The sequence below is a fragment of the Natator depressus genome, chromosome 11 (assembly GCF_965152275.1).
Source record: "Natator depressus isolate rNatDep1 chromosome 11, rNatDep2.hap1, whole genome shotgun sequence".
Taxonomy (NCBI): Eukaryota; Metazoa; Chordata; order Testudines; family Cheloniidae; genus Natator; species Natator depressus.
The window spans coordinates 26,508,023-26,618,525 of NC_134244.1; the positions used below are offsets into that span (position 1 = coordinate 26,508,023).

The 110,503-nt window shown below is 40.9% G+C and overlaps 1 protein-coding gene across 3 annotated transcripts; it reads left to right on the top strand.

Annotated features, from left to right (window-relative positions):
• The first annotated feature begins 24,656 nt into the window (after positions 1–24,656).
• On the top strand, positions 24,657–93,460 carry LYPD6 (LY6/PLAUR domain containing 6). 3 transcript variants are annotated; one of them, XM_074966817.1, is made up of 5 exons: positions 24,657–24,714; positions 70,777–70,965; positions 75,542–75,640; positions 85,541–85,671; positions 89,245–93,460. In XM_074966817.1, exons 2-5 carry the CDS (start codon positions 70,848–70,850, stop codon positions 89,404–89,406), a joined length of 510 nt encoding a protein of 169 aa, XP_074822918.1. In that variant the 5' UTR covers positions 24,657–24,714; positions 70,777–70,847; the 3' UTR covers positions 89,407–93,460. The 3 variants fall into 3 exon arrangements, with proteins under 3 accessions (XP_074822918.1, XP_074822916.1, XP_074822915.1); XM_074966815.1 differs by lacking the exon at positions 24,657–24,714 and adding an exon at positions 24,879–25,070; XM_074966814.1 differs by lacking the exon at positions 24,657–24,714 and adding an exon at positions 26,133–26,253.
• Positions 93,461–110,503: the final 17,043 nt, after the last annotated feature.

Here is a 110,503-nt window from a genome sequence, read left to right on the forward strand (position 1 = left end):
ATGCAATAATGTTGTATACAGTCAATTGATTCAAATGCTTATCACTTGGGGTTCAGAACCCCTGTCTTTATAGCCCAGATAAAGTTTCTCTTTCTGGCTGGAAGTTCTCTCCTCCTCCACTTGTTAGTTTGATGGCTTTGTTTACCTAATATGTAAATGGACCTTCGTTGTCTCTGCCTGATGACTGGGCTGGTCAGAGATGCAGATAGAGAGACAAGGTGGGTGAGGTAATATTTTTTGTTGGGCCAACTTCTGTTGGTGAGAGAGAGAAACTTTCAAGCTTACACAGAGCTCTTCTTCAGGTCTGAGAAAGGTACTGGGAGTGTCACTGTTAAATACAAAGTTAACACACATTTCATGGGACCATTCAAGGTGAAGTGGCCCATTAACAGCCCTCCTGGTCGTGGGTGGGGGAGGCAGCTGGGGTGTGGTTGTTAGTGGGTTATAATCCCCTTCTTTCTCCTCCCCCCCCGCACCATGATTGGAGGGGTGCTAACCTCACCTTGAATGGTCCCTTGAAGTGTGTGTTAATTATTTAACTGCAGCAAGTTTCTCCCCGATAATTCCCTAAGCTCCAGGCTTTATCACAACAAGCCCTACTTTCCCTTTTAATGTGCCAGCCAGCTTGGTAGCAGTACTTGGCTTTGGAGGAAAAAAAGAGGTGATTGCTCCACTCTGGGCCTAGAAATGGATTTTAAGCCCTATATGCATGCCCTCTGCTGGCTGGTAAACACAGTCAATAAGCCTGGCTGTGGAGGGGGAGTGCCATAACGGGGAAAAAACTAGGGAAGAAGAGAGTTGGAAAATGTTGGTTTGGGAACTTCATCGCTCCCAGAATGACAAGGTGACTTTGGGAAGAAGAAACACCAGCACAAAACACCCCTGGACCCTGAAAAAACAAACCTCCATGAGATTAATGCTACATCATTTTATTTTGTTACAGTGTTTTGATATATAAAAGCCTTACAGGATTTTGGATAATAAGGGGGATTAGAGAGTAACGTTCCCACAATACTGCCGACAGAAGCAAGGCTGCTTATTACAGTTGTTTGTTTTATAGATCAGTATCTCTAACGTGGAAAACATGTTTGTTTTCTTTAACACATGCTAGCACCGTTTGAAACTGTGGTGCAGTTTTTGCAAATGCAGCAGTCTATGGAATTCAGGATGTACTGGAGAGTGAGCAAATCCACTGTAAAACAGCAACATTTCAACAATGATGCTTTACAGTTGCTATACAGCACCTTTCACCTGAGGATTTCAAAGCTCTTTACACACACTAAGTCTCACAAAACCCCAATTATACCCTTTGTACAGATTCGTGAGCTTAGGCATTCAAATTATTTTTGCAAGGTCACATAGTGAATAGAGGTGGGCCTAAGCCAAAAACCTAGATCCAACCATCCCAAGCTTAGGGAGCTTGAGAATCCTGATCAAATCTTTGAGGCTTGGGCTCATGTTTAATAGCAAGTCAATCGCAGTCAAGAATAGAGACCAGAGTCTTGACTCTCAGGATCTGCTTTGACCATTAGAAAACTCTGCCTCATTCTATATTTGTAAGTTATAAATTTTTGCGCAGACTGTCAGACTCAGTGGAACTATGCCAGTTTGCACCAGCTGAGGATCTGATCCTTTGCCTTTCAAGGTATAGTTCTGTAATTTTTTTGTAGTCTATTTAACTCTTATTTTATTAGAAACAAGAATATAGTAGACAAGTTGCCTTATATCTCATTGTATCTGAAAGCAACTATACCATGATCCTTCTTGATGAACCCCTCCAGTGGACCTCACTAGCCTGGTGTTGCTAGTACAGTATATTTTGTTTCTTTCATTACTATATTGTTTAAAGTCATGTATTTAGCACAGTACTTGTGTATCTTCTGTTCGCAATTGTGGCTTTTGTTTTATATTTAAATTTTTCATTAGGAAGTGTCAGCATGAAAAAGAAGGTGTGCTCATTGTTGTTCTCTAGGATGTGGTTGTTGTCATCTCTGTTGTGGTTGCTGATATTCCAGCCTTCTGACCTTTCAGGGTGAGTACACAACTTCTGGCCTCAATCCTGCATTCTTTCTGTAACCCACATTTCCTCAATGAGAGTTTGTATCTCCCTCTAGTTGCTGGTCCACATAACCTATTAATGAGTCTGCTACAGCTGCCAGAGAAGGGATCTGGCTCCCAATCCAGAAAAGTACTTAAGCACGTGTGTAAATTTAAACATGTGAGCAGTGCCATTGACTTTGATCCATTTTCTCTAGCGTGAGCATAGAAACAGGGACAAAGACCTTTGTGGCATTGTGTATATCAGGGGTCGGCAACCTTTCAGAAGTGGTGTGCCGAGTCTTCATTTATTCACTTCAATTTAAGGCTTCGCGTGCCAGTAATACATTTTAACATTTTTTAGAAGGTCTCTCTCTATAAGTCTATATATTATATAACTAAACTATTGTCGTATGTAAAGTAAACAAGGTTTTCAAAATGTTTAAGAAGCTTCATTTAAAATTAAATTAAAATGCTGATCTTACGCCACCGGCCCGCTCAGCCCGCTGCCAGCCTGGGGTTCCATTCACCTAGGCCAGCAGCCGGCTGAGCGGGGCCTGTGGCCGGGACTCTGGCTGGCAAGGGGCTGGTAGCCAGAAGCCCAGACCGACAGCGGGCTGAGTGGCACTGGTGGCTGGGACCTCAGACCAGCAGTGGGCTGAGCGGCTTAGTCCGCTGCCACTCAGCCTGCTGCTGGCCTGGGGTTCTGTCTGCCGGCTCCTGCCAGCCAAGGTCCTGGCTACCAGCCCTGCTCAGCCCGCTACCGGTCTGGGATCCCGGCCCTGCCCACATAGAGTGGGTACCTACCTTCTCCCTGGTTCTAGCCCATTCTCTTCCTCTCTCTCTGCACTGAGCTGAGGGTGGGAATGCACTGAGCACAGGGCTGGGGGTGAAGGAGCAGGCTGGGGCTTGGAGTGTAAGGTCTGGCCAGGAGCTAGAATGAGGGAGGGGGCTCAGGGTTGGGGTTTGGGTGTGGAGTGCTTACCTGGGCAGCTCCCATTTGGTGTGAGAGGTGCAGGAGCTCCCGTTTGGTGCTAAGGGTGGGGGTGGGAATGGGAATGTGGGGGGTGCAAGAGTCAGGACATATGGTGTGAAGGGGCTGGGTATGTGTGGGGGGTGCAGGAGTCAGGACAGGGGGCTGAGGGCATGTGAGGGGGGTGCAGGAGTCAGGGCATGGTGTGTGTGGGGGGCTGGGTATGTGTGTGGGGAACTGGAGTCAGGGCTGGAGTCGTGGGAGGATGCAGGGGCCAAGGCAGAGGGCTGGGTGTGTGTGAGCTGGGTGCAGGGGTCAGGGCAAAAGGCTGGGGTCGTAGGGGGGTGTAGGGGTCAGGGCAGAGGGCTGGGGGTGTGGGCTAGGGTCGTGGGAGTGGTCCCAGCCCGCTGCCCAGAGCAGCTCACAGCAGGGGGCTGGAGAGGGTATGCCCTGATTCCACCCCCCTTCCCCAAGGCCCTGCCCCCACCTCTTCTCCATCTCCTCCCCAGAGCAGGAGCAGCGAGCTGCGGGTCTGCTTCTCCCCCTCCTCTCAAGGGCCATCAGCTGATGGGAGGCAGGGAGGAAGAGGAGGAGGGGCAGGAACCCAGTGCTCTGGGGGAAGAGGCAGGGGAGAGGGGACCTTGCCTGCCCTGCAGCAGGAGCCAGCAGGACCAAGCTTCTTCACCCTGCCTGGGGGGGTTGGGGGAGCGGAGAAGAGCGGGCCGGGGCGGGCAGGATTTTTAATGGCACGCTGCTGCCTGCCCAGGTCCCGGCCTGGGTTCGGCAGCGGGCTGAGCGGGGCCAGCAGCTGGGACCCAGCAGGCAGCAGCGTGCCATTAAAAATCGGCTCACGTGCCGTCTTTGGCACGTGTGCCATAGGTTGCCGACCCACGGTGTATATGAATAGTGCACGGAATGTGGATGAGTAGAGCCCATCCTTGTTAATCTATGTTCTAGTTTAATGTGCCAGCCTTTCCCAATGTCATGAGCTAATTCTGAATTTAGCATTCATGTTTCTTAAATATGGAGTTTGTATTTCATTATATTGTGCGTGGGAGTAAACAGCAATTTCAAGTTTCAGAATAGAAAGATGCTGAAAATAAAATCTAACACAGCCAGCTGTCAATATATTATACTGAGAGCAGGGCCATTTCTGGTGGTGGTAAATTACCTAAAGGTTTCACAGAGTCTGGAAAAGAATATGAAATGAGCTCTAGTGCTGGTTTCTCTTGCACTGAAGTAATAAATCTTTTCAAACATTTCTGAGGTGAGATGAGATTTATACCAGAGATTATTAGAAGGTTACCTGTAATTTCTTCCTGAAGCACTGACAACCAGAAGGATATTAATACCTAGCACTTTTAATAATGCCATTCGTTCAAGGAGTGGACAGCATTCCACATAAAATAATTAGCAAATGAATCACCAACATTTTGCACAGCTATGTGTAATGGATGAGATTCCCCTACAGCTACTTTGTGCCACTGGCTGAGGATTCGCCCAGGTGGTAAACAGTAGCTCTGAGGTCATGCTGGAAAGAAAGTGACACGGCCAGTATGTTTCACACATTTGCACTCTCCAGTTGCCAGAATGCCCTCATGGGACACAGACAGCTGGGGATCAAGCCCCTCTGACTTGCACAGAGAACTGGACCAGTCTGCAGTTGGCCCCACAGTGCAGGGTGTAAAGCCACTTTTGCCACACTAGGCTGCACTGAGAACAGCTTGGAGGTACCCCAAGATCAGGGCCATAATGTTTGATCCAGCAGTCTTAGCAGAACCAAAATGCCCATTGAAGAGAGGGTTTTGTTTGTGAAAGGACTACAGGATCATGTCCTATGTGTTCTAAAAATAAAACAAACATTTGTATTATTGCTTATTTAATTATTGACATGTTTCTGTAGTATCTGGCTGGTGAATCTTGCCCATATGCTCAGGGTTTATCTGATCGCCATATTTGGGGTCGGGAAGGAATTTTCCTCCAGGGCAGACTGGAAGAGGCCCTGGAGGTTTTTCACCTTCCTCTGTAGCATGGGGCACGGGTCACTTGCTGGAGGATTCTCTGCTCCTTGAAGTCTTTAAACTATGATTTGAGGACTTCAATAGCACAGATATAGGTGTGAGGTTTTTTGCAGGAGTGGTGGGTGAAATTCTGTGGCCTGCGTTGTGCAGGAGGTCAGACTAGATGATCATAATGGTCCCTTCTGACCTAAATATCTATGAATCTATGTCAATAGCACCAAAGATCTTTTTCTGTCATTTAGGTGCGTTACACACATTTTGAAGTACTGCTTATAAACCCGAGAATGAGTCTTAGGGTATGCTGTTTTGTCAGGTACACTATATAAATTATTTAAAAAATCCTGGATCATTACATATTTACCAGGCAATTGGATTAGTTACTGAATAATGAATATACAGTATATATTTTATAACCTCTCAAGTCAAATTATATTCCCGCTGTTATGATATTTATAACTAGGAAATTGATTCCTATTAAATCAGTGGAGCTTCTCTGACTACTTGTGCTATTTTATTATTAAAAGCAGGATGATACTTGCTCATGTTTCCTGTGTGGCTTTCTATTTTATGTACTTAAAAGGGGTATGGAGTTTAGAAGAGTATATGTTCATTATGCTGTGTAAAGTTTTGTTTCTGTTGAACTGAAGCAAAGACTCATTGCAGACATTTTCCTGTTGCAATTAAACTCTCACTTGAGATTATCAGAGGAAAAGGATTGCTTCCATATGTTTCCTTCACATACTCTTATGCATCTTGAAAGCTAAAACTTGTGATTGATTTCAGTGGCTTGATATTACTTTATTCAATCTATATGAAATCACTGTTCTGATAACAATTCAATATCTTTAATGCAAACTGTTGATTGGCAAACTGATTAAAATATTATGCATTTTTACTTTTCAGAAAAGGGCTGGTTAAGTCTCATTGCTTTGAATTTTTCAGGTAGGTTCATAACTGAATTCCTAAATCTAAACCTAGCTTTCTAGCTGTAGTGCTCAGTTGGCACCAGAACTGGTATGGACCTATTTTCCTGTTCTGGTTCAGATATAGCCAAAACCTCAAAAGGACACAAGATGCTCAAAATGGCAAATATTTTATCAGAACAGCTTATCTTCTGAGATGCCCTGTGTCTGTGGGCCAAAATGTAGGACCACTAAACCAGCTGCTCAGAGGTTCTAGGTAATAGGACATATCCTGTTTAGCTGCCTGAGCAAAATGTCAGCACCCAATAAATAATAATAATGATGAATAGTAATACATTAATATTTTATTATGGAGAATTATTCTGAATATGAAATGGCGCGATGCTCCTAAGAAGGGATGGATTATTAGGGCACAATCCAGTGCTCACTGAAGTCAATGGAAGGACCACACTGACCCAAGCACATGGGTAAACACATGAAGTCATGTGTATTTGCAAATGGATACTTACACATAGAAAAGTGAATATGGCAGATTTCAACAATAACCACAAGTTTTGTCTTTCACTATTCACTCCTGACTCTTGTTCATTCTTGTCCACTTGCTGTTCTATGTTCATGAACATTCATGTGAATGGGATTTTGTTTGTATGATTGTTTGGGAATGGCTGTTCTTCATAGGAGTACCCTGATTCACAGGAGAATATGCCTGAACAAGAATATTCTCCCAGAGCTAATTGTAATTTATTGTTCTGCTATTTAAATATTTCTAGTCATCCAGCTGGGGATTAGAAACAGCAATACCATGTGACATAGTTGACCAGTCATGCACTATGAATAGCAAATAATCACTATGAACATTTTGCAAATAACCCACAGACTGAAAATTGTTATTTTAAAGTATGTAGTGAATAGTTTGAAGTAATGACTATATTTTCAGAAATTAGGAGAGGTTAGCAGATGATTCACAAGTAGAAAAAAAGGGACTAAATGCCTAACAAATAGTATTCAAAATCTCACCAGCTCTATCCCCAGACCACTCATGCCACAAAAAGATTCCAGCACTGTGAAAGAAAGATGCAGATTTGTTTATATAATTGTATGCCTACTGTATCTCTTCGATATGGACTGGTAGGCCTATTCTGTTCCAACCTACTATATTAGCATAATAACTGGCTTAAATCTGGACTATTCAGCTTTAAAATATGAATCCCTGAAGTCTACCCCATTCTCTCTGATGGAGTAAAAGTTCTCTTTAGCTAGTTTAAGATCCATTTAAAGAAGAAATGAAGAAAACAATGATGCAATCTTGGAGTGACATCTCGTAATGAGACCTCCTGAGCCTTTCCAAAGTTTCTCATTAACTTGCACCAAATGCAGATTTTAGAATTACAAAAGGATTTTCTCCCATAGCTCATAATGGTCTCTGCTTAGAGTATACGACATTGTCTCATTCTTTTTGGCATGTTCCCAAAGCAGCTTCTTTTGGTAAGCTACAATCACTGGGAGGAGATATTGTAGGAAGAACAAAGTACAGTTTTTCCAGAGGAAATAATGATCCTCTATGGGATTTCAAAGAAAACCTGCACAATCAGCAAATAATGTTTAAGAAGCTAGGAAAACCAGAGATGTTATTTTGGAGTGTTTAATATCTAAACTTTAAAGATGGTGAAAAGTGTTTTGAAGTGTTTTGTTCTTTGTTTTTCCTCTTATTTTATTAAATTCAAAGCCTTTCATCCCCTACACTAAATATATGGCAACATCACATCAGAGCCCAGCAAAACTGTAATGTTCACTAGCATGAACAATGACTGTAGTTCCACTACAGATGCATTTTTGTCACGCCACCGTTCCAGGTCTTCAGATTTTTTTCTCTCACATGATAATGTAGTATAGAAAAGAGAACGTGAAAAAGAAACTTACTGTTAAAAACAAAGGTAACTAACTTTTTGACAGAGTTTTTGGTATTCTAAATGGAAGTATAATAAAAGTATGACCCAAAAGCAGGAGAGAGACAAAAGAAGAGCAGGGATTTTCTTTATAATTAAATCCCATGCACCAAAGGTGACCAAAGGGTATGTAAGCTCTGATGAATAGGAAAGTTTACACCTGTTTTAGGACCCGAACCAACATCCACAGAAGTCAGTGGGAGTAATTACATTGATTTCAATGGACATTGGATCTGGCCCTTAATAATACTTCATGTCTAGCTACAAATCAAACAAGAGCCCTATGGTTTCCTTCACTCTGGAGCACAGAGCAGAACAAATGGTAGTAAAAAGGGGTGAAAGTATCTCAGAATTAGTGGTGGTTGTATGTATGTGTTGGAGAGGAGGGCTGTTTGTGATCTGTTTGCCCCCTTCCCAGGAGCCTACAAAGCCTCTTTGTGCTCAAACGGCATGGCTGGGGCTCTGTGGGATTTGGAAGGAATTGTGTTTGGGATAGGCAGGAGGAAGAGGCATTTACACAACACACACTCCTCAACCAGTGACAGCTTTCCAAACAAATCCCTGTTCTAGTTTAGTGTTGCTCTTTAGAGACGAGGGGAGCACACAGATTTGGCAGGGGCAGAAGGGAAAAGGGATAGAGCCAATGGCAACATGGCTTTGTCCAGAGAAAGGGAACCCATGACTCTGAGACTGGAGCCTGATTTCCCTGAGGACCTAGAGCTCTGTGGGATTGCAGGCTGCATCCCTTGTCTAGCTCATCTGCATTGCCTGATACCCCTCTCCAAGGAAGGGAGGCTGTTACTTGAAAGCCATGTCAATTTCAGATTACTACTTCTGTGGGGGCGGAGGGAGGGGAAGGAAAGGTTGGCATTAGACTCAAGATTGTGTTGCAGACTTTTCTTTGTATGTGCATTTCCACAGTACTGAATTAAGCACCCATCTCTGACTACTTGAAGAATCATTATAATATATATATTTATAACAAATTGCCAGAGAATTTCCTCAAAAATCTCTTACATTTAAGAGACCAAAGTGTCATCTATAAACACAGCAGGCATCAGAACAAGGTATGGGCATCATTCACCCCAATTACTTTGGTGTAAAGATTAGAGACAGGCAAAATAATGGATACCAATTACCTAACTTTATCCAAAGACATTGTGATGGTCCAAGACTTGCTATCAGTGGCAATTACTTGTTTCTGTCTGTTGCTCAGGGGGGGAAAAAGCATATTTTAAGGGATGAGGCTACCTTGTGCAAATGCCGGATTAAGTCATATGACATGACACAACCTGGATGTTTTCCAGTTGCAGGGAATATTTATCTAACTGGTGGTAATCAATGGAATGCTCAGCAACAATGCCCAGTGCATTTTTTAAGGTGGAGGAAGGAAACCATGTGTGGCTTCTATGTTTGTTTTAATACTGGCATAAATCATTTTTTATTCTTCATATTTAGATCCCTACTTCTGTTTACTTGGGGCCTGCAACAACAATCAGAATAGCAGAGCCACTGGAGACCACACGTGTGTGTGTGTGCGTGTGAGAGAGAGAGCGAGCGAGAGAGAGCGCGAGCCTGGACTGGTATAGAAGTTTTAGCTCCATGTGAAAGGAATGGCCTTGTTATTCACAAAGGGCAAAGCCCATAGTGTGTTATGCAAGGCATCTCAAACCATAGAAACTTTGCATATCTCACCACCTTGCATTTTGTTTAGGCCACCTAATTTGCAGAAAAAAATAGTTTCAAAATTTTCGCTCGAGAATTTTCAATTTGTATTGGTAGTTGTGCCCCTCCCCCTGTACAATCAGAGTGTTGCTGTTCCCGGGACCCTTACCATGCGACAGTTGTATTAACGCTGATGTCCTCGCTCAATTCCAACCAATGACATTTTGCTTTCTAAATCTACCCCACTGCAGTTTCAGCGGTTGTGAAGTGTTTCTGAACACTGTCAAACAGCTGAAGTGTCCCATAGGTAGCTGCATGTGTGTGGTAGGTGAAATGATCCCTCTATATCCTGTACCCACCACTCAGGGGTGTTGGGAGGCTTAATTAGTTACAGTTTGTAAAGTGCTTTGACAGTCTCTGATCAAAGGCACAACAGAAGTGCAACATATTATTATTATTACTTTGTCTGCAAACTAATTTTAATGTTGTAACACCACAACACTAGACTTAAAGAGCAAATATGGGAGGAAGGCTTCTATCACCAGGCTTAAAGCTGTCAAAAAACCCCAAACAACCCCATTAGGAACTCTCTGATCATTACAAGTGAATACAGCTCTGTGTGTTTGCATTTGCACACAGACTCTAGAGAAAGAGCTACAAGAGTAAAGAACTATCAGGTGCATTTCCAGTTTTCCACCAGACTGTAATGAAATGCCACAATGCCTCCAACTGGACCTCTCATTAGTAGTCTTATTAGTTTTCACTCTAGTAAACAAACTAATGGTGCTACTAGCAGTTAATAATAGGCAATCAGGGTTTCTTTCATGGCTGTCACTTTTCCCTCTGCTCTATGGAAGGAACCAGTGTGTGGAAAAAAATGTCGAAAAACCCTCTTTTTATCCCACTAAATCTTCTTTTAAATACTTTACTTCATGGTCAGAATGCTTTTATGGCTGTCATTGATCCAGAAATGAACTTTCTGTGAAGCATACTTCATCCTTAAGAAAGGTTCTCTGGCCTGTTTTTTTTTTTCTTCTTGTAAGGCTGATATATGCCTGCAGCATGTTCTTATTGAAATGGAGGTGTCTAGTGGCAAAATCTGTCTGATGAGTAAAATGCTTTTAAGTAGTTTGCTTACATACTGCCTCTCAGTGCGTGTAGAGTACACATTAAATCAACTCCTGTCAGTACAGAAAGTTCCACCCTGTAAAACAAGCAACATATTATTAAAACATGCCATATGCAAATATCTTAAATAGATGTGGGATGACTAACCTCAACAAAGGAAAGTGGAATCATAGCTGTGAATGTATGTAGTCTAGTGGTTAAAGCACTGTGTTCTAGTCCTGGCTCTATTATGTGACCTTGGCTATGCCACTTAATGTCTGTGTGCCTCAGTTTACCCTCTCTGTAATACTGAGATAATACTTACCTCTATAACAGTGTGTGTTGTGAGGTGTAACTAATAAATGCTTTTGAAATGCTCATTATATGATTGCTGTAAGTTCACACCATTACTAGATTTTTTTTATTAGTAATATTTATATTATGAGCCTCTTAGAATCCACCAAGAGGAGCCCAATACAGACCCACGGACGGAGAAGGTTGTAAAAGAAGCTGGCAGCTGAAATCAGAGGTGAGGGTGAGAGCTGGATACTGAGGACCTCTCTGACTGTTCCCTGCTTTACCAGGCTCTGAGTGAGCACTTTTTTGAGAGAACAGGGCTGAGAAAGGGGAAAAAAAGTGTGTTTTTAATGGAAAAGAGAGAAGTGGTCCCGTTCTCCCCCCACCGCTATTGTCCATATTGGTCCTTGTTAAATTTAAGTTGAAAAGGCTTTGGCTCAAAAACTTCCCCATTTTCTATTCATCAAAAGAAAAACCAAGTGACAATTTTAAAATCTTTTAAATAAGATGATGTCTAGACTGGAACTTCAGCACTGCCAAAATAGCCTCCACTGCAGATGGTGTATTTATACGTACATGCACTTAACACACTTACCCACAAGCCCTAATTTCAATTTTCAAATGTTCAGAAGTTCCCTAAGTGACTTAGGGCAGGCCCACCCTTAAAACGCTGCCTCGGCACAACTGCACTAAAGCTGTAGTGTTTTAATGAAGATGCTCTGTGCTGACGGGAGAGAGCTCTCACGTTGGCGTAGTGAAACCACCTCTGTGAGAGGCGATAACTGTGTCAGCAGGAGAAGCTCTCCTGTTGACATAGCCTTGTCTACACCACGGGGGGAAGATGGGGGGTAGGTCAGTATAACTACATCACTCCGGGTAATTCGGTAGTGTGGACCAGGGCTTACTCTCCTAAACAGTTTACTTTTTCAAAAATGATTTTTTTTGGAATTTCCTTTTCCACAGGAAATGTCAACATTTCTACATTTTGTTCTGAATTAGAAAGAAAACTTTTTCAAAATTTTGGGATTTCCCTTGCAACAGAAATTTGAGTTTTGCCCAGCTTTCCCCCCTAGTTCAAAAATCCCACACCCAAGGCCTCGGCTTCAGCTAGGGCTAGAGCCTCTTGATAGCTGTGGAGTGGCAGCAGCACTTAGCCTGCTTTGAAAATGCCGGCTGGTGGCAATGTAGGGATCATAGGGAGTTAGGCAGTATGGGGAATTAGATGGCACCTGAGCTGTGGCTTTCAAAATGTCAGTGGCACCTACATGGTGGATTTAGGTTCCTATCTACCTCTTTAGGCACCTAAAGCCCTTTACAACTCTGTCGATTGGTGCCTAACCTGCTTTGGCACTTTTGAAAATCCCACAAGTCTCCTAGCTGTATTTTTAGGTGCCTAAATACTTTTGTAAAATTGGCTGTAAAGACTTAGAGTGCGTTTGAAAATGTTACCCCTTATCTCTAACATAGCACAGCTCAAAGCAAGGGAAAAATTAGTCTCTCAGACTGACTTATTTGCTTTTTGTGATTTTTTTTTTCTTTCTGTAATTTAGTTCAGATACATTTTCCTTGGTCTCCCAGTATGCTTCTCAGGGCAGAGACTTTTATTTTTTTGTCTCAGGCAGTGCCAAGAACACTATTTTCCAATAACATATAATAAATAATAAGGGGTTTATGTGGTCATCCTTGTTCATTTTTGGATTGCTTTGAATTTCCACTATTGTTTCTTACAAGATGCTTTTGGAACTATCACATCAAGAAAATATTTTACATAACACAGAGCAAATGTAATAAATGTAAAACTAGTAATAATAAAAAAACAGGCTGAAAGTACAGCAGATCCCTCACAAGTACTGCCAATTTCCTCTCTTTCCAATATCCAGAGGGAAAACATGCCAGAGGAACAGCAGCCCATTTGAGCTCTGGGGCCCTCCCAATCATCTTACCATACAGCTCCCTCCATCTTTTTTTCACACTCCTTACTTTGTTCCAACTGTCACTCTACCCCTTATCCTTGGAATGGTCTCTCCTGCAGCACCATATCTGTTCTCTTTCAAACCTTGCCTTAAAACCCCCTCTTCCCAGAATCCTCACCAGTAATTTCTCCTCACTGTATCTTCCCGGAGGTGGTGTTCTGTATCTTGCCTTGTGCATATTTATCTATCTTAGGCCATCACTGTGAAAAGAGATCCACAAGAGTGTATCCTTACCCCTGTGTCAAGACCCATTGAAGCTGATGGGATGCTGAATAGTATAAGGGTCTTAGCTGGAGATCCCTTTGCAGGATTGGGGTCTTAGAATCAAAGCATTTAGATCAGGGAAAGGGCCTGATTTTGAATTCTCACCAACGTGTAAATCTGAAAACTGTATGGTATGACATCAGTGGACTAACATGTGTAAACCTGGTGAGAGACAAGAGTATGACCCAATGTGTCTTACTATGTTCATAAAACACTGTGAGCTGATACTGTGCTATACCTATGGTTTTTAAGAATAATAATCTGTATCATTCTTTGACTAAATAACATGTTCTGTTGTAAGCTGTTATCTCTGCCATCTGGGAGACACCAGAGTTTTATCTCTGGACACTCAGTAGATCTTCAGCACCTTACAAGGAAGTGCTATTGCTCCCGGAAAAAATCACTATCTTGCCAAAATCATGGAGATATACCATCTGGAGTGCTCATTCAGTTTTCTGGCCCAGAATATCTGTGAAAGTGTTAATTAATTGTTGCCAAATGTTACTAGTTATGTTAATAACTCCATTTAAAGTCAATGAGAGTTTGGGGTGTGCAAGGAATGTGGGAGTAGATTCTATGTTTATATTATGACTATAAAGTATGACTAACGCTTTCATACCCTAGAATTCATCTCCAAACAATTTACCTGGAATTTTTCATTGAAATCTTAAGATGGAGTCCCAACTAAACCTGCTTAAAATTTTGACCTGTGCCAGTTTCAATCCTTTTTTCTCTGGAAGATTGATTGGAGAATTTAATAACCTTTCCAACTGATATTTTTAAATTCCCTCCTGTTATACTTACTCACATTTTTTTAAAAAGATTGGTAAGAAAAGATTTCTTAATTTAGCACATATGGATGGAATCAGGCATTATCTACTATTTAAAGTATATTACATGTACTTCTCTGTGTCTGATCCTCAGAGGATGGGTTTACTACAGCTTCCAGCTAAAGACCTCAAGGTGAAAGACTGGCCCCCCTGAAGTCAACGGTAGTTTTGCTATTAACTTCAATGGGGTGAAGATTTCACCCCCTTTCCTTTAACTCAAGTCAGAGAAGTTTATTCTCTTAGCTCTGGAGGTCCCGAGGTTCCATCCCTGGTGACAAGCCAGATGATGGTCATTACACATTCAAAGATACCTTCAAACACCTTAAATCTACCCTCATATCTCCCCCCACTCTTTGCTCCAAATCATGACTCAGCTGTACAATCAGAATTTTGAGGCCCATCCTCAACTCTGCCAAACCTGAGGTCCAAATACTCCCAAAAAGGTAGTGTGTTTCAAAATCTGAATTTTGAGGCTTTGGCACCTATCTAATCGTAAGGGGCGTGTACTTTATAAGGTCTACATTGACACTTTTGTGTAGAGTTTATCTCCTTTGTCTGACTGGCAATGAATTAATCGGGGGTGGGGGAGAATTACAAATGTAACCTTTGAGTATAACCTAGTTTTGCAATAATCTAGTCACTTTTGCAGATCCCCAAAAAGCTGGTCAGACTCTCAGGCTGCAACATAAATGCCACTGACTCACAGTTGATGAACGTTTGCAGAAAACTTGGAAGGAGCAGATAGTTTCACTTAATTAGACAACCAAATTATAGTGGATGTTGGAAGATAGAGAACTGTTTAAAAAAAAGTATTGTATACTCTAGCTACTATATCTGTGATCTGGGTACAGTGAAAAGATTAGCCTTTGGACTAAAATGTGCTTTTACTACATTTTATTCAACATTTCAATGTGTGCTAGACACAGCAAACCTCAACATGACATAAAGGAAAAGAATCCCATTGACAGCTGGTGTTCTTGGGGGATTCTGAGAATGAGACGCAGCTGTGGTAAGAGCCAAGAGATATACACAACTAACAATCTATATAAACCATACCCAGCCAAAGAAATCTCTATCAAGCATTCTTAAAACTATAATACCCACCTGCTGAAGTGAAAAAACAGATTGACAGAGCCAGAAGAGTACCCAGAAGTCACCTACTACAGGACAGGTCCAACAAAGAAAATAACAGAATACCACTAGCTGTCACCTTCAGCCCCCAACTAAAACCTCTCCAGTGCATCATCAAAGATTTAAAACCTATCCTGAAAAATGATCCCTCACTCTCACAGATCTTGGGAGACAGACCAGTCCTCGCTTACAGACAGCCCCCCAACCTGAAGCAAATACTCTCCAGCAACCACACAACAAAAACACTAACCCAGGAACCTATTCTTGCAACAAAGCCCGATGCCAACTCTGTCCACATATTTATTCAAGTGACACCATTATAGGACCTAATCACATTAGCCACGCCATCAGGGGCTAGTTCACCTGCACATCTACCACTGTATTATATGCATCATGTGCCAGCAATACCCCTCTGCCATGTACATTGGCCAAACTGGACAGTCTCTACGCAAAGAATAAATGGACACAAATCTGACATCAGGAATCATAACATTCAAAAACCGGTAGGAGAACACTTCAACCTCTCTGGCCACTCAGTAAAAGATTTAAGGGTGGCAATTTTGCAACAGAAAAGCTTCAAAAACAGGCTCCAACGAGAAACTGCTGAGCTTGAATTAATATGCAAACTAGATACCATTAACTTGGGTTTGAATAGAGACTGGGAGTGGCTGGGTCATTACACATATTGAATCTATTTCCTTAAGTTAAGTATCCTCACACCTTCTTGTCAACTGTCTAAATGGGCCATCTTGATTATCACTACAAAAGTTTTTTTCTCCTGCTGATAATAGCTCATCTTAACTAATTAGCCTCTCACAGTTTGTATGGTCACTTCCAACTTATCTGTATGTGTGTGTGTATATCTATATCTATATCTTCTTACTATATGTTCCATTCAATGCATCCGATGAAGTGGGCTGTAGCCCACGAAAGCTTATGCTCTAATAAATTTGTTATTCTCTAAGGTACCACAAGTACTCCTGTTCTTTTCACAACTAGAAAGTGAATATTCACGAGCAAGAAGGAAGTAAGGATGAGGTAGGTAGCAAATGAGATGAACAAAATGCTTTGAAGTTGAGCATTGAAATAATGGGCAGTGCTGGAAAGGACTTTGAATGGTAGCATGTATTGCACAGAGACAAATAGAAAATGTCTGTGAAGCCATTTTAAGAACTTCAGATGAAGTTTCTGTTTTTATATAGAGCACAGTGGGGAACTATTTTTTGGATCATAAAAACAGATTCAAACCTTTGGTTCTTTTACTGTGTGATATTTTAGAATTATTAGCAACCCGTTCTTCAGCTGCTGTTTGTTCCTTACAGCCACCCATCACTGCTCCTGTACCCCCAGGGCAGAATCTAGCCCCCTGGGACTTTTGGTTAACTATTTCCTTTCCTTCTCATGGGAGTATCTTCTAATCTTTTTTTCACTTCTCTAGTGACATCTAAATGGGACTTTTTCAAAATTTCAGTTTTCTAATGCACATACAAATAGCCACTGTTCTTAACCTTTCACTTACATGAGCTTTAAAACATAACGATGATGATAATTAATTAATAAGCAAATGTACTAGTGATTCAAGGAACTTTTTAAGACAAAAGGAATATTAAATATTGTCTGTGCTTTTACTTTCCTTATTTGACTTCACCATCTGTTGTAGTTATCTATTATTATTGGTTAGTAATTTCCCTTTATCATTGTCATAAAAATAAAGGGAAGGCTAACCACCTTTAAATCCCTCCTGGCCAGAGGAAAAACCCTTTCACCTGTAAAGGGTTAAGAAGCTAAGATAACCTCGCTGGCACTTGACCAAAATGACCAACGAGGAGACAAGATACTTTCAAAGCTGGAGGGGGGAAAAAACAAAGGGTTCTCTTTGTCTGTGTTGCTTTTGCCGGGACCAGAGCAGGAATGCAGGTCAGAACTCCTGTAAAGGGTTAATAAGCAATCTAGTTAGATATGCGTTAGATTCTGGTTTATTTAAATGGCTGATAAAATAAGTTGTGCTGAATGGGATGTATATTCCTGTTTTTGTGTCATTTTGTAACTTAGAAATCCCCCTCGAGGGATTCTCTATGTTTTGAATCTGATTACCCTGTAAGGTATTTACCATCCTGATTTTACAGAGGTGATTCTTTTACTATTTCTTCAATTAAAATTCTTCTTTTAAGAACCTGATTGCTTTTCCTTGTTCTTAAAATCCAAGGGTTTGGGTCTGTGCTCACCTATGCAAATTGGTGAGGATTTTTATCAAGCCTTCCCCAGGAAAGGGGGTGTAGGGCTTGGGTGGATTTTGAGGGGAAAGATGTTTCCAAGTGGGCTCTTTCCCGGTTATATTTGTTAGATGCTTGGTGGTGGCAGCAATAAAGTCCAGGGACAAAAGGTAAAATAGTTTGTACCTTGGGGAAGTTTTAACCTAAGCTGGTAAAAATAAGCTTAGGGGGTTTTTCATGCAGGTCCCCACATCTGTACCCTAGAGTTCAGAGTGGGGAAGGAACCTTGACGATCATTATAAAACTTTAACTCTGAGGGAGATAGAAAGTATATACAACATTTGCCTGGAGTATTCAATATAACAGCCTTAAATAGTTATTGAATCAATAATACATTTTTTGTTATAATGTATTATTATTTATTTGTTAAGTCCCAAAATTGTGGCTGGCACATAACAATTACTGCTTTACAATTTTACAGTTATTTCAACTGTAATTTAATATATAATACTGCCAGATTAAATTTGGAACAATTTTATACTGTATTACAAAAACCCACATATACTGTAGTCTCCCCTGCTGAGTTTACCAGAAAGAAACAAACCAACAGGAGTGATGTGGGTATAGATTGATCCCCATAAAATTTCTTTCAGTCATACATTTGTACCGCAGTACGCCTCTTAACATGCCTAAAGTTCTCCTAGCCTCTGTGTGGCTCGTGGCTTTTATGATTTCAGTGGAATTCCATCTAGGGTGACTAGATAGCAAGTGTGAAAAATTGGGATGGGGTGGGGGGTAATAGGAGCCCATATTAAAAAAAAGCCCCAAATATTGAGATTATCCCTATAAAATCGAAACATCTGGTCACCCTAATTCCATCCCTGAAGATGTCCACTGGATGTTCTTTCGTTAGCTGTACTCAAAATCTATTCAAGCACTCAGGTGTCTTCATTAACTCTAACTAAGACGTTATTTTTCTTTTTACCCATTTGTTCTTGGTGGCAAGGAGGGCTGCTATATCTGAGTTATTCAGATGGGATTATTTTAATTATTGCTTTGTTCTGTACAGTGGCCTAGATGGTTTTGCAATGGTCATTCAATGAAATATGGAAATCAAATTAACAGTGTCATAGGGTGAAATCCTGGTCCCATGGAAGTCAATAGGCGTTTTACTACTAAATTCAAAGGGGCCAGGATTTCACCCATAGCTCTTAGTGATGGAAAGGAACTATTTGATCACTAAATCTATTTCCTCTGCAAGGCAGGATACAGTACCCTAAAGGGGAAAGAATTGTTCGGGGCTATTTCAAAACCCTTTTATTTTTCAACAACTAGAATACATTGAAATGTAAGAAGCTATAAATATTTTTGGGACAAATTATGACATGGATAAAAGGGTTTCAGTTCAATTTAAAAAACCAGGATAACAGTCAGTAGAAATGTACATTAGCATCACTTACTAAGAAACAATATTGTGTATTGTTTACTACATAATATTTTTTTTGCAAACTAGAAACTTAGATTTATTCATTTATATTATCAAAACACCTAGGAATCCAGTCAAGGAGCAGGGCCCCATTGTGCTAAACGCTGTACAGACAAGTAACAAACAAGTAACTTAAAAAGTTTCAGTAATTCCTATGCATGTGAGTAAACTCCATGGTTACATCAATGGCTCTATTAAAGTGAAGACCAAAAGTATAGAATCAGATAAATTCAATGACTGTTAGCCAAGATAGTCAGGGCCTCAGCCCCAAGCTCAAGGTGTCTATAAACCTCCAACTGCTAGACGTTCAGACTGGATGATGGGATGGATTACTCGAAATTGCCCTGTTTTGTTCATTCTCTCTGAAGCATTTCGCACTGACCACTGTCAGAAGACAGGCTACTGAGGTAGATGGACCATTGGTTTGACCCAGTATGGCCATTTTTATGTTCATGTAAATAAGATTTATTCAGATGAATGGGGGTGGCAGGATTTGTAAGCCAGAGAACTAAAATATCTTTGACAATCTCATACAAATATTTAAGATAACTTGTATTCCACTGATCATATTTAGGCTTGGAAGTAATTGATTTTTATCAGTAAATGTTGGTAAACATCAATTGAACTGTAAACACACACAAACAATGAAAAAATATTTCCATTGGTTGAAGTTTACAGATAGGCACTGTAAGAAAAATGCTTCTTGAAAACTTTTTAGCATTTGATTTAAGGATATTTACTTTGGATATTTTGACATGTGATGCTGACAAATTCTATTTTAACAGTTATAAATCTTTAACTTTTTGAATCTCAACATCTGTTTTAAAATAACTGTTTGCTCGCCCATTGTCTGACCATCCCCAATTTCCCACAATTGTGAAAATTTAAACTGATAATTAAAAATGCTTAAAATTCATAATTTTGTGCAACTGTGAAATTTAAATAGATAAAAATAAAAAAGCTTAAAAATAAACATTAATATTATCCATCAAAATATTTAAAAAAATAAAAATTGAATTCTGCCAAGCCAAATTATATTTGTAAGATCATTCAAAAAAAAAAAAAAAAAAAAGAAACAGGCTGATTATGATAACTCTAACATTGGTGTGTATCAGCAATAGCTCCTCTGAAATCAATGGACCTCAACAAATGTAAAACCAGTATAAGTTCAGAATCAGAGCCAGATTTTATAACTTCCCACATCAGAAAGAAAATTCCTGTGCTTATTAACTTTAACCATGAGCCAATGCAGATTTAATACTAATGCTTTTTTGATGAATTGTTTCGTATTCTGTTGTGAATACTTTCCGCATGACTACATAACGTAATAAAATAAAATCTGTGTCGTTAAATTCTACAGATATGAACAAAGCACAGAACTGTGTTTTCTAGTCTTAAGTATTCAATATTTTATCTTGTAACATTCGCGAGACCAGGACGCTGCTTTGCTAGCACAGAGCCATTTAACTCTGATGGAGTGTAGCGTGTAAATTATAAAAATGGTCCCCAAGGTACACTTAGGGAGTCATGTTTAGGTCTGTTGAGGAGTGGGTTTAACTATAGCGAGATGGACATAACTATGTTCCTACAACAATAACAACACTCACTTGACATCGACAAGAGGTGCAAACCCAGGGTCTCATGCAGGACTCCTTACTCAGGCAAGATTCCAACTAAAGTCTCCATATGTCTCCAATATAGAAGGATAGCATGGTTTATACCAAGATAGATACTCTGTTGATGAGAAAGCAGTTGAGAATCATTTAGATATTGACCCCATTTAGATATGACATCAGATAAAACCAGGGGGATGAGACAATCACTTAGCAGTAGATATTTACAATATACATTTTAGTTATTCTAGTTACAGCAACAAAATTAGTTACAATAGTATATGGTAAAGTGTGGGGGTGAATGGGAGAAGGGGCATTGTATCCATGTTGATTCAAGTGCAGTGGCTGGAAATTCTAACATAAATGTGCGGAGGCCCATTAGCTCCTGCTGTAGCCCATTCACTAGTGTAATTGCCTGAAAGGCTGTATTTTAGGCTCCTACCTCTACTTAGTTCCTTAGTAAACAAGGTGTTTACCTAGGCTTTGAACTTGTGACTTTCACACATCATGAATTAAAAACATTAAATATCAAAACCAGGAATATAACATCCTAAGTGTTAAAACTCAAAAAGAGTTGGTTTGTGGCTAAGATTCATTTTGCAGTCCAAAATTTGTTCATTGAACTAACTTAGTTTTTCATTTAGATTCCTCTTGGACATTTAAAATATTTTTCATGCGCATGACATTCTAAGGGTAAAATGGGAATTTCATGTACAGAAAAAGAGAAGGATATGCGAGATGGACCTGCAGTGTGGATCAGAGAGGAGGATTTTTCCCTAAAGGATGATTTCTAAAGTTACAGTAGAAAGTTTAGAAAACAAAATCCTTATTTTTTAAAAATGAATAATGAGTTTCAAAGAAAATAATTTCAGCAGTTGTTAGTACAGATGGCCACAAACTGGAATTCCCATTCTGCAGAAAATTCCAAAACTTCCCATCCTCCTCCCACTCCCTGAAATTTTGAAATTTCTGGCAGAATGGAAATTCTTAAAGATAGTTTAGAAAAAGTCAAAACATCATTTTGTTATGATCTTTTTCTAAATTATGCTGAGGCTCCCTGAGCTGCCCAAAGCCCCAGCAGCCAAACAGGAAGGAACTGGACTGCTCAGAGAGATTAGGAGACGGTGCTCCTGGGCTGCGGAGAAGCCCTAGGAGACCCAGCTTTGGGACAGTGAATGAGCCCACAGCCTGGAAACCCTGCACTCCCTGGTGCAGTCTGCCAGAGCTGGGGAGCCTGGTAACTCCAGCTCTGAGACAGTTTACCCATTGGCTGCCCTGGAGCTGGGGAGCCTGGAAGCTTGAGCTCCCCACCAGACCATCAGGAAGGCTATTGAGTGGGGAGGGGAAAAGAGCCTGAGCTGGGAATGATTTTCTGATGGAAAATTGAAAATTTTCAGGCAAACCCACAGACCCATTTTGATTACATAAAAAGTGAATTTTTCTCAGAAAATTATTCTAATCAAAAATTCCCACTTCTTCTAGTAATTAGTTATTAATATTCTTCTTAACATCCAGCCTTATTAGCAATTATTTATTTCAGATTGTAGCTTTTACATACTGTAATGAAGGGGATGTACTCAATCATGTTTGCTTTAAGCTGCCTTTTTCCTATTTCTTGATTTTCATATGATATAGGTGTCATTTTAATTGTTGGTTGAGCTTACAATACACTGATTGTCTGTCTCTTTCCTGATAGCTTTTGAATGCCACATCCAATCTATTCCAAAATTTCAGGGAATGTTTTAGAAAGAGGAAATGGAAGATACCCATCTCAACTCTGCTGAGACTCCCAATACAGGTAAAAGATGTTGAACCCTGAATGACTTACATCCCTGACAGAAAGAAAAGAAATAAGGGCGGTGGAGGGGAAGGGGAAAATGTGGGAGGTACATAGAGACCCTGACAGAAAATGGGGACCCTGATATAGGGAGAAAGGGGAATAAGGGCATGAGAGGAAGAGAAAAATAGGGGCATGGGGGAAAGGTGGAATGGGGGCACATAGAGACCCTAGAATAGGAGGGGAAATGGGGGACAATGGTATATGGAGGCATTACATGGCGGATAAACAGAATCCTTAGCACTGGGCATGGAGTGTAGGGGGAACATACAGAGCCCCTGATGCAGAGAAAAGGGAGGATGGTGGGCATGGACAGAAGGGAAATGAGGGGGCACAGAGATCCTGGCATGGGTAGGAAAGGGAAATGGTGACACACAGGGCCCTACGTGGTAACCCACATCACCTGTAATGCAACTCACCTGTAATGCCAGCCCTACTGCCCCTGAAAAAGTGACAGCCCCTCCCTCCATACCATGCGAACCTCACCAGCCCAACCAGCAGCTGCCCTCTAGCCACCCAGCTCTGAAGGCAGCAGTGCAGAAGGGTGGCAAAACCGTGACCCCCCCTACAATAGCCTTGTGACCCCCTGATCACGACCCCCTTTTGGGTCAGGAACCCCATGGTTACAACACCATGAAATTTCAGATTTAAGTATCTGAAACCATGAAATTAATGATTTAAAAAATCCTATGACAGTGAAATTGACCAAAATGGACCTTGAATTTGGTAGGACCCTATTTATAGCCCTGATTTCCCCAAGGGCCCTCTAGAAATATTTGTGATTAAGGCCATTCCCCCACCTCTTCTAGTTCAGCCAATAATCTCTGCCTCTGAGATAGGATAATGAGTTGAGTTCTCCATGGTTTTGCATTTGTGTTGCATCACATACATGTTTTCCCCATGATACAAGGAAAAAGGGGCCTGGGATGAGAATGCAAATGTTGATATTTTTGTATTTGGGATACACTAGCATCTAGTTTTTAAATGAACTACAAAAGAAAAGCATTTAGATAAAATTCTATGCTCAGTTAAGAAAAATTCTAATCCCTGTGTTGATTTACAAAGAACACACCGTATAAAAGCCTTCAGTAGATGTGTTTGTTACTAGAAAGAAAACAAAATGTACTTCTGTGAAAGCACCTCCTGCTGGACTGGAGAAATGAATTTACTCTGTTTTAACCTTGAGCTTCTCCATGCTGAAACTGACAAATTCGAGCCCGAAGAGTGCACAGTTAGGAGAGAGACCGTTTTAAATGAGGAACTGGATGAACTCCAGGGACATAATATTCCATGAGATGTACTAATCTGTCAGATCTCATAAATTTGAAGGACATGCTTCATAATTAACATATTGTGAATAGTAAAGCAGAAAATATGGAGTGCATATAAAAATAATTATTTTGTGTATTACAGTAAAATGGTCAGAGCACCTTATTTTTCAAAGACTCCTTGTTTCCAAGGGCAAGGGTCAGTTAAAATGAAGCAGTAATATTTTGAGCAACAAATGTATATATTAACAGTCACATTTTAAAGTGATAAAACAAAACCCTGTCCACCGTTAGGTATGAATACAGAGCTGCATCCTATAATTGACTATGTCTTGTATTTTGTCAGAAAAAAGAGCACACAGTAATTTTTATCTCAGCTAAAATATTTCACATATGTAAAAAGGCAAATTATATAGAAAACATAGGATGTGAAGTCTCTTTCAACTGCTTTGTTAAATGTGTCAGTGAAACACTGGAACAAGAAGGAATTAGGATTAACTTTGGTACAAACCCACATAAGGGATATCTGAATATGAGGACTGGGAGCAAGTTAGTCTTAATTGTTTTATTTAACTCGATCATTAAAAAGCTGCCCCTTTCCTAACATGGCATAATTATCCCTTCTTTATATGGCTCGGCTGTTTTTCTTTTCTCTAACTTACCTTTGTACATGTGATTTTTTTTTTTGATCTGGTATAATTTCCCCCATTGTTTTTGCAGTTAGACTAGATGTAAAAGATAATTTAGAATAACATCGTTGGGGGGGGGGGGGAGTAATAGATATTTTAAGAGCGGTACCAACCTAACAGGATTTAAACCACAGTATTTCTGAAAAACTGTCAGACTCTTTAGCCTCCAGACTACAACGTATTTGATTAGCACCATGAGGACTGAAATGGGTCCCAGAAAACTTCCAATATAATAAATGTTTCCTGGAAGGGCTATAAAGTTAAGGGAGAGATATGTGTCCTTTAGTTCATACCACGATCACAGGAAAACCAGCTTTAATTGAAAGGGGGAAGTGAGAAGAAAAGGGAAACGGTGAACAAGATTCCCCCCCCCCCCCCCCTTAGCTGCCTAATCCTGCAAATGGTCTCGGTGTCTGTGGTTTCGTTTCAGAGAAAGCCCAGGTCAGTCTTTCCCCAGCTTGCAATGTTCAGTCGCTTCCCTTGGCAAGGAGAGCCCTTCCCCTTTCTCTGTTGCTGTGGCTTGCATGATACTCCAGGTCCGCTGCCGGCCGGGAGACCTTTGTGTGGCTCATTGTCCCAGGCTCCCCCTCCACCGAGGTGCAGAGCGGACAGCAATGGCCGGCAGCGCTCTCCACTCACTGCAGTAGGGGGCAGACCGCGCCGCTTGTGTGCACACGGCGCTGCCGGTTCCCTCTGAATGTAGCCTGCGTCCTCGGCTGTTAACACCGGAGTGCTCTGGGAGCGAGCCGGGCTCTGTCAAGCTACCGCTGCCCCTGGGCTCGCCTCACGGCTCTCAGGTAAGGGCGAAGCGGGGGTGAAGACACCAGGGGCAGCGGGGTGAAGGTGGCTGGCAGGGGGAATGGAGCGGGCGTGAGAAGACAGCGCAGAAGCTGATGAAACAGGAGGTGCGAGAGGAGACAATGGGTGAAAAAACTCGGGTGCAGCAAGCACGGTGGGGCAGCGGGTGGAAGGGGGCGCCGCTGGGCTGGCTGGGCGTGGGGGGCAGGTGGGGAACGGGGGCCCCGGTCCCAGGGGATCAGAGAGAACTGTGGTTCCTGGGGGCATCGGGGCACAGGTAGCGGGGGCTGGGGGGAGTCTGCCAACTTGCCACTGTGGGTTTGTTGGGCAGGGGCAGGCGGAGGGCTCCGGACACTTGGTGCAGGCTGGGGTGGGAAGATCTGGTCCAGGGCACTTGACAGGTGACCCGGTAAAGGTTTTTGGCAGTGAGGGGCTTGATGACACTTTTTGTTGCCCTGGTGGGCGTGGGAGGGTCTTTGGCAGCTTGAGGGGAAAGTTCAGAGCTTCTCTCTCCTGGGATGTGAGAGCGCTTGGGCAGCTGGGGTAGGGAGGTTCTCGGAAGGTTTTTTCAGCTGCGAATTAGGGTTGCCTCCCGTTGCGGGGCCTGGGAGGGTTTTGGTACCCGGTGTTCAGGGATGAGTGTCAGAGGGGCGGGAGGACAGGGTGTTGCTGGTTGGATTTTCCTTGCCTGTCAGAGAAGGGAAAACTCAGGCCCCACCAGAGTCGCGGAAAGTGGGTTTCCCAAACGACTGAGGGTCGTTTGAGGGGAATCGCAGTTTCAAGAGCGGTCCTACCCCAGGAACACAGCCAGCTCCTGGAGCTGAGCCGGATAGCCTTGGCAACAGGTAGGTCCCTCCAAAACGACTGATTCCCTGCAAGATTTACTGTCTCTCCGAGCCCCTCCTGCCTGCAGAGGCAAATGACAGGCTGCTAGGCTGGCCGAGCGACTCTATTTCACAGCTGATCCGGCAGCCACGCTAACTGACTAGCCAATTAAAAAGCACACTTTCAACGTAGCCTTGGCCCCGGCCTTCTGATTGGCTGAAGGTGCTGAGAGGCTGGGCCCCGGCCGGCCGCGCGTTCCGGAGCAGGGCTGTTGCGCTGCGCGCTGTCTGTGTAGCTGCGTTGTGCATTCTTGGGATGGGGCGGCTGGCTGGAGGGTGGAGTCGGTGCATTGCTTTGGTGAGTAAAGCGTCTTCCCAGTATTTAACTGAGCACAAAGGAAAGGAAGTTCAAGTGCAGAGGATGGTGCACATGCAGCAGTCTCAGAGGGCCCTGGGGGCATGCTGCGTCCCAGATAGTTTCCAAAGCAGCAACAAATAAAAGGCTTGCGTAATTTATTATCATTTTCAAGATTATCTCAGGAGCTGTATTGTCCCTCGTGTCTGCTTTTCACACCACACTTCAGTAGTGTCATTGTCGTTTAATAGCCCAAGGGATGGGAAATAGACGCTTAACGGGTTGGAAACGTACATTTTTTCTTCTCTTGGGAACTTCAATGCCTTTAATAGTTGGTAAAATACAAATTAGTCTAGTTTAGTTTATGAACTTCAGAGCCTAAGAAAATAAGTTAATTCCGGCCGAGTAGGGATTGCGCTGCAACGATGTCAGTTGTTTTAGAGGTGTGTGCGGGGGGGTGTTGGTATTTTTGCTGCTAGCAGAAAACATACTGCAGCCAAATGTGTTGTTAATCAACTACAGAAACTATGCTTAAATGTGAATTTACGAAGATCATTACAAAGATGAGAGTAAAAATCCTTCCTATCTTTAATTCATGTTGCTGTGCAAATTGAACAAAACAAAGTGAAATCATCTGAATTGATTATCAATCACTTTGTGCTTTGTAAATAGAGATTATGGTGAGCATTTGGTAGAGAAAGCTATAATGATGAAAAAACAGTTTCAGTTGTAACTTGTTTTCACAGGGTCAGTTCTCTAGAAAGCTTATCTTTTGGACTCAAATTGTTCATATTAGTCTGTGGTCAAAGATGGTTTGTTTGTTTAAATTTGAATAAAGCTTTTCAGACCTTGATTCTCCCCCTCCCCGTCCCCCCCAATGAAAACATACACATATATAGATAGATATCAAATAACTGGCAAAAAGTGCAGGTTGTATAAAATCCATACATTTCTCCACCTCCTTTAAAAAAATAACCATCATCTTTTGTTCCACACAGCTAACTTAAAAATGGCTAAACTTTGAAATTTTGAATGTAATTGATCCTTAGTGAAGAGTATCTCCACAACAAATTTGAAAAAATAGGTTGGCTATTGATAAAGTCTGAATGATTGAAAACTAACTATTGTACATGTGTAATGTAACATTTCACTTAGTCTGAAGGTGAAATCCTGGCTCTGTTGATGTCTATAGAACTTTTACCATTGACTTCAGTGGAATCAGGATTTCTCCCTCATGCGTGTTTACACTTCAGAAGAGATGCAATGTGTGTGTGTTCTTTCAGAAATCTGCATTTGTCAATATATGTCATAGAGATATAAACTTATGCTTGTTTAAAGACTTGAGAATTAGGCGCCTAGGTGCTTTTGAAAATCCCTCTATGTGCCTGTTTGCATCTGTAGGTTCCCCAAAGTCTTTAAATATCTGTCCCTTTGAGGGCCTGTGTTACCTTAAGGTAGCAAAGAGGCATCTTTTCTTTTTTCTAAAAAATAAACACATGGAAATTAAATGCAGAAAACTTCATTAATCCAACATAATGATTGCACAGTTAAAAAAAATTGGAAATGAGTACACTCAAGGAACCTTAACTGTTTGTTTCCTGACTTTCCCTAATATATTAATTGTACATTGCATTAATTCGAGAAGTCATTTGTATTTAATATATTCCAGGTATGTTTTCTAATGTAAATACAATTTTTAAACATCTCCATTATATTTATGTAGTACTATGTAATTAAACAGTTCTCCTAGTTGAAATAATAATTTACTCCATATCCCTGTTACACTAGAAATATGTTATTACATATCTTTTAAAATAAATTGAATTTACTGTATAGTACTAATGAATTCTTGTAGAATTTGTGTCAGGACCTAATTAGAAATGTCTCAGAAGGTAATTAATCTGATGGGGTCCTATTCAATAAAGAATACTATGATTTTGGAAACTTGCATTAGGTTATGGAATCCCTTCAAAGTATGATGATGTGGATGAATTCTTGCAGCTTTGTTGGCAGTGTTTACTTTATTGAACGTGTGAGCTTCAGCCCATAATGGTCCCTCTGATCTATTATGATCTGTACAGTCATTGTGGATACAGTTGAGTGAATATATTACAATGATTTTTTCGGTCTTAATCGTGTGTTGTGCCAAGACTTATTTAGCAACTCATTCATCCAATATATTTGATAGACTATGAATCAGATTCTTGCAGGTGCATACTTGTGGAGCATGGAAAGATCTCTAAAAATGCTCACAGTGCTTTCCATTTGATTTAATGAACATTAACTTATTTATAAAACAAGACATCTTAACACCTGATTTTGCTTCCATTTAAATCAATGGCAGTTTTGCCACTGCTGTTAAAGAGAGCAAGAATTAGCTGTTAGTGATTTGGGACGTGATGTACAAAATTAAACATATGCAATTATGCTCAAAAAATGCATGACTAATTTGTCTATGCATTTGCTGCAATTAAGTGTGCAGATTGGTAGTTGAATGTGTAACTGGACATTTCCACATTCAACTGACACTTTATTATTGAATTCACATACACAATTACATTGTGCATGCGTATTAGGCAGGTAACTGTGCATGTAATTGTGTGTCTAATTATGAAAATCAAATCCTTTACGTTTTATTTTCAAAATAGCAAAAGGAATGGATTTATGGCCTTCAAATTGTCATATTGAAATGGAGGCCTTTCTGGAATTACAGCACTGCTGAAAAAATATTCTGAATCTATATATTTTTGATTGATGGCTTTTTTTACTTAAAAATAGCCAAATAATTTTTAGTGCTTGAATATATATAAAATTAAATTCCTTTCTGAGATGAGATGTTGTATTCTAAACTGAAGGCAGTTTAAATTTTATTTTTACTGCTAAATTATATTTTCTCTGAAACAGAAATAGTTTAGAACAGAAAATTGACCGTCTCAATTATAATAATGTAAATATTGCTACTATAATGAATGACATATAGAACAAAAATAAATTCAACAGCTTGCCTTTATAATTAATTAACAAAATACTCTGTAATGCATTAATTTTACTTCTTTTCATGTGTCTTTTTCTAGATAGCAAATGCTTAATAAAGTATATTGACAATTTTGCAACCCTTACACATTCAAGTAGTCTGTCAATGGGACTACTTGTAAGAATATCAGTTTTCAGGAATAGGACCTATATGCCAACATCACTACATATATGTTAACATCACAGTATCTTAGGCCCCAGTCTTGCAAAGAGATTATATGACCAAATTTTTATGCACACATGGATCTCTCTGCATGATCAAGGTCTTAGTCTGATTTTTATTCTCTACAGAGCGAACACACCCAGTGGGCAGGGTTGGTTCATATATATATATATATATAATGTATGTATGTATACTTACAAAAATCATGATCATACAACTCCATATCACTTTCTCCTGTTGAAATTAATGGCAAATTTTAATATGAACATCATGAGGGTCTCATAAGTTATCACTACAGTTTCTTCACAACTGTATTTCATTCTTAATTTTTCAATTTTGTTGATGTAGAAATTACATTTGGCACCTAGATCCTACTGGTTGGATTGCATTAGAAATAAATATGGATGGGCACATATATATAATAAGGCCTGCTTCACAACTATGTTACTCCAGTTTTACATCAGTGTAACTCCACTGATTTTAGGCCTCTAAAATACATTGATTTTTCATCATTTCTAGCATAGAAATTTAATGTTATTTATCCTTGTCCAAGACCTAAAAAGCATGTTTAAGACAGAACAACTGGAATATTCATGAAGGTATTCCTGCCTATCAATCGGTACACAGCACTCATTAGCATTTTAAAAAACACAGGGGAGTGAGCTGATTAGAAATCATTTGTCCATGTAATATTTCTTGTCAGTAGTGTTTGTAAGTTATGTGTAAGTCCGTGAAATATATCGTTAACAAGTACCTAATAATCTGACACTACTACTGTGGATTGAAAGAAGTATGGCATAAGTGTTTCTTATGTCTGTGGGTTAAGATTTATTTATTAATAAACAGAGGAACAGCATATCTCCGATAAAATGGTGTACTCAAACATCCTGAAACAATTTCCAAACACACTTGTCATCCAATCAAACCCTAAGTGGGGTTTTATGAGGCAGAAATCATGGCTGAATTTGGCCCCTTGATTTCTGTTTTTTTTAAACCTGTATTTACACAGAGTGCATGAGGGTTGCTCTCCCCTTTTGCTCTGTTAAAGCAGAGGACATGTTCTTATATGAAATGTGTGAAACTTTAGTTATCAATTAAGATGATCAATCAGTATTATTAACTAATGTTCACATGATGGCTCTTGACTCTGATATTCTGCTCCTTCTATGTGTGCAGCATTCTACACTGATATCAAAGAACATTCCATGCAGTCAGGGAGAGTAGAAAGTTGGAGCTGAAGTCAGCCACCTTGATCTGAGAGCAGAATTTTGCCATAAAAATAGTTATCTTTCAATTTTATTTGCTGGCAATAGTACAAGTGAGTTGGAATGGGCAAGAAAGATATTCTGTACTGAGCCTAACTTTATTTAATTTTCTTCAAGTTCAGAAGCATCATCAACAACAAAATGAAAACTGGTTTGATCAAACAGTGAATTAAGAATAAGTTTAATGCATGAAAAATAATCATCACACTTAGTAAAATATAATCCAATTCTATTACCATGAAAGACTGTATGGGGGAAGAACCACCACTGAGCCGACCCCCGGCTCTTGTTTGTTGGCTTTGAACCGTAGTTACCACTAAAACATTGTATTTGGTTAGTGCAATGCACCATATATAAGTAACAAAAATTCCTTAAACATGATACTATCAGGTTGTTTTGCTCATATGAATAGTCAGTGGGATGATTTATGTAAGTAAAGTGATATGAGAGCAGGATCTGGCCCACAGTGAACTGCTTCGAGAAGATCCAAAGAATGAATTACCATACCTTATATTTTGGTTCTGTATTACTCATTAAAATATAATGCATTTTTAGGATACTGTAAGATATATTTAATTAACATGAAATCCACCTCCTCATTGACCAACACTTTGGTGAATCTTAGGGGTGGTTGATATTGGTCAAGACTATTGTTTTATACAATGGCCATCTGTAATAGTGACAGATTGGTTCTCATTATGTAAACATGTTTACAAAGTGGAAAGCCAAGCCTATACTGTAAGCAAAGTAGAGTAACAGCACTATAGCATATTAACACAAAGTATTTTGTACTTGTTTTGTTGGTGTTTTTGTCTCCACAGTTCAACATTTTTTCTTTTAGTTTGAATGTCATTTTCCTATATGACGTGTTGGAGAACTCACATTTTCATATTTATACTACTTACTGATTTTTCCTTTTAGAGTCGTAGTAGAGCTCATATGAACTCTTCCTTAGAATTTTCTCTATCTCATTTACTATGGAAAGTTTGGTGTGCTTCTCAAATAGGTAGAAATAACTTGATTCTTAACATTAAAAACGCCCTATTTTCATCATAGGAGATATTATTTTCAGATGTCCTAGGTAAGTAACCTTATTCATTTTATTATGTGTTTACTTTGTTGTATCTAATACATTATTTCTTATTATTAATATGGAAGAGCTGAGGTTTTCATTTGTATGCAATAGATATACAAATAAGTAAATGGTGTTATTTCATTATGGGCCACGTAGCACCACGAGCCTTTTAAATACTTTGCTGTGTCTACGTGCTGGAGGAACATACAGTGAACTGTCTTTTTGTTCAGTGATTGTACAGTGCTTAGCACAATGGGGTACTGGTCCGTGACTAGGGCTCCTAGGTGCTACAGTTACACAACTAATAACAACAATAGTCCTCTCTTGTACTGAAGTCACCATTTCCCATTGAAGAACTTCACAATAAGCAAAGGTTCCTTATAACTGGTGTTGCAATTTGTGCTTTGTAGGGCTTTGAAACTATACAAGATTAACATCCTGCTTCACTATGAGTATCTGAATTCACTGAAATAGCATTTTTTGGTATTAATATTTATTTCTATTACAATACAGCTCAGATGCCTCAGTCAGCTTCCTGACTTGAAGAGTTTTACAATCTGCTGAATTGTAATACTCGAAATATTAAGCAGTAGCCTTGGATTTAGGTAAGATATGGATATAAACTTTCTAGCTTACTGCTCCATCAGCAGCATTTCAAAATAAACACAAGTCAGCTCCCATTAAATTAAATGGGACTTTGCACTGAAGTAATTGGAAGGGATATAGGTCAATTATAAATAAATGTCATATTTTCACTTTTCCTCTTTCATATGCATCCAAGCTTCACAGAAACCATTCTGCATTATATTTAAATTCCAGGGATCAAATTCTGCCCTCTCCTATATCCTCCTCAAACTGCTGTCTTGAATAGATTTAGATGAAGGGTAAGTCTTGTCAGAATTTGGTGACAGGCATTTAATTAGTCTGTCTACTACTACTCTTTTATTATTATTCATATACTAGCTAACAGTAGTACAAAGGAAAAATGTCATAAAGAACAGTTGTATTGCATGCATTTTACCGATTGGCTGCCGTGGATGTTGAATGGGCCCTCCTATTCTGAATTTATTTGATTGGGAAAATGCTGGCAGCATAAAGGTGAAGTATTTCCAAAGCAGACAGTTTATAAAATGACATGGATTTTGTTCTGACAGTGGCATTTCTGAACTAAGATGTGTAATTAATCGCTGTGCAGAAGAAGAGAAATATGTGAACTGATTAGCAAATGGAAAGTTTCAAATCTGGAAACCTTCTTTACTGCACTGAAGTGAAAAGTAAGATTCTTGAAATCTAAGGGTCATGTAAACTCTGAATTTTCCTGGCTTTTTGCATTCAGAGGAGAATAAGGCTGGATTCCCACGATCTTTCCTACTTTATTGTTTAGTAGGTTTGGTTATTGGTGCTTGCAGTACTGTAAGAACAGTTTAAAATTTTTCCTTTTCTAATTAAACTAAACTTGCACGCTCCAGTCTTGTTGTTTAACCTATGAATTAGAACTTGTAAAATATGCCCCTTGGTTATGTTAAAATATTTATGATGTTTTTTTCTTGGATACTAGCATATTGATAACTTTTTAATGCTTGTTCTCTTCCAGCATTACATATTCCTCATTTACTGCTTCAAAGCAGTTCATTGGAAATTGTTGCACTGACATACCACAATTTGAATGTCTTATTTTCCAATAATAAATAGTTCATACTGTAATTCTGGCTCAAACTCTGTGTGGTTTGTGTCTTGCCCAATGGAGGATAAGGTGAAGTCTGTGAGGCTCGGGGCAGTTGGAGGGGTCAGTAAATACAGATCCAGTTACAACGTTAGGGCCTTTATTTGGAAATACTGCGTCTTTGCATTTGACTTTTGGAACTTTGGATAATGGCCTCCATAGAGTTTTCAGTCACCTGAAAATGAGCTTGTGTGGGGGAAAAAAATAAAATACTTTTTGTATAAATCCGAATTTTGACACTTTTCTTCCTAAAATTATATCAGATTTATGCCTGAATTAAAGGAATTAATTTCAATTTAAACTTAGTTATTGGAAGTATTACAAGTGGAATTGCACCTGTATACTATTTTACTGTAGATCAGATATTTGTGTTTTCTTCGTTTTGGCAAATTTTAAATATAAGAATGTGTACAATTTGCATGCTGAAATAGCACTCACATGAACAGAAGTGACCAGCTTGGGTCTCTAAAACTTTTGAAATTTTTGTAATTTTAATTTTACAGTATGTCAGCACATTTGGTAGACCACCTGGCTCCATTGAAGTTAATGCCAAAACTCCTATTGACTTCAGTGGATATGGGATTTCACCCTATAATTCCAAATAATTTGGACCAGTGGTCCTCAACGCGGTGCCCGCAGGTGCCATGGCGCCTGCCAGGGCATTTATGTGCGCCCACTGTCAGGGCTGGCACCAAGGAACGAAGAAGAGAGGAGTGCAGCGCATCCGCCTCAGTATGTGATACAACATAATTATATTTTACACGTGGGGCAATTATGAATGAAACAATGCAGCTGTTTGACACACCTGATGATATGGTATTTTAAAATTTGCTTAAGTGCTTCGAGCTTCTGATAGTTCTATAAATCTAAATAAACAGGTAAAACTAAAATAATTGTATGTTTCTGTTTTTCTTAAACAATACAATGAGGAGGGGAAGGTGGTTTTGACATAAGAATGAATGGAATTTCAGGTCTAGCTATTACTAAAATCCACACATCTTTATAGTGCTATGCTTCGTTATATATTGTAATTTAAAACTGATATGTGGTGAATATTTAAATACATGTGCTGTCAAAAGAGATGTTTAACAGACTTCATAATCTGTGGAGGTTCCATAAGGCAGCAAAAATATGCTTTATATTACCTGTTTTGATTCGTTTCTTAATTTTATGGTGAGTTCTGAAGTAGTTATGATATGAGGGGAAAATTTCAAAAGCATTAATAAATGCTTGTGGCCTTAAATATTTAGTAAAGAGAAAATATTTTCCTTAGATGTTTTTTGTTAACATAGCCTTCAGAATTAAACAATGGCCAGTGAACCAAAGAATTAATGTAAAAAGTAGCTTGCCTGTTTAAAGTCTTTATTTATTGTCAGCATGTATGACTTATTTCATAGAAATATCTCTATTTGTGTTTATTATTTATTTAGCACAATAAGTGTTCATAGTGCTTTCCAGACCACTAAAAAACTTGGGCCAAATTCAGTGCTGGGGTAAACTGGTGCCAGTCTAAATCCATACATGAATTTAGAGTGGCATAATAAGCTTACACCACTGGTGAATTTGGCTATGCTCACCATCCCAAGGAGTTTACAGTTATCGGTGGGATTATTCTTGGTTGTAAACAATGTATTATGTCTTTGCAGGACTAGTGGTCTAAAAGTTAAATCAAAGGCACAACATAATTGACACTGGACAATGTTGGGTGATGAGAAGCAAAGCAGAGTGCTATGGAGAGCTTAGTTCTCCTGTGCAGGCTAGATTGTAAATGTCATTTAAATCCCATATTTCATGCTGGTTACTTTTGAATTGCTTTATATGTATAAACTAAATAACATTATTTGGTGGATAATCATTGCAATGCTTCACAGGAAAAGTACACAGGGATTTGAATGGGAAGAGGGTGGATGTTTTGAAAAAGAGAAAACTACAGTGTGTTTTGAGGAAGGCTATGCTTTCATGTCAGCTTCATTTTAATTATATCGGGCTCTGTTCAATGATACGTAAGAATTTGTTTGGGTTTTTTTTTCCATTCTTTTTTCAATCGACTGGCCTTCATAGCTTTTAAAATTCTTTAAAAGTAGCTTTGTCAACATTAGAAAAGCTGCAGTGTAATTATGGCAGCTTTCCTTGTCGTTAAATTCTTTTTAATTACATGTTTAGCCTGCCTATGCCAAACTGCTTAATCCTGTCAAATATACTGTAGTGCATATTTGTTTATACTGTTTTTAAGATGCCAATTTTAGATTTTCTTACTCCTGACGGGGTCTTTCCCAAAAAATAAGAGGTTTGTAATGTCATCCTTAGCCTGCCAATGTCTGTGGTATAATGGCCATCAGTAATTATAGATGTTGAACTTCTTCTCAGGGCTAGTCTACACCAATGCAGCTGCACCACTGTAGCACGTTTAGTGAAGACGCGCTATGCTGACAGGAGAGCGTCTCTCACCAGCATAGCACGGTGTGGACACTGCTTTAAGTTGATGTAACTTGTGTCGCTCAGGGGGGTAGCTTTTTCACACCCCCGAGCGACGTAAGTTACATTGACTTAAGTGGAAGTGCAGACCGTGATTGCACAAGAATCTGAGTTTTTATAAAAAGAACAGGAGTGCTTGTGGCACCTTAGAGACTAACAAATTTATTTAGAGCATAAGCTTTCGTGGGCTACAGCCCACTTCATCGGATGCATAGAATGGAACATATAGTAAGAAGATATATATATATATATATATATATACACAGAGAAGGTGGAAGTTGCCATATGAACTGTAAGAGGCTAATTAATTAAGTTTTTCTATATGATTGTCTAGCCCTCTGTGAAGAAAAGCTTGAAAATGTCCATCATAAAGGACAAAAGCCTGAAGGCAAATAAAAAATAATCCAAAATTTTGCACTGTTTAAAACCTCATGATTTTGTGGGGCCTGACTTATGGGTTCTGAATGCGTGTGGCTTGCAATACTGCTGTTCTTTTCAATGTTGATATTTTTGTTTACTTGCTCTTTGTTGTGAGGTTTTATTTGGTGAAGTTTATTATTTATCATGGAGGCCTTCGTTAGCATGTACCTTATATAGAAAAATACAGTGAATCCTGTTTCAAAGACCACCTGCCTTGAGACCACCCCAAGTGTACTGCAGCATTTTACCAAGCTAATTTAACTATTAAGTGACTATATTTCCGATGTCACCAGAGACAACCTAGAATTGGTCATAGATATAGAAGAATCCTATTTAGTAGACGCGGGTAGTCAATTATTTTTTGTCAAGGTCCAAATTTTTTGGTCAAGGTCCAGACTCCAGAGAAACATTTTTCAAACCACAATAGCAATAATAATAATAATAAGTAAATAAAAAGATTTCATGGTCTGGAGTTGACCCGTGGTCTGCCTGAAGTAGACCATCTGAACTCTTTGGACTTTGGTGTCCATAAGACTCACGCTGTATTTGCGTTCAATTTGTGCCTGGTTTTATGTTGAAAAACCAGGCAACAGTTAAACACAATGTGTCTGTTTAGATAGTTAGTTAGTTTTTCATTAGTTTGAGACTGTGACTTGAGTCTAAATATGACATTGCAAATCTTGAACTTCTTGAGGAGCAACAAGAGACCCAATATATTCTCTATTCTTATCCCATACAGCTATGTGTTACAGGCCACAGTCAGTCCTTGTTCCAATGGGAATTTTATTCAATGACCAAGAAGCCAATATGGCTCAATAATAACTTAGACTCAGATTCTGATACTTTTACTTACTATGTGTAGCAACTTACTCCCATTTACTTCAGGGGAATTAGTCATCACTATTTTTATTTTATTGAGCTGGCTGGAAAATGCAACATTTTGTGAGGAAAAAGTCCTTCAAAAATTTTTGACTGAAAACCGCTGAAAACAGGGGGAACAAGTTGGAAAATATACTTTACTTTTTTTTCCGGTTGTAAAACAGCAAATAAGTGTGAAAAGTGTTCTTTTCTCCTTTCAGACACTTCTTTTCCACTGGGGGGAAAAAAGGGGAAGAAGGAAGGACAAAATGGAGAGAATGGAAAATGATTTTTTTGGTCCAAAAACTGAAAAGAAACGACAGTTTAAGTTGAAATGAAACAAAAATGTCCATCTTATTTTGATATGAAATCTTTATTTCAAATTTTCCAATTGGAAAAACTGAACATTTTTGTTGAAATCAACATTTTCTCACAGAAAAAATTGATTTCAATGAAACCATATTTTTTATGGGAAAGGGTTTTTCTTTTTTCTTTTTGGTCAAAATGTTTTGACCAATTCTATTTTATTGCTAATTATTATATATTAGTAGTTATATTAATAATATATTCATGTTGAATATTTCAGTCTATAAAGTTTAACCATATTTTATAAACATACAAAGAAGTGAGATCCTGCCTTTTTCATTTAACCAAGATATTTATTGATTCCCATGACAGATTTCTGAGAAAGAACTACAGGCCCTAGTTTGCAATGTGAGTGCTCAGAATGATTTAATATAAAGTTCAGCATTTTAAACTTTGAGTGCCTGTATCAAATCTTGATCCATTTGTATTCATAATTGACATTGTTATTTGAGCACGTAATTGTTGCCTGCTTAGAATGGTGGAGAGTTTTGGCTTTTGTAGTTCCAAGACACAATTTTCTAAGGTTTATCTCAGACCTCCTGTTTCTGTGTGACAGTAAAATCACCACACACATTCTTTTTCATTGCTGCTTGCTGTGGTGATCATATTTCCTTGGAGCTGTTTCTTTGAACACTTGTTGATTTATGCTGCCATAAATATGCTTATGGAGGGTGAAAGTGTGATTGTTTTAGCAAAAATAAAACCTTCCAATGTGTTAGCATTTAAACCAGGGACCATGTGGTATGTACAAAAGTCACACTTCAAACGTTTCTACTGCTTTGAAAGGTTTTGTCAGGTGGAGAGATACTACCTATTCATGGAATGGGGAATTTCTGGAACTGGGTTAAAATAATAATAATAAAAAAAGCTGCTTTAAGTGTGATCTGTCTGTACACTTTAAAATGGTAATAAAGATAACTATATGGCCACGTGCAATTTAAAAAAAGTGATTAAAAGAACTAAGATTAACAGAATGGATGAATAAAACTGTGAGATTCCATCAGGCTTCCTCTCTGGCATGTTTACATCCGTGGCCATTAAAACCTTATGGGCTTTGATGGAAGCAAGTCTGTAATGGTATACCTGCCATTCTTCATTACCATGGTGTGCCACTGGGTGATACGGTAATCCAGGCATTTTATTTATGGCTTCTGATTTACAGCACTTCTCTAGTATAGCAATATGTAGTTGTTCTGCACTTCTGAAGCTGTGTTTATTGCAAACCGTTTGTGACAGGGTCAACAACACTATTTAGACGTACAAAAACTCCACGTTTTTTAATGGCAAGGCTGCTGGTGGCTGAGACCACAGCCTATCATGCAGCCCAATATTATCCCATTGTTTTCTTGTATTCCACTGTTGGTCTGTCTGTTGTCTCTTGTCTTACATTTGTACTGTAAGCTCTTTGGAGCGGGAACTATCTTTTTGTTCTGTGTTTGTTCTGCACTTAGCACAATGGGGTCCTGGTCCACAACTGGGGCTCCTAGCGCTATAACAGTATAAATTATAATAGTGTTATTTTAAGAACAAACAGATAATTTCATTACAGTGGTTCAGAATTAGGAACAGCTTACAGTAAAACTCACAAGGACCTGTGGATAATATTGGCTAGATAACTGAGCAGAGGATGGTGCTGGGCTTGTATCATTTGGCCTCTGAGATTTAGATCCCTGTGGCAGAGTGGTTGGTTTGAGGGGGAGGGGATGGGGGAGAAGAGCAGAAATGGAGTGATCTTACAGTGCTGGAAGTGATATGCTTTTTTACTGAAGTGAGTACTTTCTTCTAACAACAAGAGAGAGAGAAGATTAAGAGGCTAACCCATTCGTGATACCACTTTCGGTGCAAGACAGGATATGTGACTGGAAAGCCTCACCCTTGGTGTTTAGAAGTTTAAATGAAAGAAGAGGTAAACAACACAAGTTCTTTCCCCCACCCGGAGGAATTTGGTATCGGAGGGCAACAAAAATGATTAGAGGGTTGGGGCACATGACTTATGAGGAGAGGCTGAGGGAACTGGGCTTATTTGGTCTGTAGAAGAGAACAGTGAGGGGGGATTTGAAAGCAGCCTTCAACTACCTGAAGGGGGGTTCCAAAGAGGATGGAGTTAGGCTGTTCTCAGTGGTGGCAGATGACCGAACAAGGAGCAATGGTCTCAAGTTGCAGTGGGGGAGGTCTAGGTTGGATATTAGGAAAAACTTTTTCACTAGGAGGGTGGTGAAGCACTGGAATGGGTTCCCTAGGGAGGTGGTGGAATCTCTATCCTTAGAGTTTTTAAGACCCAGCTTGACAAAGCCCTGGCTGGGATGATTTAGTTGGGGTTGGTCCTGCTTTGAGCAGGGGGTTGGACTAGATGACCTCCTGAGGTCTCTTCGAACCCTAATCTTCGATGATTTTATGATTAATTTTTTTACCATTTCTAATAATGCAATATGTGTGTGAATATATTTTCTAGCTAGTTTTGAAAATGTCTTTTACTGTATTAATTGGGATTGCGTGGACTAAGCAGGAATAGGGCTTGATCAGAACTGCAGTGCCTGGCAAATGCTCAGAGCTTTGTAAATTAATGAGCTCAAGATGATTACTACAGGTTTTGGTACTTGGTACTTTATGCACCAAATTGCTTTAATCGCAGGGGATATAGTGGTATTTGCTATCGTCTTTTATTCATACACTGTGAAGCATATGAATATGAGACTTTAAGAACTGTACCTGGCAGTCAAAAGAAACCTTAATTATCAAGAATCCAAGGGCAGGACCCAATCCAGTCACTAACTTCAATGAATGGGAATTTTACCATTGATTTAAATGACAGCTGGATTAGCATTATAATTTTTCTATTAATAATGTGCTCCTACCATCGGGGGAATCTCAATTCTGGTACTGAATATAGTTTTGCTTGTATTTAGCAAGTTTTCATGTTTGATATGTTTTGATCTGCTAAGTTATTAGAAGACATTCTGTATTCATGTGAAAGCATTTTAGACTTACATGTGCTTTTATTTTTAATGAAAAATAAGCATCTGTCTAGGGTAGGCGTGGCAGATCGTACAAACCTATTTGTACATGTATGTACTGTAGGGTGGATGTTTAGAATAATGGCACCACACAAGTGGTCAGAAATAGCACCATTCTGTGTGTCCAGCGAATCTTGTCAAATCACAAAATCCTAATGCTTTTCAAAGCAGCTATTAGCCTCCAAGAAAAAGATACATTTTACCCCAAAATTATCTGTAAAGTGATCAAAATAACATGAGCATTTAAAAAAAGGTGACGCTCAAAAATTCTAATTAATAGAGCCCTGCGTAGATACAAAAGTTATATCTGCATCCAATCAGTGATCTGCAAAAATAGTCCGTGGATATAAAGTGGATATCCACAGATTTGCAGGGCTGTACTTATTAACTTCCCCTGGTTTCCCACATTCTGAAAGAACTCCACTAGCTCCATATTCATTCCATTTGGTGGTTCTTGTTTTTAGTACCCTCCATGGACTGTCTCCAACCTACCACATGTATCCTTTTCTTACTCAGTCTCTCCTCCCTTCCCTGCTCCCTCTGCTATCACTAGCTTCCACACAATTTTCCCACACTTGGTAGGAGCATTCACCTCTATGGCTCCTTCCATCTGGACCCCAGTCTTTATGTAGCTCTCTACCTCATTGACATCCCATTACATTTTCAGGTAATTATTGAAACCGTTATCTTGTCACCCTTTTAGTTTCTCTCCTTTCTTTTTGATTGTCTCTTTGTAACTGTCTTTAGCATTATAAAACATTTTTGGACACAGCTTGTCTGAAAGATGCTATACAAAATGAAGCTGCATCTTATTATTATCTTATTCTAATGACATTTTACCTGGTGAGGGGCAAGGTAAGGAATAAGAATACTGTTACAGCCATTCTGATTATAGAAACCTTCTTGCTTCTTTTGACAGACAAAAATCTGTTGAGGCTATTTCAGAAAAATAGGGATAAATAATACCTAGCTCTGATATAGCGCTTTTCATCAGTAGAGCTCAAATGCCTTTACAAAGAAGGTCAGTATCATCACCCCGTTTTACAGATGGGGAAACTGAGGCCTGGAGGTGAAATGACTTGCCCAAGGTCACCAGCACCAGTGGTAGATACTGGAATAGTACCCGGGTCTCATGAGTCCCAAGTCTAAGCTATCCACCAGGACACACTGTCTCCCAACTACAATACAGTTTGTTTCTATTAAGATCAAGCATACCATTTAGATAGGCCTCAGTCCAGCTAAGAACTTTAACACTTGTACATTGTCCCACTGTGGTTAAGCATCTGCTTAAATATTTGTTGGATCAGGGATTTACTGTATCACTCCTTTGTCAGTAGAAAGGATGGTCTCTTGGGTAAAGCCCAGAGCTGGTAGCCAGGAAATCTGAGACTTATTCCCACCCGTGAATTACAGTTATTGTTTTTTTGTGTGTGTGGCCTGTAGTGAGTTCAGCATTGCTGTCCATGTATTGTAATTTGAGAATACTTTGCATATCACAGGGTTGAGCTCTGGGGACATCAGGGCAGACTGGTAGTGGGAGTAGATAATAACTTAAAAAATTCTCCTCATTTAAAAAGGGTAACACTGACATTCTGCTAGCTTTTTACATTGGGGTTGCAGTTTACAGTATGTCTTCAAAGACTATATAATGTGATCTGAATTTCGAAAATGATCCATTAGGCAAAAAAAACCCCAAATTCGAGTGGGCAGAATCTCATTATTCCGAGGTCTTTCTGTGTCTGTCTTCATCCAGTATAATATTGTAATGATATGCAGTGTCCTGCATTAGATTTGTGTGCTGTGTCAGTACAGTGTGAAAGTTGCTAGTATGATAAGATAGTAATTTTGTTTTAAATTAGACACTTGTAAATTTCTATTGCTCTGGAGGGCCAACTTTTAAATAAACTGCTCTTTTGTTTCCAATTTAGAGTAGGAAGCGCATTATGCCTTCATTTAATATTACAGCTCAAACTGGCAGAGTATTAGAACTTTAACTTCAGTTGATAGATGATGTCCTATCTGGCATAGCAACATGACTTGAGGCTTTATAGAAACCAGATCTTCCAAATAATTCATTTAAAATTAAATATAAATATCTAATTAATTTTAGGGAATATTAACATTTATTTAAAATTGGTAGTATCAGATCATGAGTCTTAATACAAAATGGTTAATAGGTCACATTTTTCCTTTGGTCTTTTCCATCTATAGATCAAGAATAAAATTTTCAAATGTGTCTAAGTGACTTAGGAGCCTAAGGCTTTGTCTACATTTAACAGCTTTGCCAGTTTAACTGTACCAGTATAGATAAACTGGTAAACCCCTACTTGTGTAGAAGCCGTTATATCAGTGTTTTATAATGATATAGTTTATACTGCTTTGGGGAACTCAGTGTAACTGCATCTGCATTAGGGCTTTTACTGGAATAGCTCCGTTGGTAAAAATCACAACCTTAACCAACATGACTATGCTGTGAAAAGTTTTAAGTGTAGACCAAGCCTAAGTCTCATTTTCAGAAGTGACTTAGGCATGGAGCCACAAAGGGATATAGGCACCCAACTGCCACGTTAGGCAGCTACACCCAAAATTTAGATTCTCAAAACCCCTATTCAGCTGTCACTGGTTAAGCCCTATAGGTGCCCAGGTTTCTGACAGTGTGCAGGCACAAAGCCACCTAGGTCCTGATGCTGGCAAGCTCCTCTGCATCTAAGCCCTGGCAGGAATCCCAAAATAGGCATTTCCCTGCCTATCGCTCACTTGGGGGCCCTGTCTGGTAGGTATGTCCCACCCCACTCCTCAGCATTCCCTACTAGCTAGTTTAGATAGCTCCTTGCTCAGCCTGCTGGCTTCTGTGAATCACATTCTGAGGCAATTGAGGGTTTGTGTACATTACAGAAAGCCCACCCCCCGCAGTAGTGAGTCTCAGAGCCCAGGTCTCCCGGTGCATTGTATAGAGACCCTCAGCAGTTAACTCAGGGCTGCGGATTCCCCTTTGTGGATCTAGCTCATAGTCTCCTATGTACTGAAGTCATTTTTTAAAATTGGGACTCAGGCTCCTAAGGCACTTAAGTGCTTTTGAAAATTTTCTCCTTTAAGCACTTTTGAAAATTATACTTCACCTGTTTCCTTCTTTATGGTCGTTTTTTGCCTGTGTGTGCTCTAGTGGGCAATGCTCTGTCATGGATCATGAGACTTATTACAACATCTAAATCTGATGTTTACACATTTCCCTGGAGAGTGTTTGTGTGTTTTTGTTTTTTTAATAAATAAATGGCAAGGTGAGAGGCAGGAAAATGTTGCACTGTTAGGTCAGAAAACGTGCAGACGTAGCCTGAGTTACAGCTGCTGCTCTTCTGTCATAAAGTTGCCCCTTTTTGTTCCAAAAACAGAAAGAAATGGGGTTAGAGACCCCTGCTAGAGATTTCTCAAATGAAGACTTTTCTTGAATGGTAAAGGGAATGTAAAGTTTTGATTTTTACAGTGGGTTAATCTGGACAGAAACCCGCAGTTCAGAGGTCAGACATGTACTGCTTCTCTGATTCATTCCTTTTATTACCTGAAGAAAATAAAGGAAAGCTCAGATTTGTATACCAGTGGTGCATAAGGGTGTTAAATCTTCCTCCATTTGAGATGATGTATGCAAACCTTGGGCTAGATTCTGCACACTGGGACCTTTCCTGCCCTTTTAATATTCTGTCTAATTTCTCACACATCTGTTTTTATCCTGAGGAACCATTTGCAATTCTTATTCTCTTTTACTTGTTTTCATTTCTTTGAAGCAAAAGACATTAAAGAGAATGCCTGGTAAATGCCTATTCTAGATGAACCAGTTTAGGTGTATGTTTTTTCCATCCTCTTTCTTGTAAATAGCGCACTAGGAGGAAACGCAGGCATGCGATCAATCACTTAAACAGCTGCACTGAAACTTGCCGTCTAATTAATTGCTGAAATTTTTAACACTGCTGCCTAACTTAGTAAGGAGTTCAAAAAGATAAGGTTCCTCTCACTCTCAAACACTGTAACTACAGATCTTAACCTACCACATATTTGCAGCTATATTTTTCTTTAGGTTAAATTGAAGAGAACTCCAGATCCAGACATGCTGTGTGTACTCTGTGGGTGAAATTACCCGTGTAGAGGGACTGAACAAGGCCCTATGCACTTCTTAAGCTGCACTTAAAGTGTGGTTTTTCTCTGAAAAGTGACTGTGTAAAAAGGCCACCTTTTTATTCAACACATCTTCTCCCTATGTATAGTTTGATTCTTGATTGATTATACTGATTTTTAGTGTTTCCATCCCCCTTCCTGTTAGCACTGCACAGCCAACATGATGCTGACAGAATGAGCTAAGTTCTGTTCAGGCTAATGCATCATCAACAGAACAGAATCTTAAAACTGACTTTATCTTTTCTAAATGTGATAGTGTTCTGTATGTTCCATTCAATGCATCTGAAGAAGTGGGCTGTAGCCCACAAAAGCTTATGCTCTTATAAATTTGTTAGTCTCTAAGGTGCCACAAGTACTCCTGGTTTTTTTTGCGGATACAGACTAATACGGCTGCTACTCTGAAACCTGTCATTATGTTTATGTAAGGGAAAGACAGGGTCATAAGAATCAATTCAGAAATTGCATGTAAATTGAGAGGAGTCTAAAAACAAGCTAAGCTCCATAAATATGAATTTACATGGTAAGCTACCATAAATATTGGAGTAAGAATTCTGTGTGCAAATCTCTTGGACACTAGGTATTCTGAAACTCCAGCATCCCTTGTAAGGAGAATCACATTGTGGTTCACTTCATTACTCAATCTTTGTAGGAAGAAATGCTGCTGCTCTGCAGTGGAGGAACACAATTAGGGCCTTTAGTGTACTTTATATGTAGCCTGTAAAGCACCAGAATGTAAGGTAGAACAGGAGGAGTGGAATCTACAAGCAGCATCTTCTCCTGGGTCATTCTGGAGGTTTTTTGTGTGTGTGTGTTTTAGAGGTAAACAAGACATTATAAACAAGACATTTACATAGGACCAAACCCTGCAAAGACTGCCCTTGTGAAATCATCTGCCAAATGTTTTTCCTGTTCCTGTTAGTGAATATTGATTAAAGTTTCATGGCTGCTGTATTTTCTTTAGATGGCATACTTAATTTTGTTAACGCTATGTATCAAATGCATATTCAAGAAGGCAGTATGTCAGTTACTATACATATTCAAAGGTTCTTGAGTCACGTGACAATGTACATTTTTGCAAAGTGGTTCATGGATTCATAGGTTTGTAAAGCTAGAAGAGACCATATAATCAGGGAGTCTGACCTCCTGCATAGGACCAGAGACTCCTGCATCAAACCCATAACTTCTGGTTGAGCAAAAGCATATCTTTGAGAAAGACAGCCAATCTTGATGTAAAGATTAGGAGAATGGGAGCATGTACAAAGGTAGGTGTACACCTACACCTTTTAAGTACATCTTGTTGGCCCTGCGTAATAAGTTAGCACTGATGCTAGCTTTATTTGTGATTCAGTATTGTAAATTGAACCAACCAATGGAGAAAGGTTGGAGTGAAAAGAATTATAGAATCGTAGGACTGGAAGGGACCTCGAGAGGTCATCTAGTCCAGTGCCACGCACTCATGGCAGCAGTAAGTATTATTTAGACCCCCCCCCCCCCCCCCCGAGAGGTGTTTGTCTAACCTGCTCTGAAAAACCTCCAATGATGGAGATTCCACAACCTCCCTAGGCAATTTATTCCAGTGCTTAACCAGCCTGACAATTAGGAAGCTTTTCCTAATGTCCAACCTAAACTGGCCTTGCTGCAATTTAAGTCTATTGCTTCTTGTCCTATCCTCAGAGGTTAAGGAGAACAATTTTTCTCCTTCCTCCTTGTAACAACCTTTTATGTCCTTGAACACTGTTATCATGTTCCCTCTTTATCCTCTTTTCTCCAGACTAAACAAACTTAATTTTTTCAATCTTCCCTCATAGATCATGTTTTCTAGACCTTTTGTTGTTCTTCTCTGGACTTTCTCCAAATTGTCCATATCTTTCCTGAAATGTGGCGCCCAGACCTGGACACAATACTGTATTGAGGCCTACTCAGCGTGGAGTAGTGCAGAAGAATTATTTCTTGTGTCTTGCTTATAGTAGCTCCATCTAGGTTGTATTTCCCTAATTTGTTTATGACAAGGTCATACGAGACAAAAGCCTTACTAAAATCAAGATATACCACATCTACCGCTTTCCCCACTATCCACAAGGCTTGTTATCCTGTCAAAGAAAGCTATTAGGTTGGTTTGACATGATTTATTCTTGAGAAATCCATGCTGAGTGTTACTTATCACCTTATTATCTTCTGGGTGTTTGCAAATTGATTGCTTAATTATTTTCTCCATTATCTTTCCGGATACTGAAGCTCACATTGTTGAGGTAGGTTCCCTAAATAAAAAATAAAAGAAAAATTACAATATTAAATAATGTAATATAATACTAAAAGAAAAACCTCACAAATCATTCTGCCCTCACTCTAATTTAAATCTGGAGTAACTCCAGAGAAGCCAATTGAATTGGAATTACAGCAGCATAAGCTAGGGCAGATTTTTGTTCCCATGGTAATAAAAGGACCCTGACAATATTCTCAGTTAAGTTATACAGGAAAATCTATTTGAAAAGCCTGTTGGAATGGTCTTAGGAGAGCAATCCATGTTCAAGCCAACTGGAAAAAAAAGACAATAACAAAACTTTCACTGTACTTTAACCAAGGTTTGTACTTGGGATCAGTGCTGATGTCTGCACTGCAGAGCATGAACAGAGTGTGAACAAACACAGCACTGGGATTCAAATACAGAACATAATTCTTTTACACTGTACGCTGGGAATGGCTTCAGTACTCAACAGTCTGGGATGTGGCACTGAGCCACATAGAGTGGAGTCACTTGCAGCCTATTTCAGAATATTGTGTCTTTCTGTAAATGGTAAATAATGATATAAAATATATTTATTGTGTTACATGTTTCCCATGCCAATATTGCCCCCAAACTAGTCTCTTCCATTCCTCTCTGTTGCTGCTTTCATCTGCTTTATGGTGAGACTGTTTTGCCCTCCCTGCTAAGGGTTCTTCTTAAGGTTTCTCTTTGACTCCCCCTTTCCTCACACCAAATATATACATATATAAATATATAAAATATTACAGGTCAAATCCTAGGAGATACTGAGCACTCAGGATTCTGACTGACTTTAAGGGTAGTTGCAAGTGCTTTCACTTCTTATTTCCCCAATTACAGCGCAGAATTAATTGTTCAGCAGTGTTTTATATTTGAATGTTCTTTTCACTGCATATGGGAAAAGATACCTACTTTGGATTCAATGGTCAGATAAGAAGTATGCAGATGATTTCTCAAGGGTCAAGCACAGAGCTCATTTGGCTGTTGGCAACAAATAGATTTAATGCAAGGTTACTGCCCATTTCTGAGGGTGAGACCTAGTAAGTTGAAAAAGTCTTGTGGTCTTTGCTGCTTCTACTAGCATGTGACGGGATGTACTCACCCCACACTGGACAGGGAAGGGTTAATCCCGCATTGTGGGCTGAGGAAGCCACGCCCCCTTGCCCCTTCTCGGCAGGCTCCAACTGGAGCACCAGTATAAAAGGGAGCAGCTCAGCTCAGTCATGGCTGACAGCCGAGGAGAGAGGACACACGTTCTTGGCTCCTGCGCGGGAGCTGCTGAAGCCCCCGATTGCAGAAGCCAGACCCACCGAGATGCAGGCTGATACCCGGCTACCTGAGAATGCCTGCGGGAGAGGGGAGCCGCAGAGAACTGCACAGGCTGAGGAACCTGGAGACCATGGAGATGCCTGGGCCTCCGCATCGGGAGACAGAGTAGGAAGTAGCCCAGGGGGACTATGCATTGATCCGGTTGTAGAACTGAGCGATGTGTCCGCATGTTTCAATAGGATCCCTGACTACTCAGTGACGTGTAGACTCACTGCTGACAGGGCCCTCGGTGGGACCTGGTGGAGTAGGGAGGGCCCAGGTCCTCCTACCCCAGCCACCATCCCCTCCTGGTGGTGGCCTATCGCCCCTACAGCCATTAAACCGCACCTAAGTTGACTCTGGCCAGTAGGTCGCATGGCCCTGCAAGAGAGGACATCTATATTGGCTCTGACTGTTAAGCCATGCAGCCCTGCATGAAAGTGCAACCATGCTGATTCTGGCAACTGGACCACGTAGCCCTGCGAGAGATGGCAGCCATATTGACTCAGACCAGTAGGCCAGACTGCCCTGAGGCCAAGGGCAGGCAGGTGGACTTAGCCACAGGGCTGTGATGCCCTTGTCCAGCCCCAAGATGGGGTTGGTGTGTACTCCCCCTGTGACACAGTACTTAATTCATTTCTTCTTCAAAGCACTTTGTAGACATTAAATGAGGAATCATTATGATCCTCATTTTGCAGATGGGGAGCTAATGACATGCACAAAGGCACTTATGTGCTAGAATCAGGACTAGAATTCAGGAGTTCCTAGCTCTTAGTCAGTGCCCAGACTGCACTTCTCTCTACATAACAGTTGGCTATGCTGTGCACTGGGTCTCTAGCCTAGCTCATACTTTTATGCATGTCAGGGTCAGAACGCAGCGCCTGACTTACACTCCAGTTTTACACTGATGTAACAGATAAATCAGACCCAAGTTCTTCAGTTGGGCCTCAGCAGAGCACCCTGACCTCTTTATAAACATTTGGCAGAGATCCTAAACTACCCGCACAGGAAAAGTCTGAGTTTTATTGGCTTATTTAATTCTACATAATAAAGTGCATTATATCAAAATTGAATTATTTCTGCCAGTCTTAGCACAGGGATGCTATACAGTTGCTGACTCAAAGTTGTATGATTATTTCTCAGTTATGGAAATCCCTGAACTCTGACTAAATGAAGGTGCCTGATTTGCATAATGGCAGTATGATTATTTATCTAACTACAAATCACTCTGCTCTGATTGACTCCTGCCCTTACAACTCCCAAACTCCAAGATCTTCTGCAAAAAATAAGTAACTTTTAAAAAAAGATTTAACTATGCATATATTTGAAGTTCCCCATCCTTCTCCTTCCTTAGCTTTCAGTGCTCGTGGGTGGGAGTCAAGTACTGCTTCCCTTGATCCCTTCAGTTTTTAAGTAATTGAATAAAAAATGACTCTGTTGGCAATTGGTGTGTGTGTGTGTGTGCGTGCGTGCGCGCGCGCGCGCATATGTATTTAGCAGGGGAAGGAAGGAAAGATAGATCAAGTGGAAAGAACAGGAAGTGGAGCTTTAAAAATTCTTCTTATAAATAAGGCACATAGATGGCATGATGTGCTTTGCTGAATGAATGAAGATGGATTCTAGAAGAGCTTCCAATTTAAGGTCCTTATCTAGAGTAGTGAAGATTGCAGAACCAGGCACTTGTTAAAATGAAAACAATGGGTGGAGATAATGCATGGAGGGAACCAGGGAAGGGTAGAAAAAGAATGCAGACATCACGATCACGCTGTCATTTTGCACCTAAATCTAGTAAGTTTTAATGTTTAGTGTCAGCTCTTTGTTCCAAATAGTTCTCATTTTCCATAGCCCCATATTGTGCTGTGAGTTTCTAAGCAGAATTCCTCACTGGGATAACTAAAACCTGGTAGCACAATATGGCTCATCCTCTGGAACTAGTTTATTCAGCTACTAATGCAGCATGGCATTTTTTTTGGCTCAGAATTTCTGAACAGAATGTTACTTGTGACAGTTCTGGGCCATTCTTCCAATTGGTTGTTTGAATGGTATTCCTGAATTCTGAATACACCAAGTGTTGACTTCTTTTATTACGTTGACTTCAGTGGGAGATCTCTGTCTGGGGAGTTTGCAGAAATAGGCCCCAACATTATATTGTAAATTTCTTGAAATGTTTCCCCGAGTATGGCAGTCACATCTTGATATAAATGATCTATTTGTTATACTTTCTAGTATCCAATGTTACAAAATAATTCTATTTGCTATCTGTTTTTGGTTTGCTCCATAATGTGTCTCCCCTTCCGCTCAGGGTTTAAACAACTGTTAAATTTTAAGCTGTTTTTTACATGATCTTTTGTATTGTATGGTATGTTTGAGATTATAGTGTTTTACTCAGTGCTAATGAAAGAGGGATCAAACATTCCTTCCAGCATTTTGGTTCAATTAGTACCAAAGATGAAGTAGTAATTGTGTAGCCTGTTTGGTAGTAAATAAATGGTGATAGAATTTCAGGTTTGTGAAATTAAATTAATCTTTATAAATAGGAATGTGTAGGTTTGCTAAAGGCTGGTCTGGCTACTATTCAATTCCCCCCCCCCCCCCCCCCAAAAAGTTTTTGTTATACTGTATTGTTAATCTTAAAATAATGATTTTTTCAGTTCAATAATCATGTCTTTATTATATTTAATATTCTTGGAGACACGTTCATTTTCAGTAAGCTTGCAGTAGCCCTTAGGCTCTTTTAACTGTCCCCATCTTCTTGGATATGATGTAATTGTGCGGAAGGTCATCTTAAATTAAATTAAATTATTTTTCGAATTCATTAGCTAGACTGAGATCCAGAACAGTCCTTTGGGAAGCCATTTAAAATTCCTCTTATTAAAATATGGTCTGAAGCATCCTTCTGAGGTTGTTAGGATTTCTGTTTCTTTTAGTTCACTAGGTAGTGTAGAAATTGTACTAAATTTGCTAAATTTTAATAAGTTTAGAATATTTTTTTCTAGGCTGATAAATAATCTTGCTTTTAGGTCAGGGATTCTGTGATGGGGCATACAAACCCAGCACTGGGTCAGAAGGGGTTAAAGGCCAGTATTGGGCCCAGGTAGTCCTGCCTCTCCAACCCCGCATAGCATGCTCCAACTGGAGAAGGGGTTGAAAAGGCAGCAACACAGCTCAGAAGGGAGAGGGCTGGGGAGGAGGACAGACCTACCCTGAAGGCTCTTGGCAAGGGTGCCGGAGAAGCGTCCCTGAGGGAAGTGAGGCAGTTTGGTTACCTTTCCTTTTTCTTTTTATCTTATCTGGGATTGAAAGCGGGGAAAGAAAAGCAATTATTATGCCTGGTTCCTGATCATGTAAAATTATATAGTTCTATCAGGAGTCACCGGATGGCACTGTCACACATAGTCACACAAGTTTTTCTTAGTCGCAATCACGGAGTGTGATTGCAACTCATGTAGGCACATCTGAGTTAGGTGGCTCAGGTACCAGAGTGGTGAAGCTGCAGCAGCGTGCAAGTAATGACCCAGGGTTCCGGGCGCAGTTCTGCTGAAACCCAAGCTGCTTCAGTGCCTGCGCTAGCTAGAATAAAGCTAGCTTGGGTATGTCGACATGAGCTGCAATCACATACATGACTGTAGATTAGACGTACCCCAAGTGTGAGCAATGTACAGTCATTGAAGAAATGCTGTGTTGTTAGTTTTGTAATGGAGTTTCTCATGAGGAAGCTGTGCCAAACAGCAAGAGTTTACTCTCTCCCTTAATCTCCATCATAAGAGTCAATTCTTGGGGCAGTGTTGCTTTCTGGGAACTTGGCATTGTTGTTTGGGCTGAGATCCCTGAAAGAAGGGATGGTATGCATGCCATTTGTGGTCAATTCTGATCAAGGACTGGTGTATGCAATGTAAATAAAATAAGTTACACTGCGGGCTTGTCTGCACCAGGGGTTTAATCCATAGTAACTCGAGTTAGGTTGGTGTGAAAATGCCTGCGTACACACCACACTGTTAATTAGAGCACAGTAACTCCACATTTACTATGACCTCTGGAGTCCCTTGCCAAGTGTATTATGTTTGTTGCCTATTGAGCTAGTGCAGAGTATTGTTCGTGTGCTGCCACACGTTATTTTGGCGGTCCTCCAAATGCTCTCCTGCACTACTTTGTGGGTGTCTGTTACTGATCTGTTTGTTTACCTGAGAACCTTACTCTGCTCTGGTGTCAGGTTGACCTGACGTTCCCTTCCCCATTTAAAAACGACCCCTGGATTCAGATATATTGACATTGCGGCGATATTGCTCCAGAAGCCCTACAGCATGCCTCGAGCAACCAGTTAGAACCGTGCGTGCTGAGATCCTGGATCTCCTTGCCATCTGGGCAGTGAAGAATTGATCTGAATCCAAATCCATCCTGAAGTTTGATGCGAGTCAGTTTAATGGTTTTTTTCCCCTATCAGTTCACTCTGCTGTAACTCAACTATCCTCTGTGCAATCTGAATTCAGAAGAGCCAAAAGATTCTGGTGTGGCAGGAGTTATAGCAAGGATGACTTTGATGCTGTGTTTTGATTATGCTTGGTGTACTAGACAATAAGCAGCCTCTACATAATGCACTTAATGCTTATTCGTTGCCTATTCATTATAAATGGTATAATTCCCCAAAACAATCACTTTCCAATATCTGGCAACAGCATGTCCAGCAGCTTGGACTATGGAGTGCATTGATTAAAATACAGTTGAGCATCAGAACTCCTGTTGGTAGCTGGAGACAGGTCCTCAGGCTTTCTCATTCAATTTGTCGTCATGGATTGTGGCCAGTATACAGAAGCATAAGTCAGCAAGTGACATGCAAAGAGGTACCTGGGGCACTACATCCTCTGCTTCTGCCTCGGTCTGCCTTGGTCTTCACGCAGTCAAAGAGAGATTTCCTTGGGGAATGCTGGTCTTTGCAGTATGCAAGCTCATAGCTTGACCCAGTCTGTAAAGTGTATATTTTTACTTTCTCAAAGCAAGCTTTCCATTTCCAAGAGCTTATTCTGCAGTATATATTAGTAATGAATATATCCGCTATGGACATCACAGCAAAATGATCAGGTGATGACTATTGCAGAGAGGTTTTGTGCAATAACGATAGTCTGGTTTTAGTAGGAAGCTCTGACCGTGTAGCTGTTCCGTTATGCTCGATAGCGTATGCTTGGGTGCCGTGTAAAATACTCACTCACAGCAGTGATCTAGCTTAAAGGAATGTCAGCTGAAGCACATTCTCTTATGCTTCCAGCGTAAACACTTCGGAATGAAGAACAACTCATCAAATCTTGCTAAAGATGGCTAGTTGTGAGGAGGTTGTTTCATAGCTTTCCATTACAGTGATCATAATTTTTTTCCCATAGCCCCAGGGCTGTATTAGTGAAAATGAATGATTCTTGGGGCATGTCTGTACTACATCTGGGAACGAGCCTCCTACAGGGTTATGCTGGCAGGGCTCATGTTAGTGCTCTAAAAATAGCTCTGTAGATGCGGTGGCCCAGGCTGGAACTTGAGCTCACGAGCCCACTCCCCCCATCGCAGGCTTTACAGCCTGAGCTGCAACATGTGCACACCTATTTTTAGTGTGCTAGCACAAGTCTGTGGACCTGGGCTGGGAGGCTGACCCCCCCCCACCCCCATGCAGTACAGATGTACCCTTGAGTTGTTTTTTCAGGAAAGAAAGGTGCCAAGTCATCAGATAGGAAATTGAGCTTCGTGAGGAAACTGTTCAGCAAAAATTGAAATTCTGGATTAGACAGTTTTTTTTATGTTTTTTTCCTGAAAAGCTGTTGAAATTATAAGTGCACTAACTAGTGATGTTTACTCATTCCATTAACTGGACACCTGAAACACTACTGACAGTCAGTTATCATTTGGGCTGTCTTCGATCATTTAAATATTAAGAATATAGCTCTTCTAATGTTTCGAGATTTTAATTTAATAAAAGACTTTAAAATCTGATGGCGAGACAGCATTAGGACAATACATTTTATACAGAGCTCTATTGGAGACGTATTTGGATTTGAACTTTCAAGAGCATATAACAGATATACTATATTACATTAGATGAAGCCTCCACCCTTAAGATAATATGGCTAATTATGGAAAATATTAAAAACAGGTTTCTTCCCAGGGTCTATTAATGCTTTGAAATGCAAAGAAAAGAGTGTTAATGGTTAAGCATTTTAAGGGAAAGGTCTAAATTTACTTTTACCAACTCTGAGGCTGATAGGTGGGTGCCCGAATGACAGGGCTCTGGGCTGTTCCCATGTGGGTTTTTCTCAGTCTCTCCTGTTGAAGCTGCGTTGGGCCAAAGAAAAGTGAGAATGATGCTACCCAGTGGTAAGGGCACTCACCTGAGAGGTGAGAAACCTATGTTTAAATTCCTTCTCTGCATCAGGCAGGGGGGAACTGGACCAGCATCTCCCACATCCTGCGTGAGTGCTGTAACCATTGGGCTAAGGTTATAATGGAATTCTCCCCCACACTCCATCCATTTTGTATGGCGTTAAATGTTTGCTGTTGCCATTCTTGAAAGAAATGGCTTAGTTGCCTGATTCTAGGAGAGGGTTCCTGGTTTAGGCACCTAATACTTGAGATCTAAACGTCACAAGAGGGGACACACCCCTGTCCTTGGCATCTGCAATTGGCTAGCTTAGACTACTCCTTGCATAGAATGTAGGCTTTGGTGACAGTCTCTCCCTACACGCCTAACTCGGAGTGGGGACTCAACAGGGGGCTTAGGTACCTAAAAGTTGTTTTGCAATTGTGAGTGTTGCGATGCCTACGTCCATTTGTGGATTTGGGCCTGACTCCTTATGTAGACATGGACAAGTCACATGATCTCTCTTTTCTGAAGTCTTCCTATCTGCAAAATGGGGATCAGTTACCTACTCCACAAGGCTGTTGTGAGGCTCAATACGTTGTTTGTAAATATTTATGTAGGTGTCTACATTATTAACTGAAGTTAATGAATTATATTTGCACTCGTATGAATACTTAGCTGCCTGCATCAACGTGTCTTAACCTGAATTACACCGGTATGTCAGTGTCTTTTTTGGAAACCACCACATGCAGATACATTTGATGTTCTGTCCCTAATACCGAATATCCCTTCATTTCGCGTCTTGACTGTATTTGTAGAATGGTGCACAACAGGAAATTTATTCAGGAGTTGAAAAATATAAATTCACATGAACTTGGAATAAACTAAAGTGAAACTGAGAATTTCCATAGACTGATTTATATGTTGCTCAAGAGTCAGGACAACAACGCCTGGTGTTTCATTAACTACTACATACACATGTTAAACTGTCATGGAAAAACACGTGACAGTGTTGCACGTATTGGAAAAGTATGTGAATTCATTGGTATCTTTACTGGCACAAACAAGTATAATAGTAATAGAATTAGGCCATTAAAAGTCAATGGCAAAACACAGATTGCTTTCAGCTGGAGTAGGATCAAGCCTAAACTGAATTTATGTAACCAGCACCAACTGGAATCACAAGCCCATATTTTCAGGGGATTATATCATACATTTCAGCCCAAAGCAACTTTTTGAAAAAGCTATCTGGAAAGGTACTTTAATTACTCTTTATCTAGCATTTCAGGTGTACATGGTGCTGTACCAGTGGCACCTGCAGCCATATGAATGTTACACACAGTGGGTACCATTGGCAGCAGTGAGGAGGAGCAGCACTGCTGGCTGCCCCACTGCCCACTCAGGTCTAGTCCTGACAGTCTTCCATCATGACAAGACATGGGGGCCAAATCTGAATGAGTGGCATTGCACCCTGGTGCACAGGGGTCACAGAGCCAAACCTGAAGGGCTTCCAGTCTAAAGGCACAAACAGTACTATATGGAACAGAATGAAGACAGACCCATGTATGGTCATGATAGTCAGAACACTTCTTTTTAAATAGCTTTGTTACACGCCTGGACAGACACCCGAGGTTATCTTGTGTGTAACGGATAACTCCAGTTGCAGTCGTGGTCCTATTGAGGTCACACGATGTTTTTCACAAGTCAGTTTCATTACTGTTTGTCAGATTATTTTGAGATTTCTTTTGTACTCCTTTTTGTAACACAAAAAATAACTTGCTTGAATGTTGAACCTTGAATCTTGTATAGCTCATGCAATATCCACTTGAGCTGAAAAGAAAACTAAAATGTTGCATGACACTTATCCATAAAACTAGTACTGTATCTTGGAGAGATTTTCTGGGAAGAAAGTTTTATTTAGCAAATCGGATGCTACTGGTACAAAAGCTGTATTCAAACATTCCATGAAAATTTCCAGGCATTGATACATTAGATCTTCTGAGCAACCATGAGTGTAATTACAACAACATATTTCTATAGCACCTTTTGTAAACCTTGCCACTCTTTACAAAATTACAGTCTATGTATAATAGGATAGGGACCATTTTGTCCTTTAGTGAAATGCAAGGTCCTCTAGGATGAAATCAGGCAGCTGTTTCATAGGTGCTGGAACTAAGGGTGTGGGGGTACTGCCACATGCCCTGGCTTGAAGTGGTTTCCATCATGTACAGGGTTTACAGTTTGGTTCAATGGTGCTCAGCACCCCCATTGTACAAATTGTTCCAGCACCCCTGAGCTGTTTAAGAGTGTACAACATGCTTACACAACAATTGTAGGATAGGAAGGGCTGTGGGGAGTTAAGTAGGCATCATGTGCTTACTAGGGTTAGAATATAGCCAGGACAACGTAGTTAACACATGTCTATTGCACAAAGTGCCATGAGATTTAACTAATTACATATGCTCTGGACCTTGGTTTCACGTTTCCTTTGAAAGTCAGCCCCACACTGCCTGCTATCACTACCCAGGGGAATTAGTTCAGTACCGTTTCACAAAGATAGCTACATTCATCAAATTACAAGAAACACTTTTTATAGAACCTAGGTGTTTCCTGTAGGTCTCCATCTAAGAGCTGAATAATCAGTCTGACTCTTCATAGGCCTGACTCTTTATTCTGATCTGAGAGAGCAGACCCCTGCACCCATGGGGCACTCCAGTGACTTTAATGAGTCTCTGTGTGGGTTTAAGGATCTGCCCACATAGATCAAATTACAAAGTTGGGGTCTGTTGGTTTGTGACAGAAAACAGAACCATATCAAAAAGCGTTATGACTGAAGTAGCAAGGATACTATTAAGTGTTCACTGACATTGAGCAACTCTAGTTTGTCTATTCATAGACCAGCTTTTCAAAGTTTGTACCTAAGAAGACTTACCTGTAGATTTTTAAACTAACACCTATTTTTAAAAAGACCCCAAGGGCCATACACAACCCATAATCCACAAAAAGAATCCCCCTGCCCACCGAGGAGAGTTCTACATGTGAAAGAGGAGCAGTTATAATGGCCCCAAACAAACATATGCATGTATATAGGGGAGAACCCCACCCTCACCTCTGCAACTGTAGAGGGCCCTAAATGCAATGGAGCTGATGTGATTTTTGCTTCCTCCAGGCAGTAAAAATCACAGGATTTCCAGCGCCCATTCAGGGTTTTCTTGTCCTCTGTATCATGTGGGGCCTGACTGTCTGAGAGCTGGGTGTGGATTGAGGTCATGTCAACTGCAATGGCATTTGGGGCAGGGCCAGAGGAGGAGCGGGAGACTGGACTGGTATAACCACTGCTACAATGACCACGTAGAGTAGGAATCTGGCTCCAGTTCCCCCAAACTCATGAACTTCCAGGTTTAGGTTGAATGCTGAGCTTATGCACTCTATTGAGGGGTATTGTCAGTGTGCGATGTCGATAAGCACCTAACTAAATTCACATGCACTTGAGACATTTTTCTGTCCTTCCATTTCAATCCTAATATAACTGTCTAACAGCTAGAATATAAAAATAATATACTGATGTACAATGATAGAAGTATGTCTGTTTAAGCTTTCTTCTTCTATGTTTTTCTTAAGCAATACTAGCATTCAAGGAATCAGTTTGATTTTTTTTTTTAAATGTTGACAAAACACCTAGGGCCTAGGATAGATGCTTTTGTACAAATCTAAAAAAATAAAATAAAATTAGAGATTGTTGAAATCATTCAGAAGATATAAGAAGCTCATGTTTTAGGCATTGGGTTAAAATATCCTTTGTAATGCATCCTATTAAAGTAATGATTACATAGTGTGAGAGAAGAGTTTATTGTGCATTTTTTTTCAAAGATGTAGGCTTTTAGTTCAATGAACGGCTTTGTAATTAGCAGCAAGGAGACTAGATGGTCCACATTTAGGAGAGTAATTTGTACGCTAATTGTGTTTGACTGTTTAATTACACTTGCTTACTGTAATTGAGGCCGGATGGTGACCCCTTAACAATAGCTGCTATAGGGCCTGTTGATGACTAAGTGTGGTACGGTGTCGTAAAGCTCACACAACTCTCAAGAGGCTAGAATATTTTTAACTATTCCCAAAGCTAAGAGAAGAGAAGAAATCTAGAAGGAGAAAGGAGGATTGATTTGAGGGGAAGAGAAATGGAACAAATACAGGCTGCTATTAAAGCCTTTACTGGCCAGTGGTAAGTTGAAGGGAGAGAGGAAAAAACGGGAGGATCAGCAGAAAACATGACAAAAACAAAGAAGTAAAGAAAATCCAGGAGGACACAGGCAGAAGGAAAGGAACAAAAATGTAGGACTTTCAAGTGGCTCAAAGGAGAGAGTCCTACAAAGTAACAGGATAGAAAAGATATCTGCTAGCGGGTGGAGAATGGGAGACCATCGTAGCAGAAACACGAAGAGATAAAAAAGAAAGGGGGGGAGGATGAGAGTAATAGAAATGTGCCCCAGTTTGTTTTTTTTAAATATATGGTTATAGCAGTGTAGCAGCCAGCTGCATACAATTCTGGTGGAGTACCATGAAGTTGCACAACATCTTGTGAGGTTGTAAGGTATGTCAATACAGTACGCACCTCTGTGCTGTCTGGAGGCAAGACATGCCTGTTTGTACTGTGCATCTTTTTACACCATTCATAATAATAAGAAAACCCTTTCCAAATACAAGTGACAAGAAAAACCCAGCACTGTGAGTCAGCCCCTTGTGACAGCTGTTATGCGGCTTTAATGAGTTCTCAGATCAAGTGGATTATAGTACAGTTTGTAATGAGGAATGGTCTCTGAAGGGTGGAAATAGGAAATAGTATTGTCAGGGGCAGGGAGGAATCCTAAGCATTATCTCAGTGACATAGAAGTGAGAACCTGTAGTGAACAGACATGATCTGACTGCACTTAGTCATTTGTATTACAGCAGCCTCTAGAAGCCTCATCCGAGATCAGGGCGCTGCTGTGCTAGGTGCTGTACAAATACAGAGACAGTCCCCAAAGAGTTTTAATTCTAACTAGTCAAGACAGACAAAGGGTGGGAAGAAAAAGAGAAGCAGGGAGAGAGGAAGGTCACACGGAAGGTCAGTTGAAAGAGAACAGATAGAATCCAGGTTACCTGAGTCCCAGGCGCATGCCCTAATGAACCGTACTGACTCCTGCTATAGTAACTGGGCCTGCAAATTTACCCTATTTGTAAGCTAAATGAGAAACAGTAATTAAAAGTTCATAACATGTCACAATACCTGTAATAATAAATATTACTAGGGAAAGGTGCAAAAGATGAGGGGAAAAAAACCCCAACTAAATTAGTCCAAACCAAAAAGACCTGCTAATATAACTCAAGGACTGTGTTAACATCATGCCTGGTGTGAGACTGAAAATCAATGAATCAACATTGGAGTGTTGGAAATTAGGCTTAATTGGTGGAGAAAATAACAGGGGAATGGGCCAAGCCATCCTCACTCTCTTTTGGGTGGCAAATATGGATGGAGGTTACTGCTACACTGGCTGATTGAAAGAAGAGGAAGGAGCAAACTTCACCATCATGGCTGTCATGCCAACTGTCTCCTGAGCACCTGGACCTTCTTTGTCCTGATCCTGAGAGAGGTGCTGACACCTGACTGGGCCAGAGAGAGGGACCCTGATGACATCACCACCTCCACCAGCTGCAGATAAATCCCAAACACCACCTGGGATGTGAGACTTTGTCACACCTCTCCCCAAGAGTCCCTTTTCCTTCCCCATCTTATTTCTTTTCTTTCCTATCCCTCTCCTTTTGCCTTCTGTCTAATAAGAGTCAGGCTCAGCTGGCCAAGACTGCATGTTTTGCAACACTACTGTAAGCCTGTGACCGGAAAAACAGCTAAATCCAGTGCTCTGAACAGCTAATGCTCGTACAAGTTCACCAGATTTCAAAGTGGCTAATAAGACTATGTGCTTGGCCTGGGTTTTCAGCAGTAAGTTTGCAAGCAAAAGTCAATGTCGGAGACAAAAGCTGCATTTTCTATCTTTGTGGTTCTTTTCTCAACCCCTTGTGTATTTGTCTTGATTTGTCTTCTGGGAAATGGGATCTGACTTTAACAACAACAGCACTTACAACAGCTCCAGCCAATGTCAACTAACTGCCCCTCCCACCAAAGAAAATAGTTATTACCATCTAAGAGACTATCATACTGGGTGTTTCTTTCTAAGATCTCCCTGCAGCCTAAGGGAAAGGAAACAAAGGATGTTGTTAAAATAAAACCTTACTCAGTTCTTTACATTTCAAGGGCTTTAATTGTTTTCCTTTTTTTCCTGTGCCTTTAATAAAAGGTTACGAAGATTTTTAATGATGTTTGCCATGTTATTAAGCAGACTGAGATCTTTGTATACCAAACTCGAACCTTGTTTAATGCTGTTTGTTGTTGGACAGTAACAGGGTCTTGTTAATACCTTTGACACTTTGGGCCCATTTATTCCATCTAAATTAATACAGCACGCCCCAAGGTCATTGTCACTGGTATTTGCATCTATCTTCTCTAAATGCACTAATGTTGATTAATAGGTTCTCTCTGTTGTCAGACTGTTACGCTGGATGGGAAATCTTCGTTTTATTATCTTGGGGTAGTGCTGATAAGAAATTTTAGATATTTTTTTTTAGACACTGGAAGGATACAAATTTGTGAGCATTTTTGGTAGTTTTAGCAATGGAAAACTCCTACTGAGAGTTTCTGTTTTGATTAGAAGAGGCTGGAGGAAATTGAAAGAACATATGGAGTAGGAAAACACGCACCTGTTTAATTGTAATTTGTTCAAGCTATTGGGAAAACAATTAAAACTGTGACATAATCCATTTTCTACCAGCAGTAATTCATTCAATAATATGTACCACTATTTGAACAGTTTAATAATTTCCAGCAAAGGCCAGCTAGTGTATATATGACTGAGAATTAGAGTCAGGGACAGGACAGACTGAATGGGGAGAACCACTGCAATAATCCCCTTCTCCAAGAGGCTTGCAGTTTCTGAAAATTGCGTGTTTAATTATTGGCTGTACAAGAAAATGTCTATAACACTATTTCTTTTAAGTACATCTACATTCTGTTGTCTCCAGAGCTGGTGACAGTGAGGACAACAGGTCGCCCTCTTAATCAGATCTGACAGAGCAGTTGGATTGCTGCTTGGTGAATTTCAATAGCTCTGTGTCAGGGCAAAAGGGCAGGGAGGGGATAATCCTGCTGTGTAACTCTAGTGAAGATGTGTTTCTGTATGAAAGGTGCTGTGTAAGGCTGGAAGGATTATGAGTTAGCTAGGATTTCTGTGTCAGTGTCCTAAGCCATTTTATGAACAGACCAGACCATATGATCTAAATACCATAGAACTGTTTCCCCTAACTACTGACCTGAAGAAGAGCTCTGTGTAAGCTTGGAAGCTTGTCTTTCTCACCAACGGAAGTTGGTCCAATAAAAGATATTATCTCACCCCTTTGTTTCTCTTCTCACTACAATCAGATATCAAAATCAGGCTGGTCAGTGCCATTTTCTGTTATATCAGTTTAGATGCACAAATTTTATTACCCACAAGAGGCTACTGAAACTTGTCAAGGAAGGGAGTTAATTTAAAAGTACAGTACTGTATTCCAAAGAGTAAGACTGTTTTGTTTTAATAGTCTAAACCAATAGTGTCCTCTGTTAACAATAGGAGGCGTTTAGAAAATGTTTCCCTTTTGCACAAAATTATGATGTTGTTGACAAACTGTAAACCCGAAAAGTTTTTGGCCAAAAAACTGAAAATTTTGCCTGAAACTTTTTGTTTTTGGGGTTTTTTTTTTTTCAGTGAAGTCAGTTTTCCCTGGAAAGCAGCATATACTCTCCCCCCCCCCCTCAAAAATTGTTTAGTCAAAAACCCAATTTTTCATGAAAAATAGTTTTGATGTTAAATTTTCAACCAGTACTATTAAGAATGTATAATATACAGTATGGTTCATACATTTTCTACATATCCATATCTACATTTTATCTCATTATATATCTACATTATATAAAAATGAGAGCGGGTAGAACAGAGAGCAGGTTGAATAGTGTTTGCTGAATATATTTGATGAATTCCACTGGCTTGTGTTGAATAATTTATTCAAAACACTTTTGCAGTATTTCACCAACTCTGTAGCTGATCAGATACAATTCAGCATGATACTTATGAAATTTGTTGAAATTGCCGCCGAAGGCCCGGACGTGCCACCCCTTTCTATTGGCCGCCACAGGCACCTCCTTCCTTCGCTGGTGCCTGGAGCAGGCCCTGCCTAGGAGCTGGAGGAACATGATGATGCTTCCTGGTAGCTGGCTGAGGTCAGCGCTGCCTGCACCCCAATCCCCTGCTGCAGCCCTGAACTCCCTCCCGTAGCCCACACCCCAAACCCCCTCCCACACCAAAGCTCCTGCCCCAGCCCCGAGCCCTCTCCTGCACCCCACATACTGGTCATATTGTGCTTCCTGCCCCTCCCCCCCCATTCTGTTTGGGAATTCTTGCATTTGACTACTATGGAATACAGAGTTTTCTTTTAACTCCTCTATTGTAACAAAATCCCTCTCAAACACAAGAAATGGAGACAGATGATATTTGCATATATCATTTCAACACATCCATTCTTGCTTCTCATCTACAGATTAAAAGGAATGTTCACAGATAAAAATAATGAATTACAAATAGTACAATTGGCCTGGTTTCCAGAACTTGTGTATCCTGGACATTCAGTTGAAATTTATCACAGTCTTGACAGTCACTGAGTTTATGATACTGTCAGTCAGCTTTTTACTAGCAGTTCACTGGAGGTCTAAGTATTGGCCTAAAATAAGCAGTTGGTTCTAGAAAATCTGGAAAATCTAGAAAAACCTCTTATGGGGAAGATTGGCATGTTAAACCTGGAGACTTTGATTAGTACCAAAAAACTGCGACCCCTTCTTGGATTATTGCTGAAAAAGACCAGCAAGCACCTCACATGCCTGTTTTAGGCTGGTTAAAAATTCCTTTTCTACATCATATTTTTTTTCTTTTTACATACCAGGGACATCCCCCATTTTTCTGTTCTTTTACATTGGTTTAACTACAAAGAAAGCATTGTTTATGCATGCCTTTTGTTGTATAGCTAATACTAAATGTTGTATGTAAACTGCGTGTTGGATCACGTATAGCCCTTTTCTTTTTCGAAGTTTTGCTTTTTATTCTGTAAAACCAGTTGCTGCTGATACATGTGAATCAACTATATTTCATTGTATCACAATAACTTCTTAAAACAAGCGTGGCTTCATATTTGTAAGAATCTTTTTTCTTGTGCAGATGTTTCTCTTTTTTCTTAAAACTTAAATAAATCTTTAAAAAATGAAGAAAATGATCCATTACTCTAGGAATATGTGTATAGACCGGTCTTCAGATGCAAAAGAATGACTGGAGATGTGTAGGGGATGGTGGAGTGAGTTCAAGGGGCCTAAATAAATGGCTAGCTTTTGTAGTGGGGTGTGTATGTAAGTGTACTTGTAAAAAAACCAAAACACAGATATTCCCCCTATGTAATATACCTATCACTCCATAGTTAAGGCTGCAACTGAGTTTCCATTATAATTCTGTTTGTACTCGGTATTTGTAAGGTTTGCCTGCCTGAGCGTTGGCTTTGGGCTGTGCTGGGGAGTACACTAGCACAGCTCGGCCTGAGGATACATTCATTCTGTTTCCTCTCCTTTCCCCTTACATGGTCAGGCTGTTTGTCTTTTCTCACTCAGCTTGTATTTTTATGCAATTACAAGTTCTCTTTTATTTGATTTTCTTTGTTTCAGACCAATACACCAATGCCAGCATTTAGTCAGTTAGGCTCTGATTCAGCATGATACTTAAGCATGTGAGTAACTTTAAGCATGTGAATAGTCCCAAAGTTATGCATGTGCTTAAGTAGCTTACTGAATCAGGGCTTTAAGTTTGCAGGGCAAGGGGCTGTGCTATTTCAGACCACACCAAGTGTAACTGTTTCTCTTCTCCTTCATTTAATTGGGAGTGGGCTCATTTTATTTCCTTTCTGTTTCTAATGGTGACTTTTTTTTCTGGATTATACACATTTGTGGACTAAAATAAATGGAAATTGGCATTTCCTTCTTCTCAGGGTTACAGCAACAAAGCTTAATGCACTACATAGGCCTGTTATCTGCTTTCCTCAGTGTTGTTATGGATTTCATGCCATTTTAATAAAAAGGCTGTTTCCAAATCTGAGCAAATGAGAACGTCAGACCCTCTGATATTCATCTAAATGCTGATCCTGTGCACACCCCCGGTGACTACCACAGTGAGTTTGAGAGAAACAGAGCTAGAAATGAAAGTTAGCTTACACAGTGAGCTCTGGAACATCCTAACTGCAAACAAGGATATTTGATTATTATTTTATATTAATCTTTATCAAAATTTGTAAATTGCTTGGGGAAAAATATCTGTATGAAGTGTATAAGTGTACCTTTTTGAGCAATACATATTTTTAAAGAGGTTTCATATAAGAATTTGGATCAATTTTTCTTTCTCCTTTTAGAAAAAACAGTCAGTGTGAACCATCTGAACAGTTTATTTAAATGGTAAGTTGGGGGTGCTTCCTGTTTAATTAGTTTATTACAGTATCTGGGTTGCTCATAAACTCTGGAACTGATGACTGAGGATTTGTTAGCACAGAATATGGTTATTGCTAAGTTAAAAGCGGTTATATTGCAATGTGTTGCTCTTGGCCTTCTCACCCTAAACTCTGATTTGCCATTCTAGGCCTTAGACTGGTCCATCTGTATGCCCACAGCAAACATGGCTCCCTTAGCTCTGCCCTCTCCTCACCCAGCCAGTTCAATCTTCTTAATATTTCCCCTCCTCTGTTTTGCTTTTTGAGGAAGGTTCTCTCTTTCACTAAGAGAAATTACCACTGAGTTATTGTACAACCCAGATTCCCACCCCTCCTCTTCAAGCCAATCAGATTGCAGAGAATTGTGAAACTAATCCCGTAAGCTCTTAACTTTATTTAAGAGAGTCTCCTCTTCCTCCTTCACATTTTATTTTGAGTATCTATGTAAGGGAAACATATCAAGCAAAGTGAAACTAAAACAGAGGGTTCCTTTATCCCTTTGAATGTTAAAGAACAAGTTTTCCCTCTTCACTAGCATTAGGTTTATTATGAATGGTAATAAACACTGTACGGATACAGATCTTGAATTTTTCTGGAGTGTAGGGTACTGAGCAAGGAGACAACTCACAGCAAAATGTTTACATTTGAAGCATGGATTTAAATATGCCAAAGTACTACTGCATTTGGACAACCTCCTAAATAGCAGAAACAAGTGCTGATAGGGCTGCAGAAATTACTTTCCTTCCTCTAGGGGACCCCCCCCCCCCAAAGGGGAACTATGCTGTGCTTTTAAATCTAATGTGCAATACAGATATACTTATTACCATAGAATGGAACTAAGGCCTCAGAATGTCCCAGAGAAGAATATTAAATCAACTTTATTGTATCTAAGCATCACCAAACCTGCAATGATCAAGTTTAGGAGTTGGAAGAAACTTGAATCTAATATAGCTTCAGTCTGCTCCATGCATTCTCTAGGATATGTGCACCACAGGAAAAACAAGGCAGTGGAGAAGGAATCTCAGTACTGAAATGAGTCTTTCGGGACCGTAGTTTAGACCAGCCATTGACCAGCTCTTAACACACGCACTGCATTTACTGATAATATGCCATTAGATCAAAATACCAAATTATTTCATTATGATGTGAAGTCCACAGCAGTCTGAATAAATAAACAGTTTCACCCATCCTGTTTCCTACATAAAAAGTTAGCTAGGGGAGATAGGGCAATGGAAAACTCAATTGAGTTAAAAGGTGAGAGAAATCTCTTCCACTGTCCATTTTATGCAGGATTTTTGACATGAAAATAAATCTGGTGAACCTCTCACTCACCCTAGCATAAATCTGGAGTAAAACTGGGGTGGGATGAAAACCAGGCCTTGTTTGTACAGTGTTCTATCCGAGAACTTGCTTATCACATGGACATAATGTTCAAAGACACAACTCAACTAAAACTGGTTTGTCATTCAAATGAAATGAAAGGTATTTGGACTGTGTTTAGTAGAATGCCATGACAATTCACAATAAACGTGGTACAGCAAATATGTTGTGATAGTTAAATGTGTATAATTTAGCCCTAAAACTAAAATCCTGACACTTGTGGATGCATGTGAATAGAAGATCCATGGCTCTTTTCACTAGGATGGTGGTGATAAAATCTGATGTCCTAAAACAAAAAACCCTCAGTTGGTTAACAGTCATCTGTCCACCTAAATTCCCCCTGTGTTGTGCCAGTGTGCTATAACTGAGTGACACAAGCCAGAGACTCTGAGCTCTAGTATTGCCTTTACCACTGACTTGCTTTGTGACAGTAAATCCAAACCCTGTCTTGCATTTGCCTTCAAACCCAAACCCCGAACCTTAGCCCAAACTCAGTCCAGACTCTATTTCGAATGTTGCCCCCAGCCTCTCTGATTAGCCTTGCTGTAGTTTGTGTTGGATACAGGCTTTGTGTTAAACTGTTATATAGTGACTCTTATAGGCTCCATACTCCCCTTCCTTCTGCACCGTGGAGGGGAGCAAAAGAGAAAAGGTCTGCTCAGTTCAGAACAAAAGAGTGGAAAGGTATTGAGTGGTGACCACACCATCCGCTCCCCCTTAGAAGCTAACAGAACACTTCCACGTGGACACTGCTCAGCTGGGATCTGTGGTGAGGCATGTAGGAGCAGAGAGGGGGTGCAGCTGGGGATCAGCCAGTCTACACAGCATGTTTCCCTAAGGACCCAGCAGATTTAGATCAGCAGTTCCTCCATAACCCGCTGCTGCTGGTCCTCTTCTCCTCGCGCTCCTCCTGTGGCTGGGCTTGAGCTGCGGTGCGTGCCCTGCAGCAAACCGCAGTCTGTCGCTCCATCGCCGACACCCAGGAATTAGAGGTATGTATCCCCATCTCCGAGTGCTGGGAATGGGGCTGCACCCCCATCCCCCTCACTGCATCCCTCCCCGCCCCAACCCCCCACATCCCATCCCCGTCACTGCATCCCTCTCCCGTCTCATCCCACCCTGCCCCCCACACCTACCCATCCTAGCCCTGTACCCCTTACAGCACTCTCCCACCCATCCTCTCCACCACCCAGAGCTGCCACTCCTATGTTCCTCACCCCCGTAAGCCCTGCATCCCATTCACCTCCATACACTGCTGCACTCTCATATGTCCCTGTGCCCCCCACATCCTCATGCACTGTAGCCTTCTGCCTCCCCCTGCAACCCCATCCATCCCACATACCCACCCGCATCCCTTCCTCTCTCCTTCACTGCCTCCTCTCACCCCACCCTGCTCTCGTCCTTGGCCTCTTTCCCTCCCCATCCTCTCTCCTCACCTCCTCCCCCCATCTTTCCCCCTCCGGCCCACCCTCCTCCCTTCCTGGCTGGGTGTCTCTGTAGGCAAGTGTGTGCATGCACGCACTATATGTGTGTAAGAGACTGTGTGTCTTTATGTAGGGAAGTGCATGTATTGCCGCATGTGTGTGTACCTGTGGGAATAAAATTTTCAGCCTAACTCTCTGATGTTTATTCCTTTTGCTGGCTTGCGGACAAAAAAATTGATGCCATAAAATGTGTGTATTCATTTCATAACAAGTTTTTAAAAGAGAGGGGAACTCTAAAAGAAATGTATTATTTCTTTAAAAGTGAATGTTGTTACAGAAGAGCCAATATATCATACATTTCTCCCCAGCTTTGTCTAGCTACCTTATAAACTCTTTGTTGCAGACTCTTTTTTTTTTTTATGTGTATGTCCAGCACCTACCACCCTGGAGCTCTGATCTGAATTGGGGTCTCTAGGCATAAACAACCATCGTAATAATAAATAATGTGAAAGTATGTGTGTTCGTGCATGCTAGATGTGTACACATGAATACATGTGTGTACCAGCATGTAGGTGTGGGAGTCAGTTTCTACAGATTTATTTATATAGGTATCTGGACAGGTGTGCATTTCTGTGGTTGTGTTCTATGGATTTATATTTGGGCTTCAGGAGTGGGACTTTAATGGACCCATTGCAGCTGTGATAATGTGTGGTCCTAATTTCCACATATAAAATAGTAATAACTTTAATGAACAAAAACCATGGAGCTGGCTACGAAAAATGGGAAGAGGGGAGGGAAAGAATCATGAAAAACTATGTGAAATTTCTTTTTAAAAAAAAATACCCTTTTTGACTACTTTGCTGCCTACACCCGTACCATCCTCTCCTCCCTCTTCAAAGAGGGTATTCATGCCAAGGAAAAGGAGAGATGATGATACACTCCCTGTGTCCTGGACAGCTGCTTGGTTCCTATGCTGTTCTGATTCTTAAACCAGCGTCGTATCTGAGTGGTTCCAGGAGACCATTAAATGACGTGACTAACATCTGTCTCATGTACTTCATTCTTTCTCTCATCCTCTCTCCCGGGGGAGAATTGTGCGTGCAGTGTGGTTTTTTATTCCTTTGGGAGCCACTGTCCATTTCTACAAATTGGAGTAGCTCTGGGTTTGCTCTAACTTGCACTGGGGGCTGGTTTGCCCCCAAACCCTTCAGGATCGAGGAGTGGGGGGTTGTGGAGCAATGATGTAAAACCATGTCCCCTCTGCAGGTTACCAACTGCAGCTCTAGGCACACCTGGGGGTCTAGCCCATGATGTTTTGGATAACAGTGCTACTGGCATAGTTTTAACAAACATGGAGATCTACTTTTACCTTTTCTGGTGGTTGAATATTAGCAGATTCATATGATCTTTCAATGGTAGCAGATCAACATTGGAAGTGAGACTATTGCCAAAAGAGGCAGAGCTGTTTTCCTGCCTGACAATGACCTCTTCCTGAGAGACTGCCTGTGCTCCAAAGCTACTGTAAAGGAGAGGGTGACATAGGGACAGAGGCTTTGCGTCAACAAAGCACTGAAGCATGTCAAAGGGACTTAAGCACATGTTTAGTTGCTCTGCTGAATTGTGGATGGAATCACTGAGAAGCCACTTTTGTGACAAAGATGCTTAGCTCTTCACAGGACTCCATAGGGACAGAAGAAGCAATGACTTGTATGTGTTTTTAGTGAGAGGGTAGGATTTGGGGAAGAGCTGTGTTGTACATAATGGTATATTACCGGCGACTACAACAACTTAATGTCCGTCTCTTTACACTGAGCCCTAAAGCCCTGCTGGTTCCCAAGAACAGGTGTACGAAGAGAAGCTGCTCCAATGTGCCTTAGACCACACACTGCTAACAAGAATCTTGTATTGAATTTCCTCACTGGATTTCTTATTGTCTGAGTCTGGCACTTTTCCAATGGTCTCTAAGATAGAACTAGTTAGATCTCATTATAACTCAGATGCGATAAAAAATCACCCTAGGATTTTTCAGGGGACTGCTTCTAATGGGATGACAGTACCCTTGTTTACAAAATAAAGGTCACATGGAATTTTACCAAGCAATCTAAACTTACCTTGTTGTAGCATTGCAGAAGCCAGAGATTTTGACTGCTGTCCTGCTGCTCACTCAGGGGCAAAACTCTCTCCCATGTGTGCTTTGGAGCTCGCTGACCCCACTAGAATCTATGCCATTGAAGTTCTCGGATCCTGGCTCAAAACTTTGTGCAGTGCAAATAGACTGGTTCCGCTGCAGTCAGGACTCAGCTCCACAGCTGCTTCTAGCAGAGCACAGCTCTGAGGAGGTCCCTGTGCCTCAGCTGAGAGAAGGGCTTGGAGGGCTGGGATGGACGGAAGGAGGGGGCAGAGGTGGTAGATCCACAACTACAGGGGAGGAGGGCTACTGCAGCTGTAGCCTTAGGGTGCAAGTAGAATTCTTTCCTGGCCCCTGCACAACTCCCTAGTGCCTAGCTTGGTTACTTGGGCTGTGTGCTGAGAGGAGGATTGGCCCTTGGATGTGCTGTCGAGACAGTAGCTGTAATATTTTCACTTTTCTTTGTTTTTCTTCTTTGTATTATAGGTGCATTTTTCTTCCAATTATAAAGAAAGCGTGCTCCCAAGAAACCCGTATGAGTGAGGCCCCGCTCTGCAATGGAATCCTGGCCTACCCTGGCCTGGGTTCTGCTACTTAGCCTGATCGCTGACTGTCTGAAAGCAGTTCAACCTAGAGACTTCACAGTGAAAGATATTATCTACCTTCATCCTTCAAGTAAGATTCATTTCACGTGCTTAAAATAGGATGTCACTGTGCCAAGGCTTAAAGAAAAAACCCTGAATTCAGACAGCAGAAACATCGGGTAGTTTGAGCTCAGGAATATGTAGCTTTTTGTAATGTTAGCCTCTGCACTAAAGAAAGTAAGTTATTAAAATAGAAAGGAAGTATGTTTTATATGTGCGTACATACAATATACTTTGTGTCAGAAGAATATTTCTTGGTCAGTTTACATGACAACAAACAATTAAAAGCCAAACTACCTGTGCTATTGAAATGATATAATAAAGCTGACCAGACAGGTATCTTCAGGGATCTTCTAGGTCACCTCGCTCAATGTATTCTTAGGGCTTGATCCTTCTGGAGTTTAGATGAAAGCTCTGCGATAGCAGCACTGAACAACTGGTAGGATGGCTGAATCTGATATTTTGTTACTGAGAGTCTAATAAAGTGAAGTAAGCTACCAGGATTGGCATTACAGACTAATGGGATGGCAAAAACACTTTTGGCTAGCACATGTCATGAGGCACTGAGCAGTTGGCCTTGGGATACTGTTTCCCAGTAAACTTAGGACACATTTTTCTAGCAGCATCTGATCATCATGGCTGTCTCTGCTCTCTGTTTCCTCTAAGTGCAGCTCTTCAGCACACTCAAGTAACTCACTACTTTTGGTAGTGAAAATGGCTGGTACACACATCACTGGCATTCACTGCTCATGTTGTGGTCCCACTCTGTCTGGCTCTGACACACCCATTTTATCGCCTGCTCACCATGTCTCCATTCAGTATGGCAGTGGAGGTTTGCTTACGTTGCTGAACATCTCTTGGTATTATAATGAGTACTATGTGGAAGCCTCCCTACCTCAGTGTGGAGTAAATGTGAGTGCCAGGTGCTAGTTCTTGGTTCTCTAGATTTATTTCTGCAGTGCTCAATGGCTGCAAGTTCTGGGCCATAAGTACCCAGGATTTGGCAAAGGGGATTAATGGGGACGCTTGTTTATAAAGTGAAGCTATCCTCAATGCTTACTGAGTATCTCATTCCCCAGTCTAGCATTGCACCTATGTTTCAATTCTACAGACTGTTAGGACAATTATTTTCTTTTACTAAGGTGTGTAAATGGCAGACAGCTGAGGTAAGCGTGGTTCACTTTTATAGGCAACTTTTGTCCTTTGTGATAGACTTGCGGAAATAAAAACACAACTTACAGCGCTCAGGAAAGGGGCCACATTGACAGCCCTGGAGACTGAAGTCGACTGTTGATCACAGAACAGGTACACCCCAAGCAACAGCAGTAGACGCCTGTTAATGTGGCCCTGCCTATACAGCTCAACCTTGTGAAGGCTCCGTCCTTCATCAAGGCCTGGGCTAAAACCTATTAAGTCAATGGAAAGACTCAGTGAGTTTGGATTAGGTCCTCAGTCTTTGATTTCTCTACGAAGAGCTCTCTGCCAACAATAGTTATTTATTTTTATTTTTTAATTTTTGGTGGCGTGGACACCTGTCCCTAGGAAATGGTTTAAGATCACTAATTTCCTTCACAGGGGCCAGGGAACAGCTGTCGGATGGCAATGACTTTGTTACCATTGACCAAGCCACACTGAAAGCATTCAGCTAGAGCTGAAAGGCTGTTATCCCTGCAGTTCCTCAGCCACTAAGTTGTTAATTTTCTGAGCCTCTGGTTTTTTTTGATTGATTAAATGAGGTGAAGCTCATAGAGCTTGAGATTTTGTGAACTTCTTTCATGGGTTCTGGCTCTAGTCTGAGGTTGCAGTCCTTATGCCCATATAATTTAAATCCATTTGCCCCAAGGATGAATCATTAAAAATAATGAGCCAGATCCTCAGGTGGTGTCAATGGGCATAGAGTCAGTGAAGTCAGTGGAGCTATGCCAATTTACACCAGCTAAAGGTCTGTTCCAATATCTGTTGAGCTAAAGGGAAGCCTACATATTAGGAGCTAGAGGTGACTGAAAATCCCATCCATATTCAGGTTTCTTTTAATCAAAAGTTAAATTTTGAACAAAAACTATTATTGACAATTGTAAAAAAAAAAAAATTCAACCAGCTCTGTTTAGGGGCAGAAGGGAGCTAGACTGGCACTAGAGGCTGCCCAGTTTAGGACTCAGTTATGCAGATCTTACTTATTGTGGTTAGCAATTATTTAATCACTGTGATTATTCATTTAAGTGCTCACCGACATGAGCAAAGGTTGCACAACCAAGTCCTTAAGGCATTTCATTTCGATACCAATATAAAATGCTGCATGTATTTTTTCGTTAGTTTCTCAGTCTCATTGTATTTTTTTTTCATTCTGCTTGCTCTGTGTTCCTTTTTCACCCAACTTCCCCCCCCTCACACCCACTAAATGGAATCTGATGATGATCAACTTTGTGAGTCAAACTTTTGAACCCACACTTGTTCTAGTGGGTTTGAAATTAGGCAAAATGTGTTTGCGCACCCCTAACAAACATCTTTGTTGGAGAAATGTAGCCTTTTTTTTTTTTTTAAATGTATGTTGAACAAAGACTAAATCTCCACAGTAGTCTTCCAAAGAAAGCTGGTACAAAGTGAACCACTGCTGACCAAGGGAGTTAATGGATGGATAATGTTACAGGCAGTTACGGGGCACCGTGAGGTTGGTTTTTTCTTTAGAATCGCCCTTTCCTGAGGGACTGAGGCCTTATGTCCCGAAACACAGTCTATGGAGCTTATTAACTTCTGTGATCAAGAGCCAAATGAGATTCACTCACAGCTGTGGCAACAACTGTTTGAAACTTTATTTTACTCCAGTAGCGCTTTGAAGATAAAGAAAATACCACGCATCTCAGGAACTTCCACAGTCTCTCCTTTTTGCTCACCTGCTTTATCAGATATAGTATTAGTTAATGGTCTACTACAAGAAGCAGTGTTCACACACATGCATCTAGCCACACATCTCTGTTGTCTAGAAGCTATTTCCAGAGAACCCTTCCTGCCTTTTGATATCCAGAGGAGCCATTTACTTTTTAAAATAACCCCCCAATCCCTGGACACTTGTGAGATGAATATGTTTTGGGATGCTGGCCTGAAGACAGCCATAAAGAAGAGTTTGGAGTACTTTTGTGCTCTCATTTGGGTTGCTTGCCAGAATTGAATTAATAATCATTTCGTAGGCAGATTTGTATTTTGCATATAGAGGAGAAAATCTATATTTTGTGACAGTCTCTGCTAATACAAATTGGCTTATGTTTTAATTTCAGAAGATTACATCTGGTCAGGTGCCATGTAATGCTTTGTGTCCAACAAAATCAAAGTTTAACACAGCATTTACCTAGACCTTTGCAAATAGGTGAGCTACAGATTGCCTTAAACCTGCTCCCGGCCAATGGGAGTGCGGAGCCAGTGCTCGGGGCAGGGGCAGTGTGCGGAGCCCTGTGGCCCCCCCACCTAGAAGCCAGACCTGCTGCTGGCCACTTCCAGGGCACAGCACGGTGTCAGAACAGGTAGAGACTAGCCTGCCTTAGCTGGGCAGCACCGCCGATGGGACTTCTATTGGCCTGGTCGGCGGTGCTGACCAGAGCCGCCGCACCCTAGTGCCTTGCATTCCGCAGTTTGAAAACCACTGCTTTAAACCATATAGGCTCTTTGGGCTTTGGGACAGACCAGCCTTCAGAGATGCATACCAACTCCATATAGGCTGGTATTCAAAGTACATTTGAGATCCAGGGACTGGCCACGGATTATTGATTCAAGGGCCCCGAACACCTCTGTTTAGGGTGTGCAGTGGTTACTACCCTAGTCTTTGGACTGGAACAGTGGCTATAGAGGTGTTGTACTGAATCTTGCATTGGTTGCTTGAAATGAGATGGAGTGAAATTAATTTATACTATCCCCATTTTATTGCCCCACATAATGCCTTGGCTTTGTGCCAATTGTACATTTCACCTATTGTTCTTTGGTTAGTTTCTGGGCATTGTACTGAGAGATGGCAGCATCTGGAAAAATCCATTTACTTGGATTCATTTAGGATGTATTGCAGAGGTCTTGCCAAGAGAGCACTTTAAAACTTTGTTTCACATTTGGCGAAATAAACTTGTACTCTAGCAGATTATTGATAGCTGGAGGTTCAGCAAATTGATGTTTTCTGCATTTGGGAGATCAATCAGCATTCAAAAGTGTGAGTGTATTTCCTCTGTGAGACCGATTTCAGAAGTATTTAGTCCAGCTGATGTTTTGTTAACAGTGATGATGGAGTAACAGTATTGAATACTGCTGTGAAATAATATTTGCTACAGAGAATGAGCAAGTGCAATTACGGGGCTGGATCCCATCACTCTTATTCAGATGAAACTCCCCTGGAGGTCAGCTGTGGGCAATTTTCCTGAGTAATGACTGTTTTACTGGGCCCTTGTACTTATATATAAATGCTCTTCCAGAATTTTAAAATCCAGAACAATTTATGATGGGGCTGAGGCACACATATCTAGCAGCAAATACTTTTTTTAAAAAATGTATTACCATGGTGCCTTTAAAAAGCATGGTACAGACTGGCTAAATGATCATCAGTTTAAATGAATTTTGTTTACATTTTTCAGCCACACCATATCCTGGTGGATTTAAATGTTTCACCTGTGAAAAGGCGGCAGACAATTATGAATGCAACCGATGGGCTCCAGATATCTATTGTCCAAAAGGTAAATTAGCTCCATGCTATCTGTTTAGATGAAATCTATGTTAAGAAAATGCCTCAGTATTCCCATTTAAGTGATAACATGCACAGGTATCCAACACCCGCCGTTACTGGAGGTTTATAAGAACAGGTTGGACAAACACCTGCCCGGGATGATCTATATATACTTAATCCTGCCTCAGCACAGGGTGATGGACTAGCTGACCTCTCGAGGTCCCTTCCAGCCCTACATTTCAATGATCCTATGCTTTTCATTATTCTCCAAAAGTATTTGAATTCAGGTGATGGCTATTCACACCCATAAGCCTCAATTATTGTAAGTAAGATTGGTGGATGATACAAACGATGCATCCAACGCTCACACTTCCCTTTGCAGTAGATGGGTTTAGAGCTTTAATCTATCCCCATGTTCTCCCACAGCTGAAACAGAAATTAAGTGTCAGTGGGACGTAGGCTCCCAAGTATGTAAGTCACTTTTAGAAATGGGACTGTGATGAGGGGTTCACCCCACACCAGCCCTGAAGGGGTTATGGTGGTGCAGATGGGGCCAATTAAGCTTATAGGCCACACCTGGTGGAGAGTTTGGCATGACTGGAAATGACTACTGGCTAATAAAGCCCAGCTAGGGGAGAAGATGGCTAAGGTATGAAACCAGGAAGTTCCCAGCAGAAAGGGGCTACAGTGTGGAAGCTGTCAGTCACTCTCTGGGGTTGGGAGGAAGGGGAGGAGGAAACCAAGGCTATGTCTACACTACGGACCTTACAGCGGCACAGCTGTACCAGTGCATCTGCGCTTCTGTAAGGTCTCCTGTGTAACCACTTTATGCCGGCGGGAGAGAGTTCTCCTGCCGGCATAATTAAACCACCCCGAGCAAGTGGTGGTAGGTATTTTGGCGGGAGAGCGTCTCCCACCGACAGCGCTGTCCACATGGGTGCTTTTGGTGGTGAAACTTATGTCGGTGAGGGGCGTGTTTTTCTTCAAACCCCTGACCAATAAAAGTTTTGTCAACAAAAGTGCTAGAGTAGACAAAGCCCTAGGGAGAGAGAGAGAAGCCCTGGGATCCTTGTCTAGAGGGAAGGGTCCACCTAGAAAGGTGGAGAAAGCCTGTGGGAGGTGGGATAGTAAGCAACCCAGGGAAGAGCAGCAAGGTTAGAGATTGTGCAGACCGTGGCTGGAACCCGAAGTAGTGGGTGGGCCTGGATGTTAGGGGAAGTGGCACAGGACCTGGCCTTGGACCGGAAGACTCTCTGGAATGGCATGAAATGTAACAGAATCCTGTTTGGAGAGTATGGAAAATATTTATTAATTTGCAAATGAGGCTTCTATATTCTGCTGCGTTCCCTTAGAACACCAGGGAGCAACACTAAAAAAACCCACAAGAATATTGGGAGGGAAAGTTTTTTGTTTCATACAAGGAAAAAGAACCAGTCTTGATTTGTTTGGGGGGGAGGTGGGGTTATCATCCACCAGATAGTATATAATGAGAGAGTACTGTGCATAATTCTACTCAAAATGGCAAAACTCCCATAGAAAATCAACTAACATAAATTTGAATCAAACTAAAGCAGCTCAGATCTGGAGACCAGTTTTGGTCAGTTAGTAGAAATGATTTCTAGTTAGAGATAGTTGTGAGAATCTTTGAATCAAAGGTATACTCCACCTTTTGGAAAACTATTTTTTAAAAATCTTGCCTCATTTCTAATTGTTCCCATTAGCCTAACATTGAGCACAGCGCAGAACCCCAGACCTGCATACCTCTGAAATTTTGAAGTCTTTGAAATCCTGACAGGGATCCAAATTCTGTGGGTGCCCTTTTCTGCTTTTTACCTTCTCTTCATTCATTTTCTCTTCCATGCTCTGAATGTCTCTCCTAATTCTCTCAATTAATTGCTTCCTGCTTTCATCTTTCATTTCTTGCCCAGGCTGACATCCTTTATATAACATCACCTTCACACTCCATTTGTCTCTCATTGTTGCTCTTCCTCATTTTGTCTTGTGTTTCTGTGTGTTGGGAGAAATCCTTCTAGTGTTGGTGGGGCCATGTAGTCACATAGTTAGCCTGCCTAGCATAGGGAGCAGAGAGTGGGCTATGAAGAGAAACCAGGGGACTGTGTACTACCTGTGTACTTCATGGTTAAGGCTACGTTTTCGTCATGGGTATTTTTAGTAAAAGTCGTGGACAGGTCACGGGCAGTAAACAAAAATTCACAGCCTGTGACCTGTCCATGACTTCTACTATATACCTCTGACTAAAACTTGGGGCAGGAGGGGTGGCTTGGAGGAGCATCCTGGGGGGTGTGGCGGGTACTAGGGGGGCATGGCCTGGGGGTGTGTGGCAGGTGCTGGGGGAGGAGGGGCGCCACAGCCTGAGGGGTGCGGCAGGTGCTCGGGTGGGGGGTTGGCGGCGCTGGGGCAGGTTCCCTGCCCGGCTCCTGGGAAGCAGCGACCTCCAGCTCCTAGCTCCATGTGCTGCCTCCGTTCTGCTCTCCCCCAAACCCCGGTTCTGCAGCTCCCATTGGCTGGGAACTGTGGCCAGTGGGAGCTGTGGGGGTGGTGCCTGCGGGCAGAGCTAGGAGCTGTGGACCTAGGAGCTGGGGGAGGGGAGTTCCTGTAGCCCTTCTGGAGAGTCCCCCCCCAGGTGAGCTCCCCCCCACCCAAACTCCTGCTGCTGGGGGTGGGCCCAAGACTGTCCCAGCAGCAGCTGGTGGGACTGGCCCAGGGGCTGCCCGAGGTGCTCAGGTGGCTCCCGGGCCAGCTGCCTGGGTCACTGCAGAAGTCACGGAGGTCATGGAAAGTCACGGAATCTGTAACTTCCATGACCTCCGTGACAAGCACGGAGCCTTATTCATGGTGTCTCTCTCCCCAGTGCTATTGAGAGAGGGACAGGCATGGCCAGGTGATCAACACTACACAGATCCACTGGCCAAGCATGTCCTTCCCATATATAGGGGAAGCCCAAGGGTATAAACTATCATAGTCCAGCCACAGCAAAACAGGTGTGTGAGTATCCTCCACTTTCTGCTAGATACCCACACTGGTGTACGTCTTCCTCTAAAACCAGTACAAGTCCCCTTGACTAAGTCCATTTTCTTGAGCCATTCATAGGGGATCCAGATTTGGCCCTAACAGAGTTACTCATGAAACTGTTCAAAATAAAGGAGCTGCAGAGAGAAGTTTACAATGGTCAAGAAATATTGCTGACTGACTTTTTGCAGTCAGCTGACTGACTGACTGCAACTGAATCTACAGAACTCAAGATGTAAGCAGCTGACGTTTTTGGAAAGCAGCCTTCATCTAGCCAGTTCTTTTCAATCGGCACTTAATATATATTTAATAATGTCCTTTAGCTTTCTCATCCAGCATCTTTCTGAATTATGTACCTAGATTTGGTGGTGATTGGCCCATTGCAAATGCCTTCCGTAGTCAGTGCTTTTCATGCATGTCCGAAACCAAAAGACAATAGTCCCAATAGCAAAGACCAGCCATCCTGTGTCCCTAGACTAAACCAAAGAGATGCAGGAAATCCTTCTGAATTTAATTTGTTTTTTTAAGAGTTTAAATTAATGTAACTTCAATAACAATGAAAGATCAGAACAGCTTGTGTCAAATGATGGCAATAGTAGCAGTTCCCACCCTGTTTTGGCAAGAATACACATTATTTTAAATAATTGACAATGATGATAGTGGCTAAAAACAGTCTGCAGACTAGTCTATCAGACACAAAAGAATGACTGCAAGGCTTGCTTTCAATAAAAATGTTTCCCAGCTTCAAAGAATCACTGGTTCAGACATTAAAGGGAAGCCAATAGCTAGGCAATGCCAATTGCTTTCTTTTTGTCTTTTTGGAAATCATGTTTCTAGTGACTCTCTTTATTTCGTTAATCAGGCTCATGCAGACCAGCTTTTGATGGTATGTCTGTGAACTACTGTTGCCACTCTACCTTGTATTAAAGCTTGTTTGTTTTATCTGCTTTTAAAAATGCTTGGTTTCTCTTACATTTCACCACAGCAGGATCACTACGTATTTACAGAATATGGGATTTTGGAGCCCGGAATCGACCAGGTGGAAATTCAAATCCATCTTTTTATCTTTAGAACAAAGAAGCCCAAATCTCCGTAGAATGGAGTTATCAGATAGCATTTTGCTCACATAGCATGGAGCATTTAGTCCTAAAACTATCAAGGTACATTGGGAACAGTGTACTTTGTAGCTGGACTTCAGCCTGAACCAAGCTCAGATTCACTATATGCTCTACTTTTTTTTATCTTCAGAGGCTGAGACAATGTCCTTGTGTGTCACCTCCCTATAGTGGCATTCTTTGGAATGAATGGAAAATAATAACCTAGACAGCACGGTGTTACTTTGGTGTTGGGCAGCAATGCATGCAACACACTCCATTTTACAGCTCTGGCTCTTGAAAGTGTTCCTGTCCTGCAAGTGATTTCCACTGCATTCTTGTAAGAAACAGCTCTCCTTTTCTGCAGAACAAGTAGAAAATTTAAAGGGCCAAGGCCAGAGTTGCTCTTTCTTTGGAAGAAGGAAGGAGTAGTTTCCATGAGCTGTTGCTTGCAGAAATGACAAGTATAACTTGCACTGGCACTTTTTATCTATGACCATGGATTTTGGAACAGATGCAAAGGAAAGTCCAAGAGATGGAACAAAGCAGAACAATTCACAGCCGACAAAAAAAAAAAACAAGTGAAGCTTGTCTTGTTTTAGAGTAGCAGCCGTGTTAGTCTGTATTCGCAAAAAGAAAAGGAGTACTTGTGGCACCTTAGAGACTAACCAGTTTATTTGAGCATAAGCTTTTGTGAGCTACAGCTCACTTCACCTTGGTTTTCTCTCCCCCGACCCCACTCTCCTGCTGGTAATAGCTCATCTTAAGTGATCGCTCTCCTTACAATGTGTATGATAAACACCCATTTTTTCATGGTCTGTATGTATATAAATTTCCTCACTGTATTTTCCACTTTATGCACCCGATGAAGTGAGCTGTAGCTCACGAAAGCTCATGCTCAAATAAATTGGTTAGTCTCTAAGGTGCCACAAGTACTCCTTTTCTTTTTGTCTTGTTTTGTTTTTTGGTTTTTGTGTGGGTTTTTTTTTTTTGAGAGAAGCATTAATTCTGCTATCACTTAATACTGATTTTAAACTGGTGTAAATCTGTTGGTCCTGATTCTCTTCTAACACTATTGTAATTCAGGAATAACTCCACTGAGTCAGTCGAGTTACACTGGTGTAACTAAATGAATCAGTGCTATTGGCTTACATGAGTCAGAATCAGGCTGAAAACTTTACCAGTTCACATTGTAAGGAAAGTCAGATGTGATCTGTGTTTGTTCCTTCTGGATGTAAAATCAGTGTCTGTGTTTGTTTGTTGGTTTGTTTTTTATCTCCAGCTTTCCAAGCAAATCATTTCAAAATAAACTAATTTATCAGTTTTTTTAAACAAACTGAAAGAAGAAAAAATAATTTCATGTCACAGTTCTAGTAAACAGGCCTAAAAATTTACCTTATAACTGAAAATTGATCCCCAGGCTAATTGTGAAGACCTGAAGTTTACTCATTCCATAGGCTGGTGATTTTATCTCGGGGGGGGGGGGTGTTAGAGGAGTAAAGTTGCAGCACCTCCTGCTCTGCAGTTATCTCAACCTTTTCTGGACTGCTTGTGTTATGTGATATTGCAAGATAAGAAAATTCTTGGTATTGCATTTAAAAAAATAATAGAAAATTTGTTTTAGTTAAATAGATATTTTAAAAAATTAAGTCACTTTCACAGGAGCTTAAATGCAAGAGTTACCATGGAAAGCACATTTCTGCATAACTAAAGATTAGTGCAGTGTATTATTAAAACATGAATGACCCCTGGAGTGAACATGAATGACTGACAGCAATTGCTAGAGTGCAGAAGAGTGCAGGCTCATGCCTTACGATTGTACATTAACCTGCCCACTCTTCTGGGTAGGCCCATCTCAAGCACAGTGTATTAGTTATCCAGTTCTGTTATGACCCAGCACTAGGAGTATTCCTGATATTCAGTTCCTGAATGGCTACTGAGCAGAGTCTGACAACTGAGGCAAACTGTTAAGTGGATAGGTGCCATCTGAAGCAGCGTCATGGTTATGACTGTCAGATCCTGTATACATATTACATCTAAAAATCCTATGTTAAAAACATGGTAAAACTGAAAGTCAAGCCCTCTCTGCTTCTATCCAACCTCCTAAGGCTCCTGCTTCCCTTCCCTTCTGCTACTGTCTAACAGACCCAAGCCCCAACTCCTGTTCCCTCTTCTGCTGTCATCCAACACCACCCCTCCAGTGCCCCACCTCCTGCCCCCTTCACTTCTATGCCTGTTCAACTCCCCTGCACTCTGGCTTTTGTTGCCCTCCCCCACCACATTCCAGCCTCTGCCCCCTCTTCTTCTAGCCCATCCCCACTTAAATCCTGTCCCTCTCTCCCAAGACAGCTCCCTGTGCCCAACACCCCAGCAGCTCTCAGCAGCTGGGAGGAGCAATTGGAAGGAAATGCTTGCTCAGCACTTGAGGCTTCAGGATGCTCAGTCACTCTGTGGGGATAGACATATGCAGTCCAGTTGCTCATAGGAGCTGTGAGGGGATTGAGCATGCTCAGTGGAGATGGAGTCTTTGGAGAACTTGCTACCAAATTCTAACAAATGTCTACTGAGCATGTGCAAACAGAGATTTTCCAGAGGCTATAACTTGATCAGATTTAGGCGAATTTTCATTGTGATGGCAAATGGCACAGCATGGAGGTGCCAGAGCTTGTTGACAGAATGGTTGAAAGAATTTCTCTTAACATCGACAAAACAACAGATTTTCCCCTAATCTTAATTATCTGAAATGACTGAACCATTTTTGTTGAAACTTAAAAAAAAAAAAAAAAAGAAAAATACAATTCTTTCTGAGGCAGACATCCAGCGTGGGAAATTTTAGCCTGAACTGTTTAAGTAGGCAAACTTATAAGTCATTGAAAACGGGGTTGTATAATGGAAAGTGTTGGGCAACCTTAACTTTAGGTGGCACTACCAGCTCCACCTTTAATAACTGAGCTGTATTTAAAGAAACATTTTCAACTTCTAAATCATATATTATTTTTTTTCAAATTCATTTTTTTGCACAACTTAAAATTTGGGTAAAATTTAACCTGATATGAGATGATCTTATAATTAAGGCAAGTATCTGGGAAACAGGAGAACTGTGTTCTGTTCTTGGTTGTGTCACAGTTCCTACATTGCCTTGGACACCTTAGTGCCCAAGAGATGATGCACAGCTAAAGGACATTGACTCCATTATGTATTCTTCGATTATTTGGTTTAACTTTATGTAGTGGGCAGGCCCATCAGCCCATTTGCTTACCTGTGACCCCATCAGCTTCAGCATACCAAAGCTCTCACCTTCCCAAGGTATTAATTGTAATGTAGATTTATCTGTTTCACTTTTATACTCATCTTTGCTCTGGGCTGCCTCTTGTCCTCCATATAAACCCAAGGTATGCCTTCATCTTATCAGCTGTGATCACTGCACTTACCCTACACTGGGAAAACAGGCAATATATAACAAAAGGCTAGAAAGCACAAAGAACATTACTTTCAGTCCCTTGAGAGTGTTTTTGTATGCATGTATTTTGAATCCAGGGAAAAAAGACTTTTATATGGGATGATAAGAGCATCTTCACTGGTGCATGTAGATGGAAGCTGGTAAATGCAAGCATTGCAATGCTTCTCTGTAAGAGCTCAATCTTGCAAGGTACTGAGCATGTCTTGAGAAGTGCCAGGTGTTCTCAGTTGTCACCCAGGCACTCTGGTCCAGATCCTCAAAGGTACGTAGGTACCTGACTGCCATTGATTTTAATAGGTGTTAGGTGCCTTGGATGATCTGACCCTCAGTAATGCTTAAACACAGTTTGTTGCTCACTAAGGAGCTGATTCTCCAAGCTGCAGAGCCCCTGAATTCCAACTGACTTCCACAGGATTTCAGGGTGATCCTCACCTTGCAGGAGATGTTCATGACCTAAGAAGTATTTATGAAAGAGAGGAAGGGTAGGTCTCATATGACATACAAATGCACATATCTCACTGATTATGACCTAGAATATTTTCAAAAAAACTATGTAAAATATTGCCCCTTATCAAACTTTTTCCGCCCAAAGTAAGTCTGTGAATCACAATGAAACCCCTATTAAAGAGAGCCAGTGGGTGCATTATATTGTGGTGTCTTCTAGAAACATGGAATTGTAAATGGGTTTCAGCTGATATGTATAAAGGGTGAACTTCATCCCTGTGCAGAGGGGCAGCACAGGCTCTGTGCAACAGATAAGGTTTATGTGAGACTAAAGTGGTACATGCATAGGCCTTGTTCTGTTGCTTTATTGGGAATGGATTTTACTCTAGAGGCCCAATCCTGTGAGGTGCTGAGGTATTAAATGGCACCTAATTCCCATTGATTTCAATAAGATTTAGGTGCCTAAATATCTTTGAGGATCTGGGCCTGAGTGCTTTCAAGTCCAATCACCTTCAGTGGGAGTAGAGAGCGCTCAACATCTTATAAAATTAGGCTCTGACCTCTTAGCAGAATATATATTAAGTCTTGCATTTGTAGTGACTGTAGATTTAAGTAAAGACAGTCTGTTAGATCATCGTCAGAGATCTGAAATGCTCAAGTTTGTTTGTCATGGGTATCACCACTCAAGTTCAGAGCTGGCCAAACTTATGACAAACATCTGGTGTTTTTATTGCCCGTGTTAACTAATAACACATTCGTTCAATAATCCTTCTCTTTGTAGTTGATGAATACCTAAAAAGGGAAAAGTTTGAGAGACTCTCTTCCAGTTAAAGATAACAGCTGCACAAGAACATCCACTTTAATTTAATTACACATTTTTTTCCCCCCATGAAAGCAGGCAGGATGTTCATCACTACCTACCAAGCAGGACATAAAAATGAGAAAAAACGTTTCCTATGTTTATATTATTTTGCTATCATCTTACAGAAATAGGAAATCAGAGCCCAGTGGCTTTCTGTTCCCTTTGTAGATGAAGACAATTATGATTTTTTAAATCACTCACACAATGGTTTACATTTTCAGAGCATTTAAAAAACATTAGCTAGTTCAGCATTTCCAAAAGGGTGGGGCACAGCTTCCTGTGGGGGTGGGAGAAGGGTGCAAAGGACTGGCCAGGGGGAAGGGAAGGCGTAGAAGATGTATAAATTGAGATGTGAAGGTGTTTAACACCCTCGCCCCTAGTGGGAATAGTGGAGGATGTCATTGACCTCATTACAGTTTGGGAAACATAGAGCTAGTTAATCCTCTTAAGTGCCCTGTATGGTAGGGAAGTGCATTAATCACTAATCATTAATTAAGGGGCATGAAAGGTCAGCTTTAGGGACAAAACGTGAATGGCGAATTCCTGCAATTGGTGTGAATTTAATACTTTTTTTTTTTTTAGCTAGCAGTGCTATAAACTAGGGATGGTCCTGAGCTATTGATTTTTAGACCTGGATCCATATTGAAATGCTCAGAGTCTGGAGGTCTCTTTAGTTCACCCATGATATTTGGATCCATATCTAGATATGACTAGATGACCTCTCTTCCAACCCTAATCTTCTATGACTCTATGATATGGATCAAAACTTTAAAAGTTTCAGAGATGTTTGAGATCTGAGGAGCTGTATAAGAGCTTACAGCACTAGTGTGTATATATTTACAGTTTGATCTAGGATAGGAGAATTTGGTATATTTCTTCCATTTTTTGTCTTTGCCATGACTTTCTTTACTTACTGATTGCATCCATATTTCCAGAATGTGATCACAACTGCTCTGTGAAGTATGAATTATAAATAGAATTTGTCCAAACCCAAACATGCTTTTCTCTCTCTCTTTCTAGGGACAAGATACTGCTACACTCAACACATATTGGAAGCTGGTGGAGAAAGTATATCTGTCACTAAGCGCTGTGTGCCACTGGAGGACTGTTTGTCTACTGGATGCATAGATTCAAAACATGAAGGCCACAAGGTTAGGAGCAAAAACTATCTGCTTTGGTAAAAACTGTGCAGAAATCTTCTGCTCTTAGCCAGAAGTCTGACACATACAACAGGTGGAACAATATCACCAAAATTGTAATGTCTCTATTTTTGATCAGTCCTTTGCTATATTCATGTTGCTTTGTTTCATAGAAAAAAGGGAAGTGATCCTTTTAAGCATTAGGTAAAGAGGATTATGGGCTAACTCCTGCTCCCACTGATGTTAGTGATTTAAGTGAATTTGGTCCGTGTTAAATAATGGGAGCATATAATTTGCATGAACTCTGCAGAGCTAGGCAAAATCTATAAACATTCCCCTTACAAATACAGGAGCAAATCCTGAAGTCCTTACTTAGGTTTTACGCAGTGACAAAACTCCCTTTTCTCAGGCAAAGGAAACTTTGAGTAAAAATTGGTAATAACTGAGGAAGGTTTTGGGCCAGTATGTATATATACAGATTGAAAGGTGTGAAAACATAAACACAGGAAAGAGTAACATCATCCCACTCTCCTTGAGGAATTAAAATGTTGGGTCTACAAGACGAAAGACAAGGACATGGCTAGACATTTTTGATGGTATGTTAAAGACCCACTGGTACTGCAGGAAAGTGAACCGTTCTAATGAATTTAAAAAAAAAGAAAATTTTGCTTATACTATTATACTTCCTGATTTTCTCAGCCCAGTTAGTTTTAATGAGTGGGGACATTGTCCTGTGAAGTGTGTTTTAACCCTCACCAATGTAGGGCATAGTAAGAAAGGGCACTGGCCAGTCAGTAATCATGCAGTGACTTATTTATTCCATACATGAGCTGGATCTTCTAATTTTATCAGGAATGGGTTATTTTAAAAGGCTGTTTTATTGAAAAATAAGTCAAGATTTCAAACTCCTGACACATTTCAAAAGTAGGTTCCAGTCAGATATTCCTATGAGTAACCAACCAAGCTCTGTTCCCTGTGGTATTCTAGCAATTTAGGGCCATAGCATTCCCTCCTGCCTGGCCACATGAAGATCTGTGAAGTTCTCCTACACATTTGAGTCAACAGTGTGCCCTTGTTGCCAAGAAGGCCAATGGCATTTTGGGATGTATAAGTAGAGGCATTGCCAGCAGATCGAGGGACGTGATCGTTCCCCTCTATTCGACATTGGTGAGGCCTCATCTGGAGTACTGTGTCCAGTTTTGGGCCCCACACTACAAGAAGGATATGGAAAAATTGGAAAGTCTAGCGGAGGGCAACAAAAATGATTAGGGGACTGGAACACATGACTTATGAGGAGAGGCTGAGGGAACGGGGGATGTTTAGTCTTCAGAAGAGAAGAATGAGGGGGGATTTGAAAGCAGCCTTCAACTACCTGAAGGGGGGTTCCAAAGAGGATGGAGTTAGGCTGTTCTCAGTGGTGGCAGATGACCGAACAAGGAGCAATGGTCTCAAGTTGCAGTGGGGGAGGTCTAGGTTGGATATTAGGAAAAACTTTTTCACTAGGAGGGTGGTGAAGCACTGGAATGGGTTCACTAGGGAGGTGGTGGAATCTCTATCCTTAGAGGTTTTTAAGACCCAGCTTGACAAAGCCCTGGCTGGGATGATTTAGTTGGGGTTGGTCCTGCTTTGAGCAGGGGGTTGGACTAGATGACCTCCTGAGGTCCCTTCCAACCCTGATATTCTATGATTCTATGATTATCACTTTATGGTGAGGGACAAAAGAAGCAGGGGTAAACCAGTGGCTCCCCCACTGTTCGCAGGGGCCTGTGCCATCTGTGTGAAGGCCATGTTCCTCTTCACTTGTTCCTTCCCCCGCCTCTCTTTTGGCCCTTGTCACTACTGTTTCTGCAGGAACTATGCTGACATGGTCTGGTGACCAAAAAACCACTCCTCCAGCCCCCAAAGAGAGGAGGAAATGAGAATGTTAATGTTGACTGGATAAGTTTTCCCAAATGACATTAAATATTGATACATCATGCAGTAGACCCAGGAAGGAATTATTCGCTTCCTCTGCAAGGAGAAGTAACTTACTGTAGCCTTGAAAAGGGTGCAACTTACTTTTACCTGGTGCCTGGCCAGATCAGTGGATGATGCCTGAAAGTGGGGGGGGGAAGCCACTCCCTCACATCCCCCACACCTGACTCACTTGTTCTTGGTGGCATGCAACTCCTCTGTCCCCTGAGCCAAGTTCCTGACTGGTCTTACATGTCCATGCATAGTCATATGGGACCAAAGCACAATCTTCCCTGAAATGTTCACTTTCAGTAACGCCTGCTGTATCTGGGTATGTGTCAGTCACTGGCACCAACTTTATGCTCATTTTTTTAACAGGGGATACTGGACAGGAATCAACACCCCCTGAAATGTTGTGGTGTTTCCACTAGGAGACACTCGTCATGCGGGCCTTGCAGGGTAGTTAAAAATCCCATATACTCATTTCTATCTATTATCCTATGCTAGCATTCAGTAATTCTAGGACACAACTGAGTGATATACCTTAAAATGCGCCCCTTCCCATCTACACTTCCAGCATTCAGGCCAGTTAAGATGCGTGGTGTCCAATGTATTTAGTTAATATTTCTGAATGTTGCTCTCAAATGTGACCGGTTGGTAACATTTAAAATCTTTTATCACTAACTGTTGTGGAACCAAACTTCTAATTGTCTCTGCCCTTGAACTCTTAATAACTAAAGAGAGTTGCCCGGGTAATTAAGCTCCAAGACAGATTATGGTGGTGATCCTCCAAGACAAAAACACAAGATAAACTTTATACATGGGATTGGGAGCAGTCCCATTGAAGCTGAATTTACTTTACACACCTTATAAGTCTTCTTTACGCTGCCAGAATGGTGTAAAGGGGCCTTAATGAAACTGAGAATTCAGGCCTTTGAATAGTATTTATTCCCAATAGGCTGTATACGTAGAACATGTATCTTTGTGTATTTAATTCTCCAGTATTATATTAGCCTAGATATCAGGTGATGGGCACCTAGAAAGGCCTAGATAAATTCATGATTAATTTCTGAAAGTTATGCTACATATCGCATCGACTGTGCTGTAAGCATACAGCCAAAATCGGTATTATTTTTTAAATGGCTTACTCTGAAAAAAAGTATATTTGTTTTAAACTGAATGCTACAGCCCTCCCTATAGCAGACATCACTTGTCCAGGCCACGCATCTGTCCTAGACAACTCTCATGACCACCTGACCGCGTGCCAGACCCCAAATTGGTATTCTTAACACCTTAATACTATCCTAGACAAATTCAGTGTCTCCAGGCCTCTCCAGAATAAGGAGGGGTGACTGTTGTTATTTGTATTGCAGTAGTCCCTAGAAACCCCCGCAGAGATTGGGACACCATTGTGCCAGTCACTGTACAATCATGGAATAAGAGACCGTCTCCACACCTAAGAGCTTACAATGTAAATGGAAAGACAGACAAAGAGTTGGGGGCAGGGATATAACATACAAGCAGAATGACCGATGTGATGGTTTGCAAACATCATGATAAATCCACTCATTAGTCTGAGGTATCTTCAAAAGTGGAATAACTCTGGTTACTGAACAGTTTTATTTCTTTCAGATCTGCACTTCCTGCTGTGAAGGAAATATCTGTAACTTGCCATTACCCAGAAATGCAACTGATGCAATATTTGCAACGACATCCCCTATAAATCAGACAAAAAGACTTTCCCAACATATATCTATAATAACGTCATGTCTCCTGTTGGTATTTACTTCATAGCGATGTCATATGGTGCCATTTGTATAGTTGGAAAAGCTTAACTGGATGAAAACCTGAGTATCAATATATGACCTTATCTTAATATATGTTCAAAATCTTAGTATTTCAACAACATTCCCAAAATTTTAATTTCTTCTTGATTTTTTTTTTTTGTTAATTTTGGTTAGTACTGCACCTAAATGTTCCTGAAGTGTATTCTCCTGAAGGGGAGAATAATCCAATTGTTTTCACTTAATATTTTGAGTAGAAACACATTTGAAATATTTTCAAAGCTAGTGGGTCGCCCATATACACTGGTACATAGAATATTCTTGAAATTTGTCTTCTCTCTGTGAAGTGGTAATATTTGTTAAGGATATATTATGCAGCTTATTTGAAGCTCTCTCATGAAGAAGTATTTATTTACTGATTCCAACAGAATAATTTGATTCTCATATCAATCTTTGGCACCTTCCTGATTTGTTTGGAAACCTCACAGTAGCTAATCTAACCTTTCAGCTCTCGACGCCTGCCCTGTCATTTTTTTGCACACTACAAACTTCCATTGGATCTGCTGCTTCTTTCACTTACAGTGATGTAAATCAGGAGTAACTCCATTGAGGTCAATGGAGTTACACCAGTATAAAAGTAGTATTAGAGGAGAACTGGGTCCAATGGGAGATTGTGAACAGGCTTCAGCTGTTCACAAATGCCTTCTCTAAAGCAGTCCATCAACAGTGAAAATGTTTTTTTTCTTCATGAGAACCCAGAGGGGAAAAAGAAACCTTCACATCCGACTTTTAAAATGTTTGGATGTGGTGCTGAGCATGGTGGTGTTACCTGTTGTAAAAACTCATCTATTCTATAAAGAATGACATCACACCACATTTTGTAAGTCAAGCCTGAGATATTTTAAAGACCTTAGTTTTTTAAGCTTTATTGATCGAAGCATGGGCTCAAATACAACCAGCCAGCTTTAGTCTAAGAGGGGAAGATGTATATTAAAAGCTATTTGAAAGCCTCCTGTGGAATATGATGGTGCATGACAAGGCAGCACAGCTCATAGTGCTTCACAGTTTTATTTCTTTTTACAGGTAGGTGCCCAGTCCTTCAAGGTGCTTAACCCTGACTCTAATTTAGCAAAGCGCTTAAGCACATGCTTACCTTTAAGCATGTAAGAAGTCCCATTTGAACTCACTGTGTTTTGGAACAACCACATAGACATATTCTGGCCTGAGTCCATGCATGCCAGTCCCAGTGATGTCATTGGGGTATGGACACTAAGAGTGAGAATAAGATATAGCTTACCTAAATTCAACTTTTATGACAATATTTTTAAATACCGTTGGAGACAGAATTTAGAACTAAATTACTACTAAATTAAGGACTGATCCAGCAATGTTCCCACTCTCCAAATTCCTGTTGACTTCAGTGAGAATTATACATCCCAAACAACTGCAGGACTATGCCTGAGGTTTTACATTTAAAAGTATATATCAAAATGTATAAAACTGTTTAGCCACATGGCAGGAAACACATTGTAGTGCATGATTGTACTCTGACAAAGAAAGGCTAGTAAAACGTCATTTATTTCTAATGTTTACTCCTGGTATATAGGGTGAAACTTTTAATAGTCTTAGCTATATTTTTGGCACCAACTGTTATGTATGTCACTTGTAAATCATTTATACAATATTTATTTTTGTATGGTATAATTAGAATCTAATGTATTGTTTTTAAAAAAAACATTCTTAAGAACAATTTACCCTAATAGGATAGTTGTTTTAAGATTGGGTAAAACTGTAATATATACTATGATAATTTATAATATTTTGCTCCAGTGTTGAAAAAAGATTAACTTGCTTTACAAGGTCAGTAGTAAATTAAAGTTTCCCTCACTGGTTTAACTTAAAACGAAAGAAAAAACTGGGTGGAATTTTGATAGATTGTACAACCATGTAATTTTACATGTAAGTGTTTTTGAGCTATTTTTGGTTAGCAAGAATCAACTGATAACTTGCACTCAATCAAATTACAATACAGGTTTATGCTCCGAGGCTTATGTAGTGAAATGTATTATAAAGAGGGAGGAAATATTGCTGGAATCCAAGTGCTCTGTAAAAAATCTTTGATAAGAAGGTACTTTCTAAAGGGCATAAAAATTGTCCACAAACACTAATCCGGTAGAGTTTCTTCAAAATACCAATAATCTGTAGACACTACTGAGCCCAGTAAGCAATGCTCTTGTCTTAAGGCTTGTCTACGCTACCGTTCAGATCGACGGGCAGCGATTGATCCAGCGGGGGTCGATTTATTGCGTCTAGTATAGACGTGATAAATCAACCGCCGATCGCTCTAGCGTGCACTCCACCTCAACAAAAAGTGCACAGTGATGACACCGTGGTAAGTAGATCTAAGTACGTCGACTTCAGCTACGTTATTCATATAGCTGAAGTTACATAACTTAGATTGATTCTCCCCCCAGCCCCCATAGTGTAGACCAGCCCTTAGTTGTAATGATCAATGGCTTCTTTTGGGCTACACATCTATACTATTTAGGATTGTGTGAAAGATTTTTTTTTATGGGAAAATTGCAAAACCTCACAATTCATCTGAACCCTTCCTCCCCATGCCCCACATATTTTTGAGGAGTTGGAGAACTTTCACTTGTGTGAAAATTCAGATGTTTTTACACATTTCAGTGTGAAAATTGAGCTTTACCCCCTTTTTAAAAAAAATAATTAATTTTACTTACAAATAAAACTGAGTGAAAGTTGGCCCATTTTCATGCATCATTTTTATGGTATTGCAGTAAAATATGTGGATCTCTAATTTGAGTGACCATCTCAACAATCCCTGGTATTAATTACAAGGGTGGTTGCAATCTGCTATTTTTATGTCATTTGGGCTCCTGGTGAGTTAATGGTGTGGCCTGCAGTGCACAAAGTTTGGCCCCCTCTTGAGTAGACTTTCTTAGGTTATTAAAGCCCAATCCTGTGAGCTGCTCTGCATCCTCAACTCCCATTGGCATTAGGGCTGCATAGGTCAGCCACTGAGATTGCAAGAGTAGTCTCCCTACATGTAAGCTGTATCTCTATATTTAATACTTTTCCTGTAGACATTACGTTTTCGATGCTTGATTAACTGGGTGATATTTTTAGGTTACTGCTGAAGCTTCACCAAATGTAACCAACATTTTGATGAGCTAGATGAGTAGAACCATCTTGACTATGCTGCGATAGTGTCTATCTTTTTTACTAGGGAGGGATTATGTTTTATTAGTAGTAAAGCATTTAAAAATGGTTTTGTACCTACCATTTGTACAGTTAAATGACATGGCCAAATTCTGGGTGTGTCTGTGCAGATGCACTCATAGGCAAGCAGACCCTGGGAGCCTCTCCCCAGTGGCATATATAGCTCAGTCCCTATGCAGACCTCATATCAAGGGAGTGCTAGACTGAGACATGGCTTGTGAACCCAGTAGTGCTCTCCAGCCATTGAAGGTACAAGGCTGTGTCAAGGCACATACTCACCTTTCCAAAGCAACAGGTACAGCCACTCTAATCATGTTCTCCAGCACCAACCCAAGCTATTCTGATGGTTTCATCATTGCAGAGATAGAATGATTCAGGCTACTTCTACTTTGCAGCTCCATCTCCTCTAACCTCATCCCCATCAGTGCATTGCAGGTGTGCAAGGATCTGTCTTGCCCTTAAAAGGAGAAATTGGAACTGTCAAATGAAGTTGCTACCAGTTCTGTTATATACAGATACAGGGGGGTTGGTCAACAAATAAGTCAATGTTACTGGGAATGTACAGTGTGGGAGATAATAGTTATAATAGTTTTAAAAAAATTAAATTCTCTGAAAACAATGTTTACGGAGACTCTGTGCATAATTCTCCTCTTTGCCCCAAACTCTTAGTGCATCAGCCAATCTGTGGATGTAGTATGATATTTTAATAGCACACAAATGTTGAGATTCTACATATTTATTTTTAGGCTCTGAACAACATATCTTCTTTTTAAATATCTGATTTTTAAATGTTGTAAATTTTGTACATAGTGCAAATAAATGAGGTTTTAAATATAAAGGTTGACCTATTTGTCTGATAATCTGTATGTATTTTAAATTGTTTTGATAATTCTAGCTCTTCCACTAGGTTTTCTACCTCTCTTCCTCCTCCTCTTAGAAAATAATTGCAAACTTTCTTTTGTCCTTCATTAGCTTCTTTTAAGTCCCATTAGCAAAGGAAGAACCTTTGAAGTCAAGAACTACATTCATTGCTCCCACAAAAAGAAGTGCCCATGAGTCTGATCCATTTCCCACTAAACCTCATGTGAAACTTTTCCTTGATTTCAGTGGGTGCTGGGTTGGATCCTATATATTTATCCTCTGGCACTCGCTAAGAGAAGTCCATGGTAGTTCCATGCGCAGAATACCAGCAGGATTGGGACGTAAGTGTTCCAGTGTATGAGTATATTCCGTTGAGGTCAGTAATCTTCTTTCTCATGAAAATAGTTGAAGGATGTAGCCTGTCAGTTATTCCTCCCAGGTAATTTTTGTTACTTGTAGGTTTAGGAGGAACTGCAACCATGCCAGGTTTCCAACAAGAAATCCCATATTAAGCAGTGAGTAGCTTGTGTTCTTACTGCTGTTGACATTAATTAAAATTCAGCATATAATAAAAAAGTGAATATGAGGTAGTATAAAATAGGCTTGGAAGGATTAGATTTTTAATAGTAAATGTCAGTAAACATCAATTTCTCTGCACACACACAAACCAATGAAAAAATATTTCCATCGATGATAACAGAAATTTAGAAATGCCACGGTAAGAAAAATGCTGCTTGAGAACTTATTAGAGTTTGTTTTAAGGATATTTACTTGGTATATTTTGACATGCAATGGTGACAAGTTGTGTTTTAGTGTTTTATAAAGTTTTAACTTTTTGAATCTCAACATCTACTGTCATCAAGTAATTGTTGTCAGATCCTTCAATACCTGAACCCCCTTCAATTTCCCACAACTGTGAAAATTTAAATTGGTAAAAATGGAAAAAAAATGCTTAAAAATAAACATTGATCTTATCAATTGAAATTATAAAGAAAATTGAATTCTGCCAAGCCTAAAATGAGTCTAATTTGTAATTGTTATGTAGCTATTTCCTGCTTTCTTGATAAATTGTAATTTTCTAAACAGAGGGCCTAATTCTTCTCTCTCACTGGTTTAACACCAGTATACCTTTCTGTTGCTTTCATGTAGTTACTTCCGATTTATATCCTTATGAGCTCTGATTCAATTGCAAAAACGTCAGACACCTAAAGAACTAATTCAGACTTAAACTTCCTGTGAAGCTGATGCACACAGTTTACATCTGTTTGCTCAGAAGATACTGTATATTCTGTGCTTTCTCATTAAGGTTTCAATTTACAGAAGTAATTTTAGCTGATTTTCCTAGATTCATTTTTGTACCATAAAAGAAACATTTTGTTGTAAACTGGAAATACAAGATTTTTCAATAGATTTTTGTTAAGGCTGTGGTGTGACCAGGCAGCCAGTAACTCTGTAGACTATCTTGATAGCATCCTGAAATTGCTTTGAGAAAGCACTACTCTCATATGGACATGAAATATAAACAAAATCCCCCAGACATTTATGAGGGTTCTTATCAGCAATGGTATTCCTTAGATGTCCCATAGAAATGTATAGGCCTCTTAAAAAAATTAACTACCTAGTCTATGTAGCTGAAAGTAATCTGAGATAGAAAAAAAAATAAAGACAGTTAATGGAACAGTTTTTTATCAGTCTCTCTTACCCATTTAAACATGTTGTCTCCAGTCTGTAATAACTATTTAGGGTCTGGAGAGAGAAATGCTAAGACTACCCAAAGCTCACTATCAAACCCAAACAAATAAATGTCCTGTTTGCAATACAGTGAGTCTGCTTAAACGTGAAATCCCTGAAGAAAGAGAGTGGTGAGAGTCAACAGGGAATCACTGTTATATAATGCAGAGTTTCCAGAAATCCCCTCCAGAGAGTGATCTTATGAAAAATACCAAGCGTTTTATATATGTTTCCTATAAATGGGTTTTAATAGAGGGTAGGGGGAGGTTCCCCTTCTTTTCTGGTATAGTTTCCAACAATAATAGGACTCTAGCAGTTCAAGGTTGCTGTTGGCATGGTTTCCAAATGCTATGTGTGTCTCTGTGCTTCTCTCTGCATTCATTATCCCTACTGGACTGAAGGGCAGTTAGTGAACTTGTCAGAAATGGGAAAGAAGCTTGCATAAGTCTGTTGTAGAAAGTTATAATAAAGGTCATTACAGATCACTGACCACTTTAGCGGTGGGAAAGGCTGATCTGAGGGTCTTCTGGCAGCAGAAGGTGATGCTGTGGCAAACGAAAAAAAGACTAAACAAACTTTACCGAGGAAGGATATAACAAATGCTCAGAGAGCAAAAATGAAAATAGATCCCATTGGAGAGTGTAATTTATGCTAAACGCTTAAAGCATCAGGAAGAGCGTTTGCATTGATAGTATTCTCTCTGTGGAGTAGAAGTGTGATAATAGCTTGACTTTGGAGTTCATTAACAATTTATAAACCAATTTTACAGGACTGTTCAGTAGGTTGCTGCTTGCTTGGGAGAAAGAATAAGGGCATTGGTCAAGGATTTAGCAGCAATTTCCAATGAAAACACAAAACAGTTCTTTGGACGTTTGCAATGTCAGAGGGCATATCAAGAAAGAATAGGATTCACTATCAACAGTGAAATATTTACCTACAAGGAATAATGTGCTCAGCAGTCACACGTGGACTTATCCCCTGCAGAGTTTCAAAATGTACTAGTTAGCAGATCAGCAGAGATTATACAATTTATACCAATGCTCAGCTCCTTTCATTATTATATATTTGTATGCTAGTAGCATCTACAATGTTCTGTTGGTATCCAGGTGGTGAGCAGGCTTCTGCCCGCCCACTACTAAAGGACCTCCCCTTAGCCTCAGGGGAGGATTCACAAATCCGGGATTCCAAATAAGTGCAGAGGACAACTAATGAGATAATAGGAACGGGAGTGAGGTCACAGGGCTAAACAAAGGAAACCTGATGGGGACACTGAGCAGAGAACCCCAGACAGCGCCCACTGCTCCTCGATGGGGTAGTGTCTACAATGTGCTAGGCACTGCCCAACACAAGGGAAAACACGTTCCCTGCCCCTGAAGCTAACCCCCACCAGTCTCTCTCCAATTATTGCCCGAAGCATCCCACACATTCCTACTCTGTATATCAGTCCCTGCCTTCTAGCATGTTGACCTGCATTTCCTCACTCCCACCTCAGTCATAAAATATGCGTTGCTCTTAGCCCTCAGAGCTCCTGTACACATGCCTGTTTATAATCATGCCTCATGGTCAAAGACTCATTCATATTTCAACAGGTGTATCCAGCAACACTCAAGGGCAGATTAATTACACTAAACTACAGCCCATCCCAGGGTTACAGAATTTATTTTAGCCCACCTCCTAAAGCAGAGATACTCAAGTGTCTGTGAACAGATGTTAACATTCACAAATGTTTTACTTCTGGATCTGCAAGGTGTTTAAATTCACTGACAGCCAGACCAATCAAGCTGTATAATTTGTGATCTAGCTCATCTAGCTGTTTTTTTTTTTTTTAAAAATCACCACCACCACCTTGGCCTTAATCTAAAGGCCATGGGTTTCTTTCTTAAGGATATCAAGTGGCCCATGACACCTTTTTTAAATGAGGGCTTGCCTAACACCATCCACCCTATTAATTACAGTATCAGGACTACCAAATCCTCGATGGATTGTCTCAGTAGCTCCCCGCCTAGCACAGTAGGATGTGGATCACATGCTTAGGCACCTTTCTCTCCCCATTCATTGTACAGGGAGCCTAACTAAGGTTTTGTAGATTGCAATGCTGTTCCTATGATTTTCTAAGTGCCTAAGTCCCTTTGTGGCACTGGGTCTGAGTCCTTTTGCAACCTTTCTCAGGTTTTTCTGGGCCTCAGTTTTATCTTCTAACCTTAGGAAACTCCTTGTCCCAAATAAGAAAATTCACAGAACTCTAATCAGCTGGCTGCAAAGTCTCTGCTCCAGGGAGAGAGGGGGGAAAAGAGTGAAAGCTCCTAGCAGTGTCGTGAATCCCACCTACCGGACAACAATGCATTGCCTACAAACCTCTCACGTGGACATAGACCTGGGAATCATGTTATACTCATCTGAAACATTGGTAGGGGTGTAGCCTGCAGGTGCCAGAAATTCAGGTGCAGCAATAGAAGAGACCAAGCAGCCTGCAAACTTTTGCCTCAGCATGTTTTTCTTATTGCCCTACACGCTTCCCTGTGTACTTGATGTTGGAGGGCCGGGGGAGAGGAATCTGATCAGTAAATGGAGTCCGTGGTAATTTTCATTGGAAATTTCTTGGGATGAGGAGGGCTTGGTTTGATTCAGGCTATTTGGCCTTGACCGGTGAGATCACCAGCAGAGCAAGTTGAAGAACTTCTATTTTGTGCAAGCGGACGACAAGATCTATTGCATTTAAACATATGACACATTGGATTGCTTTCCTGTCACATGTTCTAATGGTGTAATGCTGGGCAAAGACTTCATAAGCTACAGCTAACTTTGGGGCCAGATGCTCCATTAATCCCTTCCTGTATAAAGGCTCACTAGAGATATGTCTGTGCAGCTGCGAGGTGAGAGTCCCATTGTGTGTAGACAGACTCGTGCTAGTTCTGCTCAAGGTAGTGTGCTAAAAGTAGCAGTGTAGATGGAGTGGCTCAGGCTAGTTGCCTGAGCTTTCCCCCTAAAAGGTGAGCCGGGGGGTGAGAGGGGGTGTTGGGCAGGCTTGGACTTGGGGAGTTCCAGCTGCTGCCCATGCAGCAGTGTTAGGCTGGCCGCTCATCCAGTATTAAACTGGCCAGTCTTGCTTTTCTAGGGTTTCTCCCCTGTCTAGTAGTCAGACAAAACCAGACATGGTATTGGATGGAAGAGCCCTTTTGAAGAGTGCACCGTGCTGCCCCCATCCCCCACCAGCGTGACCGCACACACAAAAATCATGCCGGGGGAAGTAAGGGGGAGGCTCAGTGCTGTCTGAAAAATGGCACCCACTGTCATAGGTGCTGGAACTAGGAGTGCTGGGGGTGCTGCCACACACCCTGGCTTGAAGTGGTTTCCATTATATACATGGTTTACAGTTTGGTTCAATGACTCTCAGCATCCTCACTATACAAATTGTTCCAGCATCTCTATCCACAGCATGTATCTGCGGGCATACCAGCAGGGGTGAGGATCGCACTAGCAGGGACAGGTCTATGGCATTCCTGGCTGTACTGGAATGTCTGGTATTCCAGGAAGGCATGAGTGGCCACCCTATGTTATGTCCACACTGTTATTTTTAGTGTGCCAGCTCTTTAAACCACTTTTGACCCTCCCCACGCTCAAGCTTTGTGCCAAGCCCAAGTCAGCTGGAAATGAGGCTCTGGGTCAATATGAGCTTGGTTAGCAACTACAGGAAGAAACAAACCAACCTTAAATTAAAGCTCAGAATCAGTGAACCTACATACATAAGGCCTGCTTTTGATCTTACTCTGTAGTGTGATGGAGCTGCAGAACAGGGACTGCAATGCCCGTCAGCCCCCTCCTGACTACCTTCCCTTCCTGCTGGCTAAGTAATGACTGTGTTTGCCATCAGTCCCCTCCCCCTTGCACTCGCCTTCCTCTGGCCAGATAAGAGGAGAGACTAGGTAGAGGTCCTGAACCAGCAAGTGGCTGGCTGTGTTTGGGAGGGAGTGGGAGCCTTATGGCAGCAGGGAGCTGGAGAGAAGAAGCGCCAGGAACTGAGGGTCTAGCTATACTTAAAATGCTACAGTGGCACAGTTGCAGCAGTGTATGTGTGTTAGACACTTACTACAGTCACGGGATGTGTGTGTAGGTGTGTCTTGTTGCTGTAGTTAGTTGAGATGCGGTAGCTAGGTGGATGGAAGAATTTGTCCATCACACTAGCTATACCAGGCGTTAGGTTGGCATAGCCACATCTCTTTTCACACCGCTGAGAAGCGTAGCTATGTTGATGTGACTAAGCCCAGCCCTTAGTCTGTGGACAAAGCTGCAGGTGGAACAGTCTCTGACTGACGGATATCACAGCTGGATGTAGGTCTGTGTGGGACTTATGGGGGTGCAGTGGCTGGGCTGGAAACTAGTGCAAAAGGGCCTCAATGAATGACACTAAGTGAGCCTGACCTGGAAACTCATAAATGCTTATTTGCTTGAATAGAGACTAGACTGGAGAGGGCACCCAAGGCCACTAGCCTGACGAGCTCTGGCTCTTGATTGTGCTGTACCAGGGCCCCACAACAAGAACGGCTATTGCGCACTTTGAACCGTAACTGTTTAAACCTTGCTACTTAGGGTATTTGCAACCTTTCCACTTTCCTGCCAGCCCTAGCAAAAGCCTTTCCCTTAGCCATGTGTCTGAGTGGTTATTGGGCCCCACAAGGGCTAGCACCTACAATGCCTTCCTCCAAGACAAGTAACACTGAGCATGCTATTGGCATCCTAGAGGCTTGGGGTACAGTGTAATCCTAATAATTACAGTATTTACACTGATGCAAGGAATGCTATTTCTCAGCAAGTCAGCTGGGTTTCATCAGTGTAATCAGAAGCGGACTTCTAAGAGTGAGGAAGGACAGTGTGTTACAGAATTTCTTGGGACATGTATTTTATTATGGTTTTTAATGCAGGCTCAACAACAGCTGCTATGGGAACTGGCCGTGTAAAACACTGAAAAGGCGGTAGCAGAGGGAGGGAGTAGAAAAGAAGAAACGGGCCCAATATACTAAGAAATTCAGATTGTTTTGTATGCCTTCCCTGTCATCATCATTTACCACTCTGCCATCTTTGTATCAGTCACAAATTATGTCAGCAGGGATTTTATATTTACTTCCAGATTCCTGATGAAACATTAAATAGTGTCTGGCCTTGTACCAATCACTGCAGAGCCCCACTAGGAACACACCCATTCAATGACAATTCTCCATTGACAACTACTTTTTGAGATCAGTTCTTAATCCTTTTAACCTGTGCTTTATTGGTATTGTATAGTGCTAATGTTTTAATCAGAATATCTTGGGGTATTAAGTAAAATGCCTTACAAATGTCTAAGTATATTATATCTACACAGGTACTCTTAGCAACCAAACTTGTAATTTCATCAAAGAATGAAATCCAGTTGGTTTGACAAGATCTATTGTCCATAAAATCACGTTGACTGGCATTAGTTAGATCACCAGCCTTTAATTATTTTGTAACTGAATACCATATCAGTTTTTCCATTATTTTGCTTGGGATTGATGTGAGGCTAATCGGCCTATAGTTCCCTCAGTCATCCTTTTTGAATATTGGTATGACAACAGCACTCCTCCAGCTGAAGATCTCGATGGGTACAGCAAATTCAGCATGCCCCCAAGTCTTACCCCCACAACCCAACAGAAATACAACAATCAGCCTAAATAAAACTGGTAAAGGTAGCTTGAATAAGCTGGCTTATTTAACTCTGCTCTTCTGCAAACTTTGCATAACTCACAGAAAGTAAAAATGAATGAGATTTTATTTAGGATAAAGTGATTTGCATTATAAGATGAATAGTGCAGAATGTAAATGAAGCTCTATTTAAAGAGAGCTAAAGTTCAAACTGTGAAAACTTATTAGCAATTATTTTGCTGCTTTATGCAAATAACCGAGTATTAAAAACAAAAACTTACCCCAGGAGACTATGATTTGGACAACTCATAATGATGGTGAGCCAAGTCATTTTTCTTGAGTGATTTTTTTGTATTCAGAGCTGCTTGGTGCCCTCCCACACAAAACAGTGTGGTAGGTACCTAGAGATGCCAAAATGTACAAAGGAAAATCACATTGCTGCATGTCCACAGCTGAGCAGAAAGTGGGGTTACAAGAAGACATGTAGACTAGAAGAACCAGTGAATATTCCACAAACCAATGCCTACCTTTAGCGCAGCCCCTGAGAGTACATGTGTGGACGTCACAATTTCATGAGCATGCAAAGAGTTGTAGCTGTGGATACCCATTGCATGTTCCCGTCTGCGCCTTTGCCATGTCTGTTCTGTGTGTGGTTCCCTGATGCTTCTTTCCTCGCTCTAGAGAACTCTCAGTAGTCCAGTCACATTGCATGGCAAGCTATGGCTGCCACGAGCCGCAGTAACTTTAGATGCCCCTTTCCTGTGTTCTGCAACATCACAGTTCTTTGTGGATGACACCTCTCACCTTGTTTCTGACCCACGCATAGTGTGTAGCACACTTTGTATATGTTAAACGAAAAGGAGGACTTGTGGCACCTTAGAGACTAACCAATTTATTTGAGCATAAGCTTTCATGAGCTACAGCTCACTTCATCGGATGCATTCAGTCTCTAAGGGGCCACAAGTACTCCTTGTCTTTTTGCGAATACAGACTAACACAGCTGCTACTCTGAAACCTTTGTATATGTTGTGAGCCTGCTGCTTCTGGGGAATTTGAGACTTATAGCAGCCTACCACCAGACATTTCCCTCCCTTCTCATGCCCCAGCACATGGGACTGAATTAGTTTGTAACACATTTCTTCATACAGCACAACCGTGGGAAGCCTGTCATCCCACAATTCACTGGTGCTAGTATCATTACAAAAATCATTAATTGGAACAGTGAGATACAATAATTCCACCATCAATGTCTTGACTGAGTCCTTTCCCATATTGTATTAATAGTTTCTTAAACCCCTAAGTGGTAGCACAGGATTCACTGATGAATGGGTTATATTAAGACTATGAATTTTAAAAAGAGACGTGTATTACAACATCATCTAAACGCTTCTGTTCAGTCTCAGCTAGGGCTGCAAAGTTTTTAGCATGCACACTTGGACCTATATTGATTTACTTCAGCAGAGAAGTTGGCCCTCTGGGTTTTATTCAGGTCCTCTGCACTGGGTTGAATTTCCCATTCTGAGTGGGCACATTTATCTCTAAATCATGTATTTCTAGGGGTTTGCCTTTAAAAAAAAAATCCTTGCACTTGTGAGGGTGGGCGTCATCTGTCCTTGAATCCTTGTAGCTGCTTAAAATGGATGCTGCTATAATCCACATAAAGTGCCCCATATTGTTCTAGTGGACAGAAAAGCAGAAAATAGTGCGGTGCCCTCCTCTCGGCCAAAAATCTCAGCTTTCATAACAGGGCAAGAAAAATGATTAAGGGACTGGAACACATGACTTATAAGGAGAGGCTGAGGGAACTGGGATTGTTTAGTCTGCAGAAGAGAAGAATGAGGGCGGATTTGATAGCTGCTTTCAACTACCTGAAAGGGGGTTCCAAAGAGGATGGATCTAGACTGTTCTCAGTGGTAGCAGATGACAGAACGAGGAGTCATGGTCTCAAGGTGCAGTGGGGGAGGTTGAGGTTGGATATTAGGAAAAACTTTTTCACTAGGAGGGTGGTGAAACACTGGAATGCGTTACCTAGGGAGGTGGTAGAATTTCCTTCCTTAGAGGTTTATAAGGTTACGCTTGACAAAGTCCTGGCTGGGATGATTTAGTTGGGGATTGGTCCTGCTTTGAGCAGGGATTTGGACTAGATGACCTCCTGAGGTCCCTTCCAACCCTGATATTCTATGATTCTATGATTTTTTTGTGTCTAGAAAAGAAATCCTACCCACAGACCATGTGGGGTTGGTATTTGTTACTTTATCTAATTCATTAAAGTCAATTATAGCAATCGATGGGGGATCAGGAGGTGGTGCAAAATATTCCATCAATTTTTTTGTCACAGAAAATTGGGTTTTTGACTAACTGACTATTTTTGCAAAAAGTGTCTGTTGTGAGATTTAACTGACTGTTTGCAAAGTGATTTGAGATCCATGGGTGGAAAGGACTACAGAAGTGTAACATACTGTTAACAGTATCAGGCCAAATTCCTGAGCAACAGCTCACTTTCCTAATTTCTAGCATGATATTTACACCATCATCAAACTATGTTACAGCCTGGTAAAGTTAAATCTAAGGGAGGTAGCCCCATGATGAGTCTTTTATTATTCCCACTCCAAATAGATATGAAATTCTAGGTCAACAAGTACAATGATAAAGTATTATCTTCTTTCAATGGCATTTCCTGTTTCCTGTAAAGATTCTGCTTTGCATCATGTTCCACAGAAACTCCAGTTTCCACTTACTGTTCATTGTTAATGCATTGTTGTAGGATGGGCACCTACCAGCCTTTAGTGGTCGCATACAGTGTTATTCACATCCTAAATATAGACTTTCATTTAAAGCATTACTATACTTAGAACAAACAGAATATCACTGAGTGACCTTAAAAAGAACTGGAAAATAAAATATACAATACTTGGAGAATGTTCATGTGAACAATAGTATAGCAAAGGGACTTGCTCGTGCCTTAGGCTCCAATTCAGCACATGGCCTAACTTTAAACTCATTGGCTACAACATGACTAGTCACACATACTTAAAATTAGGGATGTGCATATGCGCCTTTTTGAGCTGGGGCCTTATTAGAGTTCATGGCTTTCTGAAAGCATGCCCCAAATCAGTCCTGTTCTCTAAAAGGTGATGTTGCCCTTCTTGCCTAGGTTTACATAATAAATTGTCTCTCCATAGCTTTGTACAAATTTCCTTATTATAAAATGAAACAACAGGGCATTATTTTTTAAAATACTTTCTCCAAAGTTAAACTCAGTAGCACATATTACTTTTCCTAAAGCTTTACCTGCCTGTTGGGCTCTGCAGGTTTAGAAAAAGAGATTACCTTCTCGATGAAGCGTGACATCCGGTGGCATGAAATTTTAGTCTCATAATCCTGTTAGTTTTTCATAGTAAGACTCCACAGTGATTAGACCTTTGCAGTCCTGCACCTCCTGAAATGATATTTTAAGTCTCACTGAAAAGAACAAAGAATGGCAATTGATGCGGTGAAGCAGCTTTGTTTTAAGGGAACTGCAGCAGTTTGTTCAAGCTAATGGACATCACCAACTTGCAACTGTTCTCATACATGGCCATATGTTCCATGCAGTTTGCAGTAACTAAGAGCATGTCAGAGATGTGTGGGTCAGACCCTTGCTTTCTTCTATGGGAGGCCAAACCTTCTTCAATGGAAGGTTACAGAGCAAACTGTGCAAGAAAAGTCTTGGAGAGTGAATGGCACCATGGGGACAGTCCCTGCCCCTTCTGTGGTTATCAAGATGTAGGGGAAGGACCTGACCCATTAATAACAGAACTTTGGTAACACTAGTGCTGGCTGAAACTTTTTTCTGTGAAACTTTTTTCTTGGCATATGCTGATTTGTCAAAATCGAAACTGTTTGTGGGAAAGGGGCATTTCAATGATTTTCACATTTCCAACATTTTTGAAAGTGGGTTGGAAGTGTGTAAATGTCCTACTTCAACATTTTCTAAATAAAACTTCCATTTTTTCGTTCAAAATGACTTTTTGTTTAGAACTTTAAGTTAATGTATAAAAATAAATAAAAATAAAAGATCAAAATCAATACAAAATGTTTTGAAAGTCTCAACAATCAATGTTTTGATTGACCCAATCAGAATTTTTCAGATTTTTTTGGTTTGTGCAAATTTATGAGATTTTTGCCTTTTTGTCCTGATTTGGGATGGGAAATATTTTTGAAATCTCAAAGATTCTCACAGGATGGGAAAACTGTTTCCCACCCAGCTTTAGTCAACCCATATTTTCCACCTTTTAATATACAGAAGTAGATTTGCTTCTTTCAACTTAGATATTGACTTTCCAGCAAGCGATTTGTTTGTTATTCCTGCCTCATGGAGTTTTCCAGCCATTGTCCTCAAAGCTGGTATTTGCTGGTAGCAGAGCGGAAGGGGAAAGGCTATCCAGCCTCAAAGGTCCTGAATGTCCACACAGAAGAGAAAACACAGTAGTGTGAAGTCAAACACCTTCACATAAATAGTCTTATGTCTCCTCATTGCTGCACTGAGCCCACGCTACATTATGTGTGTGCACATGGAGAACTGCAAAGGCTTTGTGTGGGAACGCAGGTAGATATATCACTGGGGCCCAGAAGAGCAGCTGGACTTCAAATTCATCAAGGGGCTGGGGGGGGAAGCGACGTGGAAAGGGAAAGCAAGGAGTCAATGATAAACAGAAAGGAAACAAATTGGTTACTAGGTACCGGGGTAGGGTGTGAGCAAGTCTCTAGATACAGGGATGGGGAAGGATAAGGAGACAGCAGAGTGGTACAGCTGTGGTCTTTTTCTGGTGAAGTGGCATAGTTTTCTGAGAAGCTGGGAATCAGCACTTAGAAGATGCCTAACAAATAGTTTCCTGTGCAAAGTAGCCACCTAGGAGGTTATTTAGTGCTAGCTGCTGGTTACTATTAAGCCCTAAGCTGAACGTGTAAAAAGAACCTAATAATAACAAAAACAAACTTAAAAAAAAAAAAAAAGGGCAGAAAATCTGATTAGATAGGCAAGCAAGCCTAATCTGAAAATGACTATTTCTGCTGAACACAGACTGTGCCATTCACAGCCCTGTTGCGTCTGGCAGCCAGTCTATATGAGCTTTCAACTCATCCTTTTTATTGAGCAGTGTTGAATTTCTGTCAAAAGCAGCCTGCGATAATTGTGGTTTTGTTACAAAATGGCAAAGGCAACATGAGCTTTGTGGCTGGAGAACATAAATAAGTTTGGCTTTCTAATCTTATCCCGCCACAGGCATAGTACATACTTCAACAAGAGCAATTGGAACAGCTGTGGCCTTGGAGGACTGCAGAGATTAAAACCCAGGCCCTGGTGGGCCAACTAATAGGTTTAATCAGGTTCCCATGAAATAAGAGTTGGGGGCCACTAGATGAGCATTTCAAAAAGAAGGTGCTTGCTTTGTGTGAAGGGGTAACTAAAACTGGAAATGAATTGAGGCCTTTTAATCAGCATTTTTCTTCATTAAGCTATAGGTATTTTGGTCCTTCTTAAAAATGTATCATTAATAGAAAATAGCTATTAATCTTCCAGCTGCTGCAGAGCATACTATAGCAGGTGTGGCTTGCAAATGCACACCTCCTCTGCTGCCAAACACAACTGGTAGATCCTGAAATTCCTTCTGTTTCAAAAGAATATCTAGTTCAAGTAACAACAGAATCGTTGCAGAGAGGGTATGAGTGGGAGCAGTGATTAGATGAAAAGTAAATATAATGAGTATCAATTTAACTCACCACATGGCTACAGTACAGTAAGTTTCAATTTAAATACCATGGTGATAAGCATCTCACAAAACCACAAATAGTTCAGTTTTGGGCCTACCTTATTATTCATAATCATATGCAATACACAATAACTATTTTGATAGCTCAGCAGGTGTGCATTTGCTAGCCACACCCGCTGTAGACTGTTCTGCAGGAGTCAGCAGGCTAATTCCTGAATTAAACTGGGAAATCACTATCATTTTTCCTATTTGATTCTTTTAAATATTAGCCACAATTTCAGATGGTCTTGGAGAGTTGAGGAATAAAAATCTGTGACAGTTGTGTAACACCACTCAAAAATCATTAATATACATTAAGAAAAGGAGCACTTGTGGCACCTTAGAGACTAACCAATTTATTTGAACATAAGCTTTCGTGAGCTACAGCTCACTTCATCGGATGCCCAAATAAATTGGTTAGTCTCTAAGGTGCCACAAGTACTCCTTTTCTTTTTGCGAATACAGACTAACACGGCTGCTACTCTGAAACCTAAAATGCATTAAAATCTTGAAAATTAGCCCATTTCCACACAATTTTTAGCATAACCTGGCACACTTCCTTGTGAAAATGGGCCCATTATTGAGTGCTGGTAGCTTCTGGCTCACGAAAATGCAAAAAGTCCATGTTCACATGTTTCTGAGAAGAAAATAGAAAATGTGTTGCAACTGGTAACAATGTGAAATGTTTTTCTTTTTAGGGGTCGGGTGAGGTGAGGGAAAGTGATACTGAGTATGCTTGTGAAAGCTTTGTGTAAAATTCCCTGAAACAAAAGTTGTGAATTTCTCAGGGCTGCTCCAAAGAACCATTATGGATATAAATAACAAGGTTGAGTTAATGACTCAGGATTCATTTGAGTTTGTTCTCATGTTTGAATTATAATGACCCCTGGCTGTAAACGGTCTGTTGCAATTCTCCATTACACCTTCTGTAAGATTGGCAGAGAGGCTGAAACAATCTTACAACAGATCCTGCTAGCGTGTCAGAGAGGATGGCAGCACTTTGGGGCAGGGGCTGTCTTTTTGCTCTGTGTTTGTATAGCACCTAGCACAATGAGGAGGGCTCATAAACTCTACCACACTACAAATAAATACAAATAAAGGAGACTTCCTTTTGAGTGGTCTGGCAGAAGTACTGCCATTAAGGGTAAGTCTACACAGAGAGCAATAGCCCATGGTTGGCCTGGGTCAGCTGACTCAGGCTCGCAGGGTCCAGGCTCTGGGGCTGAAAAATAGATGTGGAGATGTTCAGGCTTGGGCTGGAACCTGAGCTCTGGGACCCTGTGAGGGGGGGAGGTTACCAAAGCTTGGGCTCCAGCCCGAGCGCAAACATCTACACAGTGATTTTTTAGCCCCACAAGCCCAATGCAGCTGACCCAGGCCAGCTGCAGCCACTCCACAAGTCTTTCATCCCTGTGTAGACATACCGTAATTCATAATAGATGTTAGTTTCAGTCTTGGCTGATTTCAAAGTGCCATGTTCAGAAAAAAAAATCTCTTGAGAAAAATCTGTTCTAGTAAATTGCAAACACCAAGTGTGGAGATGACTGATGGCCATGTTGGATCTGCTGTGCTGGCCAAATCGGGGTGGGCAAAGGGAAAACTAAAGTGCCCCTTTCAACACTGACCTGTGCTGGAGGGAGAAAAGTGGCTCTCTAAAGGTTACTTGCCCCCTCACATTGTAACCCGCAATATGGGTAGTCTGCAGAGAGGAGAAAGGAACACCTTATACCTTTGGGGGGAGGGAGGGATAACTCAGTGGTTTGAGCTATTGGACTGCTAAACCCAGGGTTGTGAGCTCAATCCTTGAGGGGGGCCATTTAGGGATCTGGGGCAAAAACTGGGGATTGGTCCTGCTTTGAGCATGGGGTTGGACTAGATGACTTCCTGAGGTCCCTTCCAACCCTGATGTCCTATGATTCTATACCACCTTATGCTTCTGTACAGGCATGTCAATTCAGGCACAAGCTAGCCTAGGTGAGCCTAAAGGGTCTGTCGAGTTTACCCAGCCTTATACATCATCTCTGAATTTTGCCCATTATATTAATTCTTACGGCAAGGATTCTTCTCTAAACTGACAATCAAATGACCATCCTTATTTGGAAGCCTGGCACTGCTGGCTCAGCCACAGAATGCTAATTCCTTTTCTCACTGGCACTCAAATCGAACGAAAATGTTTCCAAAGATGGTGAATGGCTTCATCTGTTGCACAGTATGGAGAAATGTGTCAGGAAGTTTCACTTTGACCACACCCTATAGACAAGTGGAGGCCGAACCTGTCTTTCCTCACAAGCTTAATTTTACGATTTGAAAAAGAGCCACAAAACCCTAACTACAGTGTGTGTGTGTGTGAGTCTATGTAATAGCTACATTAATTGGAGCTCGTCACAAAACATATTAAAATAATTTTAAAATTCCCAATATTCTTTTCTGTCAAAATTTTGAAATGTTCTGATACTCTTTCTCTCTCTCTCACATACACTTTCTTCTTCTATGGCTTTCCCCAATTCAACTTCCTTTTACTTCTCTGCAGTGGTGCCAATGAGGGAATGCTTCCCCCTGCCAAGGTTTTTACACTTGTGCAAAGTTCCATAGGCTGTGGCTCCAGGGGGGTGGGTGTGGGGGGGTGGGTGTGTGTGTGTGAGAGAGAGAGAGACACACAATGGCCTCCTACTAATCAGTACAGCTGCCACTAGAATGGTCCATTGCATTGCCCTGGGTGTTTGGTCACAATGCCATTGAACTTTGACCTGGCCGCCCCTCCATGTAGACGGGTGGCTGGGCCAAATGGTGTTGTGAGTCTGTTCCCATATGGTAGAGGTCAGGGAGTGTGCTAAGAACTTGACTCCTGGTGGCACAGGCTCATGGGCTGTGTGGGTAGGAGAGAGGTAGAGCCAGGGTTCATGCAGGAGGAGGGAGCCGAGCCGGGGACAAGTGGGCACTTGAACAGAGTCCTTGATGGCAGCGCAGGGACTGGAATTTGTCCCTCCTCTAAAGAAATATCTGAAATGGCACCATTGCTCGCTGCTTGTCTCATTTTACTACCTAGTGCCCTTTTTGCTCAGTTCAAGTTGCTCATTTGCTCCCTGTCTTTATATGCAGAGTTGCTGTAGCCGTGTTGTTCCCCGTGGCGTAGCTAGAAGTGGCGATTTGGGTGGGCCCTGACTTTCGGGTGGATGGGCACTGACAGACTGTGCTAGCTCAGCGTCTCCACTGAGGCTACACCCTCTTCCTAGCCCTGGTGCCCCCAGGCACAGGGCTTCACCTGCTGAGCTGGGCATGCACATGGGGTGGCTCAGAAAATGGCAAGGCAGAGCTGCTGGAGTGTAGCTTTTTGAAGGGTGGGCGCATCGCTCCAGCCTGGATTTCAGGTGCCCGCGTGATGCTCCAGGCAGCACTCCTCCCCTGCTGAGATTTGGGTGGGCCTGTATGTTAAGTGGGTGGGTCGTGGCCTACCCGTGTCTATGCCCTTCTTTGGTCCCAGGATGTTAGAGAGACAAAGTGAGTGAGGTAATATTTTTTGTTGGACTCACTTCTGTTGGTGAGAGAGCGAAGCTCTCAAGCTTAAACAGAGCTCTTTTTCTGGTCTGGGAAACATACTCAGAGTGTCACAGCTAAAATACAAGATGGAACAGATTGTTTAGCATGAGTAGTTAACACATATTTCAAGGGGCTATTCAAGATGAAGGGGCTTGTTAACCACCCTCCAGTCATAGAGAGGAAAGGAAGAGAGTGGAGGGCAAAATGCAGTTTTGGGTGTGTGTGTGTGGGGATGTTAGTGGGTTATAGATTGTTGTGATAAGCCATAGATCCAGTGTCTCTATTCAG

Bases quoted from the DNA above. Each gene is read 5' to 3' on its own strand.
- LYPD6 (XM_074966817.1), top strand. From the start codon at position 70,848: ATGGAATCCTGGCCTACCCTGGCCTGGGTTCTGCTACTTAGCCTGATC. The intron at 75,641-85,540 runs GTAAATTAGCTC...CTCTCTTTCTAG, and splicing joins AGATATCTATTGTCCAAAAG to GGACAAGATACTGCTACACT. The intron at 85,672-89,244 runs GTTAGGAGCAAA...TATTTCTTTCAG, and splicing joins CAAAACATGAAGGCCACAAG to ATCTGCACTTCCTGCTGTGA.